Genomic DNA, 136,501 nt, shown 5'->3' on the forward strand with positions numbered 1-136,501 from the left:
TAAACTAAAGTAGGAAACAAGAGCGCGCAGAGGGCACTGATGTTACTCCAACTTTTGCTTTTTAGATCTGATGAAATCTCCATAATATTAGTCCAAAAAGTACATTACAGCACCATGTTTTGTCAGATTTATTGTGCCTTTGAACCATCAATAAGTTAAGAAGTGACCTTAGAGCAAATTTCGTGCGTACATTCGCGTTGGCACGCTGTTGTTGTTGAAAGGGACGCGAAGTTAGAGGCAAATTTCAATCTAATCTAATCTAATGAAATCTCTTATCTCACTGCACTGTAAGCAAACTATTCCATACTATTCGTGCGTTTATTCTGGTGGATATGGGGTGTCACAGCCAACTCATGCAGCCTTTGCGCACTGCACGTCCATGAGCAGTTTTATTCTCCTGGGAAACGCATTCTGCGCTCAAAGTTGTCCCACACAAATCAATTCACCAAACTACACTGCTTCAGATTTGAGAACCACTGTTCAAGTTCCCCTGTCTGTGCTTCACTTACTGTGAAACACTGGAAAACGGGAGGGTGGAAAAAAAAGACAGTTTATAATTGATGTTTTCCCATGGAGCAGCCCCTCCTCCTCGAAACAGAGGCTAACCCTCAGGTGGAAGAAATCTTTTAAGATTTTTGTGGGATAACATCAGGAGGGGTAGTCGACGCCAATGAAGTCCCTCCCCTATAGATCGGTGCTATAATACAAAGCAGTAAAAGCGGTAGGCACACACACAAGCGGCAGCAGCTCGACTAGAGATCCCGTGGCTTTTAATTCCCTCACTACTTTTTTTTAAACCCTCCTTCGATTTGCCCCGTTATTACCATTTATCCGAGGCGTTCATTTCCGCACCTGCCACACAGAGACCAAGCTAAGGCGAAGTAGAAGAGGAGACAAGGACACTGCGAGAGCCGGGAGAGGCAGACTGTAGAGATAGCAGCGGTGACCCGTTTGAGATCTTAAAGGACAAAAAAAAAAAAAAAAAAAAAAAAATGCTGCTCTGGACCAAAATCGCGTTGGTCGGTCTCATCTGCTTGTCCTTGGTATCCTCTGGGATGGGATGCGGACCGGGCAGGGGCTACGGCAGGAGAAGACATCCGAAGAAGCTGACACCTCTTGCGTACAAGCAGTTCATCCCCAACGTCGCGGAGAAGACCCTCGGGGCAAGCGGTAAATACGAAGGCAAGATCACAAGAAACTCCGAGCGATTTAAAGAACTGACTCCCAATTATAACACAGACATCATATTCAAGGATGAGGAGAACACCGGTGCTGACAGGCTAATGACTCAGGTAAGGAGACGGAATAACCTTTTATTTTAATTTTATTGTGATTTTTATTTTTTTGCCCCCACTGTCCATTTCCTAACGCACCATCACTGCGTACTGCAACAACTCCCTTGTCAGACTGATTGCGCACCTTAAGTGAAGTCTGTTTTACCCGCTGCTGAACTCTTCACACTGAGCCTTTTAACTTCACTGCAAAGGCAGATGCGCTTTATACACCAGCATGGGAGTTTCCAAAGGCTGCAGGCTTGAAGCGAATATAGAAATCCAGCTGGATAAGTGATGTGCAGGCGGACAGTCAGGACACTCGGCTTTCATGATTGTGACAGTGTATTTAAAATATTAATGTGCCCCTCTCCTCATATCTATATTTGTATCTATGGGAGGCTCGTTTTGTTGCCTTACAGGGGCACGTCCATGTTAGATTTCATGCAGACTTTCTGTGTTTGCTGCCTATTTCGGCTTTACGTTGCAGCTTGTTTAGCGCCTTTTCTTTACCCCAGCCCTGGGGATGCGCATCGCTTTAACAGTCGGGCTTACTGAGGCATGGCGTAGCTCATTCAGACGTTTCCTTGCACAGCCTTCTGTAATTTAGCCTTTCGCGTGGCGTGCATCTGTGCATGAAAACTGACATTTCTTTGAGAGTGTCCAGGCCTTGGTAAATGGGTGGGACTCGGCCAATTACACGAGCAAGGCGCACAGGAGTGCTGGTGTGTTTTACAATACACCTGCACGAAGGATGGCGTCTGTTTTAAATATCTCATCCTCTTGCAGCCAGTCAGTTTAAAACCTTATACCCGGTTCAGTGCAGCTAAGAAGAGGCTCACATACATCGGAGACATGCCTTGATTTCTCTCCAGGCTGCAGGATGTCGCGTCTCTTCGGCATGACTTTTAGCACTTAGATGCTGGTGAATTATTAAAAAGCTCTTGGGTGATATTGGCTCAGTAATAATAAAATGAAGGTGGTGATGGTGGTGCTGCTGGTGGTGATGAAGCAAGGCGCGCGCCGGTGTCCCTGAACCCGTGCCTAGCACCACGTATGAGGGCGAGCTCCAATAAAATATTCACAGTGCGTGCGTCGCTCAGCCCTCCCCACATCTCCTCTGCTATACACCTATAGGTTCTCATACGCAGGGATCGTGAAATTACAGTAGTGTGAGGATGTGATTACCAAGGCGAGGGGTTAGAGACCTAAACGGATTCTCCGTGGGGGTTTCCAGGTCTCTAGCAGGAACATAGTTTAATTTAACCATTATTTCGAGAATCTTTGAACTAAAGAAGCACCTGTCTTAATCCAAGCTTTTACTCTGAGTAAAAAGACCCGCATGCCTATAAGGATTTGCTTTTGCAGGTCAGCATCAAAACGAACAACGGTGGGAGGTGGAAGAGCTGATAAATTGTGATTACATGTGGCACCATACGCTTGTGCAGCGTGGCCTGTTGGGGGTTTCTTTTTGTTTGTTGGATTTATTTGGGTTTGTTCGTGATCCATTTCCCACTTGACTGTTTACAGAAAACACGGCGACCGACTCTAAGTGTGAAAATGTACACGAAAGAACTTTTAGGCGCCCCTCGCCGGGGCTTGAAACACAGTTTGAACTTAGAACCTTTGGTCAGCGGGAGGCCACAGTAAGTTAAAACAGGTGTGATTATCCTTTTTATATATGACACTGTAAAGCCACCAGATTGAAGCATGTGCACCCAAAGGAGAGTAAGTGTAGCTGCAAGCAACATAAGCATTATCACATGAGGATTTACGCCGTGCCAAGGCTTTATGCATGAATCCAGAGGGTTTTTACGCACGGAGTTTTACGCATGAATGCCTTGAACTTCTTTCGTTATCTCGCGGTTTAGAAAATAGGTGTTGTATTCATAAATGAAACAAGGCACGTGTCTAGAGTAGCCCCGTTAGATATGTACAATAAATGAATTAATCAGTCAATCAGTTTAGTGAGGTCTTGCCAAGATTATACACTCGAAGAAGCGCTTGAACAAGCACTCCTAACTAGTTTGACACAGCGCACTCCCAGAGAGCTGCCAACAAATACGCTTTAGAGACATTTACGAATAGATACACGAAGTGACGGGTCCTGACTTGATTAGGACCATCACCCGCTATTCCACGGCTTTTAGACTTATGCTCACCTGTCGCTGACCCTCGTGAATTCAACTTGTGTTAAGTGACATTCTACGCAGAAAAGTGGGACAAAATAAGACTCCAAAGGGATTTTTAAGGCAATAAAATGACTTAAAATTAAACAACAACAACTTTGATTTGCCCTCTTTAAACAAGTAAAACTGTAAGCCACATGTCAGGGGTTACTTTTTTTTACATTAGACCCAGTGCCAGACTTTTCATCTATTCTTCTCCCCCTCCAAGCGTAACAGTGTTAAGAGCCTGCAGTGCAAACGAGTTGGAAACGAGATGAGCTGGCGGCTTGTTTGCACTGACAGGTAGCTGATAAGTGTTTCCTCTAACCAAATCATTTGTGAAAAGATTAAGAGGCAGGCTGTTGAACAACTTTACCCCGAGCACAAAGCGCCGGTCCAAGGCGCCCTGCTGGGCTTCATGGTGGTTGAGCAGAATTTGGCTTGATTTGCGGCACACGACCTAATGAATTAATAAATAGGTTAAGCTTTACGGCTCTTGACTCCGACAGTCTCTCTCAGTATGCAGAAGGGTTTTTTAAGGAGGGTTTTTTTTTTTTAATTCAACACATTCTACAAGTGTGATATGCTCATAAAACAGCGACTGATATATATGACTTTGTTTTCTGTTATGCGAGCGGGTAGATTTGTGTGAACAATCCCCGATTGAAGACCTCAGACTGTCCCAACCGTGGCGTGGGGGTGGGAGGGCAGTGGGCTCTTCTTTGCCCCCAGTGCAATCCTGGGATATTTCACAAGTCTGTTAGTCAGCAGCCAAAACACCTCGACTTAAGAAGGCATGTCACGTTTCCAAGACTTTGCAGGAGAAGAGTAATGAAAGTTTCCCTCCGCCGCTGGACTGAAAAGACTCTTTGTGATGTTTTATTTGACATATTGGTTCGGCGTCCAGAATAGTTGTCTTGGAGAAGGCCAGGCATCTTCATTTAGAGCGCGGAGAGCTTAGGGTTCAACCAACTCCAGATATTTTAAGGAGGCAGCTGCTCTTGAAGATCATCTTCATATCATCTGGACATCAATTATTAATTTAAAGAAAACAAGCAACTGACAAACGACTCCCTCATTCATCGCCTAATGCAGACTCGTGAATTCATACTGTATTAATGTTGTCTTTAATGCAACACTTCTGGATAGAAAAGGGTCACTGCTCGCACCTCTCCAAGACCAAAGACCCATATGTTATAGGCCAGTGAAGCGAATGCAGTGCCTTATCAATATTTCATCAGCAGCTTTCTTACCCGAGATGTGCCCTCTGACGCTGCTGCTAACACTGAGAAATGCAAGCTCAGGATCAGAGACGCAGTTCAGCTCCAGTGTTTCACCTCAGCTGGGAGGAAACAGGGGAGTCAGGTGGGTGGGGGGATGGAGTTGTGCGAGAGGCCTCAGTTGGTCCAGTTTTAATCTTTAATTGATATTAACCCTTGTGTGGTGTTCATGCTTTTGTTACTCGGGCAACATTGGCGGATCTGGTTTAACAGATGTTTACTTTTCTCTGTTCTAAGCAATAAAATCCACACATATGGTCAATATGTGGAATTTGCCTCCGTCAGAGCGTGTTTATGAACTAAAGCGCTGCTCGTTTTTGTGAGAAAATATAATAAATATCTAAATATAAAAAAGTTGTTAATCATATGAGCCTATGTAACTCAACCTCGTTAAACAAACAGCCTGTTTGCATCAGCTTCTACACAACACATGGGGGGCACTTTTGCTGTGTGTGCACATGTGTTTCTTGCCCACAAACATTTCACCTCTTCTTTTTGTTGCTACTGGATCTAGAATAGATCGGGGAATGTCTCCTGATCGGTAATGAAAAGTCCAGCCAGTGTGTTGGTCCTGGCTGGACCACGTTGCCACATTGCCACGTGGGATGCTTCATTCCTTGGACGAGAAGGCCATTTAGTTTCACTTTTTCTCCACCTTGCTGTCTGCTGATGAGCTTCTCTTCACCCTCCTGTCTGCACTGTCCTCCCAATAAAGGCAAAAGTCCTCATGTACTAAAATCTCATCGTGTTCCAAATCCTCTCTTTCTCGACTAAAATCATAGATATAGATCGATAAGGAGCCTCCCTAGCAAAGCTGCTTATTAGTTGTGCTCCTCTGCGATTTGTAGTTGGGACAAAGGGTATAATGTGCGGGGATGAGGGAGCAGACAGGTGCAGGTTTAACAAAGTTGGAACTTTGTGCGGAAATAGCAAGAGCAGACAGAAAGAAAGAAAGAAAAAACAAGCGCGCACAGCAACAGCAGGTCATGCAGGACGAGGAGGAGAGAGTGAAGTGACACCAGCACGACCCCACTTCTATGACCACATGAGTGTGGGGGCTACAGTGTGATGCTTTATATGTTCTTCGCAGAAAATGAACCGGAATCTGAGGTGGAAATGATGATAAAGCACACAGTTCTTCTGGCACAAAGGGTAATTGCTGAAATGTAATAAATCTGTCGGAAGGCTGATTAGGTGATCTAATATTTTATTTCTCTGACCGCTTATCAGCCCTTATTTCTCTCGTCAGCTAAGCTGTGTCAGTGCAACGCGTGATTTGAGTGATTTTCACTTCATAAAAGCTGATGTTTGCGCACTGTGGTGGTGTTTCGGGCAGTTCCGGTGATGCATGGATTCATTTCTTGTTCCCACAGAGATGTAAAGACAAACTGAACTCGCTAGCCATCTCCGTGATGAACCAGTGGCCCGGAGTGAAGCTGCGGGTCACCGAGGGCTGGGACGAGGACGGACACCATTTAGAAGACTCTCTTCACTACGAGGGCAGAGCCGTGGACATCACCACTTCAGACAGAGACAAGAGCAAATACGGCACTCTGTCCAGGCTGGCGGTGGAAGCTGGATTTGACTGGGTCTACTATGAATCTAAGGCCCACATCCACTGCTCCGTGAAAGCAGGTATGGCTCCAAAGTAAAAAGAAAAACAGAACTGCGCTGATAATCTGCCATGCGCACCACTGGCTGTAGGACAACGGCGCGCATTTCCCATCAGGCGTGATTGCAATCGTTTGTAACAACAGGTGCAGCTCAGGGAAGCAGCAGTCCTGTTTTATCTTCTGGAAAAGTTTCACCCAAGACTAGATTGTATCAGCTGATTGTGATGGGAAAGTAAAATAGAGTCACAATAACACTTATCATGGGCTTACTGATCTGATGGTTATTGTAGACAAGTGTGACCACTGATCAATTCAATGATTTCAGTGATTAATCACAGAATCCTAGTGTTTGAGGGGTCATTTAAGTGCAGAGGTCAGATGTTTCAGATCTTTTCATTTGTTTTAACTGGATAGTTTTTATGAAACTGTAAATAGTCATTTCTCTGAGTGATGTATAGGCATTTCCCGGTTAAAGGCGTTATAAGCGTTTCTCGTTGCAGCTTATTTCTTGATCTTACACCGCCCCACACTGTCTCCTGGTGGGAACCGCTACCATAGTCTAACGAGGGTGCTCGGCGTGACCTAGAAATAGCACATTTTTCTCGCTCTCTGATAAAAAATAAGTGCTGCAAGGTGAATTTGGTAATCGTTTTTAATTATATGTGAGAAAATCATAAAAATTTTCATTTCCGTTTGTTTGTTTGGTTTTTTTGGGGTTTATCGAGGCTCATAATCGACCTAGGTCGTCACTACTGGACACCTATGACGCCCAGAAAATATTTCCTCACTTTGACTGATGAACCATGGTGCTTTTTCCTTCTTCTTTTTTTTTAAATTGATAAATCCCTTACTTATCATTCAGCACACACGTTTTGAGATCACAGTATGAGCTAGGCCGACGTGTCATTGGAGGTCATGCGACTTTACCAAAAGGATTTGGCTGAACAATGTTGAATTGGTTTGGGGTAAATCTGGTTTTCAGTTGTCACCTTATTTCATGCTCGGGAATCTTAAAAGAAGATTAAAAGCCCCAAATTCTGAGTAGGAAACCCTTTTTTCTCCCTCTGTGCAGGACAGTGTGATCCTAGAGACTGGTATGTGAAGAGTTCCACCAAGGCCAAAATTATTGTCATCAAGACTGACAACAAAGCAGGGAGAGGTGGTAGACAGGGAGAGGGGGGACATTGATGTTGCACAACAGAAAGCATTTAAGAGTCCGGGCCCTCATTTAAATTCAAATCTACAACTCGAGAGGCTTGGAAAAGTGGCTCCACTGGGTAAATAGTAGTTGTGAGTCGCCTATTTGTGTGAATTGTCACATAGAGGTTTCTGCACCTGAGTAAATATGGGAAGAGTAGCTGGGAAAGGCGTAAGTGTTCTTTACGGAGAGTAGCTCGATCCACAAGTTGATTTAGAATAACAATGCCTGCTCTTCATTGGGGTTTTTAATTAAGAATAGATGAGCCAGGGCTTTCAGTTTTCCCGTCTCAGACAACGTGGGCTAAGCTAATACGCATCTGGCATCAAGGAGCCGACATCATTATGCAAAATGCATATGGCCCACCGTGTTGTGTAGAGGCAGAAAAAATACAGATAAAGGTGGATTTTTCAGTCAATTTGAATTATTATGAATGGGCCTTTGAATGAGTTCTGGGCTGGAAATGTTCAAAGCGCATGTGATGTTTGTTTGCACGCGTTAAAAATTATTAATAAAAGTCTCGCAGTGAGAAAAACGACTTAATGTTTTTCTTGTTTCTTCTAACAGAAAATTCAGTGGCAGCAAAGTCAGGCGGCTGCTTCCCCGGATCCTCCACGGTCACTCTTCAGGATGGCACCAAGAAAGCAGTCAAAGATCTCAAAAGCGGCGACAGGGTCATGACAGCAGATGACGACGGAAATGTAATTTACACCGACTTCGTCATGTTTATAGACCGAGATTCGATGCTGAGGAGGATCTTCTATGTGATCGAAACCGACTCAGGCCAGAAAATAACCCTCACCGCCGCGCATCTCGTCTTCGTCAGCCGCAACAGCTCCAGCGAGGCGGAGAAGCGGATGTCTGCGATTTTCGCCAGTCAAGTCCAGCCTGGACAGAAAGTATTCGTCTTTGACGCAGAGCGAAGTCGACTCGAGTCTGTGACCGTCAAACGGATTTACACGCAAAGTCACGAGGGTTCCTTTGCGCCCGTGACCTCACAGGGGACCATCGTGGTGGACCAGGTCCTTGCGTCCTGTTACGCAGTGATCGAAGACCACGACTTGGCACACTGGGCCCTGGCACCCGTCAGGCTCGCCCACTGGGTGTCCTCGTTCCTATTTAGCTCCCAGCCTCCAAGCAGTGTACAAAACGAAGGAGTGCACTGGTACTCCAAAATCCTTTATCAATTAGGGACATGGCTCTTGGACAGCCACTCGATCCATCCACTTGGAATGTCGGTATACCCAAGTTGAAACAGCTGCGACAGGAGCAGAACGAGACTTTAAATGTAGGACACACGAACTATACAGTAGATTAAAAATAATAATAATAATAATAATTAAAAAAGAGAAAGAGAGAAAGAAAAAAAGCGAACTGACAGACAGACGTGACATGACAAGGGCCCCAGCGGAGTTGGGATATTTATTTCAGTGACTTTTCCATGATGTGTCCCCCTTTCAAAGAATGAATGGAGCCTTAAAAAGTTTCTCTTTGAATAATTTATTCTCATGTGAACTCTGCTGCTGTCACATAAATGGATTCTGAAACTGTGTGAGCAGCAAATTGTGCATAATCTATTTTTGTAAATATCAAATGCAAAAAAAAAGAAAAATGAAGAAAAAAATTGAAAAATGGGAAAAAAAAATCGGAAACAGAAAGAAGATCATGTAAAACGGAGCTGACTTTGACAGGCTGTAAGTTTCATATATATGTATATATGTATGTATGTATATATATATATATACATACATACATACATATATACATATATATGAAACTTACAGCCTGTCAAAGTATAATAATCAGCTGTATAACAATCAGCTGACTGTTATATTTTGGGGAGAGAGGAAAAAAAAAAACCCTCGCGGGGTTCCATAAATTATATTTTTATACACAGAATTGTAAATTAGATTTTGACAGATCGCTACCGAATCACATTTCGTTATTTGAAATAGTGTAAGATATGAAAATATATTTTAATTTAAATACAGTAGCTGGGAAAGTGTTGGAAAATCTTGTACCGCTTGGTTTATTAAGAATTTTATTATTTTGTAAACTGTTCGTTTCAGTTGTTGGAGAGGGACAGATATTCTGCCCCATGTCTGCATTCTCTGCTTTTTTATGTGTATGTGTTTCTTTTCTGTTTTCTTTTGAGAAAAAATAATATCAAATGCAGATTCTGACAATTCAGTAACAGTTAACGTAGTACTGAAACCGTTTCGTTAAATAAATTAATAAGTAACTCCTGTAAATGTACTAAAATCTTATTTTTCTTTTCATATTTTGTAATAGGGAAATAGTTTTATAGAAATGAACTGCAGGCTGATGCACAGTTTGAATAGACTATATATAGGCAGACCTACCAGTTAACTTTCATAACAGGGCGATGTGTCAAAAAATGTCTAGAATTTATTATTTATATGTTTATTATAAAATGAGATAAAGAACATTTTCAAACTTGGAGTTGTTATATGTCTTTTTCAAAAAACAGTGCCAGAGGAACCACACAGTAGTGGGAAGGACGGGGGCTTTTTGGCCATATTATTTGGACATTTACAACCAAATTATAATCTGGACTCAGTCAAGAGATATATCAATTGGCTTGGTTCACGCCCGCCCCTCGCCAAAAGAATCCCCACAGCCTATTGGATGTCTTACGCACAAAAAACCGGGGAGAATATTGCGCTTTGATCTACCTTTTGCATGCTTGCGAAATGTTGAAAGCCTATGTCAAATTTAACGAGGTCTGCCCTCCGCAAATAACTTCCAACGCGCAGACAAATTAAACAGAAGCGTCTTTGTTGGCCACAGGTCTGCCTCTCGGCGTCTGCTGGTTCAGGTCAGATCGCTCCATCCGACAGTAACTGACAGTCGGGGCTCATTATAAAGAAACGCTGCAGTCCCACTAGTCCACATTACAGCTTTGTTAGTCTTAACAAATCACTATAATCCTGCAGTATTTTCATAGACTTATAGTGCGCATGCAGCACTTAATAGTGAGCTCTCAGAGATGCGTTTTTGTCCTCTAGTGGAGCGCTTTGGCATCGGGCGGCACATCTTCTCAAATCGATTACAGCATTAGCTTCTTTGGAGATATCATCTTCAGTGATAGGGCGACACCTTGTGGTTAAATTAGACAATTGGACGTAATATTCTGCAGCTGGGTGTAAATACTTAACGTAAAACCTGAATGAAGTTCTGGAAAAGGGATTTTTATATAACCAACTCTAGTCAAAGTGTTTGTAAAGCTGGAAGCAAAATCATACAGTCAAGCAGAAGAACAAAAGCAGTTCTGAAAATGTGAGACTATAAATTCAAATTTAAAAAAAGAAGAAAAGCCCATGCACACAAAAAAAGATAAATGTTGGTGAATCACTCAGACCCATCAAAGGTAAAAGGGGCCTCTGAACCTGGGTTTCTGAACACTGTTGCAACATGAGCAGGAATTCCATTTTCGTCTCCCGCATTGTGTTGTGCTGTTGATATTGTGAGGTGGAAACTTCAGGGAGGGACAAAGCGGCCCATCTCTCCCGGCACTGTGACCTTGGGTCCCTGTCAGATACAAAAGCGTCGGTGCAGGGCAGCATTCCTCAGAGCAGGTAAACAGAGCCTCCTCTAATCCCTCTGGGGGCCCTCAGTCTGCTGGAGCTCAACGACGGCTTTTACAAATGTTGACATTTGCAAACATGAACAGTCTGGCATTCTGCAAAAACAAAACTCCCCCGTTTCTAAGAGAGTTCTGCAAACGACAGAGCTCGTCCTCTCTGCAGGCAGCTTTTGCTTCGCGGCAGCAGCCTGCAGAGTGCTCAATGTGGAAGTGGCAAGTTAGAGGGAAGCAGAAATCCACAAGGCCTTAATTGAGAGATGTCCCTTTATTCCTACTAACGTAGTATTAATAGAGCAAAGAAGAAAGCAGAACTTTTTGTGACAGGCCAGCATGGATAGATGGATGGATACAGGCCTGCAGAGATGGGAGAGTATGCACCCATTACTTTGGTTAAAAATGGCAATTGTGGTTTTCCAACTAAACTATTTAATTTGAATAAACTGATACTGGTTTATGGTTTAAGGTGAACACACCACAACAAATTTTCCACTTCAGAATCACAGCTACATAGTTACACCTTTTGGCCCCTTTTTCTACACTCTGTACTCTGATATTTGGCCGAGCTGAGCAGCATCAAGTTTCTGATTGTTCGAGGAACACAAAATCCACCCAGAGTGATGCTGCCTGTATTAAAACCCTGAACTTTGCTGCAAGGTAACAGTGCTAAGCATTCGTCCCTCATACTTATAGAAAGCATACCCTACCAGTAACAAGGGTTTACAAATGAGCACTACTTAACTTTAAGACAAGTAAGAGTACAAAATAGTTCTTTAGCTGGGACTCATTCTGCTTCATCTATTTCTACTCAAAGTTACACAAGGCTAAATGACAGAAAGGTCACCAAGAAGTTTATTTCACACCTGTTTCTGGTATCAAATGTGACATTTTCAATTTACATAAAATACTGAATATCTTGAATCATTTTCAAAATATAAGACATAAAGAACAGACCAAATGCAGTTGTTGTTGTGGTTTTTTTAATAATCCAGCAGACAACACGATCCCTTCTTCTGACTCGTGTGATCGGGATGAAAACACACCAATCAATCATTATTTGTAGCGTCAAACCATCCGAGATGATGGCACCAGGTTAAAAAATAAATAAATGAAATATATAACAGCGATGAAGCTGGAAGGAGCTTCTGGTGAAGTGAAAGCCGTGAAGCAACTTGCTTTAGAGTTATGTGTCTCCTCAGTGAACCCGGCTGTCGTCAGATGGAAACCTCCATCCACTGGACTAGCAAACAGTGGTAATCCAGGCAGGCCCCCCTGCTCCTGCTTGGTACAGAAGTCTTAAGTTCAGAGAACAGATGAGATATGTTCGAATGCACGTACAGCAAGTTGGAACAACAGCAATGACTGGAAAAGCAGAATATTCTCTGGAAGAGAAGGCTGTGGCTCAGGAGGTAGAGCGGGTCGTCCACCAATCAAAAGGTCGGCTAATAGATTCTTCTGCTACTCCAGTCTGCACTCTGTCCCCTAGATGGCTCTTAAAGCATAAATAGCTCTGTGACTTCTTCAAATGTAATAAAACACAGATATTACATGCATTACGTGAGAAGCCTTTAAACCAAGATTATCAACCTCATTTTACGTTGTGGGCCACATGCAACCCACTTTGATCTTAAGTGGGCCGGACAGGTGAAACCCCCTTTTTGTCAGTGTAAAGTTTTCCTACACATCTCAAAATGCAGAGATAGCTTAATTTTTTTTTTAAATTAGTGTAGTATGTCCCAGTTTTTCTACATGATCAAAAAATTCAGTTAAAATAAAGTTAAAAGTCCAAACTCTACTCCCTACTTCATCTTTTCTAAAAACCATCCGGTCGGCCGGATTGGTCGTCCTGGCTGATTTTGGACACTGGGCCTTATGTTTGACACCCCTGATTTCTACGTGTTTAAACTTGTGGTTGTAAAGTCAAAGTATGACAAGTTAGTGGCTCTCAGAGTGACTGGAACTGTCTTAATAAGACTATAACTGAAAAGAAAATCAGTCAAGTTGTCAGACAAGAGAGGTTAGAAATCTTTGAAACAAACCGGAACAATCAGAGGTCAAAGCAGACTCACAAATGCTGCACGGACTGTTAGATAGGTTAACTGTATGTCCGACGAGGGAAGAGGGAATCTAGAGTCAAAGGGCGGGACCAGATGGTTTTCCTGTTGATCTGCATTAAAACATCTTTGATATTTAAATTATCAAATGAAATAAATTGTTTCTAAATGCTTTTTAAAATGAGAGCCTTCCATATTTCATGAGTGTTGCCCTGTTTTTAACCAGGCAAAAATCTGAGGCCAACAAATTTCCAATTTGTTCCAAATTTGTTAAATTCATCTTCGTCCACTTTTCCACTTCGGGGTCGGTCAGCTGTCGTAAGGCAAAACGCAGCGTACACACTGGACAGGTCGCCACTATCACAGAGCTAACACACACAGTGAGCCGAACACACTCTCGTCCAGTTTAGAATTCCCAATTAAAGTATAAACCCATGAGAGAAAAAGTCTGTAGAAATAACTACAGTGATTTTGGTTGCTTTATTTTTTTCTCCCTGAAGGCCAAAATATGCCGGTCCTAACTCAACGGTCTCATTTATCTAGGACAAGGATTACACTAGCTCGTGACACTGGTTACCAAATTTGAGATACAGGACTTCAACCGTTAGGCCAGGGGAAGTCCTGCAGTGGCAAAAAGCTCAGAACTGAACTGGGTGGAGGTTAGGAATGATGAAATGTTAGGCACTGGACAAGAAAAAAGATGTCCAGAAAGGTCAAAGATGGAATTCTATGCTGTGAAACATGAATGAACTAAGGAAAATAGCTTTTTAAGTATCTTTGTATTTTAGCTCTAATTAAGAAAATTTGTTCTGTTAAAGTAAAAATTACAAAAAAAAAGAAGCTGAACTGGAAATAAAACATGTAATTGCTTATATAGAAACTTTTTGCAGCAAACATTTCAATGTTTTACGTCACCAGGTAAGGTTGAGGAAAGCTTCAGATGATTACATCAGCTACTTTTAGTACATAAACTTCCCAACTTGCATTTGTTTGACATATGACGAACAATGAGTCAAATTAATAAAAATAATGTAATAATTAAAAAAAAACAAAAAACAAAACAATGGTGCCTATAAATAACATTTATTATGAAGATGAATGACTCTCCAATCTTCAAAGTTCAGAAGAATAAAGAAAAGATATATAATATTGAAAACATTAAAATTTATTTTGTCTTGATTAGCTTCGATTCACTTCTAGCTACAGAAACCTTTATTCATTTTGATTGAAGTTTTGAGCAAAAAAAAAAGCCAAAACAATAAAAACACAGAAATATTAAAGTGCATCAAAAACTTTTATTTTTCATGAGTTTGAGGTATAAAGAATAGAAACTTAAATGTACTTAAAAAATGAAGTATCTTTAAAAGTCTTCATGTCATAGTAGAAAAATCCAGTTTTTACAGCATCAGAACAAATTGCACAATCATTTCAGAATAATTCAAACACAACATGATTCCTTCTTATGACACAAGTGTGAAAAACACAGATGTCTTCAAAGTTTGCTTTTTGTTTTGGTCAGAACCCAACGGGCTGGGTTTACAGTCATTTGGTGCACCATACAGTTCGAGATGACGAAACCAGTGCAGTGTCTTTGTGTTAAAACTCCAACCAAACAGTGAGTGTCAAGAAGCTGGAATGACCTTTGGTGCAGTGAAAGCCATGAAGCAGCTTGCTTTAGAGGTTTATGTGTCTGCTCAGTGAACCCGGCTGTCGTCACACAGATGGAAACCTCCATCCACTGGGCTAACAAACAATGGTAATCCGGGCAGGCCACCCTGCTTGATACAGAAGTTTTAAGTTCATTGAAGAACAGCAGAGGGAAGGAAAAGACAAGATATGGTCAAGTTGAAAGAACAGTGACAGCAGGAAAAGCGGTTAGGAAAAAGGCGACAGGCCCGATAACCTGAACGCACCAACAACTGTCGAGTGAGGGAAATGAAATCTTCATCTCGGGGCCGGAGATGGCGAGGCTGTGAAAGAACGTGAAGTGTTAAGCGAATGAGTTAAGGCAGTATCATGGTTTAAGCTGGTCAATGGCTCCTCTTACTGGCACGCTGTTAAAATAAAGTAAAAGTATGCGTTAGTTACAGATGTCTCTCTGTTGTACTCGCACCTGAGATGGCTAGCGGTCACGTCAGGTGAATCAAATCTCAACTGCACCATCATGCCACCAAGTGTGATCAAACAAAGAGCACCACAAGAGCAAGTGTGGGACCACACCAGAGGTGTTTCATGCTTTTACTCAACCTCTTAGTTAATGACTGAATCAGTCACAGGTCATTTAACACTTTTTTAGTTTTCCTGTTAAAAGGCAGTTTTTGCCCTCCACTGTCACCAAGTGCTCGCTCATAGGGGGTCGTCTGATTGTTGGGCTTTTCTCTGCATCGCTGTAGGGTCTTTACCTTAGAATATAAAGCGCCTTAAGCAAACTGTTGTAGTGAATTGGAAGTCTACAAATAAAACTGAACTGAAATTAACTGTAAAAAATAAAAAAGATCCTTGAAGAATTCCCTGCTCAGAAAACAGGTTGATTATTTTTCTAGCAGAACAACAAAGGCTTTGAGAAACTGGGTGAGGTTATATGATGTTAAATGACCTGATAGGTTTCTGGGAAAAGGCCTCAGATGATTACATTAGCAATATAAACAGGGGATACTTTTAGCAGATTAATATAAACAGCCTGCTTAATTTCAGGTCACTCGCAAAAGCACTTTGTTGATTGACTAAAACATGTTAAACCTTTGGTATGGCCTCTTAAATGTGCTTTTAAAAAATGGATTTGTCACTCTGCTCCATGGTAGAGGATTTGATCTGAAGAAAAAGACAGAATTCAGTGAGTAATTCAGCGACTCTGCACCTTAAATGTACCTGTTAAAAAAAAAGTTACAAGTTAGTGCTGTGCAAAACTCAACCTTTGACCCAAATATGCGAAATATTCTCACTATAATCATCAGCAGCCTTTATGGAGGTTTCTTATGCAAGCATAAGAAAGCTGCATTCACAACTGACAGGCAAGCCCTTCTATGTTAAATACCTACTACAACCATATGAGGTGGCATGTTTGGAAAAACATGCTGTAACTTAAATAAGCCTTTTTTCCCCCCAATTAAAATTAATCACTTTTAAAAATTCACAGTACACGTCTGTATGAAATTCTTCACATTAAGGTACAGATAAGATTCAATATGAATCTGTTCTGGTATTAAAAGACCTGACGTCTTATAACAATATCACTACGACCTGGCATTGCCGTTACTCTTTCAAATCCACAGGATTTAGCGTAGCACTAAAACTCGAGCGAGTAACCCACAACATGAAAGACAATAAATACATAACCGTCAATACACAGAAAAAGCTAAAAAATGTCAAACAAAAAAAGAATAAAACATAAATAAACCAGATTTCTGCAACATACAAAAAAATAAATAAAACAATAAATAATTTTTAAAAAAACGCCACAACTTCACTGTTTATATGAAGAAGAGGAAATTTGTGGGATCGAATACTTTGGGTACTTGCTGAGAATGTACTGGTGGCTTATTTTAAACCTTTATGGATTATTAGTAACTTCAAGGAACATAAGGGAAATACCACTAAATTTGTGATGTGATTCAACACATGCAGACAGGACAGAGAAGCCAATTAGTACACATTTCTCAAACCACAAAATCAGGGAGGTTAATCTGTAGCGCCACCTAGAGGCACAGCTGGGAACAGACTTTCAGACAGATTAAAAGAATAAAATAAAAGTGGTGACCTTTTTTTTTTTGGCATAAAACTCGTACCTTTTCCCTACCAGCCGAGTAGCAATGCTTCTCATTTTATGGAGCTGCACATTCAGATGACCTCAATGCTAAATTTTCAGGCCAAAATTTCTCATTTAAGGAAATAAATTCAGTGATATTCCCCTTCAACTTTGAGGTAGTATCTCTTGCCATAATACTGCTCATTTTTTGTTTTGTTTTTTTTGCGTCTATAAACCTACAAAATCAAAAATTACTTAAAAAAGTGGTTCATCCCAAGAAAATACGCAAGTTTCCAAACGCATTTACGTCATATGTTGCATAGTTAAAACCCCCAAACTTACAGAATACGTTAAAAAGTACAAACGAGTAGAAAGTGTGGCACAGAAGATGAAAACTACGTTATCATAAAGGCACATAACACATGGACATCACACACAACCACACGTCTTTGGGCTAAAGTTCAAGTGGCTTCACATACCTGCATGTTCACGGTATATTGGCCATATTTTTATTTACACTTTTGTTTTTGGTTATTTGTTCGTTTTTTTCTTTTCACCTTAAACTTTTTGTCAAATGTATTGTTTAACACAAATGTGGTCCAGTCATTCCTCGTTTGAAAATACAAACAAAATACTTGTAAAAATGACATATCTGGACACGTCAGCATATCCTTTACATATAAAAGTTGTTTTTCCTGATACAACGTGAGTGAACTCAAAAAAATTTAACGAGTTAAATATCGAGTGAAAGCCTGACTTATGCACATGATCACTACGCGGGTAATGGTTGCCCCCTCTCGTTGTTCTGTCTCGTCCCTTTGAATAATGTATATAAAACAATTTCAGTCTTCGATGTGAAAAAACGTCTGCATTTAAACTTTTAACACATTTTTACAACTACAATACACAAACAGTTTTGTGATGAGGAGAAAAAAATCTGAATAACAAAAAAAATTTAAAATGTGACGAGCTAGTAAGTGATGCCTTGGAAAAAAATGTGTAAAACTGACAAAAGAGAAATTAGTTTATTTAGAAAATGTATCTCTCTACAGTCTCCAGGGCAAATTATTAAGGTGAATTTTGTTTATATTTCCTCCTCTTTTATCCAATCTGACCGCTCTGCGTGAAGGAAAAACAGTCTGCTGTGCAGCTTACTGATCAATAAGCTGATAGTCACTCAAATTTGGGTAAATATTTCCAAACTTATTCCAATTCCAGAGGAGAGTAAGGAATGTATCCTCGAGGAACTTCACAGAAATGTCTGTTTATCCTGCAGAGAACTGGAAACAGTTCTTTTCCATCTACCAACAATGTCAAATACCCTGCCAAGCTCATTAAAAAGAAAGAAAGAAAACTCAAAAAACATGTCTACATACTCACAGCCCCAAAGCACACTCGGCACAACCTAAATCTAACTACTACATAATCAGACATCCAACTAAAATGCAGGTCAAACAAGGCATGAAAGGTTCATCCACAATGTTTTCTAGTTAACAGTTAAAAGCTGAGTAATAACCAACTAACTTAAACGAGAGAGAGAGAGAGAGAGAGAGAGAGAGAGAGAGAGAGAGATAGAAAGGACTTAGTAAGCAACAATAAAACTGAAAAACAGGAGAAATCAACTCATCAGTGCCCACATTTACAATTCTTTAAACCACAGGGAATTTAGCAAAAAAATAATCACAGCCTATCCCAGCTGGGTTTTGGTCACTGCTATGACATCTTGAATCATCACAACCAGGACACCTCTCCGCCTATATGCAGGAACCCCACTAGGTAGTGCCATAGACCAAAAAACAGACTTCACAGCTACCCGAATGCAGGGCTACGAGAGAAAGACTGAAACACCAATAGTGATAAAATACTGCCATCTACAGACAGGGGAGACCCACTACATGAACAGGCTGACCGCATCCCACCACAACAAGTCCCCCTATATGAGCACCACACCACTAATAACATAAAAAATTCTATTAAGTGGTCACGTTAGAATCACAGCGTTCAAGTGTCATTTGTCACGAAGGATTTCACTAAAGAGGGGAGCAACCATTATCCCATGATGAGCTCTACTTATAGTGTCCATGTCAGATGCAAAATAAACATTAATCACAAACTACATTGAAATAGCAGAAGGTATCCAGTATCTCTCCAGTGCCATTTTCACAACTGCAGACACTTGGTAGAAAAAGTCAAACACAGGCATGCTCTCAGCTAAATGTCTTTGTGTTCACTGTCCCAGCTCGATGGGAGACGACTTGATGAATGATGTGCAGAGGCGTTGAATGTTAGTGACCCCCAAAAGAAATGGAGAAGTATCTGTAGACCAGGTTGGAGCTGTGCAGGAGACCCTCCGGCGTTGGGAGAGAGCGACTTCTTGCAAAAGGACCCGCTGGCTTTATAACGCTCCTCATCCGTCAATCAGCGACACATCAATGTGGGACAAATCAATCATGTGCCTGTGTGATAATTGTGATAACAATGTTTGAGCCACTGTGGATGGAGATACCTATGACACTGTACAGCAGCTAAACTGGAAAATATAAAAAGGTCTACTGGAGTATGTCTGACATGTTTACAAAGATAAAAGGAAGGAGCTGTGTTCAGTACCTGTGGAAGCTCATTTGGAAACTTGCTGCATGTTGGGGACTGGAAAATGTAGCAAATGCTTTCCTCTGCTGGGGCACCATTTTGAAAGTCTGCAAGTGGATAAAAATGGGGGGGAAAGGCCCAACTAAATAGAAGTGCATACTCCTTTCCTCCGCAAGGGGGAGCGGGGGTGGTAACAAGAAAGGGAATAATCAATTGGATCTTCAAAGCTAACCTACTGAATCACTACTACAGAGGGCGCTGTGGGGTTGCAGATAAGAAACGCCATTGCTGTCACTGGTGGGTGCCACTAAATATGTGGTTTCTAAGTTTTCAGTGTGAAGTAGGGCGTCAAGATGACCAAAGTGATCGGCAATATCTCGCCAATTCTTACCTAATTTGATAATTTAATCTTTTAAATAAATAACATAACAGATTATTCAAAACGGAATCTACCTCGCTACAGTTTCATGTCACATCACATATAAGCAACACTTGCAAACGCAGATGTGTCTGGGTGTGCACGGAGATGTGCACGCAAACACACGCTCAGACTTCTGCACACTTCAAAATTAATGTGTGTATGCAGCATCGTCATACGAGGGGGGATTTTTCAATTTGGAGAATAATCTGACTAAACGTGCAGAGATACTCATTGAGCTCATTTCTTTTATTAATCTTGGGGGGGGGGGGGGGGGGGGGGGGGGGGGTGAAGACCCCCAAGATTCATAACTTAGTGTATCTATACACATGTATACTCTAAAAGGGTCCACTTTAACCTTCTCTGCCAACCTACCTTAGTAGCAATGCTATCAATGACTGGCAATCCCTAAAGGGTTACAACAGGACAATCTGACCATTAAAGCAGATCACCTAATAGTGTGATGTATGAGGCTTTAATGTAAAAACAATGCATAAATTCAGCTTTAGCCAAGCCATGTCAACGAGGTATGGAAACACAATATAAATACACCATATTCTCCAGGGTGATGTATTTGGTACCCACCTCTATTGGGCCGATGGACCTCAGAAGGTTCTTAAGCTGCAAATCGGTTGTAGATGAGGAGAGGCCTTCAATGGACACAGTGCAGCGCTCACTCTCAGCAGTCTTTTGGCTCTGTCTGGTGGGCATCGGACGACCTCGACCCATCTGGCTACCCCCTCTACCTCGGCCCCGGCCTGACACAACAACCTAAAATCGATGGAAGGAGTCATTTTAAAAACAGAGAGAGAGACCACAGATGTACAGAGTGAACCTTCTCCTCCTAAAAACGGGCACGCAGGTGCATTCAGCCGTGTGGAGAGTTTTCTGAGCACAAAGGCAAATTTTTAAAATTCTACACGTTTCCCTCTCACACCTCTCAGCCTTGTCACGCTTTCACATGATTGACTCGTCATATTTCTGCATTGAACATCAACATCAGAACACGATGCAAGCGGCGTGGCATATCTTCATATGAGCTTGTGAGTGAGAGATATGTTGCTTCAGCAGCAGAGGGGGAGGAAGAAGAGGAGGAGGGGAGGAGGAAGAGAGGAGAGGAGCTAGTGGGAATATGTCTGTATGTGTTGGGGGGCGGGGGAGCATAAAGGGAGAGGAGCCATGCAAGCGTTATGGTGGCTGCCTTACCCTGTCAGCGCCAGTGAGTACGGTAACAGTGACAGGAGCCTGGCGGTGACAGGCGTGCAGAGAGGCCAGGGGACCTTGTGTAGTCCCCCTGTGTTACACCATTTTCAGCCTGTCAATACTCCCGCACCTGGCATACTGTCCTGTCTTATTACAACTCCTCGATTGGTACGTCTACTGAATGCCACAGGAGTGCCACTGGCACAGGACAACTTTACAGGAGTCATTTCAGCTTCTTTTATAGCAGAACTGCCATCGCATGTGCACTGACCTCCATTAATAATCACATTTCAGGCGAAATTCTCTCTAGTGTCTACACCACAAAAGAAACAGAGCTCATTTTGAGCATACCCTGTTTTGTTGTGGGTTGCCCATGCCCCCGCGGCTAGCCTGTGACGGTCCACCTGGTCCCTGTTGCTGTTGTCCTGTCATGGTAACTTTCCTTTGGATGCCCTGGTTGAGCGTAGCTGCTGGCCAGGCGCCTTGTTCCTGTACTGGGCTGCTTGTGGCCTCAGGCCCCTTTCCACTCTGGATGGGAATGATGGAGGGCAAAACTAATTTAGCATCTCAAAAAACAAGAATAATTAATTATAAACTTCCCACTTTTTAAAATCACCTTATGCACATTAAGCATTTAGGGGAAAGTGGTTTATGGGCAACTGGGAGAAATGCAAGGACATATCTACAACGTTAAAATCCGTCAGGACTGGACGCTGGATTCGTATCCGCCAGGCTGTGGAGAATAAAGATCAGCTCAACAAGGTGATGGTCTCATTATCAAATAAAGTCACAGCTCAACTGTGTTGACATGCAGGGAGGAATTGAAGGTCGTCTCCTCCCCGAGTCTGCAGAAAGATGTGACAGATCAATACGAGGGAAGAAAAGAGGCGATATCTCTGACCTGTCCCCAGCTGAGAATAAATGGATTAATCCCTCCTATAGAAATCACAGCTCCTGATTGCGCCCATCAAATGCTAAGCTGCATTACACTGAAACGACAGCAGCTCGATGTGTACCCCATCTCCCTTGCGCGCTCCCCTCCTCCCCAGCTTTTGTGTTTTGCACTGCTTTGTATTATCCCTGATGAAAATATAATTTGCCTCTTATCTGTGTGCCTAAGCCATACAAATCCAAATCCTCAAAAGTGGCAACTTTCTTACACAGGTATTATGTTTCTCCCCCCACCGCCACCACCTTCAACCAAAAAAGATTAATTACAAGAGTCTTGGATTGGCATCTTTTGTTGCTTCGCACCTGAGAGATGGGCTGAGGGAAAAAAGCAACTGAGGGATGACAAGAAAGGGAGAGAGAGAGTGTGAGGAAAAATAAGGAAAGGAGATAACATTGTCAAGCTCCCGTTGATGACAGCAGAACAATGTGGAAGAGAGAGCACCTGGAGAATGTTCTTTTCACTGCTGCTATAGGGCCCTAGCCGTTTCTTTCCCTTTCCATCTCTCTCTCCCCACTTCACATCCCACTCCTCTTTTTTTCTCCAAGATGCGCTACATCAGATAGCTCTGCGCAGGTTTCCATTAACGCGCTGACACCCAGTTATCTTCATCTGCAGCCAGCCTGTGATTTTGGCTCGGCGGCTTGATCCTCTGGGATGAAGTCGAAAAGCAGCTTATTTCAAATACTATCATATCCCACCAACACATCTCATCAGTGACAAGTATGAATGTTTAACACGCACGCTTTTGTGGTTTTTCAATAAAGATTAATGTGCAATTAAGGCCACAGCAGTAACTTATCAAGCAAGTACAAAAACAGACAGCAGTGGTAATTCTGGACTTTACCGCCGTTACCGTCATTCTTATTTTACCCCCTCCGAGGCCTTTATCATTAAAAGAATACTCTTCTGTCCTGAAAAGAGGATATCAACCTTTAGGAGCAGTGATGAGGTGTCCCCAACTCCACAGATAAATGTCATATTGCTCTCTTTTAATGCCTCCAGGCTTTCTGTGTTCTCTAGGTAAAATGTATGTAAAGACACTGTGGCTTAAATACCAGATCCCAAAGCTTAAGAGAGGAAACTCTTAACAGATCAATTTTTCCAAAATGACACAGACATCACTATGTCATTCCCATAGGTTAGATATCATCTGGACTGCAACACAGACAGTGAGGGCAATCAGTGGCATTTCCTTTCAAAACTGTGTAGTTTCCCATGTGGGTAAAATCTGCTGAAGAGGATCAAATAAATGTCAAACCAAAACAGGCAAAGAGGTGTAGGATAAAAATGAAATCATATGCTCACCGCTCCTGAAAGTTTGACGACTCTGACTTTTTGCGGCACCTGCTGGCGCTCGAAGCTAGTACTCCTTGCCCGCTGCATCACAGTTCTTTTAGCGCCAAGTTTAGGTCCTTGAGCCTGAGCCATGGCTGGACTCGCTGAAGGAGTATCAGGTACGTTCCTTTGAGGAACTTGAATGGTTTGGATCGGAGCACCAGGTCGGTTTACGTTCTGCAAAGCGCTGCTTCTTCGCTGCTGCACTGGCTGCAGCTGATTTTGTTGGGGTTGCTTAACAGGCCGGGCAGGCTGTTGCTGCTGAATGCTGCCTTTTACCATCTGCAGCCGTGTCCTGACATTGGGACGGGGCGCGGGGGTCTGAGCAGCACTGCTGGGAGGGATGGTGTTACCTATATTGCCAGTCTTTAATGTGGGATTTACTGATTGTTGTGTTCTCTGAGGAAACTGTCTTTGCTGTTGTGGTTGCAGTTGCTGTTGTGGTTGCAGTTGCTGTTGTGGTTGCAGTTGCTGTTGTGGTTGCAGTTGCTGTTGTGGTTTGTGTTCTGGTGGTGGTTGCTGCTGCCGCTGCTGCTGCTGTTGTGCTGGAGGTACAGGGTGTGGTATTTGCTTATTTGGTTGCTCGGGCTGAGCTTGTGTAGTAGTGGTGCCTTGGCTTGGTGCCTGGGCATTAAGTCTTTCAAGCAGCTCCTTCTTCCTGACACCAGCCTGCATCTGCCGTCGCATCTCCTTCCTCTTTAGAATCTCCTCTCTCAGACGCTTCTGCTCCTCAATCTTCAGACGATACTGCCGTGTCTCCTCATCCTCATCAGGATCCTGTAGCACAAAACACAAGCTGGAAATATGCCTGCCACACTTCACTTCCTGGATGTAGCACTGTGTCTTATTTTAATCATTAGTGCTTGGGTTGGGCATTAAGTCTAAAGCATGTGAAAATGTCATCAGCAAATATATGATTTGGTTTTTGGTGAATTTTTAGCAAGTAAAAATCCAAAGACTTTAGTATATAGCAAGTAATTTTTTGTACTTATTACACACATCAATGTTTTTAGATTACATTACTTTAAAGAATAATGTATAGTATTATTATTATATATTAATATTCCCCTGTTTTTACTGGCATCTAGTAGCATGTAATGCAACAGTACTACCAGAAGGTGGCAGCAATGAAATTATAAGTTGTCTGCCAGTCTCCTCCAAGCCTATTATAAATTCTAACTAAAACAGAAGAATACCGCCTTCACTGACAATTACTAGACACACATTAGATGCTCTGATACAAACAAAAAAAAGAAAAAAAACATCTATGGCCATTAAAAAGTTCTAAAGAATGAATGACAACAACCACTCCATAGTTTTCCAGGTATATAGAGCATATATATCCACAGTCATATGAGAGTGGGTGCCGAGGGGTAATCTTTGAATAGTCAAATAGCTTCCTATGACTACTTTAGAGTATTTTAGCTTGAAATGTTCATCTCTAACACCGATTTCCTTCTTTTACTTTTGGGACACGAGCTTACGATGGTTTGAATTTCATGATGCAGGAAAAACAATGCTGCAAATAACATTTTTGACACTGTATTGTATACCAGAGGATTTATAAAAAAGTGTATTTGGAAAAAAAAATCAGCACATTACTATAAACACATTATGTATTATCCAAACATGCTCATTTTTTAAAATTTACTTCTTTTGTCCTTGTCTCTGACAAAAAAAAACAACAAAAATTTGATCTTCGAGTCCTGACCTGTTGTGTCACGCCGGACGGCGTGCGTGGAATTTCCTTGCGAACAACTGTCCTGCCTGCTCCCTCAGGCTGTGATTCAGTCTTCGCAACAGCTTGGCCTCTTCCTTTGCCACCGTCAGGCATCGGCTGAGTGTTCTGCCCAGGACGCATCCCCTGTGTTGTCCTGGCAACAGGCTTGATGTTGGCAGCGGGGGAGGTGGGGGTGGTGGCAGGGCGGGCGCTGTTCGTGTTTGTGTTGCCAGGTGCTACAGGGAGCTCACGTAGGTTGCTGTTGCGCTGCTGCATTTGCTTGGAGACAGGTGTGTTCTGAAGAAAAGGCCAAATTTTGTGTTTTCAAACCATTTAGCTCAGTTTTTATTTACTGATTAAAAATAGACGCGATACATATAACAACGATGGCAACATTTTATTCTTTCATTCTTAAACTGCGACCAGTTTAAGAATAAAATAAATGAGATAATATGTTAATCACTCACCATTCTCTGCCTGTTAGACATGTGGCGCTGTTGGGGGTTCAGAGGGCGGGGATTCATCTGTCTTGGGCTGCCATGCCCCTGCTGTTGATGGAAAGGATTCTGGCCATGGTGCATCATGGGGCGAGGCTCACCGAGATTTAGCTGCGGCTGCTGATGGTGGGGTAAGTCCTGCCTATGGTGTTGCTGCTGCTGGTGCATGGGCTGATGGGGTGACAGCGGATCATGATGTGGAAGCTGGGAAACAGGAGGGCCGTGCATTAAGCCCTGAAAAATCAGGAGGAAAGGAAGAAAAGCTTAATGAACACATCTTTTTCTGAAACAACAGGAACAGGACTAGTTTTTCTGAAAGTTGTTCCCAACATTGGAACGAGAAATCTCTACATAATTGAGCTCTAACTTGTGTCCTCATGCATCCAACTAAATAGTACTAAAATAATGCTTTAATCACTAGAGGGCGCTCTTGTCTATGTCTCCAGTCAAAATGCAGCAGTGCCAAACACAAGAGCCTCAACACTTTAGCAGCAATGAATATGATTACTAGTCAGACCAAATTATTGAATTTAGAAAGCACGTCTAACTGTGGTAGAAGAGGAGAAAAAGGGTTAAATAAACAAACATTCACTAAACAAACAGACACAAATACACACAGACATCTAGTGGTTATAGAAATCACTTACTCTTAGTCGTACCTGCATCCCAAACGGAACTTGTGTAGGAGGGAAAAGGTTCCCCTGTTGGCCAAAAGCTTGACGAGGGCCCATGAAAGGCCTGGGCTGGTTGGGGGGTCCACCTTGTTGATTTAAGTTCACCATTCCCGGGTGATTTTGGTGGGGAGGGATGTTGTGTCTTGGGGGTTCTCTCCCAAACAGTCCAAGCGGGCCCTGGCCCGGGTGGTTGAAGGCTGGTCCTGGTGGGCCGAAGCCCATGTGGCCCTGGCTGGGCAGCTGCTGCTGGTGGAGGTTGTTGCTGCTGTTCATCAGAGGGCCGGGGCCCTGGTGATCAAACATGTGCTGCCCTGGAAACCGTGTTGAATCTGTGCGCTCTGTTTCCACATGAGGAATAACAACAACATAAGGGAGATGTCAGCTTTCTTTCCTTGAGACTACACCGGTAACTAAGACTCTGGATGTATACTGTTATAGCATGAAAAACGGATACAGCCAGCTCTCTCAAGGTGAACGGAAAAACAAACATGTTGGTTATTAACTCTGCAAATGAAATATGTATAATGCCATTTCCAGGTTTCATTCTGACGTGTATATAAATATATACACACATGAATTCTACATGAGTTCTGCTAACCAGAAAGCTAGCAGCATACCCTGTAGGTATAGCGCCAGAGGTGATGATGAACAGGGTTAAATATGCTAAGAGAGCTTTGTTATCCTCATCAAGGCTGGACGTGAGACTCACCTCCCATAAAGAGGGGTTCTCTGTCCTGGGGGCCTTGAGGTGGCTGGTTCCTAAAAGGCTCCATGTGATGAGGGGGCCGCTGGGGCTGACCGAAATTACCAGGCATGTGCTGCTGAAAGTCTCCCGGTCCCTGGGAAAACACAAAACTCATGAATTATAGGCCATTCTGGGAACTCAATAATCACAAACAAATTAAACTAATGAAAAATGGGAATTTGTGAGGTATTGCATTGGGCAGAAAGCGCTTGTAATTGAGGTGCTAGGGTCATTAAAAAGATGCAGAATCTTGAGTTGTAAACATCAATATGCATGCCAATATTAAAGAAACCCTTCAGCATGAATTTGTGAGCAAACCTGCATTAATGCTACTCGGGGCTTCTAAAAGGCTTTTTTTCTAACAAGGAAAGGGTATTTCACGAGGGGATAAGTGCCCTCATCTTTGTTTCAACCACTTTGTATGTTAGACAGCTTTCCACTCATCGCATGCACACCACTCCCAATCTATCTTCCAAGGAAAACTAGATAACCATTTAATCCCTCCTTGGAATTCGAATCCCCCTCATAACTGTCTCCTTTATTCTTTTAAACATCCATCTCTGTTGAAAAATTAACCTGCTATTCAACACGTGCCACTTCCACAAATGGGCTGCTTGCCTCCTCCAAGCCTATTGTAAATTACTTAAGATGCTATCAAGGCTTAATCCATCTTTATTCCACTGCTGTGTGGAGGTATTTAGAGAGAAGAGGTGTTAGAAAGCTAGAAGGCCAGAGTCCCAAAAACTTGCTTAACATAAAGTTAATCAAAGAGGCTTACAAAGACTGAGGATCACAATGGTGGCACAATCATGCCATTCTGAAAGGTCAGGCAGGCAGGTTTGCACAATGAGGACTCCAGTGTCCATATAATACCTCTCGAATAACACGGCTCATCCTCTCACGTCTAATCCTTGATAAACAGTCGACTCGGTATGTAACTGATGCAAGGACAGTGCTTAGTTGTGATGGGATAACCGTGACAAATATAACAGAGATGGGCCAAATGTCAAACTATATAACAAAGAATGGAAACTTGAGTTTTTGTTTCTGGGTTTAACATAAGACTGATATCATTTACTACTTGTGCTATTTTCAAAGTAGTGAACACTGCTGTAAATTAATAATAGCTAAGGAGAAAAGATTCCTACAAAGTGTCTGCAGAGCAGGCGTCTCTTTCTCAGACACGACTCATCATCGGATAATTTTTTAAAACGCATTTGTTGTTTAGGTTTAAAACAACACAAGCTTTCTGACTTTAACAGTTAGCTTTGAGCAGATAGAAAGCGCATGCTTGGCTATTTCCTGGTTTTTCCATTAACATTAATCAATATTTAACTGAGAACGGGCACCAAATCAAAATAATTGTCAAAATAATCCTTAGTTGCAGCTCTTTTGTGGTGAAACTAAATGTGTGAAGAGTAAAAATATTCGTAATAATGACTTTAATTGGTGTTGAGATTAATATTTCAAAACCTGTCTCCACCAGCAAAAATTTAATGCAGTAATACTAGAGGCTATGACCCCCAATTCGCCTGGCCTATTAACAATTAAATTTGATGGGATGATAATGTATGATAATCATGAGTAATCAGGTGCCCGCCGATAAATGGGATGTTGCCGGCTGGTATGTCACCTGCATTTCAAATTGTGTCCTTGGCAACACCAGCCTAAATGCAATTGACAGCTGGGGAATCCAACACTATGCTGTTCATCAGTCCAGTTGTCTGGATACCTTTCCAACCCACCCTTGTACTGCCAAAATAGCTCTTTGCTACGGTGCCATCAATAACCAGCACAATCACAGACCTCAAGAAACCGGAATGCTGTGATACTGACACTAAAGGCCAGAAATTTGTGTAAATAAAAATACATTTTTGACAAAGACCGACTACTGTGCAGAGGTCTGGCATCTGGCAGCAGGGTTGTAAATTCACATGAGCGCAATTGGATGTAGCCATTTCCAATGGCTCATTTGCATAAATCCATATAAAAGGCGCTCTCCAGAAAGATGTCAGTCAGTACCAGCACCACCTGATGCCTGAGCATCATTAAGTAGAAGGATGGAGTAACTTAAGGCACCCTGGGTGACTTTCTAGCGAGTGATTTCCTTCAATACAGTAATTACTTTAAAGGCATTTCTGTCATGTCTTGGATGGGCTCTTTGTGAGTGAAATAAAGGACCTTTTCTTTCAGGAAATCACCGACTTAAGATCAGCCCGTCTGACGTGAAATTCTGCCTTTGCAATATGTGGTACACCCGAGCCCCATCAAACCACCACCCCGTTTCACTAATTTAGATACTGTTCGAAAAAGGTCTCTGTGCCTTTGGGATACAAACTTGTGGAAAGTGAATTTTAACTGGCAGTATATCCTGGTTTCACAATTCCATTATATGCCAAGCTGACTAGTCTGAGCCCCAGCCCATCCATAAAGAGCTACTAAGTAAGTCCCGCCACTGCAGCCCCAACCTCTAAAAGTCGACCGCCTAAAGCCCCTATCACGCATTTCCAGTTGTGCAGCCAGGCTCCTATCAGTGTTTACAGATTTTCTTTAACAGTATTTGGCCTGGGCAGACAGGCTAATTGAAGTAATGATATTGCCCTCACTAAAAGGGACGCTAACCGTGTGAAGGAGGAGAGAAAGTGAGGCGAAAGAGAGGTAGAGGAGCAGCTGCTACTCACAGGGAACCTCTGAGGACCCACAGCAGGTCTGGGCTGGCTCTGAGCAGGAGGCATCAAGGGCACTGCAATGAGAGGTAGAAAGAGAGCAAGAGGAGGAGGAGGAGGGGGAGGGGGAGAAAATGAAAATGAGAGGCAGTAGGCAGAGAGAGAGAGGGTGGTGATTGTAGAAAGGAAGGAGACCATTAGACATATCCATGCTAAAGGCTCTTAGTCAGGGGTACATGTTAAATTTTAGCTCAGTGTTGCTGCACAAATCTGCCCCCTCCCCAGTTAGGTACAGACCAGGGAGCTCAAGGAAATAGTAAATACTTGCTTGAATCAACAAATATAAAAGAAGAAATTTCTTATTGTTTGAAATGTTATTTTTTTAATGGGATTTTCTTAATAAGCATTGGTGAAACCATATGCCAACATCCAGCACTGGTAAAGAAAATTAAAGTGGAACATATAAACTACACAACACAGATGTACAAAAATAAATAAATAAAATGCACTTGCACACATATGCACACACAATCCTAACCTCAGGCACCCCCAGATCTTCCAGCAAATGCCTTTCTCTTGGGAGCACAGCCCACACTGCACACGCTTTCCTAACACAATTTCAATCTCGGCCTGGACAGACAGGCCGGATAACCCATCTCAGTGAATGAATGCATACTTGAGTTATTGTAACACTGTTCATCTTCACTGCCCATACTAACAAATTTAAGACATCTCATCGGGTCATATATGGCATAATTTTGTGAATCTACTCTAAAAAGTGTTTAAATACATTTCCAGCCACCATAAAGAAACATGGCTTAATTTGGGTTTTAGCTTGGTTTTCGCAGCATATGAAAGCCAGGCCAAAGCCCAGATTTTCAACTTCTAGATTAACTTTTATCTTTGTCCTTAATCTGTGTTCATTTCCTGTTTTTTGTTTTGTTTTTAAATTAAAGATGTCTCCATTGCCAGTTACTGTGGTTTAATAAACAGGCAAATAGATAAACAGCCTCTTGTAACTTCACTGAGTTTATAAGAAACCATCAGTTACAATTACTACCACGGCCCAAAGATGAAGAACTGACCATCATCACTAATGGGATGGCAGACTGGCTCGGTCGCAGCCTCAGGCGTGTGTGGCTACACTGAGTGGGGGTTCCCTCCCCACCTCACAGCCGAGAGGTTTGCCGGACAAGGACCCGGGGCAAAACGCTGTGTTGCTTACTTGAAGTTTATGCATCGAAAACTGTTCAATAAACTAATTTTTTCCACTTACAGATTATTTGCAGACACTGAAGCTACAATAACAAACACTGGAAATACTAATGAAGTCACCGTTTGACTGACTTTGTGCGCAGGTGGGATTCTCAGTTTCCTGTCAATTTCTCGATTTTTTGTGTGTTATATCTTTGACTCCAAAAAGTTGCACACAACAAATACGACTCTCTAAAGCAATGTGGTTTCTTATGCATTAAAACCTGTAAATGTGTATATAATTATGAGAGATTGGCTTGATCCCCTTGTTAATGGACAGAACTGTTGAATATATAAGTTCTCCAGCAATTTTAGTTTTAACACTAATCCAAAGAAAAACTGAATAAGAGGGATATATTAGGTTAAATAACAAAAGTCACCCAGAAAGCACTGGGTTGACGCTGGAGAAAGGTACCTTGAACGGGTGACGTTGCAGGCCCTCTGAAGTGGGGGTTAATGTGGATGTTCTTAGGTTGTGGAGCCTGTTGCTGGTGATGTGGAGGGAAGTTGGGTGGCGGGGAATTCATCAGTCGTGGTGGCGGCTCCATCTGAGGTCGCAGCGGCGGGGAGCGATGAGACATGTGCGGAGGGATGAGGGGCTGAAGGGGCTGCTGAGGAAGCGGACGCCCGTGATCTTGGAAGTGAGGCGGTCCGCTTGGACGTGAGGGGTGGTGCTGCGGGGAATGCAGCTGCTGCTGATGAGACTGATGAGGAGGAAGCATTCGCGAGGACTGCTGTTAATTGGAAAGAGAAAGGAAAGCAGAGAGGAGGGAAAACCAAAACAACCCGTCAAAACACCTTCCGATCTTTTGGATTCTGCTATGATGCGAGGACACACCAACAAGTCAATTCAACAGCAAGAGCAAAGACAGTATGGTAGAAATAGGATGTACGTCTGTTTTCTTTATGCTGGGTTCAGACTCTGTGATAACAGCCTGATTGTGGCCTCATACAGATGATGTAGGCTTCACTGTTAATCGAAACTGGAGCAACTGTCCTGACAACGTGCTATGTCAGAATATTTTGTGAGGTTGACCATTATGAGCAAAGTAAAACAGGAATGATGCTGCCAGTGTAGCTCAATAGATATCATGTGCAATCATGATTAATAAAGGAGAAACAGCAAGTACTCCGTCATGTCTCTCAGTTACAAAAAGGCAGGTTTTTAATGACTATGATCGCTAACTCTGCCACAGTGACCATCATTAGAGGTAGACAATTTTTGCACTGTGAACCCAGCGTTAGATTTCATCAACCTTCATTCAATAAAAATATAAAATCTTTGAAATATGCTACAAAAATTAAGAAAAACAAACAAAGCCAACACTTAAAAGTCATGCCACCTGCTACCACTGGAATATCCCTGCCATCGATGCATCAAAAAAATAATTATATAGTTAGGTGATGTTTCAAATGGGTCCTTGATAATTGGTCAATATGTTTACCGAGCAAACAAACAAACATGCCAGTGACCAAATTAGTCAAATAGTTAAGCCTGACAACTAGAGTGCCTTGTAAAAAGCACACACTCATTAACGGCAGCCAGCAGGATGTTTGTGGTGTTGGCATGTCATCCCTGTGCCATTAAATTTTCATTTCCAGTGTTTACGTTTGGTTTTGAATTTTAAAGCCTATTAACACTAATTAATACAACCTAAAATAATGCAGTGCTGGAGTTGGATTTCATCTAGCCTTGAAAAAGAATCACTTTAATCAGTCTCAAGCTGTGAACAACGGGGGAAACACCCAACTCATACTTTTATTTGTTACCTGAAGCCTTGATCTAAAAACGTAAAGAAACCCAACACACCTACACAGTTTGTTTTATTTTTAAAAAAAAAAAAGAATAACATTTTTATTTGATAAAATTAATTTACATTGTAACTATTTATATCATATACCAGTGTATAAAAAGGCCCAGGATGTGCTGAAAAAGTATTAGTTACTTGCACATACACATGCACATTATGGTACATGCTCAATGTGACTTTTTCACCAATAATAAATGTATATCAAAAGATTAAATGGTTGGAGCTCAGTTCTGTGTAAAGAGCAAACAATTTTTTATAATGCTGTCTAAATGAACAACTGCTAAATCATTTTCTATAATCCATATATCACTGACTACAGGAGAGCAGAGAGTGCTTTGACTTTCTTTCCATGTGTAATCAACCATTGCTGTGGTGCTTTTAGATAGGAAGGAGAGCAGCAGCAAAATAAATACATGTCAAGTACTTAGACACGCTGCCTTGTAACTGTGACGAATACAAGGAGGTAAAAAGTTGAGCCATTTCAAATCATCTTATTCAGTGAAGCCCTCATGCTCCCTTACAGTGAAGTGACACAGTACTGAGTGATGCAATGCTCTGTGCAGCCAAATAGGAGAACGCTTTAAAAACATTCAGGTGGATGACTTGACAGTGCTTTACCTGCATGCCCATGTTTCCCATCGGGGGGAATCTCTGGTCGTTCATTCTTCCTCGGTTTCCTCCTCTATAATCTCCCATTTCAAACCCTGGGAAGCCTCCTCTTCCTCTGCCTCCTCGTCCCCCACCTCGGCCTCTGCCTCCGTGACGATTTTGTTTCTTCTGCCGTTCTTGCTCCTCGAATTCCATCAAATCTCGCTTGGCCTTCTCTGACAGTTCTGTTTATACGTGGAACAGGAAAAGGAGGCACTCATACATTAAACTTAAATCAACGGAAGTTTAAGTAATGTAAACGAAGCCTATAAGAGTTTAGAGAGATTCAATGTTTCAGCATCTTTAAGCATTCAGGCTGTCAGTGGATACAGAATAAATTATTCCCAGCAGGAATAATTTGTACCTAGTGTTTCAGGGATGTTCCGCCTTTTGGAGCCTGCATCTGCCAGGCGCACAACAACGCCCTCCTTTCTTTCAGATTTGAACCTTATGCGGCCAGACTCTTCATCTTCCTCGTCTTCTTCATCCGATTCCTCCTTTGTTTCTTCTTCTTCTTCTCGCACAGCCTCATTTTCACCCTGAAGGACATGCTCCGATGTTAGAAACAGAAGACGTCTCCTATCCTAACATTTGCTTCACCATTTTTACTCTGTGGCTTGCTGTGTTTAATTTCATCATTGGCTTTATTGCATGAAAGGACATCCTAAAATTCATGCTGGTGTTTATTGAATATACACCAACAGTTGGGGGCCAGTAGCCAGAAGGTTAAAGCATATACTCCCATTGCTACCAATCAAGCTCTATGCATTCCTAGCTAACAAAGCCAGCCCTCAAGCTTGATTGTACCATGTGAAGTTGTAGCACCACTTGTTCATCCCGTTTCAACACTGAAATAAAAACAATGAATCTAAAGAAGCTGGCTTCAGAATACCTCCTCCATGTCATAGACTCTATTCCCTTCAGCAGTGTCTTCATTCTGCTGATTTCCCTCCACCTCCTCTGTGTCCTCCCCTGCGCCCTCCTCCTGCTGGGCTCCATCTTCATCAAGAGGCTCATCACCATAGGGGGTTTCGTATTCTTCATCCTTTAAAGATGAAACGGTTAATATGCATCAATAAATTGACAACAGATTTCTGATTAGGACCGGCAATGAGCAAATAATTTTTTATTTTTCCTGTTTCTGTTGAAAATAAAAAAACATTCTGTTTAATAAAAATGCTGTTATAGATTATCTTTTTTCCCATTACTAAGAGCTGAAATGAACGCAAGAGGTGACATGATGACATACTTTGCAGTGCAGATTGATAAAATTTCAACTTTTCTCATTAAAAAAGGACAAAAAAATAAATAAAATAAAAATGCTATGGTGAGGTTTTTGGGGAGGCACCAGACAACCCCACCCCTTCCAAACCCAAATTATCATAACAGTAGGAGCAAGGCTTCATTACTATTCCTGACAGCATTTGAAATTCAATGAGATGTAAATGTTTGACATGATATACAGAAATGCAGGCGCAGATAAAAACACTCCTCCCCGCTTCAATGATGGTGAAAATATCATTGACTGACTCCTCACAAATCACTCCGTTACTGTCCACGCTGATTTCACTTCAACCCATGATGCAAACACTGAGCTGTGATCCAAATACACAACTCAGTCAAAAAAAAAAAAAAAATCAACACACAAAAGGTGCAACATAGCTGGAATATGAGCTGCCAGCGATTCCAGCATCCGAACTGCACAATACCCTCTAACAAATACCAATGGCTGAATAAGGTCAGATTGTATGTCTTGCAGTGATGTTAGGTGATGTTAGGTGTTGTGCTCCATTAACCTGCCAGCAGCAGCTCCACGTAAAAAGGCAGAAATGGGGGGGGGGGGGATATTCCAACCAAACCAGGCGGATGGACAGTAAGCCCCAAGGGAGGCACAAGAACAGCTTAATCCTTTAAACTGTTCCACAAAATGCTCAATGAATACCACAGTGAGCAAAATGTCAAGGCCATGCAGTCTAGTGACCTTGTAAACAGGCATTGCAGATAGCTGAAATACACCTCCACACCTGCAGACATCTCCAAAATATCCAATCCAAAATAGGCAGCCACTTGTGCTAAGAAGGTCAACATCTTATCGTTGTTTGGAGAAAGACGGTAGGCTAATATATCTCTGTCAGGTGACACACACAATCACACCATGGTAAATGGAGCATAACAGACATTTGCACATGGATCTGGTCTTATCTTTGATCCTCTTAGCCCAGGCTAAGAGGAAAGGAAAACGAATAAAAGGGAAACTCACATCAATCATTAGAAAACTGTATGGAGTGTCCTCGGGAAGGTCAATAATCTTTTCACCTGCATGAGACTTTATCAGATCCAGTCTAAAGGCAGAGATAAAAGCCCCCCACATTAACCTCTGCCGATTGGCAGCACATCTCCCTGACACAAAGCAGCTTCTTACTCCCCCAAAGATACAAGGCCCAAGGTCACAATGGCACAGGGATTTGGAGGCGACAGCAGAGCATTACCTCACGCCAAACAAGCTGTCAACAAAACTTTGTCAGCAAGATGGAGAAATTAACTGGCAGGAAGTGATAATGAATCTAATCCTCCCCTGCCAAAAAACACCGACCAACATCTCCTTCTCCTGAATAGATTTTCAATCCTGACTGACCCTGTACTGAGACAAGAAAATTGACATTATCTCTTGGACACAATAGAGCTGGGCAGAAAAGGGGGAGAGAAATGTGTGTGTGTTTAGGCATAGATTTGAACAACTGAGGAAATGTGAGAACTCACTTGAAATTCACCATCAATAGGCTCATTGATTTGGATGTTTAGCACACCATCCTGATAGTCGTCGTCAGCCTCTGCTGGCTCTCCAGCGTAGCCCATTTGGTCTTCGGAAATCTCTGCGCCATCTTCTTGGCCATATTCCTCTGTATATGCCTCATCCTCTTGCTGGTACTCTTCCGCCTCCTCCACATCCCCTTCTTCGCAGCCCTCTGCACCGAGGTTCACAACGTCATCGGTATAGTCTGCTTCCTGTGAGTTGTCCTGCTGGTCATAGGATGTGCCCAGGGTATATGTGGTATTGAGGCTGATATCCTGACCACTGAGAGGAAGTGAAAACATTTTTAACATCCCATAAAACAGAAATGAGGGATGATGGAAGTCTAAGCAAAGATGAGGACACAGATATAAGTGGATTACCTTTGATCTACGTCTTCATCATCACTTCTGAGAAGATCATCATTCAGCTCTTCATCTGACATTTCTGATGGATTCTGAAACATACAAACAAACAAACAAACAAACAAACAAACAAACAGGGCCATTATGGTGTTAAACATACTGTTCTTTAGATGTGTGCGTGTGTTGGTGTGTCTGTTTAAGGTGTGGGGGCAGGGGACCACCTCCAACCCCAAAGGATGCTCTATTCCCATGTGGTGAAGGCAATCTGGACAGGTCAACAGAGTGCTTTTTTGTCCACTGTACTTCCTCCTGGTTCACATCAACAATTCCCCCTGTGGAGGAGCCACCTGCTACAAATCCACTGATCGCATCACTTTCTAAATGTTCCACAAACACCATCAACTAATGTTTAGGATGTTGTTTTCCGGTTTTTAAGCAGAGAAACCATACCAACAGCTTGGCACAAAGCGCACACACAGCAAAAAAAATGTGACTTTTAAAAGCTTTTAGCTTATTCTTACCTTTTTACCTGACAGCCAGTCCTCTTCCAACAAATCCTCTTCCAAATCACTTTTGTAGCAAAAAGACAAACAATGACAGGTGAGTAGAGTTAGACATCAGCATGTTACTTAATACTGCCTTACATAATACTGTCAACTCTCTATTCAACTAGCAAGTTAAACCTGTTTAGGTAAACTCTTCTTAAAAAAAAAAAAAAAAATATGTATGTATATATATATATATATATATATATATATAATTCTCAACTTTTAACAATAATAATATTATTGCAATAAAAGATAAGTAATTTCAGCAGCATCTTGACCAATACAAGGGATGTAAAAGTTCTAAAACACAGGCCAAAATCCATTACACACATTTCAATGATAACAGCAGGTTGTGCCATTTAATATAATAAAGAGATGGATGCAATAGTTTACCTCTCAAGATCATGATCTTCACCTCTCCTTCTGCGTGATCGCTCAGCACCGGGTTTGTCATATTCATCAAAGTCAAAATCTGCAAAAAGGACAGTTGTGCTTCAACATTAGCTCTAACAAGAGCAACGTAAAATACTAACAGAAGGCTCCCACATGGATTTAGAGGTGGGTGGTAGGCGGCAAGCAGGATAGTGGCTCGAGCCACTTTTTTATCATTTATGCAGATCTGTTAAGACCAAATCACATGCGGCGTTAGTAAGATTTAACAATGAACAATCACTTCGTTACACATAAAGCAGGATAAAAATCACTCCATGAAAATAAATATGTCTGCATTTTCAACATGATTTGGGAAATCTGGCAACGGCTTAAAATAACTACAAAATATATAAAAATTAGTTTTAAGGTGAGACATAGCCCACATTTTCTTCATATGCCATAGGCCTATTATTCTCACTATGATGCTTGTTTTAGTGGGACCGTGTATCCATTAAAAAATGGAGGAGGCTCCTTGCCTGTACAATTAAACTTTTACATTTACTTTGCAAATGTTGGTCAAAAACACTGAAGACTAGTGTCTCTTTTCTACCGGCCATGATGCAACACTTGAGCTGAACGTCAAGCCACACATGAATTTATGTCTTGGCAGGACTAACGCAGATGGGCATGTTTCTCCACCATCATGTTAAAGCTGAGTTGTAGTAAATCAAAATATATTAAAATATTTAAATTTTGGGTTGGAAACTAGCGCTTTTACGAATATATATTTTATGTATCTTAAAGCTAAGAAATTCCTTTAATATGTAAAGCATTAGACTAACATTATGGAATCGGGCTGCACAATTAATTGAATTTTAATCTCGATCACCATTTTGGCTTCCCACAATTAATTGAAATTGATCAAGCGACACTGAAAACGCGTGCTTCCCCAATGGAACACAAAGCAGAGGCAAATCAAGTGCTTCCTAAATCAGCACCTGACCACGTGCCTGCATGTGCCAATCACAGCTGTTCCCTGTGCAACAAAGCTTCAATTTTCCTGGACTAGTCTGGACAAGTAACATAATGTTAAAAGACAGAAATACAACAAACTTCAAATGTCTAATACAGCAGGTGGTGAAGAGAACATCATTTGTTCTTTGGAAATACTTTGTATTTAAGGCAAATTTTGTCAACCAACCAGCAACACAATGAACTTATTCAACTCCCTGAAAACACACCACAAACTGCTCTGCAATAAAGGCTGAGGGAAAAAGCAATGGGTGCTCAGACATCCATGAAAGTGAGCCTGTGCAGTGCATCAGTTTCCATCCAGCTCACAAAAATACACTGAAAAACCAATGCAATCACATTTAGCCAAAATAAGCACCCAATAAACACTTTGCATAATGAAAGCTTCAGAAAAATGATACATTTACTGGACTAAAGATGGGCTACCTCTCAGCGCAATCATTTTTCCAAAGTAGCAAAACCTGCACTATATGCAAACAATCAAAGGGTAAATAAAGAGGAATCTCTTTTCAAGTACTTTGCTACAAGTTTTAGTCATATCCATCGCCCAGGTTTGATTAATGGAATGAAATACTTTATATTTTCCTTCTAGGAGATGCACTTGAGTCAAGTGAATAAACACCTTGTCTGAAAAGTAGAGCAGGGCGATATGGCCAAAAATATTTATCACGATATATATTTGAAAATTTGCGATAACGATATAACCGACGATATAATTGATGCGAGACAAAATACAACTCCACAACATTACTAGCGCAAAAAGACAACCTTCCATTTATTTTCACTTAAACAAGAAGCTGGTTTTTATGTACATTAAAGCTTTATAAAAATGTAACAGTGCAAATGCAAATTCCTTGCTGAAAGTTTAACCAAAAGGCATTTCCAGTAGAAATGGGCTGACATATCCTGAGCATAACCATGTATAATATCCACTGAAGTTAAAAAGAGGTGCTTTGCAACATTAAACTGCAGTGTGCAGTACGCATTTTTCGGACCATAAGGTGCACGGGATTATAAGGCACATTAAGCGAAACAAAGCAGTCAGATAAATCAAACTTTATTAAACTCATTCTTCTTGCTTCCTCCACTTCTGTACCATTGATTCATTAATGTTGAATTCTCTGGTAGCTGCTCTATTCCCATGTTGTTGCAGTATATTAATGACTAACCTCGTATTGTGGATGGATTATCTCAGTTGTTCTCCTGACTGAAGTTTGGTCCGTTTACAGCATCCTGCCATGCGATTGCATTTGTCTCTAACCATGAAGAACCTTCACGTTAACTTTTATAAGTGGAAAAGTGTTAGTGTTCGTCCTCCAGCTTCACTGTTTATGTTATGCTAACATAGCTGTGTCGCTAGCGATCACGTAGCACATCATTATATACCAGCTAGCCAAACTTCAGTAACCCTACAAACGTCACTGCTGTTTAGTTTCCTGTCTTCATTTATGTTGGAAGTGATAGCAGAGCTGTACATTTGAATTTTTTCAGAAATCTCTCAGTCAGAACATGCAATATCATGCTTAGGTAACTAGCGAAACTAGCGAGCTAACTTCCGCTAGCTTCCTGCTAACTTCTAACTCCGTTAAATGTAATAACTTTTGTTTTCATGGATGCCTGGAAGTTGAACTTTATAGTTACACCTGGTAAAGCAGCAATGCTGATCGTTTTATTAAAGATGAAAGAATTTAGACAGTTTTTAACTCTAAGTGATGCTGCAGTGTTGTTTGACCTGAAGCATACGGAGTTTAGGACCCAGATTTCTCCCAGATTTAAGAGCATCTTAGAACGGCCGCTTGCATGTTCTGCAAAAAAATGTGCTTTGTTGTGTATCTGACGGACAAACACCAAACCAGTTCCACATCACGGAAGTTGCACCATTTTTACAAACCAATTCTGGTTCATCTGTTTCACTCAACAATCGGCCATGTGCGTATGAAAACAAAGGCACTGCGCATGCGCGTTTTACTCCCATTCTATCGCGATATTTCATTTTCCTATCGTTGCCTAACATTATACCGGTATTACCGTGAACAGTATAATATGGCCCAGCCCTACTGAAAAGCTTCTTTAGTTACCTGAAATGTAGCACAGTGTATTTTTCCTCAATAAAAGCAATCAATAATCAAATGATTGTCCATCTTTTTATTATTATTTTTTTATTATTTTGGCCATAATTTTGCAGCCCTGCAACAGACCATGTGCTTTTCACAATCTGAAATGCCCCTAAACTGCAAACACCCTGCTGCACATGCTCCTTACCCCAACAAACTGCCGTTATTGTTGCAATGACATGTGTATCAAGAGCCTATTACGCAAACTGATCAAACTCTTTGAAACCTTTCAGAGAAAGAACACAGATCGTCTATCATGGACGATCTTAATTTGTCACAGTAGCCAATTCAGGCAAACCAACTTTATTTATATAGGAATAGGTTAAAAAATACACATAATACAAAGGAGTGCAGTGTACAATGATGTGTACTCAATAAGCGATGGGCCTCGTGTCAATAAAAAGGCACATCTGATAAGTTTAAAGGCAGTGATCAATAACCCGATTTTAGGTTTTGTTTGAAAATGGCTAGCACTGACGCAGATTTGGCCTCCATTAAATCAATAAATGTTCCGTTCAAACGTTATAGACCCTGATGCAACTGGGGTAAAACTCACTGCAGCAACATGATCAATGAATGTCAAAGCAGCTGAGATATTAACCACTCTGATCAGAACTTTCAGAATTAAATCAGAGAGATAAAAGAACACAGATCAAATTATGTGGGCTCACCTAAATCTGAAGAACTCAATTTTAGCAGGTTTTCCAAACAGCCTTGAATAGAATCTGTCAGGCTCATTCTATTCAAGATAGCATCCCTACACTTAGAACACAGCAAATGCGCAAAATGCAACCTCTGATTCTCTGAAAGCCAGACATCATATGAGCAAAAAAAGGGACGGATGCTCAAAATACTGACAAATTGAAATTGTTTAAATTAGGGATGCACTGACTGATCAGCCAGGGATTGGAATCAGTGCATTTTCAGCATTGTAAGCCCTCTATATCCAATTACCAGCCAGTGTGTTTCATACAGGCCACATACTAAAATTCCTATTAACATGCAAGCGCTTCAGTGTGAGTGAAAACAAAAAGTTAATCAAAGTAAGGCATGAAACTAGCACGAAAACATTTGTAACAACAAACTTAATAAGACACTTAAAACACCCTCACATAAACATTTTAAAGAAGCTACCAAACGCAACTAAAGCTAAAGCTATCCAAAACCATCCAGCTATCCATCAATCTAAAGACATCAGAGCCAGTCACAAAGCAGAAGCCTTGGTATGAGAGAAAAATGTCAGCGTCCTGTTAGCAAAAGTTGATTTTTCTTTGTGCACGCTATCAATTATACCCCTTAGAAAGAAAATCAGGATTGGCAAAAGCTGATAATGAAAGGTCACACAAAATAAATAAATAAAAATCAGACTCAACCAAGAAAATTGCGATCTCTACTTTGATTCTAAGATGGGTGGATATAACAATGTGCTCTGCTCTGCTGACTTCGACAAAGCTGGAAGAGGCTCAGGTAATTTAATTGTGATTTAAATATCAAGCTTAGCTCATGGGCGTCCTTCTACATCCATGAACCTTTCTCGCCTCTACCCATCTCGAGCAGACCATCCTTCATGACCCTCCCCAAAACTAAGGCTGGTGCTCCCTGACAGACAGTCGAGCATGAAACTTTTATCTGGTAAATTACACGATGTAATTCAGAATAATTTTCTGTTTTATCAGTAAAGTGTTAAAAGCTACACAGCATGGCGGGAGTCACTGCTGACGGTGGGAAGTCGGGTGTATCTGTAGTGAGAACGCTTTGCACCTTCAGAGTATTCAAACAGAATGAAGCAACACATCACGTCTTTCCCTCCAAAAATAATTCCAATAATTAATAAAGATAAAGCAAATGGAAGCATGTCGGCCAACAGCAGCACAGCCAACCATTAAAAACAAGTTTAACAATGAACTCCCACTGGTAGACATTTTCATCATTCACAGAGCCTACTACCTTGTCTACAGTCTATGGCAACGTCAACGAGAGAGCCACTTGTGCTATTAAGTACCAAACAACTGTTGCAGGAAGCATGTGTCACACATAAACACACACAAGGCATGACATGCAGGTTTCCACCGGCAGTGTGCTCAGAGGTTAATAACTGTGTGTCAGTGATGCAACAAGAACTATATTCAAGACCCTGAAAATAATGTAGAAAAATTTAATTAACCTATTATCAATTTTAATTTTTACATTTGCACATTTTCTGTTCTGGCAAAAGTTATTCTACTCAAAGGGCAAATTAGCAGCTTTAAAATGGGCTCTTGAATCTGGGTTGCCTAATAATTCAGTCTCTGCTCATCTAATTATTCTGTATCTGTGCTTTCAGCTCGAAAATCTACTCTGACAGTAGAGCCTGATAAAGCTGCCATTTTTAAATAACATCCTAGAAAAGCAGCCATGCACTGAGCATGGGATTTCAACAGAAAAACTGTTGTACAGTTGACCGCCATCAGTGTCAACAATAATTATGTATGAGTCAGTTGTTTAATGGACTGCTAAAGGCACGAATCACAAACTCTTACATTTGGCATTGAAGTTAGGCTAAAAAAGTTTCTGCATTCATGCAGTGCAGGAGAATAACTGGTTAATTTAACATATGAACTTGACAAAAAGAAAGGCCATAGCATTCCAGTATGCTCATGCTGTCAGAAACGGTAATCAAAATAAAATATCTAAGTGTGATTGCTTGCTAAATTACATACAGGCAAAAATACAGCCAGAGCTGGCCCATAAAGACAAATAAAATAACCCATAAGAAGAAGTAGATGGAAAAAAACCAAACAAACAAGTAAAAAACAAAACATAAAATCTGTTTTTGGTAAGAAATCTCATGTCTAATGCCTGTAGTGGCTCTTTACTGCTGTTTAACAAAGTCCCAATGCAGTGTGTTTCATCATGACTTGTTCAGTGGTGCATATCAGACAGCTAGCAAGATGTGGTCTTATTTAAACGCTATAATATTTCATTTAAATTGTATTTATACAGGGCCAAGTGACAACAACAGTCGAATCAAAGCAAGTTATATTGTATGGTAAAGGCCCTACAATAACAGAGAGAAACCCCAACAAACAAACAACCACCCTTTAAGCAAGCACTTGGCAACAGTGGGGAAAAAGAAAGCAGGAAGAAACCTCTGCAGGAGTAGGCTCAGGAAGGGGAAGCCATCTATTGCGACTGGTTGCAATATTTTTATTTTAGGTTGCCGCCAAGTCGCAATTCAGTCATCCAGTGTGAGGTCCTTCATCCAAGTCAGTATGGCCTCCTAAATGTAGTCTGCCAATGTAGTAGCAGAACTGATGTGTAGAAAATAGGATTGCAGCTGTTTGATGCATTATCATCCTCTTATTTATACTGAATAAAGTGACATTTTTAACTGCCCCCTCCAGCAATCTCTTAGAGATCCAATCTCTGTATGGGTTTTATTTGAGGTAAAAGCCATTGGTCAGTCCGGCCTTGGGGTCCCAACCAATTCCAAAATCCAAATGATCCCAATTTTGTTCAAGTGTTTAGAGTCTGGTGCCTGTATTTTACCGCTTGTAATCAAATGTATTAACTCTTACTGTAATTGTGATCGTAAGATGGCCTCTACAAAGCAATGCTATCTAAACACAATGTAGGAATCACTATGGGGACATACGGACCGCGTTAACTGCGTCATAGTGCCCTTATAGAAATGTGCAGTTGTGAGTATAGCTACGATACTGGCGAAAAAGCCATAGAATAACAGCCTGCACTGCAGGTAGTTAGGTGCATAATCAGTGTTAATCATCCATAAAAGAGTATGTTGTGGGGGGTGGCGACTACCTTGAGCTATCAAAATTAGCTATCGATAAAAGCGCTATGCGATCAAAAAGGGGAAAATACCTGATTAGAGAACCATTATATCTGCTTTAAAATTCAAGAGAAAGCAAATAGGACCCATGGCTTATTTTATATTATGCTTAGCTATTCAGGAATCAAGTGGGTTTTTTTTTTAATCCCACCAGATACCAGACTAGCAGCGAGCGTATTTGCAAATAATGTTAGCAAACAGGCCAAAAAGGAAATTCAACGCTAATCAGCGCTTGACTTTGTCCTCAATGTATTAACAATAGCTTTGGGAATTATGCACAGCTGGAGCGTATTACAAATTTAAACTTGTTGAGTTAACGTTGTGTCCGGTATTTTCGTCTGCTTATATTCGTTTTCGTTTTACAAAGCTGGTTTAGCTAATGGCTAGCGTGCGGCCTTCTCTCATTGAAGCCGTCTGTTGACAGTACGAACGAGCTAAGTTAGCTTGACTTAGCTCTGAGGCTAACTTAACACTATCGACAAAATCAACTGATATTACTCACCCTGGTCGTTGGATGACATGATGCAAGGCCCGTCCCGCTTAAAGTGTGATTACTGTACTGCAGAGTGCATTTAATCTTCAGTACTTCACCATTTTCATGGTTTAAAATATGAGACTGGCAAGAGCTTCTATGCGGCAATGACTTCAGATCACGACCAGGATACAAGCATGCTAGAGATGGGTTTGCAGCGATGATGCATTGTGGGTGGGGAAAGTCCAGCTCCCTGGATCGGTTTGCTGCAGGAAATCGAGCTCTCTCCGTAGACATATGTTCGCCCTCTACTACTAGGCTACATGCAAGATGAGGGAGGGATATTTACTTTACATCTGGATAAGGTATGAAGTTGACTTCGTATTAGTTCTACAAAAAGCATACATCATTAACACAATAATAAATCTGAATATTATGTGGCATATTGGTAAGTAAGTGTATTACCTATAAATTCAAAGTGACCTTTTCAGCCTTTTTTCAGGTTAGGGCAGCTGTGGCTCTGGAGGTAGAGCGGGTCTACCATCAGGCTGGTGGTTTGATTCCCAGCACTTTTAGTATGCATGATTTACTGGGGATACTGAACCCGCAGTTTCCCCCGAGCGTGAGCGTGTGAATTCTTAAAAGTCATTAGGCATAGAAAAAAAATTGTGTATGTGTTTAATTGGATGAATAAGGACTGCAGTAAGAAAGCACTTTAAATGCTCAAATAGAGTTCTGCACTACATAAGTACCAGCTCATTTACAAAATTCAGTACTATACAAAACTTTATTGAAAAGTATAAAATGAAGGGTACATTGCACTGCAATACCTTTAATCTATTCTCCTTTTTGTAGTTAAGCATCATCCACAGAGGAAAAAGAGATGCACATTTTAAGTTCCTATGCGCTCTCTGTTCTTTAAATGTTTTCTGCTTCTTTCCCCCACAGCTTTAAACATTCATGGTACTCATTCAATTTTTAATAATCATTTAAGAATGAACATGCTTTAGCTGGATTAATCCTGCCTTCAAACCTCTCCTTGTAATGTTTTTCCAAGGTATGAAAAATTAGGATTTCCACCTGTGTTGGGGAACTACTTGCACTAATGGAAGGATAATGTTATAGAAACATAGTGGTTTTTGTCATGCATTATTTCGGCAAGGCTGATGAGGTTTTTATAACACTTACACCAGTGGTAATCCTGTTATAAATAAAGCCTTTTTTAAATTCTAGTTTTGCAGTTTTATTTTTCTAATTCCAAAAAATACATTTTAAAACCAAAACTTTTATCTTCCTTTTTGCTATAAAAAACACACCTGTACTCTTGCACAATATCAAAGCTTTAGTGGAGACTGTTCCCTAAAAGGGACAGTGGTGCTAGGTACTTCCTTATCCTTTTGCCAAGTCTCAATCAACTCTCTGATAACTTTGCTCCCTAAAGGAAGAGTAGACAGCTTCTGCACTAAGAAAAAACAATGACTAACAACAAAAATCAGGAGTCTTTTTTCTGATTGAATCCGAAACTTGGAAAAGGAAACTATTTCAGTCCCCTGCTCAGCTGAATATGCTATTTTGCACACATGAAATCATGAAGAACAGAAGAAATACTTGTTATCTTTAGAAAGGAAACAACCTCAGGCATTCAAAAGGTTGCATTTATTGTCTTGGCATGAGATTTTTTTTTCAATACAGAGAAGAGATCACAAACTGGCTTAGAACACTTGAAACTCATGAATAATACAAAATATTCTGGTTGTTAATTGGATTCCATATGTTTCAGTGCCACATAAATACATTAACACTAGAACAGAGAACAAAGAGAAACTTCTTTCCATTGGTCAGCTTTATGCTAGTGGGTGAAGTTTGCCCTTAGGGTGTCTGCTAGAAAGCCTCAAGGCAGAAGACTTTATGAAGTCTATGGTAAGCTAGTATAAAAAGTGAAACGTGTTGGAATAGGGAGGAGGTAAGGGTGGATGAATGGGCAGAGCACAAGACTTTCTCCTGGGAGACACCTGGAGTTTGTGTCCCATGTGAAACCAAGAGTCAACTTTGGCCTTTGTTAGGCTTTGTTTTCAGTTGTATTTTAGTTTAAACACAGGCGTAACAACTCTGTAACGGGCCTGGGGCAGATATTTTTTGGGCCCTTACTGCCACCAGAGCAAAAACACCATCTCACATTCTCTCTATATTTCTCAATAATCAATACTATCAACAACATCATTCTAGCTTTTGAACAGCACTGTGGACAGAAGCTGCACTCAGAAGTCGGAGAATGGACACATTTAGTGCTCGTTTAGTGCTATAAACTCGACTAGTTAAAGTGACATGAAGACAACTGTATTACTATAAACATGGAACAAAGGAGAGAAGCCCATTGACCACATTCAACAATCATTTCCAGTCGACCAACTTCTAGATGTATTTTCACATGTAGGTGGTAATAATGTTTCAGTCATTTAGAAAAAGAACTTTATCTTAGCAACACATTGATAACACTGCTCAAATACAAAGTCTATCATCCTGCTCTCTTCTCTCCTTCCTCTTCTGAGCACCACATTTTTACTTTGGCTTGCTAAATATAATTTATAATGCTGCTATGCTGACAAAGTCCTCTATAGTACAGCCTACAGAAAACTTGATGTCAACAAGTTCGTGCACATCATCCATGGGCACCAAGGTCAAGAAGACAAGTAAAGTATTTCCCAGCATATTTGTCACCAAGACTTTTCAGAAATTCAATTCATAAGGAAAATGTATATTACATAAATCAAGTTAGCTAGAACCATGGCTTAAACATACGGTGAAACATTTATAATAGAACAAAGCAAAAGATCATGATATGAGCTGTGGAAGTTTGTGGGGTTCTCTTCCACGGTCTTCACGCTGTACAGGCTCCAGTGATTCTTTTAAAAAGCAGCTGAAGACATTGTTATTGTAAAACACTTTGTGATTTCTATCTGTGAAAAGTGCTATTTATATACATTTTACTTACTTTTACTTACTTATGAGTTAAAACAAATCCTTTTACAGTCGGTAGCAAAAGTACCTTCATCAAATTAACTGTCTATATGTAGGAAAACTTAAAGGCAAGCAGCTTTACATTGTTTCATGGTTCAGCCAATAGAATTCATATTTGTCATATTCTATTTGAAAAACATAAAAAACTCAACAACTTATGGCAACGGATATTTAAGATTCTGCACAGTATCTATCCCAATGATCAAACAAAGAATGAGAACAAAAGCTCAGAGTTCCTCGAACTGTTTCCCTTCTATTGAAGCATTTAGATGACACTTGGGTTGATTTGATCTGCTCATCAAAGACTTGTTTAAGTAGCCATTATTCGCTTGTTATAAATATGACTTCCCCCTATTTTACAGAAGAAACTTGATTATTACCTATCATTATATGTCAGATATTGTCAGACTAACAGATATTAAGAGAGTAAGTAAAGTAAGTAAAGTAAAGTAATATCAGCAAGACCAAAAGCTCAATGAAAGCTTTAAAACAAAAATGATGCCAATTGCAGAATTTGATAAACAAAGGATGCAAGACTCTAGTCAGAAAAAGAACTGCAATGGCTACTGTTGTGGTTATCTTGATAGTGGTCTGTGAACCAAAAAGGGGAACAAAAAGGCCAAATGGATGATTGGATTAAAACACAGTATTTCAAAGTGACTGAGTTGAAAAGAGATAATCTATTTACTGATCACTTAAGTTAGAGATTAGCGTATCAGTATCATAAGTGTGTAAGACATGGTAGGAATAATTAAATCTGAGTGTATCTTTTCTCTGGAGTTGCACTGAGTTGTACTGACTTTCACCGAAGAGAAGTGGCTCATTCTTCAAACATGCGACAGCCTCTAGTTTGCATGTTTATGGAGAAGCAGGATTCACACCCTAAATACACCTAAAAGCTATGCAAGGACCTGAAGTAGGGCTGAATGTTCCTCCACAACCAACGGACCACCTGCCCCAAACAGTATTTAGTGTTAAAATTGTTATAGATATCATAATTTCTAAAAATGTGTTTAAAATTGACTAAATTTAGAAATAGAAGTACCTTCTTACAATATTAAGAGACTATAATTGAGAAGGTAGTTCATATGGATAAAAATATTATTTAAAAAAGTACTATTAAAGCAATGACATGGCCTAAATTCTTTGCGCATTCTTCACATCCATATTGGCAATTATACACACACACACATATATATATATATATATATATATATATATATATATATATATATATATATATATATATATATATATATATATATATATATATATATATATATATATATATATATATATATATTTGGCATAATATGTAATAACAGCAACTTAACAATTTCTATTTAGCTAACAATTAGCTAAATTAATAAAATGGCCACATATTGATATTCATCTTCCAGCATGTCCTGACTGTGAATATTTTTAACATTAGCTAAGTCAATATATTGAAGGCATCGCTTATATCCCCCCCTTTTTTAACATTTAGTGTTGGGGTTTGGACATTTCTGTTGTTTGGCTGTTGATATGAATGAGAAAGGATGGGGAGGGGTAGTTTGAATGCTCTTCTTCCACATGGTCCTAGTGCATGCAGTGTCTCCCTGGTTGTTATGTATTACATTTGTTTATAGACTGTAAGTAGTAGAGGGGTCCAATTCTGCATTTCCTCTTTGTACGTATACCCCACCGTCTACCACTTTTTAATAACAACCGTAAATTCGACTGTACAAAAATCAGTCAGGGTCCATAGATGGTCATTGTTTCTGGAATTTCTTCAGTGGGGGTCTCTGATCTGCTTTGCAGTCAAATTTTATGTTTTGATATCTGGAGGTGGCATCTGAATGTGCAGAGCTTCTCTCACTCACATGAGTTGTAGCTTTACTTTCCCCTGCAGGCAGGTATCATGACTCATCAGATCTGTTATTTGCTGCAAAGCTGTCAAAGTTAAAAAACAAAAAAACAAGTGCTTGGTTTTCAGTTTTAATGTAACAGAGTACAGCTGTCATGTAAATGCTTGTCCTTTTCAAATGGTCACTTTGGCTGAAATTCAAAATCTGGCCTTATCTTTATTCATTTCACTCCTTTGATTTTTCTTCCCTGTAAGGTCACAGCCTGCTTATCTCAACGCTATTTTTTCCCCCTCTTTTGTGCTTAAGTCTGGGAGTCAAAGTTTCGTCTGAGTCTGGCCGTTAGACTACAGCAGAATTCTAACCCCCAAATTCCTCTTGGGCTGACAAACGTCAACAAAGACCCCGAGAGACACCAAAGAGAGGTGAGCAGTGAACTGAAGCCTCATTGTATTGGCTCATTATGGGGTCCCGCAGTGAGGAAGAAGCTATTTTGTAGCACCACAAGGTCAATATCTGAAAGCCAGGGTGATGGAGGGGATATGCTGTGAGATTTTTAATTTGAGAAAGTGTAACGGGACTTTGTTAGTGAAATATAGTCGGTGAATTCTAATAGACTGCAGCTACTGATAGACAAAATGCGGACTTTGCCTTTATTTTTTCTTTTAAACTAATATGAAAAGCTGTTTATCCAAAGCATTGCGAATTTGCAGACACACCCAATACTGTGCTGAAATTTAACAAGCCCATATTTATAATAGTTTCCAAGTTGGAACCAAAATTGTATCTGGCAAGACCCATTGCAGGTGCTTTTATAGCCCATAACATGCTTTCTGACATTATAAAGGTCTGGTGTTTCAGCCTCCCAACCTCTGCAGGTGCAGTCCATATCAATACATATATTCCACACCTCATTACATGTTCACTCACAACATCTGTTTTCAAAGCTGTATAAGATATTTCTATGCTCCATGGATCTACTTTCCCAGGAATTTTGATTTTACTTCCAAATAGATTTGAAAAGGGGACCTGTCACACTCTATTATGCTGACCTCAATGATTCTGTGCTCTGTCCAAATCCAGCGGTTTTCCATAACAATGCAAATTACAGGGTGCAAAGCCGAAGGAGACAAGACTTGTTATTCTCCACCCAAAGGACAGAGGTTCTTTACAACAAACTCGCCTGTATGCCTTGTGTAGACTTTGACAGAATATAAATGCCAACTTGGAAGTTGTTTTGTGCCAGACAATGAGTTTTAGATGTCAGTTCATAAGGATCAGCAGCTGTCTGGAGAAAGTGATGCTAAGGCTGTGGGGTGGGGTGGGGTGGGCTGTAATGGTCTGTAGGAATATTTTTGTGAATGAATGAAACTTTGAAAGAAAGAAAAAAAAAATCAGCCGAGACCTTCTGATGCTGATTTGGAGATTCAAATTGGTTCAGTTTTCTCAATAAGGGGAAAGTCCTTGGCAACATGGAAACTATTAGGGTTAATGTATTCAACAACTTTCTTTTTCATCATTGTGCATAAAATCAATAACTCTAGCATTATGCAGACCGTATCTATCAAAGCTGTCTGGCCTTTATATGTATTTAAACATCTATCTATCCATCTTGAGGAACATGCTACATTTTTAAAAAAGGGTATGAATGAATATAACTGTCTTAACCCTAAAATGTTAACTGTTTTAGACTATATGCTTTTTCTTGAATACACAACACCATGCATCTGTGCCTTTTTCCCAGCGTGGATAGGCTGCAGTCAGTGACCCACATCTCAGCGCAATGAACTGCTTAACTCAGACTGTTGTTTTATTCAGTGCACTGTCAACAGACGGCTGAGGAGGAGGAGGGGCGGGGCTTACGCTTATGGCCCATTATTATTGGACACTAGATTCGACTCGTCTTGCCCATTGGCCGCTCGCGCTGTCGCTCTCGATCTGTTATCGCCGCTTCCCGCGCCATTCGGCGTGCACGCGCATGCAGGACCAGGCACGTAACCGTTTGGAGACTGTCTGGAGTCTGTCTGAAATAGATAAAATTGAAAATGGACTTTTAGATATCTGTGTTCATTTACAAGGAAGCCGCCTGTTGGAAAATGGGATCTTTGCTCTCCTCCTCGAGCGCCTTCGCCCACCAGTCGCCACGCTCTGGCAAAAATGTAGATTTTTTTTCTAGATAAACGTTGTGAAAGTTTTTTCTTCTGCAGTCTATCAGGAGACAGCTCTTTATGCACAGGTAGGTACGGCAAGCGTCAGAGTGAGAGTTGCCCAGTGTACTGCAGCATTACACAGCTGGTTTTTATTTTATTTTATTTTTTTATTTATTTTTTAAATTCATTTTTAACCTGTTTATTTGTGAATGTTAGCTATGTGTTTTTGACTAAAAAAAAAAAAAAAAAAAAAAAAACAGAAAACAGTTAAATTGCAGACCTTAAAATCTAAGGCAGCTTGTTTTACGTAGCAGACTGTAAAAAATAATAAAATAACGCATATTGTGATATTTTTATTTACTTGTATAAATTCGACTAGCAGTAGCTTCTTTTGTTGTGGAGGCTTCACCTCATTCACTACTTCAGGAAGACGCGCAGGTGATGCACCTTTGCTGACGTGAGGTTGTTGATTAACCCCATGCGCGCTTTAGCTACCTGTTAGTCAGCAGACACCTGAAGGCAAATGCTGCCTTCGGTGGACTCTTCTATTCTCAGTTTAACCCTTTCAGCTACACTGACAAAAAAAAGACCACATTTTTGGTTACAATGCATTTCTTTTGCAAGTAGACGCACATTTACGGAATCTAAATTCGTATATGTGACTACAGGGTAGTGGAAAATGAACACTGTATGAATTCTTTTTCTTCTTTTCCTATCTTTGCTTGTGCTCTGCAGGGAATCACCCTTCAGCCCTGGAGTTCAAGAGGAGTGCACCATCCAGAAGGCAGCCTACAAGAGCACAGAAAGGTTGGTTGCTGTGCGCATTAGGCTAAGATAGAGATTTTTGAACTGACTTATAGTGTGGGTTGATGTTATGCAGGATGTTGTTAGCTGTGTAAATTAACTGAAAATTTTCCTCAAAACATGATATTAATATTTGAATTCTAAAAGTTTTCAGAATTTGACCTGAACTTCTCCCTTTTGTAGCTTCAAAGTATAATAAAACACTTACTGTGGATAAAAAAAAATACATCTAGAAATCTATACTATATTCAAAATGCACACATATTTTAATAAATGTAATAAATATGGCTACAGTATTGCACCAAACTGAAATCCCTACGTGTGCTTTTAAACATCTTTTGTAGCCCAGCCTGGATGAATTTGGTTTGACCACCGAAAGATGTCTTTGTCAAACAGTTTCTTATCCTAAAACACAAGACTTTACAGAAAACAGAAATATTGGTAAGGCTTTAACAACACGATCAAAGTAATCTGTGTGCCACTGTGGCTGTGTGCCTGATGTGCTGCTGCCACAGACTAGTCTAGACACTTTTCCTCCTTCACTGCAGTTGTCTGCAGACAGTGCGGTCATATGACTTGGGGAGAATTCCTCCCTCCTTTCAGTGTCTGCTCTTTTAGGGCAAGATGGCTGCTAAAGTATTGTTGCAACCCATGACGTATATATGAATCAACGTAAAGGAGGAAAACGGTGGCAAAAATGGTCACACGTCTTGTTATAAATGACAACAAGGTAGAAGGGGTAGTGAATATCAGCTCTTTTCACAGATTTTTTTTCAAACCTACATTTATTGTAATCGTCAGCTCAGTTATTTCTTCGGTCGGTTATTGATTGTTACTAGTTAGCATCCTTGGATCAGTGCAACCCAGTAAATGGAAAGTTGCAATGTTTTTGTGCAGTTCTTGACTATCTGAGAGCTTTCCTCCCCACTTCTTTCTCTTCTGCTGCATGCCGGTCTTTTATAGGGGCGCTTGGTAGCCATTTTGTCTGATTCATCACTGCATAAGGCTTGCAGGGTATTCCAAAATTTGTCGTGCAACTACTCAGCATTTCTGAGCATTTGGCCCAGCACCTTCAGAAGGCTGTGGTCTCAACAGGAATACGCAGTACAAAATGCAGTCGTGTTCCAGTGTTGTTGAAAATGAAATTTGAGAGTGTGAATGTTTATATTTTTGTGTTCATAAAAAATCCAGCGAGTCTTAGACAAATAGTTTACTAAAAAGTAACCTAACATAGGAGAAAGCATTACTTGGAATAACGATGTAGTCTGTAAGATTATACTTTAGTTTTTATGATTTGTAATTTTTTATTTTAAAGCTTTTGTCGCTTTAGACTTGAATGAGTCTTGTATTAACAGCCAGTGTGTTCATACCACAGGTAGTGCTGTAAAGTGGGATGCACGATAACAGAAGAAAAAAAAAGTGTACAATGTCTTTGGGAGATGCATTGCTTCACCTGAAGTGGATATTGATTTATAACAGTGGTATTACGCTATTGAAAAATTATAGCTGCGGTAGTAATGCTTTACAGAATCCTCTTTAAAGAGAGGGAGGCAGGCAGTATTAACTTTGACTTGTAAAAGTGCTTCAAGCTTTCCTCTGACATTACGAGTTATTTCCACTGCTTAAGTCTGTGATGTTTATCTGTTTGCCATATCAGTGACCAGCCTGGACAGATCTCTTCATTAACACCTACTTAGTGCATACTCTTCTGATGTCTGACGGCTTCTTTAGTCTCTTCCTTTTCAGGTGTTTTTGTGAGCTTGTTGATCATGTAGCCACATATAAAACATGCAGTATTTTTGCAGGCCTGTCCCTAACCTGAACCAGTGTCTGACAAAAAATGATTGGAAATGCAATTAGAAAGGTAAGAAATGCGCGCAAAGCAGTCTTATATTTCTTTTTGATACCTTTTAAAATAAATAAATAAATAAATAAATATGTGATTTACCTACAGTAGCACAATAACACAGAATAGCGAGCCATTTTGGGGGTGTATGCCACACAGAATAATACGTTACTGATTCATTTTCAGATTTTTTTTGTTCTTTTTTTTTTGTAATGCAGTTTTAGTGAAATGTCTTACTTATTATTTGTAACTGTGACCACAATATTAATTAAATGAGTATTTATTTAATCACTACTACCTCCAATCAAACTGTAAATTAAAGCGATGCATCGCTTAAAGCTAACTTCAAATAAAATCATTCCTAAATTATGTATCTGTAATTGTGTCAGCTACCATAAAGTGAATAACGATTGCAGCTTAAGTGTTTCCGCACAATTACGATTTGTTTTTAAACTGTTTCAGCCACACTTACCGTCTAGCCAATATGGCATTTATGTGTGGGGACTTTTTAGCCGCAGACTTAGTTGGAATAGTTTGAAGAAAGCTGTGATAAACAAGAAAAAAACAAAGTGTTTAATTTAATCCTTGGCATTTCAGTTTTCTGCTATGTTCTGTGTGGTGCAAAAGAATGTGAGCGTTGACTAAGACACACAGTTGTCCTGTAATGCTTTTTTTTCCCTTTCATTTTCACAGGAGAGCCCTGGTTTCTTGAAGTCTGTCATGCCTTCATATGTTTGACCCTGAAGTATACCCGCCCAAATGGTAAGATCTGTGTTGACCTGTTCATTAGAGCACATTTGGGCACGTTTAAAGTTGAGAAAAGCAATTCAAGGAATGCTTTAAGGTGCTGCAGTGAGTGAATGCGATTGCCTGAGGGAAATATCAGTCCGCTGCACACCAGCATTTCCAGAGCTTGAGCTCCTGCCTGCAATGCCAGTTCTGCATGATATGATGGTGAGACTTGGCTAATCAAATCCACTGCTGTCATTCACTATTTTTTTATTTTATTTTTTTACCAACACACATTTTTGATCTCTTCATAATATAATCATAGATATGGATCTTATAAGTTATACTTGAGGCGTTGACTGGAAAATGCTGATGCAAGAGGCGCTCTGAATCTTCATACTGTTTTTCTATTGGATGATTGTCTCCACCCACAAGTGCAGTCACGAGGTCTAGCATCATGATGATGTCTGGGAAAAACAGGCTTTTCGTGGGTTATTTCTGTGCACATACAAACTAAAATCTGAGCCTGTTTCAAAGCATTGCTCTGTACAGCAGCAGCACCTGCCATTGTCTCCTGTAAATGGTGGGATGTTTAGCTCACCAGGCTTTTGCTACGTAATGACGCAGTTTCCTTTGACAATGGTGTGTCATTTTTTTTTCTTTTCAAATCAAGGTTTTCTCTGTATTTAAGATGTCTCCTGGCAGTCTGCCAAAACATGGATCCATTTCCCTTTTCTGCTCTAACAGCTGCACAGCTGTGACCCTCAGCCGGTCTTAGCCATCGATATCGCAAAGCCATCAACGTCCATCTTAGGTTTAGGCACTGGCAAAAGAGAAGAACTGTAATGTAGCACGTAGAAAAGGAAATCTGAGCTCTCAGCATAAATCCTAACAGAAAACGGCACAACTTGTATGAACTAAAACTTTCCAGTCAAAGAGATTTATGGGTATATGTGAAACGTACTTTTAGCGTAGTGGTAGTAGTATTTTAGTTTGTCTTTTAAAGTTTTAATTTTTGTTCAGTGCAGTGTGTTTTTTCTTATTGCCGTAATGCTTTCTTTTTTCATTTTCAAATGTTTAAATTGACTTTCAAATGTTTTTGATGCCACGTTTAAGATGATTTACTGAAAATGCTCATCACCTCAGATTTAAATCAAAAGTATTAATTAAGCGCCAGCGTAATATATTCTAATAACGTACTATTAAAAGTTTAACATGGAATACATGCTTTAAAACGTGCAATACACATATTTTGTTATTTGTTATTTATTGAAGTCTATCAGACTTAAATGACGATCACTAAGTCACGCCATGTAAATGATCATTCGAGAGAAGATTCTGAAGCAATAAATGTTTGTTTGATTTTTGATTTTAAATTTTATTTGCTCTGTAAATTGTCGAAAAGTTATAGGCATTCGGCGATAATAAAAACGCGCATTAACATAATACATTTACACGATTAATAAAATGTTTTTTTTCCAGCGTGTTGTGCATCTTAAACCTTTTATATTTTTTGTAATAAAATTTTAGCGCCATTAACGGTTTGATAGCAAATTTATTTCTGATTTGTACGATTATTACGCATTGTTCGTATTTATTGAAGTTATTTTTAATCGTTTATTTAAACACAGTTCGTTTTTATTTTATTGAGCAGAGTGTATAAATCTCTAAAATGTAATGAGTGTAATAAAATATTGTTTGTATATTATAGAATAGTATAGAAAAGTTATGCTTATTGACGCTAAATTATATTAGAGCGATATAGTGTTGTATTTTTGTGTGTGTTAGATTTCAGTCAGGCTCTTATAAGTGATGCATCTTTTTAATGAAGTTGTATTAGCTAATGACTGCACTGGAAAGTAAAGTCCACCCATTGCAACGTTTATTTTAAATGTACTGTATAAAACGATGTAGAACTGCTAGTTTGTCTTACGAAACTATTTAGTTAACCTTTACCCACCCACTAAATACTTGTTTTCCTCCACTTATGTAAAGCCACACTGTATTCTGATGCCATGTAACACAGCAGTGGCTGTCAGTAACATTAAGCTGGGTCTGTGCTTTGTTGCCATTAAAATAGAGAGAGGAAAAGGGACTTTGGATTTATGCATGTGTTTAGGTGTTATGAGGCCAGGAGGCAGGTCAGAATTACCAAACCTATAGATTAATGTCAGACCTGTTAGATTTTGTTAAAAAAATAATTAAATGAATTTTAAAAATGAGCCATGCTAAACCATATTAAGTTCAGCTTATGCATGCAGGTGGTTTAGATAGTTTCCACTTGAAATTATGATTACTAAAACGAAATTATTTCAGCTGAAATCCTGATTGCGTTGAACACTTATTAATATTTATTATTAGTTCATTTGACTGCAGATGCTTTTGTTAATAAGCCTAAATTGTTTTCACCGTTTTGATCCAATGTTACTTTTCAAAATGTTTCTTTAAGTGGTTCCATTAAACCTTAATAACAGAATAATAAAAAGCTGTTTATCTGGTGAATTTTTCTGTCGCTTTGAGCCAAAATAACATTTTTGAAGTATTGAATTGATCTTAGGTCAACAGTAGGATCTTGGCTTGGAGATAACAGACCTTTTTTTTTTTTTTTTTTTTAAGTTTTCTTTTATTTTAAATCACTAAAGAATCACAGTCGGCACACACTCACTGAGGTTGGGAATGTAATCTGCAGCCACAACATCATATCACATGAATATTAGTTCTTCATTAGCAGAAGGCTGCCTGCCTGAAATTCCACATTGACTTCAATGTAAATGTCACGGTTATTTCTGAGAGTTGTGAAGGTAAGTAAATAACCTCTTTTCGTTGACTGGAGTGTGTTTGCTTGCATTTGTTACAACTAGCTGTGATCCAGCCAGTCTTAAGATGTGCACACGCAGCATGTCTGTTCCCACTCAGCTGCGTTGCATTGACAGCTTCAGCAGTACTTCCTGGTTTCATTTGATTGCAAAACCACCTCTGACTTTTAAATGGAGTGTGCTCATTTACAACACCCTCATAAACGATACAAACAAGGTCATAGGGCCTGGTGATCACTGTTTGACTGCACTGCAAGGCTGTGTGCTTGCTTATAGTGAGCAACAGCCTCAATAAGTACTTACCTTCTGGGAGGAAACTTTTGGGTTGAGGTGAACTTCTGCTTGTGTAACTCTTTCTCTGAGATGTCAACACATAAGATTTTACAGTGGACTACGGCTTTGAAAATGACCTTAGTTATACAGTTTGTTTGTGTCAAAAGACATGTATGCTTTTACAGTAGTGTTTAACATGTTGCACAATGCTTTTTGGAGATTTTATTGTTCGTAACAGTATTCGGCTTTCTAATGAAGGTTTGAACGTGCAGTAAATAGTATACCAGTGCAATAGTCACTATATAAAGCTTGACTCGTATCATTATTAAAGGACAGAATTTTGTAATTAGGAAGACAAAACACATTCTTATTGTGACGAGTTATTAGATATTGTTTTGTGCATATTTTAATCAAGACATCTTCTAAAATTGATAGCTGCTTGGTTGATCAGCTACTATCACCATGAGTGAGTATAAACATCTGGTAAGATGATAATATGGCAGTTCGAGAGTCCTCCTTGCCTCCGTGTAATATAGTACACATCGCCATCGTCTACAAATTTTGGTTATTTTAACAAAAGACATACTTGGGGTAAAGTGTAACTTGTTGCATTAACTTTATATTCACAAAAATGAAGATGTAAGAATAAATCTGCAAAATACTTTTATAGTGAAAAGTCAGAAACGTCATTTGTGGAGTAGCCAGTAGTTTGGTGCAAATAGTATGTAGAGCAGATCGGTGTGTATGTTACTGCTTTATATTTTTGTCATTTGTTTCATATCTTACAAAAACTGCTTCGTTAACATACAAAAGCATTAAAATTTCACCACTGCGGTGGCTTTGGTAAAAGTTTCCCTCAAAGCTGGATTTCTGAGACTTGAGGGTGCACTTGCATTTTTCCCTAATTGGGTCTTATTTGAACACACCTGGAATACCTGCTTTCATTCTGCCATTTGACCTTTTGTGAATTAAGACGGCAAGACAGAGTTAGAGCTCATCAACCCTGCGGTACATCATACTGAGGGAAGGCTGCACCATGACTAATTAGTAAATCTCACTTCTCTCTAAGGTGAAAAACTGATTTCCTTTGCAGAGTGTGGGGGTTGATGAGTAAATACCCACCTGCACTAAGTTGCAGTAACCTAATAAGTCTCCCTGGACTTTGAAAGTGAATATTTCATATTTCACTTATCTCCAACAGCTTTTCTGCATGTCTCATATCTGACTCCCAAACCTTAAAAGATGGGTAAGACTGCACCCACAGACTGCAGGATCTCTCTGTCACACAATGGCGTGGAAAGGTCAGGCCTAATGAAGTCGGGGGTTTGACCCCTAGTATTCAGTGACTTTGCATGGGCTCCCATCCCACTGCTGCAACCATGCCGGTTAATCCCTTTTTGATCCTAATTGATAGGCATTAACATGATCCTTATCCAGGAGCTGTGTTTTGTCTTCCACAGCCCTTCTCTCTGGGTGTCAGTGACACAAAGTGTGAAAGCGTTAAACCAAATGTGAAATTGATATTTTTCATGTTTGTGTGCTTAAACTCAGGCTGGGTTTTATGAACACTCACGCAGAAGTCCTCAGTGTTCAATGTTTTGCCCTTTGAGACTCTTAACAGGACTTAGCATATAACCTCTGGAATCCGACTGTGATGTGAATGGTACCAGCCCATTTCCAGTTTGTTTTCCTTTGAGTCCTTTTATCTTCATTGCTAGGTGATTGCTTCCTTTAACTATTTACTAATTACCCTCTTTAAAATGTTTGCACAGTCTTTAAGTCAGGGTACATGTCACTTTTATGAAAGCACAGATGCTGCAAGACTTCAGAAATGCAGGCGGCATCAGTTCTTCAGGGTTTCTTTTGACTTTGATTTTATTAGTCTAGTATTATATAAGATTCGTTTTTTTTAAATTCCAGCTGTCAATTTCCAACTCTAAAAATACTTAACTTTAAATATTAGAACTCTCGCTACACACTAATCATTTACATTACTTATTGTAGTTTGACTTTATTCACAATAGCAATCAGAAGTCATCGCACACATTTGTAAATTAGAAAAACGCCTTTACTAAACACTTGATGTACATTTGAGTAATTGCTCATTACATTACATATTTTCCAAAGGTGTGTCCTTTTAATTTCCTTGCGTCTACAAACTAGCGGCACATAAATCTGTTGTGTTACACGATGTTTTACAAGCGACATTAAAGGGGTATTTTATTTGTATTTGTTTGTAAAACTACCGAGTAAAGCAAATAGCAAAGTTTTCTTTGGGCTCAGCAGTATTCGAGTTTTCTGCAAAAGTTTTGCTTATGTTAATGTTTAATGTGTATGAGAATTTTCTTCCAAATGCATTGAAACCTTGTGCTGTCATAAAAACACTGATTTAAAAAGTTAGGTTCTGACTGCTGTGCGCTTTGAATTAGTCACCTTTATATTAGATTTACACGTAGATGTTTTACATTTAATGTATTGGTGAACATTTTCCCACAGCTCCAACGTCACAATTGTTCCCCTAAAAACTGCATTATGCTTTTAATCTATGGTCTCTAATGTGAAAAACTTATTGTAGGAACCTTTTTCTCCCATTGTGCATTGCATGAACTTTACTTAAATGCACTTAAAAAAAAATTGTAGAGACATTTCATCCTTTAAAAACAAAAAAACCCCACCAGAAAACAAAAATCTGTTTTTAAATGTTCTATTTCTTTCCTAATATTAAGATTTAGTTCCTTCTTTAAGCTTAGTAAACCTCATCTGTCTGCAAAACCAAAAGAAGGCTTCAGGTTTTTTGGACAACCATATGTTAAATATTTATTTATTTTGAACACTACACTCAAATCTGCACAATTAAGAAGCATGTCTCGCCATTTCGCTACTGTGCTCAGCAGTGTGCATCAACCCACTTTAGCTGTAAAATGCCAGGTGTCATGTTGGTTCTTGTTGGTTTCACACAGCGACTCAAGTCCCTCCCTGGAATGCATTTCTCATGTCTCCATAGGATTGAGTGCTATTTCAGCTTGTTTGTTGCAGTCAATAATGAGTACTCTGTAAGGCCTGATGACATAATTTTAGGGATTGCTAAAGGAAAAAACTCATTATGGAGCTAAGACGGTACAGACTGGGACGGCGCACATGTACTTCACATGACTGGCACCACCTGCCCTCTATATGTTACACTCGCTTCTCTTATCCCACTGAGCTAGTTTCTGCCAGTTATGTGCAACCCCCAGCAGACACCCATGCAGTGACTCAGTGGTGGGTTGGGCTTTACTGTGTTGCTGTTATTTAGATTTGCTTTAGCCACAGGTAAACAAGTTTGTAGATGATTTGGTGGATTGAAAGGTCAGTCAACGACAGCAACAGGAAGTGTACTCTCCTTAGTGAGATAGAAAGATTAGAGAGTCAGTGCACTGTAGAGAGTTTTTCTCATGTTTGTTGTCTAAAGAAGCTTTGTTTTCTTGCATTTTGTCTGACACGTTTTTTTCTGAGATGGTAGAAATTTTCAGCAAGTGTGTGACTATTTGCTGTGCAGTATGAAGAGTTTGCTTAGTTCTGGTTGTAGCTGTTTTCTTTCTACTTATTTTTTTCTCCTAGTTGGAAAAATAATGGGGAGGTAGTTCATGTACAGTAAAATGAACAATGCAGTAACCAGCTCTAACATTTATGACAGTGTTGCACTGGTTCAGGACATGCAAATAATAATTATCTGTAATTGTCATGCTGTGTGGATGGTAATTGGCTAACAGCTATATCGTGCATGCGATTGGTGCACATTTAATGTAAATTTTAACGTTTCCTTGATTGAGAGGTATTTACGGTATAGCAGTAATTGCCATCCTGGAGCATGCAAACCTTAAAAAAACCTGACAGATTCCACATTTTGACTGTAGCTGTCCTGTAATTTGATATTCTTGTCTATAACTGCCTTTATTAATAATTGCAAAGCCAAAAAGTACTTCTTGAGAAAACAAAAAGCAAAGAAAATCAACCACGAATTTGTGCATGTGCATTTGTGTTTGCCTGTGTTATAGAGGTTTGACTTTCAGCTTGAAGAAAGCGACATCATTACACTTTTACAGCATTGGCAATTGAGTGACTGAGCCATATTTATACATGTCAAATTCTGGTCTAAATGCACATCAATGCAGTCTGTCTTTAGCATTTTAGAGCAGTTATACCTGTATGTATCAGAGTGACATGTCTGAAGTTTAAAACTTTGGAGTGTTTATTAAAAATAAAACACTCTTATTTTGATATCTTATTTTACTCTGGAGCTTTACACATCACAGCGCCTCACCACCTTTGTTTATTCTCTTCATATTGTTTCGATATGAACAGCTTTTTCTAGAAATGACACAGATGAAAATATCATCTTGCAGGATGTTGCTGCATCACAGCAGGGATAAGAGGAGCTTGTTGTCATGTGTGGAGTTGGTCTTTTAAGACATTGAAGTCGACGATAATTTCCACTCCTCTCTGGATTTAGCTGTCAGAATTCCTACCAGCAGACTTCCATTTGCATTCAGTTCATTTTTATGAATTAGCTGGTGTATTTATAGCCTCTGACCATTTTCGACAGCTTAGATGTGGATCACTTAGTGTGCAGCCATATTTTTTAATTATTTGGTTGTGTTCACGCACATTTTACTTATTTGTATGATGTTTAAAACATAAAACTAGAGTGGGATTTAGGTTGAGTTCCTAAAAGAAAACAAGAAGAAGAAGAGTGAAGCATATGAAGAAAAGATGGAAAAGGTTGGAAAACAATCTTTGTATAAAACTTGCACTATGTAAGACCAGCCATATATTTGCAGAATGGCTCTAAAATTAAAAGAAAACTGAAAAAGAAACTTTATTTAAAACTTTTCTTCAGGTTCATTGGATATTAAATCATCATTTTCTCCCGGCACTAGCATTATTTCATATTTCCTACATCCCTTTTATTCATATTTAAACTTTTGGTGATTAAACCTTAAATAAAAGCATTAAATTAAAACACAATGCTAAGCTCTTGATCTGTGAAGATGGAGTTTAAAGAGGCAGCAATGCTAAATAATCAAAGTGCGGATTGATGGACAGTATTTGATTGGAGAGCCTTTTAGCAGCTTTGGGCCTAAACAAGTTATCTAATGTAATGACTAATGTTTGAAGTTGGGTTTCATGCTGTGCTTTTTCCACATTGCAGTTGCATTTTTATTTTAAAAAATAAATCAGTTTTCTTAACATAGCTGTTAGTCCCAAGTGGGGAGACTGCTCAATCTAACTTTACTTCTCAATGCTGCACATTGTCCTTTCTCCTGACAGAAGCATTCAAGATCAAGGGCAGCATCACCTTTGCCACTAATGAGGTTGTTTATTCCCCCAAATTTCCTTGTGGACTTAAACTGAGAGGAAAAACGGGCCATGCATAGCAGAGCACATAATTAGCATTAGCAAAACAGAGCTCCAAAAGTCCCATTTTATAGAATAGGTGACAGCAGGATCCCATGTTTCTTACCTAAATTGCCTGTATGTTTACACTTTGGACAAAAGTGTATTTAATTGTAATAGGTCATAATCTTTGAAAAAAAAAATAGTTTCAGAACTTCCCGTTGCTTTATTTTAGAGTCAACATTTTTAGGACTTTAATTAGAGAAATTAATTTCAGATTTTCCCAAATTTACAAAGATTTCTCAGTAATAAACAATATTTTTTCAATGGTGACTATCCATATAAGATATTACTGTGCTCTTTACTTGGACTCTGTAATAAATGACACTATAACAATGTGCTAACTGCTAGTCAGTAGCATTTTTTCTTCTCTTTCAAGGCAACTTGAGCTGCAAATAGGCCAAATCATCTTTGACATCAGCTGCATCAATGTTTTTTTGCTTTGTTTGAATCGTGGGCATTCAAAAGTCACGACATGCAAAATAGAAACTCATCTGATGAAGACGACTAAGTACTAAAAACGAACTACTAGGGATACGACAGACAGAGTACACAGTGTCTGTGGTTGCAAATCAATTAGCAATCAACCTAATGTGTTGAAAATCCTTTTGAATTCCCAATACATTGGCTTTTTTCGTGCAGTGGTGCCTGACGTACTCTGCCCTGGATTATTTATCTTAATTTCTATTGACTAGATTGTATTACCAGTTCAGAACTGTCATATATTTTAATGTTTTTAATCTAATTTCCATTACGAATGAGTTTAACCTGATCAAGGGCCTTTGGCGTTGTATATCTTCCAATAATAGTGATGATGATATATGTGTGGCACTTTTCTCTAGCTGGTGCACAGGCAGAATACCATTTCCAGGCCTCTACTCAGAGCCCATGTACGCTGCTTTATTTGCTGATGTAGATTGGGTTCCAATCTCTGCGTAAATGTGAGGCTTTACTGTATGTTTGCTTATCTGTCCAGCCATCCCATCTATTCAAACAGATTTCCTTTTATTTAAAGCTGTGTGCTGGCTGGGCTTTTTATCCCTAGGACTTTTTCTGTTATTTTGGGACCAGATGGCGAGGGGCACGGAAGCGCCTCTTTTGTCTGGGTGCTTCTTTTGAAAAGAGGTTGTCGTTCCCTAATGTAATCAGCAGCACCGGAAGGGTCCATTTTGGGCCGTGAAAGAAGACAATTGGGTCTGGACACCTCTAGCTTACAGAAATGTAGAGTTCATCTCTCGACCCTGCCCCCTTTGACCAAGGCCCTGGCATGAAGGATGCTGATCTTTGATCAGTGGAGGGTGGAGGTGCTGATCCGACCTCATGAGGGCCAAAGGGCACCCCCCTCCACCCCGTTGCCCTGTTTACCCTGTACTTGGCTACTGCTGACACCTCCTTCCGGAAGAAGCCAGGGGGTAGTGGGTTGGGTTGGGCATGGTGCGGGGGTGTACCATGACCTGTCTAGACACAGTTGTTGTTTGTTGCCCTGGTGTTGCCAAGGGGGACACGGTGAACTTTGACCTCAACTGTAGTTGGTTAGGAGCTACTTTGGTCATCCAAGGAAGACATTTTTTTTTCTTTTTAATTTCAGGGTTGGAGGTGGGGAAATGAGGCGGGGTATGGATGTGACCTACATAATGCGCAATCTGCTTTCAGAAACCACAGGCATGAATTTGTTGGCAAAACTGGTTTTATTTTTTTATTCATTTAATTATTTGCTAGTTATATTATATGATAATTTCAGTTGGGTCACAAAATGGAAGACTTGTATTGTGACTTTGCTGTTTACTGGATGCACTTTTGGATGTTTTCTTCATCATACACAGTAAGTAATCTTAAAATTTCATTTACAAATGTGATATTCAGTCAATAAATTGGAGGTAAAACCAATAGAAATATTAATTAAACTCTTACTTACAAAAACTGACTACTAACATAAGCTGTTTTTGTGTGAAGCATCAGTCTTTAGGCCCTTTATTTATTTTAATTTATTGGAAAGCACTTTGGTTTTAAATGTGTTATATAAATTCAATTTAGTTACTTGCTTAGTTTTAACAAATGCTGAGTAGCACTTGTCTGTCCGAGCGGCTTTAATGCCTTCTTGTTGAGCGAGAGACAGATTTTCTGTGTGGTTACACATTGTTATGCTCGTATGTTGCTCGACCTTTTTCACATTTTTAATTTTATATTTCAGTTGCTCAAATTAATATCCGGCACAGTGTTTCTCTTTATCTCTGCTTACTCAGAGCTTATACATAGATAATTCCTTGGAAAAGATTTAAACGTAATCTGGAAACCAAAGAAGACAAACACTGAAAAGTAGTAATGAAGAGTTTGAATTTTAAAAACGCAAATCAGATCTTGTCTAGAATTTTTATGCCAATATGCACAAATGTCTAGATTTTTTTTTCTTTGTTCCTTTTTAAAAACAAACAAACCCCAAAACAAACTATTTTAATAGGCTTAGAAGAAAATAATTAGCAACATTATTCCTTAATGGGAATGTTTCGCCACAGACACAGTGAAATGTTTCTTTTATTATTTACCACATGTCGCTCTTTATCCTATGCCTACAGTCGCTGATTTTGGCCTGAACCAGAACATAGCCTAATGTGTGAACTGGCTTTGATGTTGAGGCCGTTTCTCAGGAGTGGGTGTAGCGATTCCACCATCATGGCCGCCACTTCCAACCCCGCCCTCTCGCCTGCCACTCAGGAACAGTTAAAATGGCAGCACGCAGCAAAATGAGTGAGAGGGAGAAAGAGGGAAACGCCCACTACTGTGAGCTAAGGCACAGTCGACTGAGCTGTAGCTCGCCTCGTATGCCAGCTCAAAGCGAGATCATTATTTTTTGGTGTTTTCAGTCGTCTGAGTACAATGTGAATCCGAAAATGTCTAGACTGGAACACGCTGCTGAAATCACTGAATAGTTAGCAAATTTTGTCACAGATTCATCCGCCATCTGTATTTTACTGTAACGCTCTGTTTTGAGCAACAGTTTGTGAGAAATTTTACTCAAAACAATCATATATTCTTCTTTATGAGCTGATTTCAAAACTTGTAATAGGGCTAATATGATTAGCGAACCCTTCGTATGCAGTATTTTATTAGGCGTTACACTTACTACACTGTAATTGAACATGAACATGCTCTTTGGCGTGCTGCCATTCTTCATGTTTTTGGCTACAGGTTTATACAACTGCTTATGGGCTCTGTGTGATTAACACAGGATTTTCTGCTGTGTACTATCTAAAGATGTTAAAAAAACAAAACAAAAAACCCTAAAATATTCATATTTTACTCATAATATGTATTTGTTTGTACTGCACGCATTGGCCACTGCATCATTTGTATTCTGAAGTGATACAGTACAGTATTTCAGCGAGCATATTCATTTTTAATGTTGACAGAACAAAGTAGTGCGATCAGTGATTTTTGAAACCCTTTGCTCTTAAACAGCTCTGTGAATGTGCTTATTATGTCATCTAACTAATACCAATTAAAGGCTGTACGCTACACCAACCCAGTGCTGTTTCAATGAGCTTGAGACCCTTTTAAAATGGCTCACAGAGCATAGATGGATATAACCAATCTCAGTAAACTGGCTGAAATTAAGCATTATACCCAATCATTTTAAACCTTTGCAGGACTGGCAGCTTCTTCTTAACAGCTCTATTGCAAGGCACTCTACATCCAAACTGCAGTGTGGAAAATTTAAAGGTAAATGTCCAAATTTTTATTTTTAGCTCTTCCTACTTTCGCTGAATGACAGTTTATTATGATCCTCTTGGTGTGAATGTGTTTATTTCCTTTCCACAGTGCAGGGAGCTAGCTGGTGTACTAGGAGGAAGATGTCATGCTAAGGATGGGTTTTGGTGATGATGTTGCTACTGTTGATGCAGCATCGAGCTCTCACTTTGTGCCTCTGTCAGCTATGATCCGTAACCACAAAGTGAGTGACAGGCCAGTCCCTGGGGAAAGCAAGGGGGCCTGAGGTGAGTCAGATATATCCTTGACCCTGTCTGGCTGTGTGTCAGCGAGCAACACAAACTCTGTATAAAAAAAAAAGAAAAAGAAAAAAAAAAAAGGCCAAAACTGGCATGACTGTACATTGTACATCTTTATTTAGTATGTAGAAGAAGAATGTAGGAGAAACAGAACCAACCTGAGTTTTTCTGTTAAGTGGATCCGTTTTTTTGTTGTTGCTAGACTCATTTTGAAATTATAATGAAGCGCACATTACAAATTGATGCCTTTGATACCTTTGTGTGCATTTCTCTTCCACCAGAGTGCTGATGTTTTAATCTTGGCTTTGTGATGTTGTTACAGACCTGTTTTAGACAAACTCAGCACAAATTTTGTATACACTGTTTACTCCAGTGCATTACATATGGCTTAAATAACACATTCATGCAAGGAAACATAAATCTGTTCATTACTGAGGGTAAATTTTACTCAGGTTTGAAGTTGCAAAGTGGCATATTCACTCAAATTAGCATTTTGATTTTTTTCACTTAAAATAACTGAAGCTGATGATTGAGAAAATCTTTATTAATATAGCTGTTGTACAGGATATGTGGTCAAATGGTAGAAAAATGTTCCACTGTTAATCAGCTGCAGCACTAGGTGTTGCAATACTTAAAGATGGTGTAACGTTTGTACACGATGGACTCAAAATGAGGGGCCTGGAAAATGTTATCCACATCTCAGGATTTCTTATTAGAGCAAATACCTGATCAGTTTGAGAAGGTGTCCAATTGAGAAGAAATTTTTGAATTTATTGAATTGCGATAAAATATCTGTTTTATTTCTGGCCTTTTTTTGTTATATTCATGTACTGACAAATTTAAAAATATGTAGATTTTAGACTTTTAATCAGATAAAACTGTTAATCTGATGATAATGTTTAAGCATTTTGTGTTTGGGGATTTTGTGTATCTAATGTCTGAACAATAAATGATCAATGCAAAATTTAAAGAATATAATGATGATTAGTGAAAATAATTTTTGTAGTTGCTGCTTTTAGGTGTAAATGTACATTCAGAAATTGATATCTGCAGATGTTCCAAAAGAAAACATTGTGTTTTGTGCCATGCAAGATATTTGCTTCCACTTGCCAAAAAAGATGACCCATAAGACATATTAGGAAATTATTTTAAAAGTTGGTGTTTTTTTTTAGTTCTAAAGTGCTTATTGTAATATTTTGTAGCAGCAATCAAAGACAAGAGTTCATCCAAAGCCGTAGTCAGTGTTACACCAGACGCATTCTGCAAAAGACATGATTCAACTTAAGGTGCAACTGCAAGAAATGATGTATTTATGTTAAATTAAATGTAAGATAACTATGACCGTAATATTAAATAACTTTTTATTAATAAACATTTCCTATTCTGTAATTGCTTCTCTTATTTTGTTCCTATATTTCTTTTACCATCTTTTGTTAAAAATATATGACACATCCATAAATCCACCAGTATAGAGAACAAGCTGTGCAACTCATGCTGTGTTAAAAACAACTTTGTGAAATTTGAACGCAGCATAAAATTTGGTCTCGCTGAGCAGAAAACATTACTTTAGGAAACAAATATGGTAGCTACATGGGAAAAGGTGCATTGATGTTTTTTCTTTTTCCTGAATTTCTTCAAGTGAACAAAAAGAATCTTTGCTTAAAAGTCTTGCATCTTCTTTCTTTTTTTTTCAAGGGTCACTCAAACACGGTGTGTGAAATGAGAGTTGCCTGGGTGTGACTTCTCCAGAAAGCATCCGCTTGCTATTGTCTGCCTAGTCAACTTCTGCAGGCCCCAGCACCCTGACTTCCATACATGAGAGATCAAGGGTTACCAAGGTGCTTTTGAGAAAGAAGGGCTCAGTGTGAGAGGGGACAAACCAGTCCACAAAATACTCATTTCCTTTGCATGTTAGGTGCCCTAGTGGGGATTCAGCCGGGGTCACTGACACAGTTTTTCTTTTTTCCATCGTTGTTCTTAATGAAAACTGTTGCTTGCCTTTTCACTGCCTTTTCACTGCTATCTGCTGCCCTGTACAGTATGTGGCTCGATAATACGGTGAGTTTGTCCAAAAGAAAGTTTGTTCAGACTCTGACTGTTTATCCGGTGCCAGACAGAGGCACCTCATGTAGAAAAGGTAAAAGTAGTTCTGTCCACCTCTCATTCTTGCCAAAAAAGTTCAGCCACTGAGCCACAGCATTAACTTGTATTCTAACAAGATTAAAATATATTCGTCCTGGGGATTAGCATAGTTAGGTGTCCTTTTGCCTCTTTTTTTTCCTGCACTGGTGCGGTGACAGTGGGCTTTGATCTGTGTTGCGAGGCAAGAGTCCTGGCTTGGACCTAGCCATTCGAGTGCCAAGTGTGAAATTGGCCTGATGTCATCCCCATTCTTCACCTTTTACATCTTTCACCACTTTAATTATGTTTCCGCCACAAAGCCCAGGCAGCTCTGAGCAGATTCCACTCTGGCCGTAGGAAGCATTTAGAAACTGTGGGTAAATGACACAGTAGGGGAGGGGGAGGATGGTGGGAGAGGTCATAGCAGGATGGGGCCCTTTTGTGTGTAGAGGTAGACATTGATACTTTCCTGATGTATCCTGCACCCACTTCCATTTTTTACAACATGAGAACTCTCTAAAATTGTCTGCAGTACTGAATAAAATTGCTTTTATCCCAGGCATTTTTAAGAGTTTCTGCAGAGATTTTTATCTCTGTGTTACCTCCCCAGCTTTACACGGTCATATATGGTATTTTGGCAGCAATGCAAGACTTTTCTGAACCATGAGGAGCCTCAAAAAAGGACCGCTGGTGGTCATTTGACCACCTGAATCTCTACTTCCCAATACGAGACAAATTATTCTCAGATAAAACCTTTTGTTCCAGGAAAGAAGTGCCCATGCAGCCTAACAGCTTTAGCTTTTGTTCATGCGCTGGTGTCCCTATCTGAACTTCAGGGGAGCTTCTCTGCCTGTGAATATTTTGATGAAGCTTCCTATTGATGCGCTGAATGAAGGATCAAAACAACAGGGCTGCGTGCGCATGTGAGGAGGAACACAATTGAATGGAGTATTTGGATGTGTGTGTGTGTGTGTGTGTGTGTGTGTGTGTGCCATGCAAGAATAAAATAAACCAAGTGATACTGAGATATGTGTGTGTGTGTGTGTGTGTGTGTGTGTGTGTGTGTGTGTGTGTGTGTGTGTGTGTGTGTGTGTGTGTGTGTGTGTGTGTGTGAGAGACAGAGTATGAGTTGGCGAGTGAAAAAGCTGTGTGTGGAGAATGGGTTACTGAGGGGCGGGAGGGGGAAACCAGCCACCTGCAGCCATGACGGGCTTTGACCTTCATTGCTCTCTCTCTCTCACTCTCTCTCTCCCCCTCTTGCACTCACCCCTCCCTCCCCTACCCTCTCTCGCTCTCTCCCTTCGACTCCAATTTCTTCCTTGTGATAGAAGCACAGGCTCTTTTCAGAAGCAACGAGGAACACTGACCGTCTCAAAGACAGTGCTGGGTGCAGCCCTATTTGCTCTAATGCTAGTCACTGGCCGTTAGACATGGCGTTCAAAGACTAGTGGTGCAAGTATGGAAATGCAGATAAGGCATTGTTGAGGAAACATGCCTGGGAATTGTTCAAGGCTTTCCCTTGCATAATATTTGAAGCTTTTGCAAATGTTTTAATCTCAAAACCCATGATTCTGATTTTCAGCGACGATTCTGAACATAAACAAGTGTGTGTTTGCATGGAAAGGACTGCTGTGCTGTGCAAATGAATAATGTCTGTAATTTTCTTTAAAAAGAGCAAATGCCATGTTTTAGCTTGTAATGTATTTGTTTTTTCTTCAAGTTATGATGTGTGCACACTATCAGGAGAGACCGAAGGTCCCGTTTGCTGTTCTATCCAGGCCTCGGCTAATGCTTATGGGTTTTAGAGCACCATACAGAGTTCAGAAACATGTTTGTGTATAATCTTCAAGGTTTATTTACTCTTCTTCTGCAGTTTTCAGGTGGCAGTTAATTACACAATTAATACATGATACAAATTATGTACATTTATACCAAAGAATACTTCCAACATAAAATAAAAAATAGCATTGTATTCTACAACTCTGTGTTGTAATTTTATTTAAACATGTTCATATATAGATAGATATACGCTGATGAGTAAATTCATAATGTCGTACCAGCAGTTTTTCATAAAGGCATTAAACTTGAGTAGTCTGCATTTGAAGTAATACTGCTTCTCTGATTCGGCACAGTTCTGTTTCATAAAAAGTTCACACTTGAACTTTAAGGCAAAGTGTGTTTTCTGTTTGGTGGATTTTAATTCACACACACTTTTTGCAGATACACAACAAAAAGACTTTGAAAGGCAAATAATCCACAATTTGGTATGGATACAGTCTGAAACTTAGCTCGATCATACTTTCGTTGATAAAGACCAAAGTTTTATAAACACAGTTATTTGCCCAAGTACAACAAATTGCAGCTTTCATGCAAAAGGCCCCATAAACAATTTTTCATTCACAAAAAAAAGAACCCAAAAGAAAACAAAAGAAAACAAAAAGAAGTTATTGCAAGATAAACAAGCAGTGTAAACACCTCAGATATCTACTCTAAAGCAACACTGGTCATTGGATAGATTTTTTTTTGTCAATATAATCTATATAAATACACATATGAAGTCCTTTCAACAACGATAAGAGATTTCCAACATTTGTAATACAGTCACTGACGGATTTGCCTTCTTTTTATGATATATGGATATGCAATAAAAATGTATATAGAGAAAGATTTAACAAGAACATCCAATAACCTGCATTTCTTGAAGATACTCGTGAGAGTGCGCAAAAATCGGCGTCATCATTGTCTTTATGCTACGGAGTTGTTTCTGTGACGTAATAGGCAGCATTATAGCCTTCGCTTAGCTACAAAAAATGATTCGTATTGCTATTTAAAACTATAATAGCTGCACTGATGCATTGGTATAACGAATGGAATACGCACATAATATTTGTTTAAAGGCTATGAGATGACCACAAGCATAAGCAAGGCCTAAATTAGCATTTTAGTTAAGTGGTGTGTTAGAGAGAGAAAAATCCCTACCTCTCCCGGTCACTTGTAAGAAACTGTGAATTTAAAAAAAAAGTATCAAAATTCAGAGTCTGCCCGATTAGTTTTGCAGCTGACACGCAACACCTTCTTCTGCCTATTTTACATCAAACACAATCAACCCTCCCTCCCCCAAAAAACCCAACAAGCATGGAAGATAAAAACCGCGTTAGCATTTATTTAAATTCACAGTAGCCTGGATGCAGCAGAAAAATATTCTTTGGACTTAAAGTTTGCTTACTTCACTGACAAATCCAAACGTCAGGTGCCAGTTAGTAAAATGTGAAACGATGACAATCATGGGTAGCAGTAATCCTATACGGTATATAAAAATGAAGGGAGTAAGCGTTTGTACCTCAGGGGGGGTTGTTGGGGTTGAGCTTGGGCTGGGCTGGGTTGGGGGACAACAAACAATGAAAACATACCTTTATACAACATCTTTTATAGACGTGATATTGCAGAAATATCTCTCTTTTTTTCAAACAATTTATGCTGGTATACTCTATACACTGGCCCTTTATTCGGTGAAATTATTGCATTGTAGGCTTGTCTAAACCTCCCATATAACGAAAAAGCACTATAATATTCCCATAGGAACATACAGAGACCTATGGTAGCATTAGAATTCCTGTAGGGACTCGAAGTAGTAGCGATCTTATTCTTACTTTTTTTTTTGTAGTATTGTATTTTTAACGGTGCCCTGGACGCGATGTACATCTGTAGGCTACTGAGTTAGCGTTGAGTAATAGTAATAGTACTTTGTAGTATTTTTATCTGCTGTGGCATCATTAAATATTCCTGTAAGTAGAGTTTTTTTTCTCTGTGATATCTCTATAAAAATCTATAATAGGATTACTATAGGTTCTTTTTCGTCAGGAGGCTGCTTTTACTTCTCTGGAAATCAATCGCTGTCTGATTTTTCGTCTTTCGACGTGACGGTGGAGTGATTGTACAGTCCCTGTGCCATCAGGTGCAAGGCCAGAGAGTTTTTAGCGCCGCTAGCCTTCTTGATTTTGGCCCTCTTGTTCTGAAACCAGATCTTGATCTGGGATTCGTTCAGGCCCAGTTCCTGCGCCAGGTTCTGTCGCCTCTGCTCCGTCAGATACCGATTTGTCTGAAACTCCGATTTGAGTCTTTGCAGCTGTTCTGCTGTGAAGGCCGTCCGTGGTCGCTTGTCCTCTTTGCTGGTCGTTTTCTTCTTTGGTTTCCGAGATCTTGGCCCTGTAGTGTGGGGAGGTGGGAGGTGGGGTTCACAGATACACATGTATGGGTTTGTCAGCATCCGAACACGAGAAGAATAAAAGAGAATAAAATCATAATAAAAGATACACTGCCCATTATCAGAGCTGTTTTATAAAGTTCAGAAACTATTTTGATTCATTTTTTCTTATTTATGTATTCAAATCCTCAATCAACATATGATCTCTACACTGTTGTGCTAATTTGTATTCACAGCAGTGCCTACAAACCCGTGCGTAAAGCGTATTTTATAATAATCTAGATTTTATAAAGCTTATTTAACGCCCCCCCCCCCCCCCCCCCCCCCCCCCCCATGCAATAAGTATGAAAACAAATGGCTCTGTGTCTTACTGCTCTGGTCACCGTGCCTTTTAAAAAAATCGCAAAATAAGTGTGAATTAACTGACAAAACATTTTTAGAAACTTGTAAAATCTGAACAGGGATGCTTGTTAAATGTTGACAAAGCAGAAACAAAACCTTCCCTTCCCCCCTCTGTTTTTATCCCTCTTCCCGGCTTACACATACTACGTATGGATACACACACACACACACGAACACACACAAACTCTGGAGCAATGTGAAATTATTAGCATAAAGCATCTCTGACACAACTCAGCCACTGTTTAGCAGGTTGGCTGAAAAAAAAAAAAACAGGATCAATTTCAGTGAAGCTACTTTGCATTTTAGTTTTTGTGGGCCACTTGAAAAGCTCCTCAGTGGACAAACGTGAACAGAATGTGAGCAGCACACATTAGATACACATTAATTTTCCGTCTGGATGGAGGCCTGTTTTGTGGAGCCGCTGGCTGTCTGTGTTCGGTCGCCTCCTCCAAACAGCGCGGAAAACATTAATGAAACTACTTAATACGAGTCGAACCTCCATGAATCAACGTGCATGATGTGTGTGCCCATAACCCCCCCCCCCCCCCCCCCCCCAATAAAAACCTGCAGCTCTACAACTCGGTAGTAGTCGCCTACGCCACTCTATATGGCGTTACATAATGCATGAGAACAAGTTGTACTCCACTTTTTTTGACAGACACTTAGAAAAATACACGAGCTGTTAACCTTGCTTGCTAGATGAGAAGCGACTTTCCACGCGTTCTTGTAACTGAAGATTAGAAAAAAAATACCACCAAGCTCTCTACTGGCCAGCGTGTAGCCTACAAGTCCTACTGCAGCCATCATTTGAAAGCATATGCATATTTAATTCACCTCAAACAACTTCTGCAACGCGTTTAAAGAGCAACACGTCCACGCAAAGTGCACTAAATATTCATTTGGAGCAAATTCTTTGGAAGACACGCAGCTGCTTATTTTTAATGGAAGTAGGACTCCGATATTATCATATTCATAACAACGTGAAACTGATGACTGCTTGAATGTGAGATTTTCAGACAAAAATTTAAATTTCTGTGCAATACAGAAATTGAATATATACATTCAATTTCTGTATTTTTAGTATTTAAAATATTTATATCTTTTTTTAAGGAAAAAAAGACATGATCTCCGCTCTGTCATTTGCATTAAAATTGCCCCTCGCCAAAAGCTTTTCATGTTGTGTTTTTCCGCTCTGTAAATTCACACCTTGTTATTGTCTTCCTGTGGATATTATTCCTGCGTTAAATAATTTTTGATGGTTTTCTTTTGTGTGTGTGCAAATTCTCAGCCTGCTCTGCACAGCACGGTTCGCTTCTCTACTCTCGAGAAGTCGGTCAAGGCATTCGGGGTCAGTGTTACGGGGTATTTCAGGTTACCGAGAACGCGGTATAGAAAATTTAAAAAAACGCACACCAACCTGAAGAAGGCCTATCCGAGTATCTGGTGCAGTAGACCCAGGCTGGCCACAGCATGGGCTGAGACATGGATGGGTTTGAGCTGGCTTGGGAACTGTCTGAGTCTGAGCTTAGGCACTGGTCTCCATTCTCCCCGCGGGGTTTCAGGGGCTCCTCGGCGGCTATAGCAGGCTTCTTGGTCCCGGTAACCGTGTGTGGAGTGGAGGTCCCTTCTGCTGGCACAGTGCTCCCCACCGGTTCGGTCTGAGGGGCGGTTGGGCTGTTGTGGCTCTCCCGCGACGCAAGGCTACTCTCTTCGCGGTTTGCGCCACCGTCCTTTTTCCGTCCGAAATCCGGCCGCAGGATGTTGTCGATGAAAAAATTGGTGACCCGGTGAGGGATCTGCAGGTTCTCCGGCGCCTGTAAGAGGGGAAGGATGGCTCTGTTTGATTCGTCCGCCGACTCCTGCCGCTCCACCACATCTCTGTTGCCGTGATCATTTTCTTCCATACTGATTCACTTTCCCCCGCTTTACTCTCTTTAACCCCTTTATCGCTCTCCCCGTTGCAATAAAATTCGCGAACAACTTTAGGGGAATTAGACTGCAAAAACTGCACGAGTAAAATAAATAAAAAAGAAAACTCAAATACTAGTGAGTGCCTCGGACACCATGCAAAGCCTTGCGACTGTGTCCTCTGAGAAAAGCATACTTTTTGACATATATCCCCCCAATCTCGGGTTACAACTGATCTCGCACAGCTAAAACATTTGCCATTTGCGCACCATCCAATTTAGTGTCATCCAATATCAGCGTGCTCGGTAATGCCTACACCTAAACTAAACTAAGGGTAAATAAAGAGGCTCCTAAACTGATGCTCTAATACTCTCACTCTGGAGTTTTGTTCTTATTTTCAATACGAGCCCCCCGAGTGACGTTTTCCCACCGTCCTCCCAGACACGTGCCTTGGACCAATGGGACGGCAGAAACCAGGCCACGTGACGCAGGCTCCAGAGCAGTCTACAAACGCCCATCCTCTCCTTAGTAAAAGAGAAAGAGTGCTGGACTAAAGGAGAAGAGACCTAATTTAAATCCAAGGCATGCACCCACATACTCACAATATTTCATCAGTGTTTATGAACCTGTGACTTATTTTATTCTATTTTGGGGCGCTTTGGGGTTTTCAATTTAAAAACGCCATGCATGTCGGTTTTTGTCGTGTATATTAAAACAATAGGACACTGGAGCATCGGTTGTCAAATTGAGCTGCGGGGACCCCCGGGGTTCCTTGCTTGCAGGGCAAGCAGGGATTCCCAATAACACAAGTAGCAATTTTTTACTATATAGGCCATTTATACACGTGTATATATATATTTTTTTTATTCAATAGCATTTTTATAACTATAAAGTTTAATTTTCGACACTTTTACGCACGTCCGCAATTAAATACAGTTTCATTCTAACATAATAAGAAGTGATGATTTACTCATATGAAGGCAAATGAGACGGAATTTTAACAAAATGGCTAACTGGTCCAATGCAGACATGCGTGGGGATGCGTGATATGAAGATCTTTGAGGCGAGTTTTAAAATGCCATCTGAAAACACTACAACAATAAAATAACTACTTGTTGAGTTTATACATTACAATTTAGCTTTATTGAATGTAGTTAGAGCACTGGTAAGGTCAACTAAGGCTTGAGAACACTCCGTCCTGGCCAAGGTTAAATGCGGATAGCCTTTTTTCTGGGTGTCTACGTGCTCATATTTTCACCTAAAAGTAATGTATGTGTGTTTACTTTAAAAATGCAACTTAATCTCCGAGCATTTATGCCCTTTATCCCCCAAATAAACAGCAGATTTTCTGTTTACTCGTCACTGATGTGCAGGGTGGTCGGATGTGTCATGTTGCTTTCAGTCGCCTCATAACTGGCAACAAATTGCATCAAAACTAAAACGTGACAGCCAAAAGAGTCTTCCCTGTCTGCTTTCAAACGCACGGGGAAGTGCGCTGAGTATTTTTGATGTTCTCATGTTCGCCTGTCGTGACGCTGCGGTCGACCAAGAACTGGGTCCATATCCCTTTAAAAGAAATCAGTGATGCAAACAAACTGTTTTGTGCGCGGTGCTCGGGATACAGAGTCGCGCCAAAGACAAAACTTTGAGTAACTTTGCTGACCAGCACCAAGTTTGCGCTTCACTTCCCAGGACGCCACCGGCTCGCGAGGACGGCTCTTCTCTGGCGTTTGAACCGGAGAAGTGCATTTTAAAAAAAGAAAGAGAGCCAGAGTGGATCGGGGATGACCCGAGGAGCAGCAAGACTGAGACTGAGTGAGGAGTTTTTCGGCTGGCTTATTTTTATTATTAGAAAAACGCTTTGTCTTAGTCACTAGGTTTTCTGGCTGGCGCCTCTTAGATTCTTCAAATTAATTCAGGACACATAACCTGTTTCCTCGTGTTAGCTAATTATTTGGGCACCACAAGCGGCAGTTTGCTCTGATGTGATGTATTTGTTTGATTTGATTTGTGCACATGCTTTGGGTTTGGGAAAACTGTGAAGGTTGGCTGAGAAGTGGAGTCCAAAGCTGTTTTCATTTCTATTTGTGCAACACAAAAAATCTGTAATTTAAGCTGGTTTAGTCTATGCCCGTTTTTTCCCCCGTGGGAGACATAATTTTCTTGATTATTTTTTTCTCACTTGTTAAATACAGGCTTTATGAATTTATTTTTTGCAAAGCAATAGCGGTGAAGCAGCACAGCAAAATATTTTCTTGGAATTCACACAGTGCGCGTTTCCACGGCTATGTCCAGCTCCTAGTTGCAGAGATTTGCAAAGTGCACCATCACATGCTTCTAGCTGATTTGATTTAAAATAAAATTCTTGCTTTGTGATAATGCTGCTTCTGTTTAGTATTTTTACACCATACCTGAGCAGCACCTTCTGCTCCCGTCTAACATCTCCCCAGTCACAAAAGGGCCCAATCCAAACAGTGAAAGTTGGGAGTGAAAGATGTAATTAGACAGGCCACTCTCACGCTGCGATTGTTTCTCACTTGTGAGGGGAAGCGCAGATTAATGTTGAGCGCTAAATAAGCAGCACACAATGGATTCACAGACAGGCCGCTACCGCCTGGGCTTGGCCTCTAACCTCATAGCAAAACAGGGATGTCTGGAGGAAATGACACCATTTCAGACTCTGAATTATAATAGGGGCCTTTGTGCACTAAAAAAATATGCACATCTAAACCAATCTAAGCCTGAAATATTATTTGTCTTTAGAGTGAAAGAGCGTCCACTAATATCACTCCATTGGCTCATATTGTTAAAGCGTTTTTAAATAAAGGACGAGATTTGTTTGAAAGTCGGATTTGGAAATAATGACTCTTTGAGCTATTTCTCAGTGCTGCTTCTGTGCGGTGCAAGGAAGTCATCTCAGCCTGGTGCAGTTTTTAGACGAAAACAAGGTTTTGACTCAAATCTGGAACACACATGCTTATTTCTTTATGCTGTACAAATCCATAATCCCGGTCATTGTGGGGGTTCCGATTCACTATTGTCTGCCCACTTTGGACTGGCTTGTTTTGAGTATGACTGATGAAAAGACAAAAGGATCGTGCTCTGTTTTTAGCACATTTCTGTGGTGCTGGATGCTAACGAGACTTTCTGGTCGACCTTTTTCGGGTTTTTGTCAAATTATATTTTCCAGGACGGTCTGATCTGGTTTATTAAGGGTTAAAATAGTACCATACGATTCAGTTATCGACATATTCTCATTATTACTTTAAATATAGGCAGGCGTTAACTGACATCTATAAAGCTGTGTTTTATTGGCATGGTCTTTTATTCATGTTTGCCTGTTTTGGCACGCGTATATGCCAGAACAGCCAACGAGAGCTGCTATATTACTTTCTCTGTTTCGGCTCTTGTGGTGATTTGGTGGCGCCACTGCATTTTCTTCAGAATGCGCTTTGTTTCCCTTATTTACTGATTTGTAAAACGTGATTTTTAAATCACAAGCCTTAACGACGGTAACTTATCAGTCCCCCTTGCCTCACCAAGCCTGGGCCCAGACTTTCCACACGCAAGAAAATGATCAAATTACTGAACAATTACAATTACTTTATTTTTGCTTGTGCTATTTTCCCAGTCAATCAACTTATAATCTTATAGTTACTGTTATAACCTAACCATTGTAGTGCAGGGGTTATACCTTAACCCTAGCTGTAGTTTTTGTTCAAGATGACTTTTTATATTTTGACAAGAACAACAACAACAACAACAACAAAAGTCCACTGGTCAAAGAGTAGCAGCCATAGAGCCAGAGACAGCTGTTTTTTGGGGGGGATAATAATTTTCTGGCGAGTCAGAAACATCCCCTGCAACCATTTAACATTTTGAACACAACATGTGAAATATTTTCATTTCCTGGACCCTGTTTGCCATCATTTGCTCTTTAACACGCTGCCAGGTAACCTCCAAAATAGCCTCCAGCAGGCCCGTCAAAGCTCTAATCAAAGATATAAAGATTTAAAAATTCTTGATCCCGCTATAAGGATTTTTTCCTCTCACATATAGGCTCAACATTATTCATTTAGCTGGTTAGCTTTTCTTGAATTCTGCATCCCGGGTGCCGCCTTATGGTTAAAACATAGCCTATAAAATGGGCATTTCTTATGATTATATTCTGTTCTTGTTCACGGAAGCAGGAAACATTGATTATTGTACTTGTCATATCTGTCAGGTTCTACTAAATAAGTGAATGCTTCCGTTTTTTTCTGTCTTTTTGTTTGTCTGCAAAAAAATTAAAAAAAAAAGCATTGGGGCATCTCTTCTTTTGCCCTGAAAGGGTTAATATTCCCTGTCTTTGAATGCATATTTTGCGTGCAGCGTATATACACACTAACCAGGTGTGTTTCATAATCACTTATAGCTCTATACCCCTCCCCTCTACCTCACACGCGCACATACACACACGCATATATACAGACATATACTCCTCCTACTATTATAATGTATCGCATGCATTGTGCGCATGTGCCCTGTCCTTGAGTTCCTATAACCTATTTTTTTTCCTCTGTATTTTTCTGGGTAGGATTGTCTTATACGTCACCAGCGCTCAGTACTATGGAGTACTACAAAAGGTGACGCGCAGAAGGAGGATTTGTGAATGGACGCCGTGATGTGTGCCAGCTCACAGATCAGAGGGCGGTGGGCCCTCTGCAGATGCACCCCCTCCATCACACCACCCCTCCCTCCAGATGAATGGGGGTCTCTAATATCAGCCCTGTCACCATTGCAGGGGTCTAACCAAATCCTCCAGCTTCCTGTGCCTTTCAAAACCTAAAAGCACCTCTCTTCTATTTGATGATCCTGTATGATTTTTTTCTTTCTTTTTTCTCTTTTCTTTTTTATTGTCGTGGTTTTGTGGGCCTAGAAGCTCGCTGCCCACTCTTTTATTATGGGCCAAGAGCATGGCAGCCGAATTAGACTAGAAGCAGGCCGAGCTGCATTTAGTGGGCAATACAAAAAGTCAATCAGTTTTAGAAGTGTGGTTCATCGGAATATAAAATAGGTTAAATGGAGGGACTTGACACCAGTATCTATTTTTTCATTGTTTCCCCGGGATTTTCCAGAATCGGTCTTCGCAGTGTTTCATATATAACCATAACAGGATAAATCCCAAAGAAAAGAAACACATGGATAAGAAACAAAAGCAGTTTTTTGGTATCTGACATCGATACATGGATACAATTGTAGTAACAGTCTTTACAAAACTGCCTTCTTGGGCTGAAATACTGTAGGTGTTCATCCAAGTTTACATTGTTAGATTTTTAAAGCAAAATCATGCTCAGGTGGTGTTTCTCTAAATCCGTTTGATTAATTTTATGCTCCCCTTTTCCAGTGGAAAAAGCGCAGTATATAATTTCCACAGCTGCTTATTCATCACAGGCTCTATGTAGATGATGTCTATATAATTTTTTTTCCCCGTGGTTTGATTGTGTTTACAGAGAAATCCTCTAGAGTCGCCACGTAGCGGACTTTGGGGCTGCTGAATCTTCTGCTTTCAGCCCTTTATAGGTTTTAATAACTCTTAATCCGTCTGATCAGTCTGGCGTAGATAAGTCTCATTTGAATTTGGATTGTTCTTAAGAGGCGGGTCGTATTTCTCCACAGAAGTCTACAGAGCTTAGCACAAACAACCGCACCACCCTGAGCGCAATTAAGGCTTCAGCTAAATTAGATGAAGGGTAATTGAATGCAGCTGACTTCCCATCAGCAAACTCTTGAATTAATACAATGAATAATACCTGTTGATGGTCACTGATTATTATTATTATTATTATTATTATTATTATTATTATTATTATTATTTTATCTGTATTTTTAGGGTAAAAAGTCAAAAAGTGCATTTTCTTTTAGACACGAAGCAGCAACACTCCAATCTTTATTCGTATCATTTTAGAGAGGAAAAATAGGCAAAACTTTTCTTCTTTTCAAGTTTTCTCTTTGCGCATAAGAGACACAGATTTGGAGAACCTCGCTGTGGTGCATACCGTGTGGGTTGCAGACATAGAAAGCTTATATCTTTGACAAATCAAATTTCTGTTCTTGCCAATCAGTGCCACCCTGGATTGTTTTGCAACTATTTAACTGTTTTCTGAGCGGAGGGGGAAAAGAAAACTGCATATGCTTACTGTGATCCAAAGTTGTTGTTTTTTCTTTCTTCTTTACAAGAGAGAAAAATAACATAATTCTGATCCGGAGATTAAGGTTTAAAGGAGAAAATTTGATTTTAAAATATAAATTTAAGGACAACCAAAATCTATAGCGAACAGAACAACCATCTCTAAGAATGAAACTCTAAAAAATAATGCAACAGATATATAAAGTGCACCAACAGCAATAAAAGTTTGAACAGAAAAACCTTTCCTTACAGCGGCTGCAAGAAAAAAAAAATCTCATGCATTAAAAAAAAGCATTGTCCACCTTCTTTCTTATATTTTGAAATAACTCAGAGACACTCTTAATGACCCATAGTGCCTCATTAACAGCCATAAAAGTTTTTTTTAAAAAGGTTTTAAAGTGGAAAAAAAACTTCACTATGCACGCAACTCTCGCTTTGTATCCCGTTAAAGATCAGAATTTCCTTTTTCTAGTGTGCTTTTGTACTTATATACACATCAGAAAATAACACTGTAAAGATCCTCATATCTTTAATAATAACTGGCTATTTTTCACAGAGTGTAAAAGCCTCTAAGGGTCCGCTCTGTAATCCTGTAGGTACATAAAGCGCACAGTTATCTGCGTGACGCTCAACTGGTGTCAGGCCCACAGAGCTCTTCTCCTACTGTAGTTTTGTGGCTGGTCTGCGGGACTTTTCACGTGTCGGGACGTCTTACTTCGGACAGCAAAGAATGAACTGCTGGCTATTTCTGTAAGGTTAATGGGTTTACATTCTCAGTCATACAGAACAAATAGGCTATGGTGTGGGTGTGGGTGGACAGGTTCAGTTTGAGAGGGACCAGAGGGGGGGGGGGGGGGGGGATGAAAATGTGCCGCCAAACAGACCTCAAAGCAAAGCCAGTGTAATGTAAAAAAAGAAGAAGAAGAAGGAAGTAGTGTGTACCTTATGTTCAATCAGCTCAGCTCGCTGGCCCCTAAAGTTTTTTGGGGTCCTTGATTCCCCTGTGTGGGTCATCCGGGAAGCTTTGCGGTTTTTGGATTGTCCGCATGCCTCGTGCACCTGTCTGTCGCGGGGAAGCAAGGAACAAGTGGGACAAAGACAGGTGGAAATCCCTTGCTGAAACTCATATTTGTTCTTTGTCGTTGTATGAGCTAATTAGATTTTATTAGAAGAACCTCACGTCCGCAGGAAGTGCAGTTAAACGTGTGATCGTTTAACTGCATAACCAAATCTGTTAGTTTTATTTCCTTTAAAACGACGAAGAGGAGAAATTCCTCTTAAATTATGGCAAAATCTATACATATATATTTAAAAAATAATAATAGTACAAATCTTATTCGCGTTTATGTTAAGCTGAAAGTAGATTTACCCCAGCCAGTTCGGATTTTGCGTCCGGGCAGTTACAAACGCCAAACCCACAAGTTAGATGTAATCATATCGCATCACAGAGATTTTAAAGTTACACATTTAGTGCGAGTAGTAAATGCTAAGGGATTAAATCAAGCATCGGCATCAGTGCTTCTTCATTTGTTCATACCGAGGCTCTTTCTAATTGCGAGATACAATTTAAGTTATGTCCCCGCGTCCAGCAACTTTAATTATAGTGGAAGGAGGTCAGTCATAAGCGGATATTTGACCCGGCTCCTTGTGTGGCATCGCGCCCTTTACCGTTAAAGTCGCCAAAATAGTTCTGGACTCCGCTGGATTTACCATGTGCACCCAGTCCCACCCAGTGCACCTGAGTTGTTTTTACCCCCCAGTAACTTATATGTTGTGAATTTGTCACCTACCAGGAGAGGGGCTCGTCAAAGGACATTTTAGACGCAAGAACTTTCCCAGATGGGTTTAGCCTGCCAACTTTGTGCATTTCTCCGGAACTGCAATCCTGTTGCTTGAATTATGCTTACGTGTACTAATGAAGACTAATTAAAACATGACAAACATCGACCTTTAGTGCATTCTAAGTAGGGCTGCAAGCATGTCTTAGATTACTGGTATATGGAAATGAAGTCTGTTAGCCTATTTGACAATATACATACGGGCGACATACAGTAAGACATAAGCAGACTGTCCACATTAGTTGTAAAATCACGCAAACGTAAGGGCTTATATATATGTATATATGTTTTAATATTGTAATATTTTAAACGTGCTTCATTGATACAGCTAATGGCCACAACCAGCTAATCTTCTTGAATCTCAAATCCACATTTCATTTTTAAATGAATCTCCTACTATTTAATTCTTTTTTCTTTCTTTTTCTTTCAGAAAACTAAAGAATACACACGGATATTGACCTGTGGTGTAAATTTTAGCCTTCTCTCTGTTTGTGAGATGTTGTTGTCTGCCTCCCAGGATAGATCTCGCAATGGAAATGCTCACCTTGATTTATTCCATCACCTTTTATTCAGCTGTTATTATTATTATTATTATTATTATTATTATTACCCTGGTCGATTTACAGAGTCTGATCTGGGCGCTAGGATGCACTGGGTGTGTTTAATTTACACTGGGAAGGATTTGTTTGGATGGCATGCATAATGTGCCATCACCTGAGGTTTATGCTGTCATTTTATTATTGTCCTGCGGTGGAAGAAAAGGAATCAACTGGAATGGCACACAAGGCTGAGCATGTTGACTGAACTGATAAATCTCACACGACACAAACACTTCTAATGATGATTCTGTATCAGTCTGTTTAATGTTTTTAAGCGTTCATACTTTTATTTGTTTGGGTTTTTTCCCCCCGTGATTTCACCCACTGGAGGAACTGCGACCAAAAAGAGAATCACAGCCTCTTAAAGGGAGAAAAGGTGTGAATGGATCATTTCACCCTCAGACAGGAATACGCAGAGAAGGCAGAGAGCAGCCCGAGACTGCCATTTGAATGGATCTGAGAGGTAATTTGAGCTAAAATGGAGTCCACTTCTGAGCCACTCACTCAGCCCCCCCATGGCATCCACTGTAATTCATTATTCCTGGCCGGCACTGGGAGAGGCAATGAGCGAGGGCAGAGGACAGGAGTGGACCCAGCTCTGGTGTAATGAAGACTCAGTAGACCTAAACCAGTCTCGCACACACTCGCACACGCACACACAAAATCTTTCATTATATTTCAGAGAGAGCAGGACATTAATGCCACTGAAGACCTTTTGGCAGAGAAAAAAAGTGCAATGATTTTCTCCACACTCAATCCATTTCATTGACCTTTTCTATCATGCATGTGACTCTGCCCGCTCACTGCACTGTGAGATAAATATTCCAAGGATAATATTCCTCTGCTGTTTTAATAAATTATCTTTCTGAATCCAAAGTTTTAAGAGGCTTTAAGGAGAATATGAGCGTATTTGTAATTACTTTTACTTTTAATTGCCTTCATTTTTCTTCATGTGCTGTGTTTTCTTGCTTTCTCAGATTCCAACACTCCGGTTGTTCTTTGTTCGACGCCTCTAAAGACTTGTTTTTTCTACATTTCCATACAAGTAGTTAGGTGAAAACCTCTACATAGATGAGGCCCTTCCAGACCTTCCTTTTCCTTGTCCTTCCACTAGGGGTCTATAGATGTCCTGTCCAGACAAGCTGGGAGGATAAATACTGTCATCTGGTGGTAACAAAAGCCATCACTACTGGGTAATCTGGTACTATACTGCATGTTTTCTTTCCCCAGAATATATGCATCTTAATATCTTTATCCACTACCACACCACAACGCGGTACTTTACAATACATTTAGTTTTTTTAAACAACAAAACGAATAAAGTAGTCAAAATTTCATTTTTCTTTGTCCTGGATGAAACAAACAGAAGTTTAGTGCCACAGGTGGAGCATGAAATAAAGCAAACAGTGCCTGTGTAACAGCAGCTCACAGATTTTAAATGTGTGTGACAGCCAGGTGAGATGACAGGCGCTCCCCCAGATGGGTTTACCACAGAGACGCGTGTTCAAAGCGAGGCAGGCCACCAGCGTTCAGTGAAGACAAAGTCAGAAGTTATAGAGGAGAGGAGAAGTTCAGCATTCAAATGTTTCGATAGGAAAAGAAAGAATAAACGTGAAAGTAGCTGATGGTTTCAATACATTTTTTCAGATTGTAGATGCAGATGCATTAGTGTGAGACTAGTTTTTCTACTAAGACAAATCTGAATGCTTGCAAGACTGGGGTAAGAAAGTGATGAAAATAAAGTTTTACTACAAATTATGCACCGAGTTATGAACATTTTGTTTCTTGTTAAGTTTGAACAGCTGTTTAAGTGAAAAGATTTCTAAAGGAAATGTTTATTTTGATGGGCGGATCTGCTGAAAATGGTCACAACCCCATAAGATTAGTACCTGTTGGTTTAATGGTTTTTAATGTATTTTATAATTATGCCTTACGTGCACCATTGTGATATGTAAAGTCTTCAGCTGTTGCATACATTTAGAAGTTCCAGCAATTCACTAATACACATATTTAAAATAATAATTTGGCCAAATTTAGTCTATTCAGATACAAATAGAAAGAAGAGCTGTAAAAATTGTAAACATCTTCTAGTGACATTGTAAATGCAATCCTGTTTGCAAACTGTTCAATGGTGTATTCCTGAAATGCAATACAGTGACAGGAACAAAACCAAATCTGAAATATAATCCAGATGAAGTGTAAAGTAGCACAAAATAGTAATACTCGCTGCCTTCTACACTGTTGAGGGACGGTAAACGAAAGAGCAAATCTAAAGAAGCAGTTTAGTATAGGATTGCATCTTCTTTCTCAGTACACCTCTGAACACCACCTTTTTTTTCCTTGAAAAATTTAGTTTTTGAAATATTGCCTCATCACAAAAAAACTCTCAAAGGCAAATATATTCAAAAGTGCCAACACCACTAGAGTTGCTCTGAATTGCTGAAGCCTTTTTCTTTGAGTTCGAGCTGCTTTTTTAAAAAAAATTTTTATTTTTATCTCCTAAGAACTCATAAAAGTGAGAAACTAAGAAATACTATAAAATTACAGAACCACACAGTGGAGCAAAGAACTATTATTATTATTACATTACATACATATTGGCCTTAAACTCTGCTGTATCATACTGTTATATTTTAATAGCAATACCACCGGTGTGTTTCATGAGCAAAACTCGTACTCATACTTCTTCCATCGTGCCAACTTATTCTGGAAAGCTGCACTAATCATTTTCCACTTTATTTTGGAGTCTCTCTCATTTCCTTTGGCTAGTTTAAAACAAATATATATCTGTACAGTGTAATTTTTATATGAATATACCTTCTTGTCTTGTTCTTTCTGCTGCTGTTTTCCTCCTCGGACCAATAAAGCTATTTTTTAAATCTGATTTTATCCATCTTGTATACCGTGATCTGTACTAAACAGACGCAGTAAGTGAGACTCTCATTTCAAGAGACAAAAAAATTGCAAAGAGAATGAAGTTAAATACAAAGTAAACAAGTTAAATTTGCTATACTCCAGTGTAGAGTTGTAAATCTTTGTCTTCATGTTTGCTGGCAGTCGACTCGCTGCACAAAATGCGAGGCCAAGTAACACAAATTTCAAAGTCAAAAAAGTGCTGCAAAGAGATGATAGCAGTCTGCCGGAGCAAACCTATAGGTGCCGTGAATCAATATATCTGATGTGCCCTCGCTTGTCTTCTTGCCTGGAAGGAAGGATAGAGAGACGGAGAGACGGAGGGGAGGGGGCGCTTTTGGCAATGAGGGGGGTTCTCTAATGGAGTCTTTCAGTTTGCTGTGGCTGGAAATGAAAGGAGGTTGAAGCCTGGCCAATTATTCTGCCTGAGAAGAGTAGGAGACTGAAAGAGGAGGGAGAGGAAAGAGATGGCGTGTGGCGCCGTTGCCCTGTTAGAGGATGGGTAGATGGATGGATGGATAGATGGGATAGAGGGATTGATGGAAAACAAAAACAGATGCATGCGAGTATAGAGGGACTTCCAGAACGAGGGATTGATTCAGAATAGCCCACAGCCATTGGCCCCGCTCCCAGAAATTTCCCCCCAGTGCAAAAGGTTAACTGTCAGTCCCCCGCTAGGTATAAATAGAAGTCTGCCCTCCAGAAAGGCGTGTTCAGAGAGGGGGTAGACAGAGGAGGGGAGGGAGGGCAGTTCCTCATGATCCCAGTGACACACAGCAGAGGGGGGTGGTTTCAGGGTTTTTTGGTGGGTTGCAGAGGGTCTTACAGAGAAGAGGAAGGAGAGGGAAGATGCAGCCAAAGACAGTACAAAGGAGGGGACAAAAGAGTGTCCTCATCTATTCAACATGACCGTGACAGCAGACACAACAAATGCCATCATCAGCACCCCAGAAAGCTTCATTCCAATTAAGCTGCAGCTGCATTTGACAACCAAATAAAATCTGCGGGCTAGTGTCTTACTGGAGCTGCAGAGATGTGTAATTAGGCAAGTGTCTAGTAATCAGTTTAATTATGAATGATGGTATCAGGTTCATATCACCACAGGGGAAGCTACAGTGTCTGTTATTTTCAACCAGATAGCATCCGTATGTCACATCATAGCAGTCACAAAGTCCCTCCAGTCCCACACGCGAGTAACACAATAAAATAAAAGAAATCACAAAGACGTCTTTGTCAAGTGTTTTTATTTTTCACTTAAATCCAAAGTAGCAAAAATGATACACAGCTGAATTATCAGACGCACGCACACACACGGAAACTCTAAAACATTGAGACAGAAGGTGCTTCACCACCTCAAAACATAAAGCTTCCTCTTCAGTTTTAGCACACCTGAATGTACGCAGATTCGACCTGAAGTGATCTGCCACAAAAAAGGATTTAAAAAAATAAATCAGGTTTCCTTCAGTAACACTACTAAATGAGATTTTTTTAAAACAACAGTTTGACACAATATTTTTTTTTTATGCTGTCTCTCTGGTTAGAGTCATTGGTATTGACTCTGAAGGCATGTAATCTCTGACAAAAGCATTGTTGTTTACAAAAAAACATAAGAAAGAGAGGATATTATTGCTGTTTTGAATGATCCACACTGCATATACTTTAAAGTTACAAATATGTTTTTTAGCCTTTGTCAGAAATAATAAATAAGGAAGAATAATCGGCTCATGTATGGTCTGATTGCACTTAATCCTCTGGACCCCCAGACACTAACGCACTGTAGGTCTAGTGTGGTAATAATACCTGTCTGATTACACAAGCAAGCCATTATACACACAAGCAGTAATGTCATTATGTTTTTTACAAGGATACAACTAAACTGTAATAGTGACAAAAGCACTACATTCTATAATACACAGGCAATCACAGATTGCAAATCTTACGTAATAACGTCCCGTCCTCTCCCATTTTAACTGGTGTCTGTTCCCAAACTATCATCTCTAGTTTGAGGATGCTGTTGAAGTCGAAAACATGTACGATCCCACAGTAAAGTGTTTTTCCAAATGGGAATGTAAGGTCCATTCTATAAAAATGCACTGGAAAGGGTTTTTTTAAACTGCTAGTATACCTGGTACATTCCTTCAAAGCATGCTTCACCTCTATGGTTCATCTCAACTCCCAGTCCCGACTAACGCTTCCTTTAAAACAGTCCTCTCTGTCGTTTTACAGCAAAGACAAGCTTGATAACTGATTAAAAATAATACTATTCGCTGGCAAAAACAACTAATTTCCATTCTAAAAAAAAAATGAAGCAGCTTGAATTTTGTGCTTCAGTGATCTTCACTGTTTGTGAATATATAAAGTTAAATTGGTAGTCAACTCTTGGCGCCTTCTTTAATCATGTATTATAATCAAGTGTTAATAAATCAGAAAAATGATTTGCTTTCCTGCTGGGAATAAGATGAGAAAGCAGTTTCCCCAAATATTTCCCAAGACATTGAACTAGTCCTTCGAAAAATGTGAAACACCGTTCATTACCATACATACATTTAGTTTGGGGGCGGCGGTCACTGGATGCTTGGAAAATAAATACTTCAATTTGGTTTCATTGGGATTCTACATTGGAAAACAAAAGGATCTCTTTGTGCAAGCGAGCATCATTTTGCCCACTAGAGCAACACTTCCCTTTTATGATCATACAAAAATGAAAAGAAAGAAAGAAAAGAAAACATCATAGCACCCCCATCATTTCTTTTCTGCCATTTCCAGGATACAATCACGCCCAGGAGCACGCGTCCACTTCATGAAATTAAACCCCTCTCCTGTTCACTTCAAACAAGGACACACACACACACACACACAAAAAAGGCAAGGGCTGTCCGCCTGTGTAGTGTGAAGGAAGCCTTAATGCTAATGGAGCACAACAGAGGCGGGAAGGGGCTGTTTGGCTGCAAAGAGATGCAGAGGACATGGCACGTTTGATGAGGGGCTTTTCTGACCTGCACTTTTGTCATCTGAGCAAAAGATGAGGTCGTGACAAAGAGTCTTTCCTCACATCATTCTTCTCGTTCCTCACAGAACGTATCCATTTTTTCTCGGATGCTCTCGCCCGGTCATCCACCAATCAGTCCATGTGGGGTTTCTCAACACCACCCTGGAGAAGAAAAACAAGGCCTATGTTAGTTATATATCAATCAATTTGTAATGCAGCAACAGGTTAATACTTGTATTTGCTCACAGTATAAAGGTAGCATGTTTTGTTGATCTGACTGATATTAGAATCAGTTCCCTTTTTCTTTCTCCCCAATGGCAACCTAATATTTTGCAGAATCGGGGGAAGAAAGTACTTCCTTCTCAACATCGGCTTGTTTAGTTACATGCTTAATCACCTTATTTGCTCATGAGCTCCTGCAATAGTTACATTTATCAGCCATTCAGCTTAAAATCACAGCTAATGTGTAATAAAGGGTGTTTTTTTCCATGGTTAATCCAACTAAACAGACTCTATCACTGTCATTTCCAGAAAATAAAACAAAAAAAAAGGTCTCGTGTGCCTCCTGATTCTTCTCATAAATGACCCACTGAAGCGAGTGAGCGAAAAAACACAGAACAAAACCACGAGTTCAGACTTGTGCCAACATTCCTCAGGCCTCATCGCGAAAACAAAAACAACAAGTAGCAAATGACCCTCTGGTCAGCCGAGTCCAGACTGGCTCTGTGTCTCACCACGACTGTGAAAAACAACAGCTCTTAATCTGCTTTCACGCTTTCAGTGAGTCAAACTGAGGCAGTGATGGGGACTGGTACTTTACAGACAGAATGAGGTGAGGCTTCTGGGCAGAAGCTTAATGAAGACATCAAAGCTGACTTGCTGGGATAATTATGAAGGAAGGGGGGCGTCCAATGCTCTTTGCACAGTTTTAAACCATTTGACAATGTTATCTGCTGCCGCGCCTCAGCAGAATAATTGCAAATAAAGCATGTGTGGCGCACGGGAAGCTTTTGAAGTCAGCTCTTTAGACACAGAGCGGAGGCTGATAACGATAAATGCGGAGGGATATTTTGCGCAAATACGACATACCGAAAACTTTTCAAACCATCGATGCAGAATCGCCACTTTATCCTCCAAATTTTTACATGGTCAATTAGAAAAACCTTTTGGATCAAGAGAGTCATGTGACTGGTTTCCACTGAAACTTGAAATCTTGGTAGCTCTTGAAAGGAACAGTTCATCTCAAAAGTGAAAATTAACATGTCAGCATCCAACCTCATCCCTGCTTATGCTGTTTTACACATAAAAGACAATAAAACTCCAAATATGCAAATGCTCCTTTTTTTAAAACCCTTAATTCTGAAATCTGCAAAATTTAGTAAATAAGCGAGAAAACCTAGCTATCTGACTCCAGAATAAATACAATGGATTCTACGGACTTAGCTATAGCCCCTAAATATGATGATCACAGGACAGTAAACAGTGGTTTCTTGCAGTGAGTATTGGCTTGTTTCAACTGGTAATATTCCAATAAAGCCAGGTAAGTGTTACCTCGTGAAATCAGCACTTCACACAAACATCAACATATCAGTCTGAACCTTCAGTTAAAGGATGACAGTGTGATCAAGACTTGCAGACTTTACCATGGCTAGTTGGCGTCCTATGTTACCCACAGTAACACCGCCGGAGAAGAATATGCACGGGAGCCAGGAGCGTACGTACAGGAAGTCTGGAGATGTGTACCTTAAGAGAAAAAGAGAAAAGAAGTCACACTTCAGAAAAAAATAAAAGTTAAGAAAGCCATCCCAAGCACAAGTATGAGTTGCAGTTATTACCAAATCATTACCTCCCCTCATCCCTTACTATTTTTCTATTTTGTAAAATCAGGATGATCTGCAGCTGTGTTTTTCTCTCTCTGCTGTACAGTTTTAGTTATTATTGTATTGGCTAACACGTCACTGACATCATTCCATATCCTCATACCAAAGCTGGGTTTACTCTCACAGCTGGATAACCAACTCCCACACCAAACACTGTCATTTTAGTTGTGGGTGTAATAAGAAATAAAAGAATAGTGATGACAAATCACTGCATTAGTTTTGTTTCCTCAGAAAAAGATACTCAAGAATGTTTTTGTTCCACTTTTAAAGGCTTTCCTTGAACACCCTGTTGTTGCTGATGGAGAACTTACTGGTAGACTCCATTGTAGACCAGCAGCTGTGTGATCACAGTAGCTAAAAAGGCAGTGGTGATGCCCAGTCCGAAGCCGCTCCTGGACCGGTCGAATGTCCACCACAGACCCAGGGACAAGGCCGCTAGCGTTAAGGAGAGCTGCACGTTGTTGTCGAAGTCTAGTTTCTGTGTTCCGGGAAGTTAAGGACAAACAAATCAAACAGCACGAGGATAACATCTGATTATTTCTTACACAAATATTTGGCCACCAACAAGTTGCACCACCTCTTTTTGCAAAAGGATAAAGCAGATTACTGAGCTGATGCAGACAGCAGCCAAAATTGAGTTAATTACTGGTGTACTTTTCCACTGTACTGTAACAAACAATCACAAAAGTAGCAAAAGTGCATTTGAGAGGTGTACAGGACATGGTGAAAGGATACAACACTGGCGTGGTTGATACCGACGAACACAGCGATACACCTCATGACGCTCGCCCACTCCCTCTTGAACTTGTGCGGCTCTCCCAAGTGGCTGTCGAGACAGGGATACAGCAGGCCGATAACAGCTGCAAAAAGAGCACAAAAAAAGGGAACAAACAGTCTTGAATTGTGCCAGATAAGCAGAACTTCTCTGAAATAAAAATAGGGCAAACTGTGTCATAGAGACAGACTGCTGAAGGTGCATTTCCACAGTTAGCGACACACCTGCTGTACATGCACTTCAAAAATCCCCACATGACGAGTATGAATAAACATTAGCTTTAATTTTAAAGTTGTCTTTTACTTTTTAAGTTTGCGACTTTTTAATCTAACTCCCTACATACTGTCATTAAAAGTCCAAGAATTTGTGAAGGAAACTATGTAACCACACTATTTGAATGTAAAAAGTGGACACAGTGGATATCTTACAAGAAGAGTTGGCGGAGTTACAGGAATTAGTACCTGGGTCACGAGAAAATGAATATGAAACCATTTTGACATTCGATTCGTCACTTAAAAAAAACAAAACTGCTCACAGAAAGCACCAGATGCTCTTTAATACCAGCCTCTTAAGTCAGAGGATTTACTTTACCCCTCTAGCTTTTGTTAGTATATTTTTCACCTTATTCAGGCTCCAAGAAGCTTTTATCTGAGAAATACCTCCTTTGACTCGTCATTGACAATCTTTAGCTGCAATCCTACTAAGAATAGCATGCTTAGATGGGATCTGTGACAGTTGCTTGTTGTGGAACCTGAAATATCATCTGTTTCTTGGATTATTTATCAAGCATAAGAAGACATTTAATGACATCACCTTCAGGTGTGGGAAAGTAAAGAACCATAAGAGCCATAAGCCTACATCTCTTATTTCTCAGTTTGTTTTTGTCCTGCAGCATGCAATGACGAGAGGAGGGGGAGGAGCCCAGCATTTACGCGCTTCTTTCTTTCCCTCACTTCCCTGTTTCTGGCCTTAAAAGTACCTCCCCTCTCAGCTCACCCGTTATGACACCATCCAATGAGCTCGCAGCTCGCCTCGTGTCCGGCTGCCGCGACCAATCAGAGCGCAAGAAAAAGCAACATCCGTTCCAAGCCATTTTTTTTTCTTTTTGATAACAGCCAGACTTAATGATGCCTTCAAAACTGATAATTAATATGAAACAAAAACAAAACTGAAAGGTGATTCATTGTCAGCTGATCATACAAATGCTCCTGACAGTGGTGATGAGAAAAGGGATGTGCTTCTGCTGTATGCGGTTTAAATTCCTGCTGCTTATTATGGCAAAATCCAGCTCACAAAGGGGGATTTCCTGACCATAAGAGCCCATTTTATATACACAAGCGGTAAAACACACCACATATTATTTAAAGTGTCATTTTATCTTCATAAGGGAAGGCTGTTGTGCTCTAACTCCTCCCCTCTCTGCATTCCTTTGTCCCCAAATTAGCTGCAAACTACTGATCACCCGGGTAAAACTACCCTTGCAGGGTCGTTTATAAAGCACCAAGTAAGCTTGATAAAATCAGCCTTTTATTCACTCACCGGCTCCTGTACCGCAGCAAGGTGGGATCCACCATGCGGACGAAAACAAAGTTGCCATCACCTCCTCGGGGAAGAGGGTAACATTTCTTTGTATCTGGAGCAAGTTGAGCACCAAGGCCAGGAACACTCCGACCGTGAAGAGGACGACACCCCGGCGGATCAGGTTGGCCGTCTGGACGTCCTGCAAGGAGATGTAGGCACTGCTGAGCACCGATGTGATGATTGACATCATCTCTTCAGCTCTGGATGCCAACCAGTTTGCGCCAGAAGATGGGTGCTTAGTTTCGGTCTTTGATGAAGTGGAGCAGCTCCAACAATGCTCCTCCAGCCTGGGCATTTGGCACTTTAAAGCTAAAGAAGGAAACGAGACAGTCAACACACGAGTGCCACTGTTTTCATGTTGAAAGAAAAAAATCGAAGAAATTGTTTTAAAATTGTTCTGGCTGCTCACCTTGATCTCCAGACGTCTTCAGAGTCAGCTCCAAACAGAATCCTCTTCTCCTGTTCATTCGCGCCTCGACAAGCAGATTTAAGCCAGGATCCCTCCTCCTCGTTTTCCTGCTCTTTTACAACAAGTGAACTGCAGTCACGTTGTTTGTTCACATCATCGTCAGCAAACACACGCAGAGCGAGAGAGAAAAAACACACAGTGCTCCTCCATTCCACCGCACAGACCTCATACCACCGACGAGAGCTTCCTCTGCAGAAAACAATCACAGCTGTGTCGGGTGAGAATCGGCAGCCAATCAGAGCGCGGCGGCTGATATGACGTGACGCCACCCCACCGCCCACTTCGTCCGGGACAGACGCACAAACAGGGAGGCTGGAGAGCAGAAGTGAAAGTGGAAACGCCAAACAACGGCTCTTTTAAAAAAAGCCTTTATTCTCTCTATGATAGTTTACAAGAAAGTATAAAAGAAATCTAAGAGACAGAGGAGGCGGTTAAAAACATTTGGAATAAAAGCAGTAACTATGACTAAACTACCACAGTACCACAGCTGTAGCTTTAGCTTTATATTCAACTAGAATATTACTCATTTTTTTAAAGGTAAATGTGCGTTTACCAGGCAGATCTCAAGCTCCACCTCGCTTACGTGTTGAATTATTCACTGATATTCTCTAAACAAACCCTGCTTTTCTTCGTCTGTAACTAAACAAACAGCAGTCCTCTGCACCCTTATATATAAAGCCTTTGGGAAATGGGGTCAGTGGCACAGTTCGTTTGTTTAAAAAAAAAAACCAAACCGGTAAACTTTGGGTCACTTTTGAGGAGGTGTGGCTTGGAAGGAGGCTCGGGAAGGCGTGTAGTGCCAGCGCACGTCGGTTAGAGATAACGTGTATTCTGAAAGGTTCAATACCCCGATCACATGTAGACTTTTGGGGCTCGTTCGACAACAACGCGAAAACGTGTTTTGCAAGAATCTGCGTTGTCCAGTCGGTCGTGAGTAGGTCAGTGCAATAACAAACACCCTCCTGCTGGATACGTGCAGCAGGACACATGCAACTACCGGAGCACATTTTGCTTCTGCGCCCGAGGAAAACCTCACCTCGCACGTGGATGAAAATCTACTCCCGTGCAAGCTTCCTCACTTGTTGTGTTTCCAAAAAAGATAAATCAAACGTTTTCAGTTCTTTTCACTTTGTAAAAGCCCCACAAAAAACCTGAGTCACATTTACTTAATAATATCAGCTTCTGGCACTTACAAAGCAATACCATGGATGAATCATTTCTTTATGCAAATAAGACTTGGAAAAAGTGAGTTGATGCCTCATGACCTGGAGCAAATGTGGTAAACAAAAACAGAGACCGTATCAGTGTGACAGCATTTCATTTCAATTAGGTTTAATTAAATGTATTTTTTGGGGGTGTAATTAACAGTGCTCTTGATATTTTGGGGGTATTATATTAATCGTGTGTGTGTTTTTGGCACATTTGTGGTGTTCAAATGTAGAGAGTTCGGCACTAAATCAGGGTGCAATGTTGGTTTTCACCCAATGTTCAGCTTCAAAGCTTCCACCCAGCTGCCGAATTTATCTCTTCTTAGTTATGGCTGATTTGATGTGCAGTGTGGAGAAAAACAATGTACGATTTATCAGGAGTATTTGTGGAAATAACTGTATTTATAATAACAATAATAATAATAATGGACATGGTAACACTGTGGGCACACCAAGGACTTTTTAGTTTTGCTAGTGGTTTTGGCTCTAGGGTTTGGTTGCTTCACCACTTTGGCTGCATGGCCATGACTTTTGGTGAAGACAATCAGAGTCTTCAGGGGTCAAATCATAATGAGTCTGTTGATTCTCTGACTTTTATTCTAGCACCACAAACAGATTAAAGGCAGCAGTTATCCTGTTAAATATGTATCAAAATCTACTTGTTGGATTCACACTATTTTTCGTAGTTATGTTATTGGTCCCCCAGAATCTCAGTATTATTACTCAGTTAAATACACTGCCCAGTGAAAAAAACAAAAGGCACCGCTTGTATTTAACTAACCAGAATTTATGCAGGGATCAATATGATTCAGCTGGCTGTTTAACCGTAACTGAAGCAGTGAGAAGCTTATCATTAAGAACTGTCCAGGTTTTAACTGTATTGTTAAAACCTGGAAGGTTATTGATGAACCGGCACCTTTGAGGAAGAAATGGTATTGGATAAAAATCCTGAGTGATCGTGATTGGATTTCACTTAAACATCTGGTCAAATTAAATAAAAACAGCAACAATAAACCTCATGGCCATGTTAAAAGTGATAGTAAGAGCATTTTCTCACAAACACACACACAGTAAGAAAAGAACTGAAGGGATTGGGGTGTGTAGCTGTACAGCTGTGCAGCCTTAAGAAATCCACTGACGCTAATTGGAGAAATTGGTCTGATTAGTCCAGACTTTACCCTGTTCCAAAGTTATGGGGACATTAGGGTAAGAAGAGAGGCGGATTCAGTGGCATCACTGAATCTGTCATTTCTAGGCTCAGCAACAAAAATGAGGTCTGCTGACTACCGGGCAGGGATAGCTCAGTAGGTAAAGTGGTCGCCCCATGATCGGAAGGTCGGCGGTTCAAATCCACCTAACGGCTACCCTGAGGTACCCCTGAGCAAGGTACCGTCCCTACACACTGCTCCCCGGGCGCCTGCTTAGTGGGCTGCCCACTGCTTCACTGAGTGAATGGGTCAAATGCAGAGAAAAACAAGTAATTTCCCCATGGGGATCAATAAAGTATCCATTATTATTATTACCTGACAATGCTGAATGACCAGGTTTTCCCATCAATGGATTTTATTCTTCCCTGATATCAGAGTTCACTGGGTTCAAACTGAAAGAGTGGTTCAGGGAGAATGAGACATCATTTTCATTCATGGATTGGCCACCACAGAGTCCAGACCTTTACCCCACAGAATCTCTGGGATGTGCTGGAGAAAACGTTACCCAGCAATCTGATTTTCCTTACCAAAATAATCCCAGGTCCAATACATGCCTTCATTAAAAGCTAAAGGTAGTCCAACGAAATTATAGAGTGCCTGACTTTTTGTTGTCTAAGCAGTGTACTTTAGAACATCGTGGATGGAAAACCTCAGTGATTCACTTTGAGCAAGCACTTGGAAACTCCTTTAACCAGAGGAATCCTGTTGACTCCTGCACAGTCTGAGAAAAAAAGAACATATAAAATCTTTTTCACCTTCCTTTTTTTCATTTAAGGAACGTTTTGAAATTGTGATCTACAGTCATGTATTTGTGTCATTGCACCGAGGTTATTGTAATACCCTGTTTACTGCTCATCTCTTCTCTTTTACACCACCAAGCAATACAAAATGCTCCAGCGAGCAAGCTCACACTACTCCTATTTTCTTCTCTTTACATTGGTCCCGGTTGATTTTCAATCACGTTTTTAAAATTCTCACACTTGAAGCACTAAACAGACATGCTCCAGACTATATTATATATCAGCTTCTTGTTAAATGCACAGCTGTTTGCTATCTTCTCTCACAAGCTCAAAATCTATCAGTTTTCCCTCATACTGAAGACCATAGGAGAACAGAGCCTCTTCGTCTGTGCATCAAGGCAATGAAGCAATTTAATGCTTCACCCCTTGTTAGCAGATTCGGTAAAATCCTTTTAAAGAAAACAGTTGAAAACCTTTCTGCTTTATCACGCCTTCTGTTGAGATTCTTTTGGTATTTATATTTTTATCGATTTCTGCTAGGTATTTATTGCTTTGCACAGATAAAAAGCGCTATATAAATACATTTTGCTTGCTTTTTTATTCTATTTTAGCACGGTTCTCTATTGATATTAATTGTTGTATAGTAAGTGTGACTTTTTGTGAAAAGCACTTTGTAAATAAAGTTTAGTTTACTTTAAATTTATAGCGAGATAACAAACAGCACAGCCTATAGACTGCAGAATGTGTTGTGAGCAAAAGAGAAGAAAGGAGAGGTCTGCATTGTGTCACAGCTTGAGCCTATAGCTCATATATAACTAAAGGATGGCTCAGGGTCACATGATCCAGCTCCAAATAAAAGCATAATCAAAAAGAGGTTTTGAGATGAATCTTAAAGTAGTTGGATGCTTCTCTTCTGAACCCAAACTGGGAGTAGGGTCAAATATGCTCCCATTTTACTCTTGTGAACATAATCACGAAAAACAAGGAAACTACACTCTAAAGTGCTCTATTGGCATCATACAGTTCTACGAGGTCTTTAAAGGATGACTGAGTTTGATGATTTGAGGTTTGATGATTACGGGCTTTGAAGGATTTAAAAGTCTATCTGGGAGCAAATAACGAGGCGATCTTTGTTTGTAGTCCTCTACAGCACTTGCGGTGTTTTGGATTTTAATGAATCTCGTAGACCAGATTTCCATTACTTCTTTTACTGTTATAATTAATTGTAAACTAGATGGATTTCTGCAACTATATAGACATTCACGTGCCCATCAGGATAAATTATAATAACTCTGATGGTTCCCCTGCAGCAGCAAGTACAACTTCCTGAGGTTGATGAGTATGATTGTACGGCACATAAAGTGAAGGCAAATGTAGTGGAGAAATTTCTTACTCTGTGCCGTCACCATGTTATTGCACAATTTAAAAAATAAATCAGGCTTTTCATTCGATCTAGAACAGCCTGAGAATGAGTCTTTAAATAATACTATTAACTATGTATTATTAGATGTTAAAGTCCAGACTGCACATTCAAAGTGATTGGCTCTAAAAACGCCTTCACTGGGTAGAATGAGAAAAAAAATGGGTCTGATAACTGAATGGGTAAATATATATGTCACAGCTGCACTTTCTGAGAGTTGTTTATATTATAAAGCCATGCGTGAAAGTAAATTGAGGGTTAAAAAGTTTGTCTCCCTGGTTTTATTTCTGAGTATTTAGAGCAATGTCGATACATGCAGTAGGCTTGGACAAATACTGCATGTCATGATAAGAAGTGTCAAAGAAGAACTCTTTTCACCGCTTTCTTAAAAGACACTTAGACATCATTTCACAGATCCTCACTCATTCCTCTCCCTAAACACACTTTTGCTGTCCTAGAATGACATTCAGAGACTTTTCACTTTCCTGCTGTCCGTAGATAATGTCATCAGTCATATTTACCACACCCTAAATTCAGTGCTCCATGTGGTTAATGCAGATAAATCGCCCGAGCCTCACAGTTTCATAAAAGGGTGGGGGTGGGGAGGTCAAAAAGAGAAGGGTGCACCTACGGGGAGCTCCCCAAGGCCCCAAACTAACACCACCCCAGTAATCCAACAATAGTATTCTTCTCTGCCTCAGGACAAAAGGTTGTCTCAGGGAAGGAGTATGTGTATATTCCCCAAATGAATAAGTTTCTTTCTGTGTAATTCTTAGCTATCCAGGTGCCTGAGGATAAAAGCCTACAGCAGTGAGTGTGTGGGGGTGTGAGTGTGTAAATCAGTGCCTTTGCCTGAGCGTGCATGTGTTACATATGTGTTAATCTAGCAGAAATAAAACGTGTAGTGTCAGATACGTGCGACCTGAGATGACTGTGACACAAGGAAACACATTACATTTCTTAATGAAGACAGGAAGCTAATTTTTTTCAGTGAGTAATAGAGAGATGCTATGGGATTTTAGATAGCGCTTCATGCTTCCTCTGACAGTAACATGTGCATTAATTTGAAGGCTGGAATCACGAGTCCTATGTTAGCTAATGCAGGGCCATAACAACCGTGAAAATGACTCGGCATATAGCAAATAGCTCCTAGCAACCAACAGTGTTGGCGCTGGTGTAGAGGAGGTCTCCGCCACGTCAGGAGATAAAGCAGGATGCCACGACACTTCAAATGAATAGCAGATCAAGCGTGTCATAGATTATGCCGTTAGACTGGGAGGGATTTTATTATAGCTAAAGGAGAGGGCTGCTGGAACAGCTGGCAAATTGATCTATCAAACTCAAGCTTGACAATTTTTTACCCCAATCCTGTGTGAAATTATGAAAGGAAACATCATAATCCACCCTCTCAGATAGCGGATTAAGACGGAAACAGTTTCAGATTCATCCTATTTACCCCGTTTGCTCAGGTGTCAAAAATCATTGCGTTTCCCAAGTTCTCAGCTACACATTTGGGTTATTAATAAATCAATAGTAATAATAATAATAATGGTAAGTCAACTGTGGCATCCATCCATTTTTACTGGAAGATTAATCCGCAGTTTCTTTAATATTTCTCCAACTCTGCCTTCTTTTTTTTCTCCCCTAACACTGCTTCAGTGTGTTGTCAATACTCTTCTGGATACCCTTCACCTTCTCAGTGGTGAACCCTTTCTGTGTGCCACGGAAGATGAAAGGGGATTCTGGGTTATAGACTGTATAAACCAGCTTAAAAGGTTGCCATAAAGGCCCTGACTCTACAGCCCGAGGGCATGGCACCAGGATTCTAACTCGCCCCTTTGTTCTTTAGTGCTCAGCTCTGAAATTGTTTCAGAGCAGCTCATAGCCAGATCCTACACACTTTCCGCTACACTGTGCTTATTTTCTGAGAGAGTTGGGCTTATACACAAATCCTGATTCAGAACTGCTGTCTCAAAAAAAGCAACCCCTGCTATTGAGAGTGTTTTTATTTCTGAGATGGTGACTCACATGTAATGGTTGTTTAAAGGAGTAGTTTGATATTTAGAGGAAGACGCTCATTCGCTTTTCTTGTCAAGAGTAAAAAAGGAAGATGGTTGCCACTCTCATGTCTCTATGATAAATATGCAGCTTGAGCCAGTATTCGCTTAGTTTAGCTAAGTTTACAAACTGGAATTAAAGAAATAACATTTAAAAAAGCTTAATAGTGAGCATAGCCTTCTAAAGATGCAAAACTGACATCGAGCCTCTCGTCTTACTCTCAAACTATTGTTTTTTATGTTGCTATAATAGTTTTAGGTACTTAAAATTGATCACCATTGCCCAAAATTTGATCTGCATCACGACCGCGACAAACATATAGCCACGGCTTTGAAGAGCTACAATAAGTCCTACAGCTAAACAAAATACCAACACAGAGCCCTGATAGAGTCAGTCTGGAACACTGAAGTTAAATTCCCAAAAGCTTTGACTTTCTCCAAAATTTCTGGAACAAGCTACCTGCCAAGTACCCTGAAACCTGTGCTCAAGAAAGAAGGGGCTGTCTAAAAGGAGAATATTGATTCTTTTGGCTTGTTTTTGCTGGTCATTGCAAGGAAAATGCATTAAAACAATGTTTGCAGTGCATTATATAGCTGTCCTTGTTTGTTCGTTTGTTTGCTAAGCTACACTTATGATTTCTGATCTTCTCAGTGCTAAGCTTATTCCTGCCTTTGACCCTCTAATAGATTTTCCACTTGAAAGCAGATGCTTCAGGTTCTTATCTTTCTTTTAAGGAAATTGCACAACAGTGGTAAGTACTCCATCTACAGGGGGGATGGTGGTTGTATTTTCAATTGCTTTATGAGTTTTCTGCAGTCTGGTAAACAGTTCACAACCACAGTGTTGAATCAATGGCTGTCTGATAGGAACTGAACAATATGAGCTTTTAAAAAGATATTGTTTTGTTGCAGAGCTGGTGCATTGGACTGCACAGGTGCTGCCCCAACCCTACCGGGCCCACAGCTGTATATGTGGCACGTTTACACAAAAGCTCCATTCAAGCCAGCTTACACTACAAGTGTCACAAACAGCACAGTTCCAGCAGCCAATGAGCACCCTAATTACTCCCGGCTGTCTAATCAGATGTCATTCTAGACCAATCATAGCCACTGCCTCAGTTGGCTGTTTTGTATGAGGGAGAAAGAGTAATATATGAGTAGTAAGTGCTACGAATCCTCTGGTTTCTTCATAGACAGTGAATAGGAGGATGACTCAGCATTAGAGCTGCTGTTAGAGGAATACGTGTGACATACAGCTGATAAATCTGGTTGTCCTCATTAGACAAGATGGGATTTTCTGCACCTGCTGCATGCATAGCAGAGATAAAGCTTCATTGTCAATAACATGTTTATGTTTCCAGGCAGGTCTTTTACTTTTTTCAGGTCTTTTCCAGTAAGTTCTTCCTTTTTCATGTTTGTTATGAGATCTCTGTTCCACAATTCATACACGATTTTCATTTAGATTTTGTGAATTAAATCTAACATATTATCACAATTATTATCCCTTTCTGTAAACCACAACAATTATCACTATCATAGTCAGTATTCACTCTGCTATTGGGACACATATATCTATGTACCATACTTGCCTATAATAAAACTCACTGACCTGTGGAATCACTTCTAATCACTAAAGAGAGAATCTTATTCATAACCTGCTTCCAAAAGAATCTCCTATTAGTGCCATTAAATTCAAATACATTCAAATACTGATGTTTCGTATACTTAACTTTACTATCTGGATGTGCAGACTACAAATGTGATGCTATCATCAATATGGACCAAATGTTTCTGGCACTTTGTTGAACTTATGTCATAAAGAATTCAGGCAGTTCTGAAGGAACAGAAGAGCCTAGCAAAGTGCACTTAGAAATGGCAACTATTTATTGTAAAACTTTAACATTGTTGAACTATCCCCTGATGTTTCTTCACCTTAGCTTTTGTGGTGAATAAACACAGGATTGTAATTTGGAGTGGGTTTTTCCATGGGTAAGCTACTTTTCAAATTCAGCCTGGCTACCTGCTTTCCATTCTGCTTTGTGCTAAGCTAATCCAAAAACCTTTGGCAGAACTTTCACATTTAAAGGTCTGTGTTTTACTGAGTGTGGGTCTAATTATTTTATACGGTGCCTTTCTTACAGCACCTGTTAAAGACTTACTTTCAATCATGCAACGTTTACCTGAAGCAACATTCCCTTGAGTTGTTTGTGGCTAAAGCTTAATGTTTAACGCGCTGTAGTGGGCTCATATCAGCGGAAGTACTGAACACTGTGCCAAAGAACATTAGTGTGGGAAAAAAAGGACAGCCAAAGTTAAAAAGTAAACTCAACTTGTTTACTGTTCTCAGATGATTTCCACATGTCCCCGTTTACAGGAAAACCCACGTCATTTTACTATCATGAGTTACGTTTGTACAAATGAGCAATACTATGTTAAAGTTTTCGTGAAAATATAACACATTTTAACTCAAACTCTAGCCAAATAAACTTGTCCAAGTCGTAAAAAAGCTGCAAGATAGTTAAACAAACAGCGATATTTTTTGCATTAGCATGTTTGTAAATCAACATAAATAAAATGTTGAGAGGGAAAGAAGAAAACATAGCTCAAACAGGGGCTCCTGATGTTTCATAGTTCAAAACCTTGATGTCACTGTGTGATTACACTACTCACGCCACTCACTCATGTGATTGTGAAAGTCATGGGATATGACAGAGATGTAAACAGTATGTCTCATACAGTCCTAAAAATGTCCTTGTTGGCATGCCCTGCACTTGTCAGAGCTGAGTCCTTTATTCCTCGTGAGCATTTGCTTTTCTTTCATTTGAAATGGTTTCCTTGGCCTTGAATCCCAGCGCTGCTTTTCATTTTTACACAGATTTTTTTAGGATGTCACACAAAGCCCTAAAAACATTCGCCAATAAAATCAAATGTGGTGAAAATAGTCTTTTACGTGAACACGAGCAGTTTTGTGGGTTTGCTTGTTTTTTGATGAGCAATTTGATCGTTGGATCATTGTTTAAATTATGCAAATGCATCACTCAGCCAATGAATAGATGAAAGATGATCAAAGATGTTTTAATATGATTCTTTTTATGGAGGATGATGGCAGTTCAGCCAAATGACACTTGACTGCAGCATCATGATGACTGCCTTCAAATACTGCTAAGGTTGATTTTATGTAGGGATCCATTTCTGTAATTTATGGCACGCTCTACCTATCAAGTGGAACACCTTTACTAATTATGTTATGACTTTTCAGCTTTCTTATCATTATGTGTGAGGGGTTATTGTACATTGCGTCTTTGATAAAGGCAGCAGTTATTGCTGGGCGTAATACAATACAGGGACAGGAAGCCTGTGACTGATCTATCATCTCTGATAACTTGTGATACTGTTAAGAGCATGAATGACTTTATCTGTAAGATAACATAAAAAAACAAGACTTAATCAGGAAAGTATGTTCAAAACACTGCAGGTTATTACAAGCTGTGTTTGAAGGAATATACAGTATGCAGTAGTGCAGTGTCCTCCTAGTGGTAGTTTAAGGCTTTCTCTTCAGTTTTTGCACATTAATAACCAGCAGATGGCGCCCACATGACAGTGAATGGAAGTATAAATAGATTTACCCCCAGTTTCTTTCTTATGTACAGTAAGAAAAAAAGTGGGGAGACGACAGAACCAAGCTTCAGGCTGAAAGATCCAATCTTTGCACCTGCGTCTGACTGAACCAGAATGATTGTATCGATAAAGTGCATCAGTTAGATGGCTCACTGGAGAATTAAATCAGGAGCTTTCTTCTTATTGTTTCCGCAATACTTGCATGACTATGTTGCTATAGCACCCAGACAAAAGCACATGTCCTTCATCTTTAGTTTGTCTGACACATTTATGAAAAACAAACAAACAAACAACTCTGACAGTACTGAAAAGGAAAATGCATGACGTGACTTTGTCAAAATTCAAAAGCCTCTGATACACTTGCTAATTACATATTTGTGTGCTTTCTGCAGCTGTGAACAAATGGGGGGATTTTGATGCACGACTGCCACTTTGGAATTGCTGTTGTCAAAAACTTGCTTATTTTCAGGTGTAAACAGAGGCAGGAGTTATAAATCCTGAGCTAGCTTGCCCTTGGCTCGTTTTACAGATTCCAGCAGGGTCCACTGAGGTGACAGACATATTTGTCGATAACCGGTCTTCTGGTGGCCGGAGGGGTCAAAGAAAAGTGACTCTCCAGCGCTGAATCCAGAGTGTCTATTACCTGTGAATGAACTTCACTTTACAGGGATAACATGTTTTAAATGCACACTCAGTCTGCTGCTGCTGATAGTCTGAGTTTTTTCATGACAAACAGTTTTAATTGTTACAAAACTTTCTGTCACTCATAGTCGTGGCCAAACATTTTGGCAGTGGCACAAAGCTTGTGTTTCATGCACTTTCATCGCTGTGTCATTATTTATTTCACAAAAACTAAGCCAAAATGGAAAAGTAGACCTTATGATTTAGTAGCTTGGAGAACCGCTTTTAGCAGCAATAGCTTGGAGTAATGTTTTTCTGTATGACTTCATCAGTCTCTCCGTTGTTGTGGAGAAATTAGAGGCCCGCTCTTTATTACAGCATTGCTTTCTTTCTTTGAGGTTTGTCAAAAATCATTAACGCACAGCCCTCTTAAGGTCTCACCACAGCATTTTTATCAGGTTGAGTTCTGGACTTTGAGTCATTGCAAGATCTTTAATCTTTTTCAGTCATTCTGTTGTGGATTTGCTGTGGTGTTTGGGATAGCTGTGCTGTTTGACCCAATTTCAGCCAAGCTTTAGATGTCAGACAGATGTCCTCACATTTGACTCTGAATACTTTGGTATACAGAGGAGTTCATAGTCGGCATAGTGACTAAAAGATGCCCGGGTGCTCTAGCTCCAAAGCAAGCTCCCCTCGACCGCTGTGTAGTTGATATGAGGTGTTTGGTTTTCTCCAAATGTGATACTGTGCATTATGGCCAAACATCACCACTGTGGTCTCACCTTTCCAAAGGATAAGTCAGAGGTCTTGTGGTTTGTTCAGATAAAAAGTTAAATATTATATGTTGCTGTTGCTGAGGCTGTATGTTAATAAACATTAAACCTGTTGAGCACCAGATGATTTTATTTTGTTATGTCCTGATATATACAACCTTATCACTGTATTGCTGTCTATTGTTTTATATTATTTACTCTCTTTCTATTAAAAGCAAGATAGTCCCCCTTTGCTGTTAGATGAGCACGTTCATTGTTTTCTACTTAGAGTGTCATTATCATCCCTTTAAAAGTCATTGTTCCTCATAGAACTATTACACTTGACGGTTTACAGGGCAATTTAAATCATGAAACAAGCAAAATGCTAATAGCTTTGGCTATCCGGTAATTGCAGGCAATTACTACAAAAGTTCTCTTGTTATTTAATTGCAGATAATGAAATCACGAGATGATAATTTCAGTGAATATTCATATCAGAAACCCTACTTTGGCTGTCAAGTGGACGAGCTTGACGTCACTACAGTTTTAGTAGAAAAACCTTTCATCTCAGCCTGAACATATCAGTTTAATAATATTTTTTTTAATGTGCATTTTCTACATATCCATCAGCCACTTACGCTTGCAGCACATTTAGATCAACATACATTCAAATCTGCGAGTGAAAAACTGAAAGGATCACATTTTTCTTTATGTTCTACTAATAAGTCAGTTCAACCGCACTGACATACTGCAGTGAGACTCCAAAAGGAGCACAATGTTCATCTTTGCCTGAGTACTTGTGTCTCTCTTGGCTGGTAAAAGCCCCTAAGGTGGCACTGAATCCAGAAAGTCAAACAGATACTTTAAGATCCTCTCCAAGCAAATATACCAGCCTGTGTGTGTGTGTGTGTGTGTGTGTGTGTGTGTGTGTGTGTGTGTGTGTGTGTGTGTGTGTGTGTGTGTGTGTGTGTGTGTGTGTGTGTGTGTGTGTGTGTGTGTGCACAGTCTGTCATTATCATCCTGAGCAAACAGAAGGAAAAAAGCTAAACTGAGACATGTTATCCATGTCACGTACCAGAACACAAATTATCAAAGTCCTTGAGACAGAACAAAGTTTGAGGAAATGAATGATAGTACTTTAATAGATTAAAGAGGAATAAAGATGATTTTGCTCTTTAATCAACTTAGAGGTTATTAACAGATCGAGGAGATTACTTGTGTTAAGAACAGTCAATGGAAAATTGAAAATTATGTCTTGTGGGGACTCTCATTCTCTGCTAATTAAAAGTGGAGCCTTTTAGCCTAGGGTTTGAAATAATACGTTACAATTTGCCGGAATAATTCTTTTCATATGTCAATTGTCTTGACTAAAAGCAGGCCGAGGCATTGTTCTGAAAGGTGAGTACACATCAGTGCCAAGGAAGTCAGCTCCAACAAGAATCAGCAGTTTAATGAACATTTTTATTGGAACCTGCAGTTATATGTTTTTCACAGACTATCCAATTATATTATTGTGCGACCAGATCAGTTCATTCAGTCAGTTTATTATTTGGAAATCAAGTAAATTGCTGCCCTACTGAAATTCATATTACACCTTAGGCAAATATACACCTTTTAATTGATTTGGCAATGTTAGCCATTATGTATGAATTCCAGACTAAGGCAGATTTTTAGTGGCTGTTCATACACACTTTGGAAAATGTATACAGTCCTGTGAGAAACTAAGTATACCTTTGCTGCTTCTATAAAAGGTAAGGAGCAACCAGGTGCTGCTAATCAAATGCACTTGATTCATTGATCATCAAGCATCTCTAAAAGCAGACGTTTTGCCAATTTGCTTGTCTGGAACATTCAAGTGTTTGTTAACATAATGCCAAGCAATGATTGTAAAGAAGAAGCCATTGCCGCTCATTGGTCTGGGAAGGGTTATGGGGTCATTTCCAAACAGTCTATCATCAGTCTATCAAAAAGTCTATCATCCTACAGTCAGAACGATTATTCAGAAGTGGGAAACAATCAACATTCATTATCTTGCCAGGAGTGGACATCTCAGCAAATTCATCCCAAGGTCAGTGAACTTGAAACAACCCAAGCCCTGTAGGCTTCAGTTAGCATGTTAAATATTAAAGTTCATGATAGTAAAATTTGGGAAAGTTTGAACAAGTTTGACTTGTTTGAAGGGTTGCCAGGAGAAAGCCTTTTTTCTCTAACAAGAACGTAGCTGCATAGCTTAGGTTTGCAGTGCCATTTGAAAAACCACAAGAATTCTGGAATAATGTCCTTTGAACAGATGAAACTTGAGCTGTTTGGCCATAATGCACAGCACCATATTTGGTGAAAACCAACCATGTCATTTCAGCACATATCACAGTACATAGCAAAACCTCACACCAGCTGCACAGTATCCTGGCACCTTGCAGTCATTAAGTTAACCGTGTACCCCTCTGTATACCAAAGCCATCTAGAGTCAAATGTGGAACCATGTGGATCATCTGGGTCATGCAATAGGATAATGACTCCAAACACAGCAGCAAGTCTACTACAGAATGTCTGAAAATAAAAAGAAACAAGGTGTTGCAATGGCACAGTCAAAGTCTAGACTTCAACTCTGACGAATGCAGTAGCGGGACCTTATGAGAGTTGTGGGTAACAATCTAGCTATTTAATAACCACACCTCATATGAATGCACATAAAATGTAAAGAGTTTTGCTTCATTATTGCAGGTAAGGAAAAGCAAAGATTTGATATATTGCGCTATAAAATTATATGTTCCCGCTCCATTTAAATATTTCAGTAAGGCATGATGGTGAACGAGCACAAGAGGGCCCTAAAGCTTCAACATCTGAAGGCCATATTAAAGCACCTATACATTCATAGTCACAGCACATGTGTTTTCACTTAATTAGTTCTCTTTTCATCTCCGTATGCATGTGTACAGCTCTTTCGCATTCCTTCTTCTTGCAGCAGTTACAGATAACATTTTACAAGGTTGTCTGTGTCTTTAATTAATATTTTTTGACATCAAATAATCCCCAGCACAGCAGAGGTCTACGTAGCCTTTAACTCTACTTGGCGTTGGTGGAACAGAAAGAACATGAAAACCTTCCAGTTATTCTGACTTAGTATTCACACTTGTCCAACTGTTTGCCTAGTCACATAACTTAGCTACTTTAATTTGATGCTTTGAATTGTTTCAAGGACAACTGAAATCCAATACAAAGTGTGCATAGCTTCTTTCGCTTGAGTATGATTGATTGCATTGATTGTCCTTGGCAGTTTAACTGGAATTTTGCCAGTTATGACAGAATTTGGCAACATTCGCAATGTGAAAAGAAAATCTCCCGAACTAATGTTGTTTATTTTCTTCATATATGTGGTTCTGTTGTGAGAAATTGTTTAACTTAGCAGATGTGTTTGAAACAGTGATGTAATCGCCTGTTAAAGCCTGATCACAGTATAATAGCAAAAACAGCTCTGCATCAATGGATGCTGGTATTGTTACCACATACAATAAAAGACAGGTCAGAGTGTCTCTCATGAAGCAAAATATATGAATTAAATCTACTGGTCTTTTTTTCTTATGCAATAACATTTGACTGTCAGCTAATCAGGTTAGTGAATGGTTGTAAACCGACTACCCACAGCATCCTGGAGTGTCACATTCATCATATCTCAGTCCCTGATGTCAGCATTATGAACCTATGATACGAGCACTTGACTGTCTGCTCACGTTGCTGGTATGATGAGAAATAGAGCTCAGAGCAGGGGGTCAGGAGTCTGAGTTGTCCTTGGAGTATATATATTTTCTTGATGTTTTTAACTCTTCTTTCTAATATCAAGAATATTTGATTCATTTCATTTTGTTCTAATGATAATGTAAAACTATTCTGTCAGATATTCTAACATGTTCAGGTGCTTAAAAGGAGTGTGACCAGCTAATGATGAATTTCTTGAACATTGACACAACTTTTGATTTTTTTGAACTGCTTTTCAACAAAGAATAGAGAATCTGCACAAAGAGGTCTGCTCTTTGTGCAGATTTTAAGCTTTGCTCTCATCTTTGAGGTAACAAAGAGTCTCTTTCCTCATTAGGATAGAAATGTGTTTCACTGTGTGTGACAGTAGCCTAAGGTTTCTATTGTTAACTCATAATTATGTGACAATGTATTTCTGTTGCAGAATAACAGAAAAGTAATATAACGAGGAGTACAACAAATTACTTTCTCCAGGTAGTAATTTTATGCTCTACCTTTTAAAAAAAAGGTATCAGCAAATATTTAACAAATTACTGTTTTTGTGTCAGAATCCACAAACAAACATTTTTCCTTTACACATGCTAGTCACCAAGCTAATGCATACAGCAATATTATGATGTTGCAACATTTAGCATGCTATTCTACTAGGTTTACTTTGTCCACAAATAAGAGCGCTGGGCTTACTTTCATTCAACTCAGAAAGTTAGCTATGGTAGCCTATTAGTTGCTAACCCTTTAAATAGTAAATTAGCAACAAACATGATTGTGCTGCTCTTCTGACGCTTATTTAATTCAGGATCCAGGGGCGCTTTAGCCTAAACCACAGAGTACACCAGGCCAGTCTGTCACAGAGAAACAGGCAACCATTCATATTCACATTTGCAGCCTTTTGCAATTATCCTTTTACTTTAAAACAATATACTAGGACTTGGGGGACACAGGTACCTAGGTTTGCTAGGCATTTGACCTTGACCTTCATTGTTAGCGATTGAAAATCTTGAAAAGAAATGACATGAAACTATAGAGAGTAATATTTCATATAAAAGGGCATGGAGAGAGCTGTACAGCGCACTTTTTATTTTTTTAGTATGACACCCAATGTTACAGTGACACAATAACAGGCTGATGTCATCAGATTGTAATAAAAACATAAAACATCACATTTTTAGTAAAGCCCTTGCCCTTCTGACAGGAGTTGTGTCCTCTGTCAGCTCTTGTTTTCATTAGTGATAATGATGAAGATAACAACGCCTGCAGTTCCTTTCGGTATCACGAAATAATCAGGTTACTAATAATCAAACTGCATATTTTGTTCTTGTTTTGTTTGGTTGCTTGATAAAGCAACAGCAGACCTTGCATGCTGTTACATTACGGGTTGAGTACTATGCAAACAGTTACCAATACTGAAGCCCCTCTCCACTGTGTCCAACATATATTTATTGCCCTGGCTGTTGTCCATTACATGTCTTTGGAGGGCATATTTGGCATAACAGGGACTTCACGTACCAAAAGGCAGAACCTGCCACTCGTACAAACCCGACTTGCTGCATATCTATATATACCAAGTATTTCAAAATTGGCCAAAATGGACAATTGGGCAATCAACAGAGCACTCTTGTGGCCAAATACCCTAACTACAGTAGCCAAATCCACCACGTGTCAAAACGCTATGGAGAAAAGTCACATGCTTCTACATATGATTGCTATCAATTTCAGTCAAATCTCCCAAAATACTCAATATCAGGTACATGTCCTATAATGTGATATTCCTAGTGCAAAAACCATGAAGGATGTAAACAATATACTAGAGTATGACGCCGTCTCCTCCTAATTAAACTCATGGGACACGTGTACTTTAGCAAAGATAATCCCACAAGATTTACAGTAATCTTTATATCCATCATATTCACGATATTGGTAAATTGACTCTTATAGAGAGGTTCTGACTTACGTTTTCCCAGAGAAAAAAAAACGTGCCTAATGGTCATTGCACTTGTGGTACTGGTGGACTGTTGTAAATCATGGGACATAACCAAATCCGGCAAACACTGAGAACAAAGTGGAAAACCCGTTGATGCATAAGAAAATTACCTCTATAATCATAAAAATGAAAACCAAAATATGAGGAGACTTTCTGACACATTTTATTGGCATGTCCTGGAAAAGTACTGTCCTTCTGTGTGACTACAATTCCATCCATTTGTCAATAATAAAATGTTAGTGGAATTTGAGTGGAAGTTAGTGGCCAGACCAGGGAGCACTAGGATGCTGATTAAAGTTGCTGGCAACAATGTGGGAACCATTATCTGCAAGAGAGGTGAGATGGAACAGCCCATTCAGTAAATGGTGTCAACGACGTGCCAGTTAACCCTGCTTTACTTCAACCTTAATTTCACGAATCTGTCTAGCTGCCTGTCTATTAGCAACCCAAAAGAAAACTCAAAATGAAGAATAAAAACTGAATGCAGTGATTTGCAAAGCTTTGAAAAGGGGTCAGACTCAACAGACAGTGTCAGTACACTGACTGCAGTTTTAAAGGATTAATTGAACAGGCAACTGGAATGATTAGAGAGCAGGTAAGTGACTCGGGAGTGGTAACTGGCTGCTGGCCAAAGTAAATGCAGAGTAGAGAGGTCAGGCAGGTTTCCAGGGAGGTAAGGTTGATCGCTGGGAAGAGTAGGCAGGCAGATGTTTGGCTGAATATTCAAGCTGAGCTCCTTGAGAATGCAACGAGGTCAGAAACTAGAAATGCAAGTAGGAGGCAGACAGAAGCAAGGTTATCAAATGCAAGTAGCTAGAATATGAGGTTAAGAGAGCCTAATTACCACCATGGTTGGCATAGACATTTGGTGAAGATCTGCAGCTTCTCCAGCTACTAGATACTCCAGCTAAAGAGAGCTGAAACAGGTGTGGAATGATAACAAAGAGAGAGTGTCCAGCCTAAAGGTGGACCAGGAAAGCACCAGGCTACAACTCTGCCTAAACTGAGAATGGACTTAAAGAAAATGAGTGAGAGAGGAAAATAACGGAACCAAAACCTCAAACTAAGACAGATATTTTATTCACACTAGAATATAGAAAAGTGTTCAAACTGAGAAAATGTACCATTTTAAGAAAAATATGCATGTGTTTAGATTTTGATGCTTCACACAAATCATTTAAAATACAAACATAAATATCCAGATTTGTATTTGTGAGCTAATCACAGCTTGTAAATGGCTAACCAGACATCAAATAATATACACCAAATGCATATCCCAACATACATGATCATTGTAAACAAAATCACTAAGACAGCCCAAGATCCCATCACATATGTATCACTAATACAATAGATCAAGAAGAGACAGGGTTTAAAATTAACTATATTTTAGCAACAACTGTTGCTGTCTGTTTGAAGATTTTATAGTTTTAATAGTACTTTGAAGTTTATTCCAAATCTGTGGGCTTCTACTGATCACACTAAAACTTTAGTTTTTAGTTTATGTTTCTTCCCCCTCAGAAGTTTTTTTGTGAATGAAATTATAAATTGGAAAAAAGTATTTTCTTGAGTCTAAAAACTACATTATGGATCACACAAGAATATGGAAGATGTTACATTCAGTTAACTTTAGAACTTTATAACCATAACAAAAAGAACCAGAGGGAGCATCTACCTTGGACCATGATACGACTCTCATAACGTTCTTTTGTAAAGTCTGTAATCTCTCAAGAAATGTAGCATAAGTATTGCAGCATATTACACTGCAATAATTTTAATGAGGCTCAAACAAAGAAATTGGTATAAAGTAATTAAAGTAAAAATAAACCAACATATTTAGATCACTTAAAATTCAGGCAGGCCCTTTCAGCAGCTGAACTTTACTACTATTAAGCCAATCTGTTAGAATAGCTGCAATATGTGTTTTTGTATTGTGTTGCTGAAATATGCAAGGCCTTCCCTGAAAAAGACATCGTCTGGATGGAAGAATATGTTGCTCTGAAATCCGTATGCATTGCAAGCTGCCAATTCCACAGCCACTAAAGCACCCCTGTACTAGAGATGCAAGTAAGAAGTGAGAGCTCATAAAAAGCAGGATGATCTTTCTCCTCTTTAGTCTAGAGGATGTGGAGTCCATGTTTTTCAAATATAGATTTGTCTGAACACTTTTACCCTTCTCTTTAGTGCATTTTTAATGAGCTCTGGCTCAGAGAAGATGGTCATTTTCTGAATCTTGTTCACATATGGCTTCATTTTTGCATAACAGAGCTTTAACTTGCATTTGTATATAGCATGGCAAATTCAGTTCACAGATAATGTTTTGATCATGGGTTGTTACAAATGCTAGTACCAATATATTAGCTAATAGTTGGCCATTATGTAGCAAAATAGCAACAAATTAATAGAAAAAAATTAATTAAAAGTAGCTTAAATGTCTTGTGCAGTCTAAGTGCAATCAGGCTAAAATCGAAACGTAAAACAGCTCTGGCTAAAATGTGATCACAGCAGTTGGTGATTCAAATGTAGGTCTTTATATTTGATGGATTGTTCAGTGAAGGGTACCAGTAGAACTAAATAATAGCATTTTTAATGGTTGACACTGTTTTCAGTAAAGGACTACTTTCATATAAGTTAAAAATAGAAAGCGAGAGAAAAACTTTGGAGGATTTTCAATATTCTGCTCTTGTTTCTTTGATATTTTGAATTTTAGTTCATGTAACTCTCGAGTTGAGTCAAATATAACAATTTAATAATATTTGGAAAGTTCTGCAGAATTCTGGAAACTAAAAACTGATCAGTAAGACCAAAGAAAAGCAAAAGCGTTCGAGAGCTACATGTTTGTTCAAGCACAAGCAACAAGTATTTTGCATCTGTCCCTGAAACTCCCTAGAGGAAAGGACACTTTCCATCTCACCATTTGCACTTACGTGATGTGTTTGGAAGATGTCAGACATCACACTTCTTGAATGAGACACTTTGATGCATCATCTCAAAAGAACGCATGTTTTCATTTGCATATGTCACTCTCTGCAAATCACATCATCCTAAACCTTGAGCAGCAAGGTAATTACAAATAAGACCTGACAAGTCGTGATGTATGCATATAAACATCAGTCTCCAGTGTGCCACCATGATACAGGGTGTATAGTCCCCTTTTCCCTCAGTGAGCCAGCCATCCATGACATGCATCACACAGTCACTGGCAGGTGCAGAAATGCTCTACTTTTGATCTCTTCACGGAGTGCCTCTCTATGACTATCTCAAGCTCTCTGCCTTTGATTTATTTGGTGTTACACTGTGGAATCCATCTATTTAAGTCTATCTATTGCATGGTTTTCCTTGTGATTTCAGATCATTGTGGTGGAGAGCAAACAGGCCCAGTGTAGCAGTATTAAAGCGGTTTACACCTACACCTTTTCCTACACAGAGTTATGCTGTGAGAATTTAAAATAGCCATTTGTGTAGGCATTTCTGAGCAATGCTGTGTTTGAGTGGGTTAATGCAGGGAACCTTCCAAAAACATCAATTTAACAGACTAATTCTGGGTAACTTCCTTTTCATAATTGAACAGCTGGACATGATTAGCTTGGTTCATAATATTTAAATGAATGTGTCCTGCATGTAATTTTACAGTAATAATCAAATGATATTTTTACATTCCGAAGAACTGAAGAATTTTTACGAAGCGTGGAATAACATCAAGACAAACAAAACACGTTTTGGATGTGTAAATTGTGAGGGTTTTATTGATTCTAATGCTTAAAAAGCCATCCACTGGGTGGGTTTAGTTTCATAAAGAGTGCAGATGGTGTCTGTTTTGGCCCCTGAAACTGGTGTGAAGCAAATGAACATTTGGATGATGACTTTTGTTGACTTTGAGGAAGCTGCCAAAACTGAGCAGACCCAAAAAACTGCAGAGGAAGTAATGTGCAGAGGGGTGCATTACCAAGTAAATTTGACATACACTTTCTTTGCATTAGAAGGTTGCGGAAAAACCATTAAAAAGCCATTTAGAGATAATGAGTTTCACAAAGGTGGGTACCAATTTTCTTTTTTTCATCAGGCCTTGTGCGCTATTCTATAATAATGTGTGACTGACGCGCCATTTAACTCCTCTTCACACAGCATGACTTAACAGTGAGCTGCCCATTTCAGTTAAGGGACACAGGTCATGGAGTTCAATGGATAATATAGAATTTAGAGCAAGCACTTGGCGATGGTGGGGAGGAAAAACTCTCTCTCCAGAGAAAAATACAGGTTTCGGGAAGGGCCATGGTCTGCCATGACTGTTGGCTGACTAGGACTAGGGGAACGTGACTCAGGAAGGAACAGCCATCTGTCACAACTGGTGATGGGAGGAAGGCTATTAGATTCCCACTGGTCCAGTCCATGCTGCAAACCACTGCGCCTGGCAATTGCAAGACTAACAGTAGTCTAGTCTAATGGCAATTTAAACTCCCTTGTGGACACACTAGTATGTAGTCTGTTTGAAGAGCACAGTTGATGTGCTGGTCCCTTAGTTATGCTGCAATAGACGTAGGCTACCGGGGGGATTCCCATGATGCATTGAGTTTTTTCCTTTCCAGTCACCTTTCTCACTCATCTCTGGCTCTCTTCCACAGCATGTCTTTTATCCTGTCTTCCTTCTCTCACTCTAACCGGTCCCAGCAGATGGCTCCGCCCCTCTCTGAGCCTGGTTCTGCTGGAGGTTTCTTCCTGTTAAAAGGGAGTTTTTCCTTCTCACTGTCACCAAAGTGCTTGCTCATAGGGGGTCGTATGATTGTTGGGTTTTTCTCTGTATCTATTATTGTAGGATCTACTGAACAATATAAAGTGCCTTGAGGCGACTGTTGTTGTGATTGGGCACTATAAAAATAAAATTGAATTGAATTGGTCGCATAGTGACTGTGCAAGCAATAGGTGGATGCCTCCACAGAGCTTTGTGGGGGCTTTGCTGAAATTTACAACACACATAGAAGTGGAATAAAATGCAATCTAGGTCTGAAGTAGTATTTGCCAAATAAAATACATTCAGCAATAGCCTAATTAAATTAGCTTCATGATCAGCTGTTTAGAATAGATTCACATGTACCAAGCTTAAAAGCATATTTATGCATTTGTAGCATCCCAGTGCATTGGATGAGTGCTGGCATGGCTTCAGGTTTTTGCTTTTTTTGTTTCTTGTCTTCATCTTCTTTTTTCTGTTGCGCTTTAGGACTGTTGAGGGGTGTGTGTTCATGTGTGTGATGGGTTTTTGCCTCAAAGACAGTACAGAAGTTGCACAGCGATACAGATGGGATTTTTACCCTCGCTGTCTCCGATATTCAGACACAGTCCTGCTTAAATTTATAGAACATAACAATGTGAAACACATCAAGTTAAAGCCTAAATATGTTTTCATCTGTTATAATGTATTCATAACAGCATGAAAAATCTGATTGCAGATCATTTTAATTACAGCCAAGAGATAAACTAAAAAGGCTTTTGTGAAAATATAATAAAATCCAAATAATCAGAATTTCATCATCTTCAGTTTGCCGGATTATAATTTTCAGCTTTTGGAAAGGATCAATAATTGCCCTGCAGGTAATCGCATCAAATGGCCTCATTAGGGTTTCGACTGATATTGCCTTTGCTTTGGAGCAAATCTCTTTGCATCTCCAGTTTTTCCCTGTTCTGTCTTTTGTTAGTCTTTTGATGCCAAGGAAATTTCCAAACAAATATTTGTGCATGCCACGCATCATTTTTCGATCTATGTGAACAAATTTTATCAAAATGAAAGAGAGAGGGAGAGATATTTCCTTATCTGTCACTTGTGAAATTGACAGTTAAAGTGTATAATTTTAACGTTTTAACCACACTGAAGGATAGAAAGTATCCTGCCTTTTCATCTTTTCTCATGTCGCTCTGCTTCTTGTGCTCAGATCATTGCTAGCGAAGAAAAAAACGCTTGCTTGTAAATGAAAGACTCTTCTTTGTGAACAGAATCAGGAGAAAACAGCACCACGAGCCCTTTCTTCTTATCTGTTATTTTGAGTGCAGAACAAAATTTTTTTTGCTGTGTTTGTGTAGAGTGCATGGCCTGTAAATTATTTTTCTGATCAGTTAGGTTTATAGGTATAATATTATATAATAATGACAAGAAGATTACCTCACTAAAAGTCCTTAAAACTAGATTTAAACGAAAAATAAATTTCCTGTCTCTTAGGAAATCTGTATTTGCTTGGTTGATTATTTCTTCTTGTAACAATGCCTCTTGGCAATAAATCTTATACTATTGGAAATCCTGTTTATTTCCACTTATTGTGTCACATTTGTAAGGAAAATGCATTTGTAGGTTAAGCAGCAGACTATGAAAAATTTACCAGATCTTCTCTGCCAATGCCAAACAGCTTATTCTATACTGACTGTTGTTTGGTGTCGTTTACTGGATTGGATGATTGAAGTCTGAAGAAACCAGACATATTGGCAATTTAACAATTTAACAAACAGAGGCCTGAGGAGCATGTGGAAGAACCATACGCAACTACAACAACCTGGCACCTCCTCCTCATGCTGGTCACCAGTTTGGTCACACGCTGCTCGGGCATCCCATTCTTCAACCAGCATTTGTCACATATCAGCCAATGTGGTTGTTTTGGTCACTCAGGCATAGCAGCACCCACAAGCGGATTCATTAAGGTTGAAGTCAGGACTGCAGGCAAATGGGGGTAGTCTCTGATAAACCCCTCTCTATGTGTTTAAGTGTTGTCATCTTGGAGGATAGAGTTCAGTCCCAGACTGTGGAGATATGGGATTACACCGGTTACAGAATGTCATTTCGATATCTCTCTGCATCGAGATTCCCTCCAATGATGACAAGCCTTGTTTTTCCAGTGAGGGAGATGCCGCCCTACACTATTATACTGCCTCCAGCAAAAGCTGTTACCTTATCGGTGCAGCAGTCAGTATCTTTTCTACCCTACAGTCCAGCTGCTTGCCGAACAAAACGTTACTCCAGATGTTCAGGTTCCACTGCACATGTTGCAGACCAGTGCAAATGGACCTGATGGTGAAGGGCAGTGATGGCAGGCCCTGTGAGACTGGAGGCTGGCTGTGTGCAGTGTGTTCCAGATTGTCTGGGTAGAGAGCCATTAGCCATATTGTTCTGCAATGCTTTAGAAGACTGCCTACGGTCTCTAAGTGCTGACAGGGTGAGGAAACGGTCTTCTTGTAGTGTTGTCTTCTTACGACGCCAATTATATGGAACTTGGTCTTCATAAAATGATTAAAAAATTGAATTGCATACTGCGAAGATATGTGAATGTAACCTTGAGTACAGTTTCTGCCTAATGCACTTTCATTCTTTTAGTGGTGGCTCTTACGCCTCTGTGCACCTCCACGATTACCCTCACTTTATTGTTTGTTTTATCATCATTATTAACCTGTTCTCTCGCTCTGTCTTTTATCCCTGCTAATCACTGGGTGGATGAGGTCTCTTCTCCATCAGCACCTACCTTTGTGTTTAGTTGCTTTCTGCAGTGTTATCCAGTAAATAATTAATTTTAGGTTATCAAAATGTATTGGAACTGTAAAAGCTTTGTGGAGTCATATATGCTGGCTGCTTTTGAACCATAGGCTCAGATGGTGAAGCCAGGTCCGAACTCCCAAGGTACTCAATATTTAAGCTTTTGCTTGTTAATATTGTTGGCTTATAAATTTCGCAATGGATCAAATGTTGTTTTCAAACCTTTTGACTGAAAGCCCAAAGTTTTAACAAAAATGGAAAAAATAATACAAACACCTGGAAACGGAGCATTTAATTAAACAGATGTTGTTGTTGTTAATTTGACTTGTGATTTAGAGATTCAATATAAATATCAATTCTAACCATGCAAGTGAGGTAAAAAATGTTTTGTCTGGATAAAAGTAGGGATTTTGCTTCAAGGATCAGTGGCACCTGCTCCTCACACTTCAGAGTTCTGACTCAGATTTGGTGTCTGCCAACTCATGAGGGTTGTATCTGGCTCTTCAGCTGCTAAATGCTTCAATATGTTCTTTATTTTGTTAACTCTGCCTCTATGTTGTTTGATCTAAAGGTACAGAGAGTAATTCTATGAGGTTATTTAATGCAAAAAAGTATCATGTAATCATAAATAAAGAACAGAACAGTTACATTACATCTTTAAACATTCTCATGAACTTATAACGAATCTATTAAAAAAACATTGGAGGAGGTTTACAATGTTCCCTCACCATATTTGAATGCAGAGGCTGGGAAGGACTAATTGTAGTTTTACTTATGTGGCTAAAGACCTACAAAATATAACAGTATGCTAGAGGAGAAAAGTAGAGAGCTCACAGGTATTCGTGTGAGGTGGATGGACATTTGAACTCTACCTGGACCTTTAGACTCAAGATATGAAGCATTATACATAAGTGTTTTCTTTGAAGAATTGGTCCCCTTCACTAAAGAAGAAGAAAAGTGAAGGAAAGAGTCAACGACACTGGCATCTTACTCAAATGTTGTCCTGTTCCTTCTCACCTCAAGCCTCATCTTTTTTTTTTCAGCTCTACATTTTCACAACTTCTTCCACACTAAACTCAGGTTGGTAGAGTTGTTGTTGGGTTAGTTCTTAGTTTCACTGCAGCATGTGTTCATTAAAAGCTACACTTCAGCTATTAGCAGTGACTCATGGCCAAAGTAGCCATCCATTTTACTTGAATCCTTGAATCTCTTCCTTCCTAAATATGTTCGTTCTCTATTTTCTTACCATGTGAACTTCATCTTCCTCCGTCTCTTCCTCACTTCTGCACCAAAAACTGTGACAGTTTTATAGATATTTAATACCAGTAATATATCCACAAGCAGAACAAGCTGAAAACAGACAGGTTAACTGATTTTTAATTAAGTGAATATCACTTTTAAAATCCCGGTACAAGCGAAGGATGATAGGTGTTTGTATCATCTCTGCACTTTTAGACCCATTTAGCAAAAATCAACCTGTTGAAAAGCTCTCATAGCTTTTCATTGTGACTCAAGACAGTTATGAGATGCCAGGAATTTCTCACCCAACAAAACTAGAAGTTTAATACATCAGTCTGCTCTTCATTTTATGCAATTAATCACAGCTTGTGAATTTTCCTTTTACTCATATAGATTAAATAAAATTCAGGGGCATCACGTGGATCACATGGGTTAGCAGGCAGTTTGAATATGTGCTGATAACATAAAGATTTTTTTTTTTAACTTCTTACCTTTTTGAAAATGCATCTCAAACTCTGCATGGTGCAGCTAGCATAGGTTGCTAACTTCCTGCTCCATTAGCAGCTAGCTTTAGCTTAAAATTGAACAAGACTCATTCTAAAATGAAAACAAAATGAGCTAGAAAGCCTCCTTGAGAGATTTTTTTTTTCAACTTTGGCACAAATATCCACCTGGACTCAAGGGTGCAAGTGTCATGTAGGATAAACTGATAAACTGATGATATTTTCTACCTAAAAGGTCAAAAGCTATTCCTTTCTAAACCATTAAAATGGCAACCTTTCAACTCAGAAACAGACAGGAGTGATAATGACATATGCCACATGTTGTTGGACACTGAAGCATGTGAAAGATTTTTTTCTGTTTGGTGCATGAGCTTTCACACTAATACAACAGACCAACAGCTGAGGTGGTAATTGCAGTTAATTGTGTGGCAATAAGTGGTGAAGCTTGAATAACGTAAAAAGAAATGCACTGTACATTGAAATCTATTTTTGTCTTTGGAAGAGAAAAGTCGCACGATAACAGAAGACATTAAGGTGTAACTGATGAGCTGTAGAACTGGATTTGAGCAGAATTTAATGGCCAGAACAGGGAGCACTGGGATGCTAATTAAGATTGCTGATGACAATGTGGGAACGATTATCTGCAACGGAATTGAGACCTATTCAGTAAAGTGCCAGTTCACCGTGTTTGACTTCGACACTGATGTCTTTGCACATCTGTCTATCTATTGATCTATCGATGATCTATCGAGCAGCTGCTTTTATTGAAATCTCAAATCGATAATGATGATAATTATGTCTTACAATTACACTGACACAGGCCCACGTAGATGACCGTGACTGATAACGGTGCAGACTCTGGAGACAAACACACAAATCCACATATGGTGCACTAAATAGCACCGTGAATCTCAATTAAGCTACACAGCTGGGATCTTTTGCCATGCAACACCCACCACGCTGGACATTTTGAATTATGGCTTTAAACTGCAGGACAGAGATCTAAAGGATGAATAATGTCAAGATGATATTTTGTTAGCTTTATCATCAGTGCTATTTTCAAATCAGTAAATTATTTTAAATATTAAACACAGTTATATTGTATTTATTTACATGCTGGCCTTTCCTTTATATGACTAACACTTGCAGCCTTGCACATGTGCGTATGCACACTGTTCATGTTCTCCGCAGACTTTAAAATTAATGTGCAGTTGCATTAAAATCACAGGATTAAAGAAAATACACAGAGATGAAGAGCAGAGGAATAACATTCCCATTGTCACCTCTGCTCTCTGTTTGACTATGAGTGTTTGTGGAAGAGATAAGTGAACTGAAGATAACCTTATTGGAGTTTATCACAACTTGAATCAGTTATTGGCAATCTATCAGCGTGACAATGGGACCAACGGACTATCGAGATTGCACATCCCCTAGAACTGGCAGATGTGCAAAGCCAAGAAATTTATGCTTTGGCAGTGACAGATTAACAGCAAACAGCGTTAATGAGATGGATTGGTTCCCAGTAGAAGGTTTCTGCACATGATAGCACAGGGGGGGAAGGAGCATTTCAAGATTCTTGCCTTTAAGTTGATGCTTTCAGGAGAAAAGCTGCATTATCACCAACATAATACAGACATCTCCAGGAATTCCCTTCAAATGTTCTGCACACCGATGGGCTTATTAGAGGGGAAAGAAGAGACACAGAGGACGCAGCTCCTTTGATTATTTTTTACCAAAACCTACTCTGTTAGTGTGAGCTGCTGTCAAACAGGCCTCAAAAGCAAACGTGCACAGCAGGAAATCTGAAACTGTGCAAACATTAGTGGATTTTACGGTTGTAATGTGAAAGCCAGAATACTAATATAGCTTTTAATATTTATATATCCCTTTTGAGATAATGAGCTTTTAAACACAAGTTTTAATATGAAATGTGTTAGATTTTAATCCATTTCTTTGGTATTTATATCATATTCACAAGCACCGTAGGCTGATACTGCGTTAAGCAATAAGGTAACACTTTAGAGGTTTGGCATATATTTCTTGGGAGTCCCTGCATGCGGCCTGAACTGGTTCAACACGTTATTAATGCACACGCAGCAAGTAGACTGATGATGCTCAGTCTGCTCTGAAGATTATTGTGTGCTTGTCTGTGCTTTATTGTGTTGTGCATACATTTCCTGTGAATCAGTGGGCTGTGATGAAGGTTTGATTGGCTTCTGTCTGCCAGCTCCTTCCTGTCTTGATGATGAGAAATGAGTCACATGCATGTACACATACAAACACACACACACACACACACACACACACACATCCATGCACACACACACCACACACACAATGGACAATTTATACCCTGTATCAGTGTGTTAGATAATTGTTAACTTTATTTATTACTTTTATGATGGGCTTAAGATTAGCAACTCCATATCTCTCAAATTTGGGACTGCATTCTTTTTAACTAAGTCTGCATGAAGGACAAAACAAACTTTGCCCTGTGCACTGAACATTAACACATTGTACACGTTCAAACTGGAAAAAGTCTTTTGCTACTACTCGGCTTCTCTCTTTAAGCGTTATCACAGCGGATCATCTGCCTCTGTTACACCAACCGTCTGCACAGCATCCATGAACCTTCTCTGTGGTCTACCTGCCTGGTACCTCCATCTTCCTTTGTCCAGTATATCTACTATATCTCTGGACATCTATTCAGTGATCTTCTTCTCATTCACTCACATGTATTTTGTCTCTCCTTCTACTGAATTTCATTCCTTTTCTATCCAGACCATACTTCCACCTCCTTCCTACTCTCACTACAGATCAGATGGCCAGCAGCATGATAGTCCATGCATCAGCATGGCAATATGATAAATGTAGCAGTGATTGATGGGCCTTTAGGTGACTAGATTATCAAACAGCTAATTGTGTGTTGCTGCTAATATTTCCAGTTCTAAATCAACCACATTTTTATTTTCGAACACAAAATTAGTGAAATCCATCACATGGGGAAAATGTTAACAATTTCCTATTTAAAAAGGTGTTTTGGAAGCAAATGCTTATTAATTCCTACCCTTATCTAACTCGTATATATCTCTAATCTTATATATGTTTTGATTATCCAATCAAAATTATGTACATGTACTATAAATAAATATCCTTATCTTCTACAGTCCCATGTCATATTAATGTATACATTTATATGCATGGATCTATAATGATTTAAAAGCATTTCTTTTTAAAATACGTAATAATCCATTTTTAATGTATAGTACTGCCATATAAATATTACATTATATGGTATATTATATTACACCCCACTCCATCTATATAATGCATTTATTTGTAAATTTTTCCAAATTTTTCTCTATAAAATTCACCTCCTCCCCCCTTTGTCAACATTTAAACATCGAAATTAATATTAGAGAAACTTTGTTCGCAATTGGCTGCTTTGGCAAGCAAGTCCAATCTAGGAGCCCTCAGACTTGCAACAGACAACAGCCAATTCGTCGAAGTTTCCTCTGTAGCCAGAAGATATCTGGCCCATAATTCTAATTAAACCTGACAGTCACTGTTTACAGCTGAATGCAGCTGTACTGAAAAAGGGAATGTAAAACTGAATCAGCATGAGATTATAGGCAGCGGTTATCAGATCTATTTTGGCACACATCATCACTCTTTTGCTCTTCACATGGACTATTTACCAGCATGCAACCAAGGCCTGCTCAACTGTGATATTTCAGCAGCATTCAGACAACCAGCAGTTCATAAAAGAAGGCCAAAAAGATTCTCAGATTCTACATAGTCACATGCAGAATCTCTTTATAGAGATCATACCCGCTGACAGGCTTTGTACGTCTAATGATATGTTGTGTGGGATAAAAGGAAATGACACAAGATGTGGGAACAGTTGTAGTAGTTTAGAGTAGAGAGAGTACATTGACAGACAATGCAGTGTTTTTTTTCTGCAGGGAGTTTTGAAATATAACTGAGATTTCAATGACTAAAGTGTGCAACACTGGATTTGAGGGGTGAACAATAAGCAGCTTGACTGTCGAGTTAGCAGTGGCAAACTTTCAGCTGACAGAGTTGGAGGCTCTGCTGTACATCCACTGCTTTTATTTTGATACGATTTCCACTGATCGGTGCTACGTCCAACCCCACAGAGTCCACATAGTTTAGCTAATGGGACATCTCCCTCCTCTTGATTCTGCTCACTCAGCACATTGTGATCTTCCTAATTGAATAATCAATAATGTAATGAACACTGCAGGATACACTTAGAAACTGCTGAAACAATATAACCATGTAAAGAGTGGATACAGAGAGATCTATAGTTGGTGTCTGGCCGGCTCCCAGCAGCAATCTTACTATATAACATGAAAATTCCCCCTTTTTTTGTTCCTCAAGGACTCATTCACTACCTAATTTTCTCTTTTGTTATCTCACGTTTAGTTGAGCCTTTCAAAGCAGTGATTCAGATTCTAAGCTTTCCGGTTGTAAAATACTCAAACCATTTTTCATGGTCATATCTGAAGAGCGCAACAATTGGTGGTTTCCTGTGCAGAATATGCACTACATTTTAAGTTCACCTCTTTATTTGTTCTTCTGTAATTTAGGGGATATTCAGCTTTCCTGGGTTAGTAGAGTGAACATGTTGCTAAGTGCTGAAGCCCAAGAGTACATTTTAAGTGAGAAGTGGGCTGTGGAAAGTGGAGTTGGCGTGGACCAGCTGTGGCTATGAAAAGCACAAGACCATGGTAGACAACAGTCTAAACACAAATTTTCTTAAAGTTTGCCAGCAAATGTTAAGAAATAATTCACAGCAGGTTGCGATATATTATTATGACATCACAGTGAGGTGTTGATCAGCCCAAATCCCTTAGCTTTTATTAAGCAATTACCAGGTATGGTAATATGGAAGTTTTACACAGCCCAAGGAAATGTTAAATTAGCATATATATTGTAGACGTGTTCCAGTTTTTACTGCTTTTATTAACTTGTACACATAAGCATTCATAAAACAGGGCTCTTACAAAGTAATAGCCCCTTCTGGGTGACTGCACATAGTAGGCTTGGGAGACGTGGTTACAATAGTCAACCAGCCTGAGTCAGTCGAACAGCCAGTATATTTGTGGAGATGTGTGTGCTCAGCTGCCTGGAAAACTGCCTATATGGCTCATACTTTTTGTTAGGTTAAGTTGTATCGCCTGCTGTGGCAAAGATCTTTGCTCACTTTCTCCGGTCCTGCTGTTTTAGTTGCCAATATCTCTTAAGATATGTTTTGCACTTGTGGCCACTTATGGCCGTAATCTTTTTTGTGTCTGTGTAAAGATATGTATCAGATAGTTTCAAAATTGTGGTCCTTCAGAGGCAATAGAGAGTTTGTTTCTGTTGCAGTCTTGCGTATTTGACACTGTAGGACAGTGACTGATGCCCTCTGGCTCTTCTGTGTACCTGTAACAAAAAGCAAATGAGAATTTTTTTTTTTTGAGCTGTAGTGTTGCCCATTAAAAGCCAAGATGGCCAACAAACGAACCTATTTATATAGTTATATCTTTCGATAGAGAAAACAGGGCAGAGAGGGTTGTCAGGATTGTCATACGTTTCTCTTCTTGTGCTCTGTTTATTGGTCTCATGTGGGTGTTTTAATTTCTTTGTATGCTCATGGAAAGCTAGTGTTGCATACTCTCTCAGTAACAAAAAATGAGTCATTTTGCCTGGTGTGTAGCTGAACATCAAACAGCACTTAGTATCCCCTTTGCTTACTATCCCCTCCAGACTGTTAAGATACAGCACTCTCTTTGTGCTTTGATGTTCAAGTCACTTTGAATCTATTCAGTTTCATTTACATTTATATATAAGTATAGACCCTGGAGAGAGAGTGACTCCTCTATGATGCACTTGGTGACAGTCGGGAGGAAGAACTCCCTTTTCATCAGAGCAGAGAGCTCTATAAGGGTGCCATCAGAGGTTGAAGGAAAGAAGAAGAAAAATAAAGAGACCACCAATGACAAGCACAAAAAACACAAACTATGGGAGACAGTGGAGCAAGAAGTCATCTGACACTGACACATAATGAACTGTTGCATTGTTCCTTGTGTTCCAGCAGTCTGTTTGAGGAGACACCAAGACTGAAATCAACACGTTTCTTGCCATTTCTGACAGTAGCACAAAAAAAGCTTCTTTCCAGATAAACCTTTGTTGAGCTTTAGAGATTTTATTGAGCAATGAAAGATTATGTTCGAATCTGCCATTGCATTTGACACAATTTAGTTATAATGTGCTCCTTACTAAACAGCAGCAATATGCTAATTTAACATTTCCTTGGGCTGTGCGAACCTCTCAAAAACAGCCACAGCACAAATGGAAACTAAGAGGCAATCAGCTGTCCAGAAACACTTTCCACTGCAGGCCTTTCAGCAATGCACAATTTGTCGGACTAATGAAAATGCCACATAGATATTTCTGAATCTTGTGGATGTGGCTAAGGATAGACAAATGAATAAAATGGAGATGAAAATAGCGTTTGTGGAAAAGGAAATTATGCTGGATTCAGAAATGGGATTACCATTTATAAAACAAGGATGTACTGATGTTATTGCAGCTTGCATACTGGAAAAAAAAAATAAAGGAGGCAAATTTTACACATCGCTGTTTACATCAGTGGAGCTGAGGTAGAGCAGATAAACACTGTCAGAGAAAATTCAGGAACACTTCTTAAGTTAACTAAGGAAACTAAATTTACTCATTTAAGCTTATAACCTCATGCTGCACAGCGATAATTAAAATGAATCTTTAATCTTAGAAAAAAGGCTCCAGTTAAGCTTGTACAAATATATTTGTTCTGCAAAACACCATAGCAACAACCTGGGGAAAATGTTGCAGCTTCTAATGATGCTCATCTCTGTAAAAGACCATAAATATGTCTTCAGAGGGTTTCAAATGAAGGAATATGGTGTTTGGCGCCATGCAGTCAATTTCAATATGTGTCACTGTGCTATAAGCTCCCCTGAATATGAATGCATTGAAACAATGGAATGCAAAACAAAGGCTGTTTTCCCCTGGGGCTCGTGGTGCTAACATATGAGCTGTAATGCAGGCTCCGCTTGTTCCAGCAGAGGTTGGGTCAGCATGGCTCCTAATGCAGCACTGAATCCTTGTTAGAGTACACACCTGGGAGGATTTTCTCAGTAAAATCCTAAGCAAGTCACACACACATGCGCGCACACACACACAAAAGCCACTGGAGCTCCTGGTCACGCTGCTTCCACCCTTGTCCTGATCATCAGCCGTGGGTAATCAACCACAGTCTGTTCCTGTGCAATTGATCTCATTCATATTGTAATGCTTCTTCAAGGGAATTCAAAACCAGAAGCTCACACACTCAGTGCATATAATGTGAGTAATGATAAAAGCGCCAACATGCACATCATCAGACTTCAAAGAGGCGCCTGCAAACATCCTCTGAACTGATTGAGAGGGAGGGCAGAAGGAATGACAATACATTCTGTTCTTTACCAAAGTGCCACGCACTTGTGCCAAATGACGTCCCCCTCCTCCTTGATTCCAGTTTCAGAATGGCTCGCTTGCCAAGAGAAGTGCCTTCACTCAGGCTGTTTCTGGGATTGTTTTATAAAAAACTTTGCCAAGGATTTCAGCTCTGAATCAAACCCGAGTAGACTGCACAAAACACATGCTTGCAGAGGTGGAAATGTGCACAAATTCAGAAATGTAACCAGCAGATGGTTTCTGTTCTTCCTGTTTGTGTTTTATACAGGGAAATTGGAAGTGGCAAGTTAAAGGAGAGCAGACTTGTTGGGCATGTTTCAGGACTTTCTTGGTGAAGAAACAAACATTACCACATGCCTTTCTTTGACTTAGCACTATATAACCTACTAACTGGGAATCTTCACAGATATGTACTGAGCTTTCTTTGAGCCTTGGTGCCATAGCAACAGAGCATGAGGGCGTTTAGGTTTATCGTTTGTGAACTGATGAAGCGCTGAAGAATCAGGGAATCACCTGCTTCTGCCTTCGATCTCCTGCAGTGGAATGATTGAATATCAGCGACGCAACCACTCCTCATCTGTGTTTGTATGCATAAATATATATGTCTGTGTCTGCCTCCCTGATGAACACACACTGAGACTCCCCACATCTTGCCATTTACCCACTCTGAGCAATCACCCCCCTGAATTAGTCTGGTAGTGAGTTCAAGCAATCTCGAAATAACAACACCACCTGCCTAATCTCATCGGGAGCCAGCATTTAGACTCATCAGCCTGTAAAATGTCTCTTTTACATTCAAGTCCTCTCAAAGGTCTCTCTGCTCTATCTCCATGTATGCATCGGTTGAACCAAGCCCAGTCGGGTGTTAAATTAAAATGCAGACAACCAAACAACACAATGTATACAGCTATATTTTTTTGTTCTTTTTATTCCACCTCAGCACAATTAAAAAAAAAATTATCTTATTGCCGTGATGTTACATGAAAAGGATGTTTCGAAAGAACTGAAGTTGGCTCATAATGGAGGACATTATGAGAAGAGGATGCAGTACCACTTAAAAAGACTTAACAGAACAATGAAGAGAAGGAAGTAAAAATATTTAAATGTCACAGTCTTGTCAAAACTCATCAGTGGCACTGTAGCTCGGCAGTATCTGCTTTATAGTGTATTAACTATTCATGGCCTTGCAGAGATTGTTATTATTGTGTATGAGTGAAAGAGGTCAGAGACAAAAAGAAGCCCCAAAAATCCATCAGTTCTTAGTCGGAGATGACGTTGAGGACATTACTTGTGTTTAGACAAAAGACAGATGAGTCAGTGCACAAGATTTCTTGGCAGCGTTTTCTTTCAGGTTTCTAATCTTTTCCCTTTAAGTCTTTACCAAAGCATTTTACATTCACATCCCATATACTTGACAATAAAATACCAGCTTCATTAAAACTGTTTAAAACATAGGGCGCACTTTATTGTTAAAGTGATGCTAGCATGTTGGCTGGTTGGGCAGCCACGGCAGTACAGCCAGAAATGTTTAAATATTCATTAGACAGTTTATCCTGAAATTTTGTGCATAAATTATGTAACTTTGGTATCCTTGGTAACGTAGTTGCTTGAATGAATGAGTTGCATGTTTTGTTACCCGCATATAGTCTCATTCTACAGATTGCATGTAAATCATCGCAGTGATACCATCACATCCTAATGGTATCACAGCCATCTTATCTTTATGCATCACATGGCCAACAAGAGCAAGATGATGCTTGAGGATGATGCTTGAGATCTTCAGGCCATGACAGAGGTGCATGTAGGTGGTTTAGGGTGGCACGAAGCATGCGAGTGCAGGCTCTATCCAATTTGTTGCTCTCAAATTTGGTCAGGGCCCATGATTCATGCCTAAAGAGCACCACGAGACTTGAACACTAAGTTTGGCAAGGGCACGAAAAGCTCCCCAAACTTGACTAATTCAGCAGTTGAAGGCACAGGCAGTGTAGCCATCTACAGGTTTGACTGGAGTAGAACCGGGCAGTGAATACCAGGCAAAAATTGTATTAGCAGTCCTGTTTTCACTTTTGTACATTTCTGTGTTTGTATTATTTATTTTTGCCTCCCCAGTGGTGGCAGACATGCCGAGATACTTTATTTTTCCTGTCTGTCCCACATCCCACGTCCCACCATTTCTCCATCCCTGGTGAGCACAATACCTTCTGCAAAAAAGACTTTTTCTATTATTCACTGGCACAACTCAAGGACAGAAGGGAAGATTGTGACAATATTTCATATTTACTGACTTGGGTGCTCATCTGGAAACTGTACACAGATTTGTGTTCTATCATAATCATTTTTACTGGTCAGACATAAACACACTTAATTTGTTTGATTTAATGTCTTTTGAGTATTTGCAACATACTCAGCTTACTGTGTAAGCCTGGCAGATATTGATATAAAATGCAACTTGACTGCTTGGCAATGTAATATAACCACGAGATGATGCTTTTTTCCTGCCTTTGGGGTCAAATTTTCATAGAAATTTGTGCTGTCAAATAAACAAAATCTACAAACCCATAATTATTAATTTATACCGCTGAGTTTTTCATATTGCATCAAAAGCTGATTAAAAATTCCTTAACATTTTTTTTTCTTTTTGGTCCAACACCGTGCATCACCAGAGTTCATGTAATGGAATATAAAAAAAGAAAACAAGGAAAGCTTAAAAAAAATAATGTAAAAAATGCAGTAAGCAGTGTCCATCCCTTTTGTGGCTTGAGGCGAAAAAAGATTTATCAGCTTGTACCTCCTCTGGAGTATTTCAGAATTTCCAATTTCTTCATTCTCCCACAGTCACTTCTGTTTTTGCCCCCAGAACCTGAATTAAAAGCATGCAAAAGGGTGAAGCGGAGGGCGAGAAAGCGAATGTGATGTCATCCCGGTCACACATACGTACATGTGCTCTCTCCCTCCCTCACCAGGATTTTCTTCTCCGCAGTCCTGCTGTGCAGTTTCCATTTGGATGAAACGGAGCTGCCACGAGATAACAAGTGGAACAAAAACACAGTCACAGAGTCAACTTTGCCTCAGAAAAGAAGAGACTGAGTCCAATTTGTTGTTGAGATAAGAGAGTCATGGCAGTATAGGACATCTCGTCCTATCTGGTCACTCTACGCTGCGAGCCACACCACATGCAGTTCACCCATTACCTCAGGTCTGGTCTATTGTTACCTTAGGCTGTGGTGGCAAACTAGGGACAAGCTTCTTTACTGGTAGACACATATATTACAGTGGAAATAGCAAATTTGAAAAAAAAAAGCTCTAAAAGCTTGCACATATACATAAAATAGCTGTAATATAATAAATAGGTGTTGGTTGCAAGCTCCAACCATTTTTCCATATAATTTTATATATATATATATTGCTTTGCTGTGGTTGGAGAATACATTTAATCACTGTCCACGGCACAGGTTTGCCTTGCCAGAGCTTCTAATCCTAAGTCAGTTTAGGCAGGCCACATTTTCATGTATGCTGTCTTCCTTGGACACGGATGAATATGCTCCTTTGAACAGCAGCAGGCTCTCTGCTGGCGCTCAAATATGCATGCTGGCAGTGGCTCCATAGAGAGTTAAAGACATGCCAGTGCCTGTTTTATAAAATGACCCCAATGGCTTGGCAATGATTGAATTCTTACCAAAACGAAAATGCTGCAAAATTCTTTCTTAATGATATTTTCTTTTCCCCAGCTCGCTTTATGCATTATTCCAGGCAAGTGCATGCCAACAGTTAACAAATACCTAGCAGTGTGCCTCGTGGCTCAGCCTCTACAGCTGTTACTTTCATAAATTAAACAGAAGTTGTGAACTTGACTTGCTTTATCTCAAACGGAGTGTTTGTTTGTTTATTGTTAATTTTATCATCCAAGACTTGTGTGCAGCAGAGCATGCGCATATGAAAAAAAGGCTGACACGGTTGAACATGAAGGTTTGTTTTTTTTAATTCTTTTTCTGAATAGGACACACGGAACAGATGGTAAACAGGGCCACTTTGCATTTCCTGAGCTGGGTCATAACACACACAAAGAAAAGAAAAAGGAGGGGTGAAGAATCTAGAGAGCACTTTTATTGATTAGCATGAAGTTAATCGATGAAAGAATCCCAAAGGATGATATTTACCAAAGAATATCACAATGAATGTAATAACAATCAGCATTTTTCTTCATGCATTTTCTTTATTCATCACAAAATATTGTCAGCTGCTTTTTTTTGTTTGGTTTTTTTTGCACTTTATCATCTTACCACATCAGATTAAACAGGGTAAAAAAGTGAACATTTTATGGCAATGGTGCAAGAAACCTTAAAGATGTTCTCCAGTACTGTGCAAAAGTCTTCAGCCACCCTTATTTCTTTATATTTTGCTTCTAAGGAGATAGACGTTGCTGCAGTTTTTTAAAGTGGTCTTGCGAATAACTGAGATAGTTCTCCAGGCTATCTGAAGATCTTTCAAAGTTTTTTCTTTGGCCATTGGCTGTTTTTTCACTCATGTTCAGTTCAGTCCAGTGCAAGTTTCAGAAGAATGTGTTTTGTTTGTTTGCTTTTCATCAAGCCACTGAACACTGACCTATGAATAATTCAAGCATAAAAAAGGCACCTAGCTCAAGGGAAGAACCAGTGTTGTATCTACAGATAGCAGACGAATTAGCAAAGAACCAAATTTAAAAGGTGTCTTTAGGCACTTTGTTACTAGCAGCCTGTTGCAAAAACTGTCAATCATGTTTCCTTTTCTTTTGCTGAATCCATGAATTATGCCCAAAATAACAGTCTGACAGGTAGAAAATAGTATTTTTGCACAAATGATGTGATTCTTAGCTGAAACCTTGGCAGATATTGGTGTATATACAGTGTGCTTTGTGTCCTTAAACAATTTGAGGAAACTGACAAAGTGGAGGACTAAATAAGTGTCAGGCCTAAAAAAAATATTGAAAGCAGATGAACAGTATGTTAAAGTCATGCTGTTAAGAAATAAGGAACAAATCCAGCAAAGACCTGACCCGAGAGATGCATCTGGCCCTTCAGTGAATCCATCTACTCTTCACTGAAATGATCTTAGCGGAAGTGTGGCTAACAAGAAGCCATTCTTAAGGAAGGGAAACAGGGGGAAAAGGTTCAGGTCTGCCATAGTGCACCAGAACTGGACTGAAAATCAGTGGCAGCAGGTTTTAGTAATGATTCAGATTTGAAATTTTTGGTTCAAGTTATCTTCAGAGGTCAGGAGAAATGTACAATGATGAGCATCTACAGCCATCTGTAAAACTGTGGAGGAGCTGTCATGGCTTAGTGCTTGATTTCAGTCAGTGTTGTTGTCGATCCAGACCAAACTGGTGGAATTATGAAAACGGAAAATATTTTGAGCCACGATGCATAATTATCTGGACAATGTCTGGCTTCTTTCAGCACGACAATGATCTCAAACATTAAAGCTCTTTGGAGCAACTGTTGTGGTGATTTGATACAGAAATACAATTGAATTGAACTGAAACGCACTGACAGTGCAGTATAACTCATCATTGATCCGTGTTCCTCTGGTCATTGATCGATCTCCACAGACCTCAGCATTACTGAAGCAGCGTGGGATCATCTTGAGGAAATATAGAAGACAAGGCAGCCAACATCTAAAAAAGAGCTTTCAGGAAACCTGGAAAACTATTCCTGAAGAAATGAAAAGTTTCCCAAGAGAGTTCAGGTTGTGCATTCAAGCCAAATATTGACTTTCAAGATCATTAGAATTAACTCAGATTTCGCATTAAATACTGTATTTTCATTTATGTTTGCACATCTCAATAATTCACTGCACCCATTTCTGACATTTCCTAACAAATTCTTTTAAAACCCTTGTGCCATCCTTTAAAAAACTTACGTTGATCGCCCTGGGGACCCAAAAAGGTCCCGCCCCAAAAAGTGCAATAAAATGTGATATACTAATATTTTTCACCACTTTAAATGAGTCAGTCTTTTAAGACTACTTCTGCCTGAAATATTCACATAAAGTTTTATTATATTTGCGTTGTTTTAACCCTTTAAATCCCAGTGTTATTACATGAGCGCCCTGTGTTATTAGCCCCAAAAAACAAAATAAGAAACTAAATATTTTCACAAAAAACCATTTGAAGTAATATGTGATTGTTATTATAAGTAGGCCTTTAGATGGACCAAAGATTGGCACCAACATACATTTTGACCTGCCATTATTTTTTTTGCATTTTTTTTGCAATTTAAAAATTAAAACTTCAAGGCCCTGAGTCTTCATTGACATCCAAAAAAAGAAGAAAAAATAAAATCATATAATAATAATTTTGGGATGAAAAATAGCGTTTATAATGGAAGTCAATGGGCCCAAAACGGTCCCTAGGGTGATCAGTGTGAGTATTTTTGCTGCTCAGCCGTGTTAGGCTGATTTAAGAAAATCAGACTGAAATTTTGAATCTTTTACGAAAACGAAACCGGGTGGCAAGTTTCGCTATATTACACCCAACACAGTGGAAATGGCTTACATGCGAACAAACAAAGGGACCCAAAAAGGCCCCAGTATGACACAAGGGTTAAAAAACTGTGGGGCAGCTGAAGAATTTGCATAATACTGTAGGGCATTTTGTTTTGTTTTTTTGTAT

The 136,501-nt window shown here is 39.7% G+C and overlaps 4 protein-coding genes and 2 long non-coding RNA genes across 10 annotated transcripts; 3 read left to right on the forward strand and 3 right to left on the reverse strand.

Annotated features, from left to right (window-relative positions):
- The first annotated feature begins 643 nt into the window (after positions 1-643).
- Positions 644-12,027, forward strand: shha (sonic hedgehog signaling molecule a). Its single transcript, XM_080864437.1, has 3 exons — positions 644-1,292; positions 6,093-6,354; positions 8,098-12,027. Exons 1-3 carry the CDS (start codon positions 993-995, stop codon positions 8,781-8,783), a joined length of 1,248 nt encoding a protein of 415 aa, XP_080720563.1. The 5' UTR covers positions 644-992; the 3' UTR covers positions 8,784-12,027.
- A 6,458-nt stretch (positions 12,028-18,485) lies between these two features.
- On the reverse strand, positions 18,486-45,180 carry rbm33a (RNA binding motif protein 33a). Of its 4 annotated transcripts, none has more exons than XM_080865980.1 (19): positions 44,999-45,180; positions 37,543-37,621; positions 37,123-37,171; positions 36,620-36,693; positions 36,206-36,521; positions 34,338-34,490; positions 33,810-33,984; positions 33,416-33,630; positions 31,402-31,720; positions 29,748-29,809; positions 27,031-27,160; positions 26,307-26,659; positions 25,618-25,881; positions 25,142-25,447; positions 23,401-24,207; positions 21,495-21,671; positions 20,526-20,711; positions 19,541-19,629; positions 18,486-19,389 (listed from the first exon to the last, which is right to left on the reverse strand). In XM_080865980.1, the coding sequence occupies exons 1-19, from the start codon at positions 45,015-45,017 to the stop codon at positions 19,341-19,343; spliced, it is 3,822 nt and encodes a 1,273-aa protein (XP_080722106.1). In that variant the 5' UTR covers positions 45,018-45,180; the 3' UTR covers positions 18,486-19,340. The 4 variants fall into 4 exon arrangements, with proteins under 4 accessions (XP_080722106.1, XP_080722105.1, XP_080722108.1 ...); XM_080865979.1 differs by having other exon boundaries at positions 26,295-26,659; XM_080865982.1 differs by lacking the exon at positions 21,495-21,671 and having other exon boundaries at positions 26,295-26,659.
- A 6,643-nt stretch (positions 45,181-51,823) lies between these two features.
- LOC308385651 lies at positions 51,824-69,571 on the forward strand. 2 transcript variants are annotated; one of them, XR_013969597.1, is made up of 6 exons: positions 51,824-52,066; positions 52,716-52,787; positions 54,590-54,648; positions 55,324-55,392; positions 67,529-67,601; positions 67,701-69,571. It is a non-coding gene; the product is annotated as an uncharacterized lncRNA (long non-coding RNA). The 2 variants fall into 2 exon arrangements; XR_013969598.1 differs by lacking the exons at positions 51,824-52,066; positions 52,716-52,787; positions 54,590-54,648; positions 55,324-55,392 and adding an exon at positions 59,557-65,706.
- Positions 69,572-70,968: 1,397 nt separating this feature from the next.
- Positions 70,969-76,902, reverse strand: en2a (engrailed homeobox 2a). Its single transcript, XM_080864744.1, has 2 exons — positions 76,033-76,902; positions 70,969-74,215 (listed from the first exon to the last, which is right to left on the reverse strand). The coding sequence occupies exons 1-2, from the start codon at positions 76,517-76,519 to the stop codon at positions 73,896-73,898; spliced, it is 807 nt and encodes a 268-aa protein (XP_080720870.1). The 5' UTR covers positions 76,520-76,902; the 3' UTR covers positions 70,969-73,895.
- A 1,241-nt stretch (positions 76,903-78,143) lies between these two features.
- LOC308385778 lies at positions 78,144-81,755 on the forward strand. The gene is made up of 2 exons (XR_013969640.1): positions 78,144-78,338; positions 81,100-81,755. It is a non-coding gene; the product is annotated as an uncharacterized lncRNA (long non-coding RNA).
- Positions 81,756-89,269: 7,514 nt separating this feature from the next.
- Positions 89,270-95,941, reverse strand: insig1 (insulin induced gene 1). Its single transcript, XM_080864438.1, has 6 exons — positions 95,677-95,941; positions 95,226-95,576; positions 93,647-93,771; positions 93,223-93,389; positions 92,675-92,774; positions 89,270-91,193 (listed from the first exon to the last, which is right to left on the reverse strand). The coding sequence occupies exons 1-6, from the start codon at positions 95,732-95,734 to the stop codon at positions 91,164-91,166; spliced, it is 831 nt and encodes a 276-aa protein (XP_080720564.1). The 5' UTR covers positions 95,735-95,941; the 3' UTR covers positions 89,270-91,163.
- Positions 95,942-136,501: the final 40,560 nt, after the last annotated feature.

Source organism: Rhamphochromis sp. 'chilingali' (assembly GCF_963969265.1).
Source record: "Rhamphochromis sp. 'chilingali' genome assembly, chromosome: 18".
Classification (NCBI taxonomy): domain Eukaryota; kingdom Metazoa; phylum Chordata; class Actinopteri; order Cichliformes; family Cichlidae; genus Rhamphochromis; species Rhamphochromis sp. 'chilingali'.

Coding starts and splice junctions, on each gene's coding strand:
- shha (XM_080864437.1), top strand. CDS start 993: ATGCTGCTCTGGACCAAAATCGCGTTGGTCGGTCTCATCTGCTTGTCC. Junction 1,293..6,092: donor CTGACAGGCTAATGACTCAG/GTAAGGAGACGG, acceptor TTGTTCCCACAG/AGATGTAAAGACAAACTGAA. Junction 6,355..8,097: donor CCACTGCTCCGTGAAAGCAG/GTATGGCTCCAA, acceptor TTCTTCTAACAG/AAAATTCAGTGGCAGCAAAG.
- insig1 (XM_080864438.1), bottom strand. CDS start 95,734: ATGAACAGGAGAAGAGGATTCTGTTTGGAGCTGACTCTGAAGACGTCT. Junction 95,577..95,676: donor GAAGACGTCTGGAGATCAAG/GTGAGCAGCCAG, acceptor TTCCTTCTTTAG/CTTTAAAGTGCCAAATGCCC. Junction 93,390..93,646: donor GTATCAACCACGCCAGTGTT/GTATCCTTTCAC, acceptor CCCGGAACACAG/AAACTAGACTTCGACAACAA.
- rbm33a (XM_080865979.1), bottom strand. Junction 37,172..37,542: donor GAAGATCATGATCTTGAGAG/GTAAACTATTGC, acceptor TTGCTACAAAAG/TGATTTGGAAGAGGATTTGT. Junction 20,712..21,494: donor GCAACCCACAACAAAACAGG/GTATGCTCAAAA, acceptor CATCGATTTTAG/GTTGTTGTGTCAGGCCGGGG.
- en2a (XM_080864744.1), bottom strand. CDS start 76,519: ATGGAAGAAAATGATCACGGCAACAGAGATGTGGTGGAGCGGCAGGAG. Junction 74,216..76,032: donor CTCGGATAGGCCTTCTTCAG/GTTGGTGTGCGT, acceptor CCCACACTACAG/GGCCAAGATCTCGGAAACCA.